This window comes from Astatotilapia calliptera, chromosome 12 (assembly GCF_900246225.1).
Source record: "Astatotilapia calliptera chromosome 12, fAstCal1.2, whole genome shotgun sequence".
NCBI lineage: Eukaryota > Metazoa > Chordata > Actinopteri > Cichliformes > Cichlidae > Astatotilapia > Astatotilapia calliptera.
Window position 1 is genome coordinate 27,535,690 of NC_039313.1, and position 135,412 is coordinate 27,671,101.

Consider the following 135,412-nt stretch of genomic DNA (forward strand, 5'->3'; position numbering starts at 1 on the left):
CATGGACTGCCGTTGTGCCCTGATCTAGTTGCCATTGATTACCTATCAGGGTTTTTGATTGCATCCTGGAAGTAATTCTTTTAAATAGGCCCTAATGGCCTCCAATCTGGGCTGATGACGACCTCAGAGAGTCCAATCGCAGATCCATTTAGACTCTTTCAGACCCCTCCATGTACACTCTGAAACTCTCACTCATAGCTCACCCCTCTACCCTCCCCACACACCCTCCACCATCACTACTGCTACTATTTCTTTGCCTCGTGTGGTGTCAGCGCCAGATTTTTGCCCTCTGTTACTCACACGCAAAGAAACGTACTAACCCTCAGAAATAGAGATCGTTCACGTCCTTCGTTTAAGATTAGCGGAGCTGATGATTTCGGGAGAGGAAGAAAAGTAACTGAGAAGGAGAGTAGGAAAGATAGAGCAAGGTATAGAGATACACAAATTGCAGGCAACAGTGCTTTTAACTGAAAAGGACAAAGTAAGAAGAGAGACATGCAAGTTTAGAAGAATTAGAAAGGGATGATAGATCTGGTAGGGATAAAGGAAGGAATGTGTGTGTGTGTTTGTGGGTGTGTTGTGGGTGTGTTGGGGGGGGGGGGCATCGCTATGTTAGACTGTGTTATTATAGTCTGAGGGTTGGATGGAGGCACAAGAAGAAAGAAGAGTGGAGGAAGAGGAGGAGGAGGAGATGAGAGAGGCAGTGGTGGTGAGGGGGATACAGCAGACAGGAAGAGAGCTCGCCGTCTAATCCTCCAATTTTCTTACATTACTGCTCACCCTCCTTCTCTCCACCTCCATCCTTCTCTCCACCAGTTCCCCCCTCACTCTTACTCCCTCCCTTCCTCCGTGCTGCCAGGCCTGTCGACAAATGAAACTAGAGACAGCAGCAGCTTCACATAGATTGACTTGAAGGAGTAAAACACACACAGAGAGAAAAGAGAGAGCGAGACAGAGACCTCCTGCACCTCTAACAACATAAATGTACCCAGAAAACCCCAGCGGCTTGGTCATCTATTGTTCTATGCTGGACAAGAAAAAAAAAAGACAAAGAAACAACACCATATAGGTGCACATATTTTCTTCAGTTGCAGCCAAATAATAAAGAACTAAGCAAGCATAGAAATGTAAATACACCTGATGATAAGAAAAATATATAATGGAAAAATGCAGATGTATTGTTGTGAGATCAGCCTTGAGCACGATCAATAACTTCCTGCTGATAAGGAGAAAAACCTGATGACAGAATATTAAATTTAAGAGATTGTTTTACGCCAGGAATGTATTAACAGCTCACTTAGGAGAATTACGAAGCAATGATGACAAACAAGGTTCCTCTGCCAGGCAGTGCTGATTGCTAATATGCTGAGCCTTGTTTATTTATTGGTAGATCCCCCCCCACCCCCAATGGATTTTATTTGATTCAGAGAGATTCTGTGCCTGGTTGACTGGGCAGTGATTTGATGAATAGTTGATGCTGATTAAATATGGGCTTTAGAAAGAGTGTAAAACTGAGCTTTTAAGGGAATTAAACTTGCAAATTCAGAGTAATGTTTATATAATTTACAGTTGATTTCTTCAGGCTAACAAGAATCACATGCCAAAGAGCAGTGCATCATCCATCCCGTGGAAGGAGACCCGCACTGGCCAAAAATGCCCCTCACGATCTACCGTTGCAAAGAACAAACTTCCCAAATTGGCTCAATTTCGACCTTTTCCACTTTTCTGTCTAATTTCCTGTAAACAAGACGGGTTGAATTTTTTATCCTCTCCAAAATAAACATTGACACTACATTCTCATCCTCTGCTCTTCACCACATTTTGTGATTTCCATTTGCCCGCCCTCTTGATTGATTTGCATTCCAATCACTTCTCATTGGGTGAGGCAGAACCCTGACTGAGTGGGACTAATTTGCCATGCTAATGAGATGGCTCCGACAAACAGAGCCAGCTGGAGACCAGAGTAAATGATCCTGTCATCAGTCAAGAACACAAACATGGCTAACAGCTAATTAGCTCGCGGCAGTTTGTAGAGGTGACATTCTATCTGATCTGTGCCTCGGTGGAAGAGAGGAAGAAAAAAAGAGGCGGTACAATAATGAAGCGAGGAAAGTGGGGATGGGGAGGTTTGGCTTGCTTGTGAGTTTAGCTTTTTGTGTTCCCAAAAACAACTGTGGGGCATGCAGTGCATAACATACACAAGCACATGCTCAACACCATCTATAACCTCCCTGATTCCTTTGCGATGCACTGTGCAATGAGGATAAGAGCTGGTATATGCCATCAGAATGAAGGGAGAAAATATGCTAAGCAGACAATCAGAGGTGTACCCCCTGGTGCTAAACAGCCAATCATGGCTGTCCCAGTGTGTGTCACCAGCCAGCAGGAGGCAGAATTAGTCCTGGTTAGCAGCCAGAGCCCTGCCGAGTGGCTGATTAGTCTTTTAGACTGAAGAGGAGACAGAATGTTAAACGTCCAACTGCCTATCTGAGACTCCCCTGCACAGCAGACAAAGGCAAGGACTTTTTTTATTGAAAAGAAAAGTTACCAGCTGCCCTGTTGTTTTATGAATGTGATACATCAAACTGGACAATTAGCGCTTTTTAACGTGTATTTAGAGAATTGATTCATTATAATGGAGCAAACATGGATGAAGGAGGTGAACTAATTTCTTACAGATAAAATATCCATAAAAGTATCATCTTTTTCATTGAGTTCACTGTATGTTCAAATATATTAATTCACTGTGGTATAAAGCATTGAGAAGAAGTTCCTGAAAATTAAACAAATGGCCTTTAATATTTTATAGTTTTTGCTAGATTGCTAATGTAATTTCATCTATGGTAATTGGAGGCTGATGTTTAAAAGTAGATTTTGTATTAGACTAAAACATTGAAATAAAACATCCCCTCAAATGGATTGAAGTTCTTGACAAGCAGGGATCTTTGATACGCCTTTTAAATGTCCTTATAGCTTATGTATATATATATATATATATATATATATATATATATATATATATATATATATATATATATATATATATATATATATATATATATACATATATATATATACATATATATATATATATATATATATATATATATATATATATATATATATATATACATATATACATATATATATATACATATATATATATATATATATATATATATATATATATATATATATATATATATACACCCACACACTTGTTTACAGTTACTATGCTGCATGTAAATACTAAATGGTTATCCACTCCTACAATGTCTGCCACAATCTACTGTTATGCACGTTTTGGGATGCTGTAGCTCTGATGAGCCCTGTGCATTGTCTGGACCCTCAGGATTTCTGTTTCAGATGTTCTCGATGTCACCACTTCCCAGTAATTAATTATTCTTCATCTACGTCTGCCTCTTTTTTTTTTCCTGCTTTCACTGTCTTGGTCTGTTTGTCATCTGGTCGCTCCGTGCCATTTCAGTTTTTATCAGCACAAACACTTGCATCCATCCATTTGTAATCTAATAAAGAAATGGCAGCAATCTGTATGTTCCTTTCGGGGGACTGGATGACTTTGAGCACCAGATGCTGATGTTCCCCCAGAGTCGTTACCGAGATGGAGCCGATCTTTAACTGTCTCCAATAAAGACACGCACACACACATACAGACACACTCACACACACTGCCTCCAGTCACTCACTCAGCATGGAGGCAGGATTAACCTGCTGGTAGCAGAGTAAATCCAGCTCCGCGTTGCCTCTGCCTTGTTCTCTCTCTGTCTGAGGAGGCCTGGTTATCCCTCCCTGTTCAAAGAGGCGGCCGCCGGGGATTAATGACGTGTTAAAGGGGCAACCATGGGGGATTTAGACACGGCTTGTTGTAAGGACAGGAGATTTGAGAACACGGACCAGTGGTTAGTGCTTATTGAAGTATGATTAGTTAGACTCTGGAACCCCAACATACACATACACCAATGAGAAGCGAGATACCATATTAACCTTCTATGGACCTAGAGGATGCCATTGTGGTGGCGAGACAATGTGCTTGTCTAATAGTAAATATACCTAGATAGCCCCGATGACCTGTGGGATAAGAGCAGGTTATTGTTAGAGGCATGGCCACAATTAAAAGTCAGCCGTGAATGTATAAGATTAATTTTTTAGTTTTATGATTAGATAAAAATTATTACCATGCTATTTATTACCAGGTGAAGAGCTTTTAATTCCCTTGTCATGAGCTTTATAAACATCTTCCCTTGTTGTCTGTTTGTGAAATCAATTCCTTGGATATTTGAAGTGTTTCAAACTTTAACTGGCACGTCATGATGTAAGCGACATTACCGCCTGCCTGGACTCACTTCTTCACCTCTCTTCTGCACTGTCTGTTGCTTTGGATGGTTGTAATGTTGACCCCTGGTATTTATTTAAATTCATCCACCTCTATCTCTGCTCTTTGGATCTTCACGAGTAAACTTGCCGTCCTCTCATTCACATACATTCACACGCTGTCTTTCTTCTGCTGATTTTCATTCCTCTTCTCTCCATCAGATTCCTCCACCTGCCATTGCTCCCATCTTCCATCTGCTCCCTACTCTCACTACAGATCACAATGTCAGCTGCCAACATCATACTCCACAGACCCCTGCCTGACCTTTATCAGCCAATTTGTCCATCATCACAGCCAACAAGAAGTGGCTCAGAGCAGATCCCTGATGTAATCCCACCCCCATCTTGAATACATCTGTCACTTCTATCACACACATCACCACTGTCTGGCTGTCCTGATACATGTACTGCACCAGCCTCACATACTTTTCTGCTCTCTTGACATCCTCATGCAGTACCACAGTTCTTCTCTTGGCACTCTATCATGTGCGCGCTCTCGATCCACAGAGAGACAGAGCAACTCCTTCTGACCTTCTCTGTACTTCTCCATCAACACTCTCCAAGCAGACATCGTTTCTGTAGTGCTTTTTATCACCTCTCTTCTCAGCCTAACTTCAACAACTCTTTACCATATATTCATGTCATGGCTCATCAGCTTTATCCCTCTGTAGTTACTGATGAGTGATAAAGCTTGTTTTTGAAAATTGGTACCAGTACTCTTCCTCCTCAGACATCCTGTCACTCTCCAAGATTGCATTAAACAATCTGGTCAAAAACTCCTCTCTCCTAGACATCTCCATATCTCCACAGGTATGTCATCTTGACCAACTTCCTTTCTACTCTTTAGCCTCTTCACAACTGCCTTCACTTACTCCTTACAAATATTCTGCTCTTCCTGATTCATTTTCTATTTGCATATCCACAATGTTAACCAAACAAGTTAGGAATAAAAGTATAACTAAAAGCGAACAAATTCAGCTGACCATTGAACACACCCGGAGGCTTTGTGACAGCTATTTCAGTTTAAAAAACAAATAAAATTGCAAAAAAAAAGTAACAAACAGGACATCAGAATCAGAATCAGAATCAGAATACTTTATTGATCCCTGGGGGAAATTATTTTTTGTTACAGTGCTCCATTTTAAACCAACATTAAGACAAGACAGACAATACGCTAACTAAGAATAGTACAATATATACATATATATACATACATACATACATAAGTCACTTATAAATAAATAGTTGGAATGAGAATAAAAAACAAAATACAAATATAATAGAAAGACATGAAGATAAATCAAAACTGGAACAGCTCCATACATCTTTGTTCTTCTTGGGGGAACATTTAGAGACCAAAATTACAAGTTCTTGCAAATCTAGAACTAATGAACAAACCAGATAAATAGTTAGGAGATAGTCCATTAGGCTTTTGTATATGAGCACTAAAATAAGCCCACATTTCCTTAGCACCAATGACGAGTATACATCGTTTTCTTCTCTGCTGAACTACAAAATATTTTGTGACTTTTACTTGTTAATTTCATTGATGCAACAAAACACTATTAGTCGTATATAACATTAAATCATTAGCTCGGGTATGAAAATCTGTGTTGTTTGTGTTTTAATTTGCAGTTGCACAAAACTTTGGTGTCCAGAGAAACACACTGAAGCAGCTATCATAATGAGCCCATGCTGGTGCTGCCATGTTATGTGGAGTTTACAGCAATCGATGTAGCCTGACTGATAATTAGTTTTTAATGCGCTTGCTGAGGAGTCTCGCCTAAACGACACCTTCTGCACCATTTAAAGTTGATGTGGCACACATTATTAAACGTAAATAGCAGTAAAGTGAAAACCAATTTCTGTCCCTATGGGAAGATTTTCCTGTTTCTTTAAGTTAAATTAAAAGCATTCAATAAATTCTTACATTTGCCATTCTGTATCTTTCTTGTATCTTGTATTGAGCTTTGTTCTATTTGTGCCTGTTTAGTTTTCTCTGGCTTCCTCACACAGGCAACCACCTTAATTAGCGATTATTTGTCTACAATAACTTCATGGACAACCGTGTCAGGGTTATTGATGGATCAGCCCGAGGACGTATAAAATTAAAGATGCACCCTTTTTAAACGTTCCGTTTTTGTACCCTGATATAAAAGATTGGTTTCCTTAAGGTACAAACTACAAGCTTACAATGGCAGTACTTTAAAGGGTAAAGCTATGGTGATCAGCTGGTATATTCCCAAATGTAGTGGAAGATACTTTATTTTCTGAGTGTACACAAAGATCTCATCTAGTCTTTATATGCTGCATGGAAAGCTAAACAAGGATATGCTATCCTCGGCCAGTGTTCTGTGTTTGTAAGAGCACGATGTTGAAAAGTAATAGTGAGGGAGTATAATATTAAAGATAAGCAGAAGCAGTAGGCAGTGATGTGTGTGCATCTGCGTGTGTGCAACAGTGAGAAGGAGGGAGGGACATATGTACAGGTACTGATAGTTGGGATCAGTGCACTGAGCAAGATGTTAAGGTCGGGTTTCCTCGCCACCCACTCCCCACCACAGACCATGTCAAGCCTCCCCCTTAATCCCCCCTCCCTGTATAAGCCACTCTCCATACACACACAGACATCCAGCATCCAGCTTGCTACCCATCTACGCTCAAAATCCGTTCCTGTGCAATCTCCTGTGAATCAGCTGCCAAATGAAGTTCCTCTTTAGAAAAAAAAAAAGAGAGAGCCTTGGCTGTCGAATCGTCTGAGGCATCGTGCCTGGCGGCATAGGCAGCCCTTGTGTTGAAGCCAATAATCCGGCGTCAGAGCTTCAGGTGCGCAGAGGGTCGTGATTGACAGGACTCGATATGAGGCCCTCGCCTCACTTGACATTTGGGTTTCATAAGGTCTGGAACAAAAGGCAGGGGCAAAATAATCAGAGAGGGGCACAGGCAAATAAATCTGTTTATTCCTCCTCACCCGCTCCCCTCCCTCACCTCTGCACCTCCTCTGCTCGTCCACATCATGGCTCAACCCTTGGAGGAGAAAAGAGGGAGGGCATGATATTACCTTTTCACAGCCTTGGTGGATTCACGCACCGCGACAGCAGGTCACTTTAGGCTCTGTGCTTACCTGAGATATTAGTTTGTATGTGTGGTAGATAGAGATGTGTATTTGAATGGCTGAGGCGATGTGTGTGTGTCTCTGTGCGCACAATCCCATGTATGTTTGAGGGAGGGGCAGAGACAACAGACAAGACAGAAGCAGACAGACTGACAAGGAAAGTGGATTGATGTGGTGTCACATTGTGGATAGTAATTCATACACCTGTTAGTATGTTTGAACAAATATTATTATTATTAATCATAGAAGTAACATTACAACATATACTACTGAAGCACTGAAATGTATTTTATTGTGTCGTGTGAAGCAGACACACAGATTATAACAAACGTGATCCTAAATAGCTTTAATGGGTAATGATAAATTCAGAGAAAGGGACATGAAATATAAAGTGTAATGCAGCACAAAATGATTAAGATTTCTGGACACAGTCAGTTAGTTCTGCTAAATGACCGAAGGCAGCAGTGAAGAGAGCTGCTGACCCAGCAACAGTGTGTTTCATCTACCCACACTGAACATCTTCTCACAGCCACAAATGCAGGCTGACAGACTATATGCACTTGTTCGCTCAAAATGAATGGTGTCAACTCTGTGTGTGTGTGTGTGTGTGTGTGTGTGTGTGTGTGTGTGTGTGTGTGTGTGTGTGTGAGAAAGAGAGTCTTAGTCATAATATTTCAATTTACTTAGCAAGAGGTGTTCCATTTGGGTTGTACTACGTAAAGGGCAGAGAAATTAGGCAAATGATTCAAGCTCTTTTAGGCGGCATTTATCTGAGCAGTGCACACGTATGGAATACATAAAATGCATTCACCCTGCTTGTACTTATAAAAAAAGGATAATGTCACATGTGTGCTGTATGTTAGAGTGTATGCTGAAATATGAACAGCAGGATTAGCATTTAGGATTAGGAATTTGTCTGAGACATGAGATCACAAAAAAGAGACTGAGAAAACGAAAGAATGGTGGGAGCCTAAATGTGTATTAGCAGCATTTTCCAGCCATAATCAGAAGCCAAAGACAACTTAAGTACATAAAGTACTGACATCATAATTTCACTTCACCAGATTTCGTTTGCCTGCGGTATATTTTAGCTGGCAGTCACAGATGCTACTCACTTTTCAAGTTGAGATCTGAGGGATTTCTAAAATTTGTTAAATGTTTAAATGCAGAAGAAGTTAAAAACAGCCCGACCATAACCAACCAGATTGTTATTATGTCGTTAAAAACTTAATTTAAAAGAAAAAAACATAAAATTAGAAATTTGTGTAAATGTTTTTCCAACTAGACATGAATAAATAGAACTGGCTGAATCGCTAATTGACATCCAGCCTGATATTGATGCCACCTTTGTGGCTCTAACATAATCAGTTTTTTATTTGTCCACCCTCTGTATGATTTACATAATGTGAAGTGAGAGATGAGGGGGCTGCATGAGAATTTAATTGCAGGGTTATAGGTGCAATCTGCGGACATGATAGCAGACTGTTTAATAGGTGATTTCAATTAGGAAACAGGAGAAAAACATGAGACCAAGGGGCCATATGTTCACTTCTGCCCCAAAGTCTCTGGAAAAAAAGAAAGAAAAAAAAGAACACATAAGTCAACAGATAGTTTTCAGATTAATCCCTGTGACATCCTTTTGTACCAGAGCAGCCCCCACGTGGGGGTCTGCATAAATCGCGTCTTGCTGGATGTGATTGGATAGTTTATAGATGATTGGCAGGGGGGTGCAACGGAGCGTGTATACTTTTCTGTCGCTATTGGCTGGCTTTAATGGCCGCTCCTCCCTCGGACCACACACCATTGGCTTTGGGGGTTTCGCGAAGGAGCTGGGAAGTTGTAGTTCTTTACAGCAGACGCACATCTGTAGGGCTTATTATCGACTAATATGAATTAAACTACACGTCCCGACGTCGTGCTACGGGTCCTTGTAATTGTAGTGAATATGTAATTGAGCTCGTACGACTGGTTGCTTCTAAATTTGGCGTCGCGGAGGCAGGCTGCTGTAGTCGGAGAGGTGGTCGGTCGGCGGGTGCTGAATGAGGATGCAAACCTTTAACGGAGACTGTAGGAAATAAACCAATGAACGCGTGACAACGGGACGCTGTGGAGAAGCGTACTCGCAGACAAGTAGGGTCATGGTGTGCGAGATTTTAATGTTTTCTGTGAGAAATCTGAGAAGATAGAGGATTTGTTGTTAGTTCAGAAGGAGAGCGTTAAGCGCTTAGAATAAGGTGCTGAAGATTTTGGAAAAGACTGAGAAAATTTTTGCTTTTATTATTACGCTGAATGGACTTTTGAATTACTGTCTTGCTGTCTCTGGTCAGCCAAAGGTCCGAGGATGTCTCTCCACTCTTCGCGGAACCTGCATTTAGCCCGCAAACCAGCCACTGACTGACTTTTTACGCACGGAGAAAGCTCGGTTCTCACACACTTTGTTTTCGTGTTTTTCTGGATGAACATTGCAATACATTTTCAATGATTCGAGATCTGAGCAAGATGTACCCCCCGGCGCGGCATCCGGTAAGTACAGAACAGTAGCGGTAAGAGCAGTGTGTCAAAACAGCGCAGATTAACAGTCGCGCCTGATGCGTAATCAGTTTAGATCAAGTTTCCGTGCCACTGCGCGCTCTCACGGACAATTGCGCTCATTGTCAAACTGCCACAGCTGCATGTGTGTCTCTGAGTGTGCGTGAGTTAACGTGTAAGGAGACTGAGTGAAACCAAAAAGGCCATCCTTATCACAGAGGCCTATTGTCAGCTACAGTCCTGCCTGTGTGTGTGTCGTGACGCTGAACTTTGGTGGCTCAGTTCTTCCTTTCTTCCTTCGCACGCTGTTTGCTTTGGATTGAGGTCCCTCATCAGCCGGGACAGCCGTTCAAGTTCACTGTCACCGAGTCCTGCGACCGGATCAAGGAGGAGTTCCAGTTCCTGCAGGCGCAGTATCACAGGTAGGATTTCGGATACGAGCATGACATTTGGGCTGCACTGAAACATCAGCTCGTCAGCCAGAACGGCAGTAAACTTACGAACCGTTCTGCATTCCCCACAATAGAAGCGATTGCGAATTTGATCCCTGTTGTTCTGAGTGCGCATTAGAAGTAATTAGTGGGTTAATTAATCACTTTAATAGCTGGAATTAAAAAAATTAAATGTTAAAAAATGTTTACATGTAAAATGCACAATTAATAATTAATACATACGTTTGGTTTTAGATTATTAAATGTTACCTATAATATTTTTTTTCTTCGTAATTACCTTTTGGTTCTTGCACTTTTGGTCAGTTGAAACCAGTTTTCCTAAGTCACCTTGGATATCAGGAGCTTATACTAGTGACCCCCCCCCCCCCCCCCCCCCCCCCATCCACACACAGAAAATGCTAACTAAAGAAATAATAAATCTAAAAGAATTAATTGATTGATTGACTGTGGATTGACTCACTGTAAAACGAAAAACCCGAGATAGTGTTAAAGAAATGGTCGAGTTCTGTGCTGCTGTGTACTAGTCATGTATGAGTCACGAAGTATGACCAAATTATTAGGGAAATGTGTGATGCAAGAACATGAAATACAAGACAGAAATGTATTTTTTTTATTTAAGTTTCTATTAAGAAATACAGTATGTTGAGTTTGACATTTATATTCAGGGATGTTATATTGCTATTCCTCTCAAATGCACCATATGCAGCTAAAACAGTGGTAGCCTCTATTTGTCCAAGGTCCATCTATTACTAGTGACTAACCACGGGTAAACCCCCATCAACCTTTGCATGCATGCACATCTCTCTCTCTCTCTCTCTCTCTCTCTCTCTCTCTCTCTGCAAGTGCAAGTGGTGTGAAATACTTTTTTACCTGACATGATGAAGTGTGAAATACATTGCTCAGGGCTGAACCACAGGCACAATACCAATGCATAATAATCACCCACTTCTGGCCACCTCATAATTATTACCCAATCACCTGGTGAGATGAACCAGTGGTCCAGTTTGTTGGCCAGTCCTGAGGCTGAACTGGCTGAATGGTGCGCTGCATGCTTAATGCTACAGCCGCACAGATCAAACTCTTTCGTTCCACTGAAATCCAAAACGAGGGTGGCGCTGATCAGATTTTATTTATTCATTTTTTAAAATAGCAGTGAGTCAGACATACTCTGGGAATACGCTACAATAAGAATTACTGTGGTCCCACATGTTTCATGTTTTTTAAGGATGAATTTATTAGTATTTATTATTACGGTAGTTCTTATTTAGAAGAAATGTAAACATGTTATGGACCTTACTAAAACAATGAATCTCTTTGAGAATATTCCCCAACCTTAGAGTACAAATAAAGAAGAGGACACCGTCATCATCAAACTTAAATAAAGTTGAGGTATTAAACATTTAAAGTCTGGCAATGCCCCAGATTTTCAGCTGATTTCAGCATTTATATTTAAGCAAATGTTGAAATTTCTCATTTCTTTTCATGTTTTACATTGCTGTGATTGACGTGTACACGCAAAGGTTTTGATGATGATATAAACCCGATGAGTTCCTTCTTAAAAGATGCACAAAAACTTCATGAGGAGCGACACACTGGCAGACACAAAAGAGTTAAGCTTTTCCGCAAAATGGATCCTAATGTTATGGTTGCTTTTTTTGTTGATGTTGCAGTTTAGGCTTTTACTCGCACTATAAGAATATATGATGAGGTTTGTGTGGTTGTCCATCGATCCATTAATTACTGCACTACACCTGCTGAGTAAGTGCCTGTGTCTGCAGAGGAAATTGCTGCATTCCAAACAACTTATTTGTCTTTCTTTTGTAGCTCTCATATTTAGAAATGCAAATTTAAAGTGGCAGGATGCAGTGACTTGCCTGCGCAGTATAGTGCAAGTATCATCTCTGCTTTCAGTTTGCTAAAGTCTTGTTTCATTCTCGCTCATCCTCTTTTATCCACTCCCTACAAAATAAGTCAGTTAGAAGTCAGAAGTCAGAAAAGATTTTTGGTCTTTTGGTTTTACTTTTGATCATGTGTTTGCGTGTGGCATGGATGCAGCTTGCTGTGTGTTTGATGGTGACACGTGCTAACAAAACATTTTCTATCTGTCTCGCAGTCTGAAATTGGAATGTGAGAAACTGGCCAGTGAGAAAACTGAGATGCAGAGGCACTATGTCATGGTGAGACAGCTTACTTCATGTGTTGCCATTAGTATTTTATTAGTGTGTGTGTGTGTCTGTGTGTGTGAGAGAGAAAAAAGAGGAACAGAGAAGACATGTTTGATCGACCTTGCTTTTATCTTTCAGTACTACGAAATGTCATACGGGCTGAACATCGAGATGCACAAGCAGGTAAGAGATGTTTTTACTCAAATGATGAAAAGGAAAAAAAAACCCAACAAAACAAAACATCTGACGTAAACCACGCTGTACTGTGTGACAAAAGGAATGCAAATGGAAATGGGACTTTTATTCCAATTTGTAAGTGCTTTTAAATTCTAAATATCTCACTGGGCAAAGTCCAGCAAACTTGGAGGCACTTTAATTTATTCACGCCATTACATAGGACGGCTTTTAAGCAGAGGACTGACATATCTCAGTTTTTAAAATGTCCCAGCATGCTGGTAATATTCTGGAAGAATATTTTTGAGGTCTTTACCTTTTCTCTTTCACCATTTTCTTTGACAGCGAAGGGTCATGTGCTTCCATAATACAGATAACGCAGCTGATTTTCCGAAGTATAGTTATTGCTTTTTCTGGATGTCAAAGACTGCTATCAGTTTACAAAGTGCTCTGAAAAAGTGGCATTTCCAACATAAAACAAGTTACATTATCAATATGTTGATATTTACACACAAAATGATGTTATTCTTATTGCTTGGGATTTTCTAAAATAGGATTAGAATTCCCAACTTGAGAAATGAGTTACACATTAAAAAAAACTCCCTTCACGGCACACATTTAGCAACTTTCTGAATCATTGTAAAGAGTCATAGTGAAACGGGAGCAGCCCAGGATGAGGCCAGAACATCAGCCACCAACATTTAAGAATTTGATCCATTTGTCCCCTGTTCTATTTTCGAGCGGTCGGTTGCCTCGTGAGGTTGAATAGTCATGTCACATGCGAATAATAATTTCATCAGTTTAATTGAACAAGAAAATGGGCTGAAAAATGACTCAAGCGAACGAGGATTTGGCCTTTAACGAGCCTTTACATTATTGCTGCCTTTTTTAAACACAGAAGGTCATTAGCATAAATGTCTCTGTTAACCACACATCAGCTGCCAGGATAAATGAACCACAGCTAACCAGCTACACATTCATTTCCAGACAAATGGTGTGTGTAGTGTGTGTGGCTGTGTGTGCGTGCGTATGTGTGTGTGTGAGAGAGAATGGAAGTGATAAATTGTTGGCCTTTGTCTTTCTGTGTGTGTGTGTGTGTGTGTGTGTGTTTTCTGTATCTATACCATGTGTTTGCTTTGCTGTGTGTGTGCATGCGCGCGTGTGTGTGTATGTTTAACAGCCTGTACATACTGTACATGTTTACTCTGTGTGTGTGTGTGTGTGTGCACACGTGTGTGATTGTGTGTGTTGGTCTGTGTTTGTCTGTAGGCACACTTTCGTTGTTTATTTAGTTTTGTGTGCACTATTTGTGTATTTGTTCACATTGTGCGTGTGCTCCTACAATGTAGACATTTACTTGTGTGTGCTCTAGTGTTTGTTTCTGTCAGTACGCGTGTGTATTTCTGCGTGCAAATGTTGGACACACGTGCAGCTTTTTACTGCCACACTAATCAGACTCGTCTGATAAAATATGGGATCCCTACTATAAATTCCTGCTGGCTGCTGCTGTTTGTGTGTGCGTGTGCTGTGTTTATATGGGCAAGGCAGGCAAAATAAAAAGCGGTTAAATGTGGCCTGTAGCTCCGTGTGGTGCCCAATGATTTCTCTCAGAAGAGTGAATCCCTCATCTCTGCCAGCAGTGTGCGGTGCACGTTTTGTCCTTGTGTGAGGGAGAGACTTTTGGAAGCAAATGATTTTGAGTATTACACCAACATGCCCAGGCTTAAATATGTGTTTTCTATCCATGGCATTCAATATGATGATACAAAGTATGTGGCTTGTTGAGTGGATGCTGAGATTGAAGAGAGGGGGGCTGGTGGTGGTGATGCTGAGGGTCGGAAGGGGAGGGCGGAGGACATTAAGGCCTCCACCACCAAGCGAGTCGCTAATTTTGCTTGTTTAGCATTTTCGGAGGGTAATAGGCCCATTGATTTTTGACTCTGCTCTGTGTTTTATTTACACAGAAGGGCCCCGGTGCCCGGGGAGTGAAATGTACCAATGCTCGTTAAAGAGAAATTGACTCGCGGATGGAAGAGAGGATAGGCTGTGAGGCAAGGGGAAGGGGGGCGAGGGATAAGGAGGGAGGAGGGTACGAGGGATGTCGAGCATGGGACTGAGCTGACTGAGAGGACAGCTAATCAATTGCAAATCAACAAAGCTGAAAGAGAAATAAAGAAAGTGAAGGACGAGGAGAAAATGGGTAGGAGAAGGGATGAGAAAGTGGTAAAAGAAGGAAGTAATAAGACGTTTTGATACTGAAGACTGGCAGCGATTTCAATGAGGTCTGACAGCTCATTTTACTGGTGCAGACAGGGAGCCATTTATTTCGATTTGAGGATTTTGGTCACATAGTGTTCCAGTGGTACTTTGAATTTGGGATTTTAGAAATGCATTGAGAACAACATTAAGTTAGTAATATAAAACTACAGTAAAGCTACTCCCTTATTCACAAGGTGTTGCCACAGCAGGTTGTTCCACGTGTTTGATTTTGCAGATTTTCATGCCAGGTTGTGTCAGAAAGGACATCGAGCCCGGCTCAAACCAGGGATCTTTTGCCTTATTAGACAAATGTGTAAACCACTACAGGATGGCAGCACTGTAATACAAAGTGACAGTATTTGCAATTTAAATCAGTAAGTATTTATAAAGTGTAAAACTTTCATATACATAGTTAAAAAGATCATCTGTTCAATCCTAAATTTCACTATGTAACAGTATTTTTACAGTAAAATTCATATTTGATGGTGAAAAAGTGTAGTACCACAGTAACCACAGGAGCTGCACAAGATGCAAAGTTGGGTTTCAACCAGAAAAGCAGGAAGACCTGGTGTTGGTGAGGTTAACAGTTCACTTCAGGTTCATGTCATGACATTATCTGCTGCTAGTGTGAGGAGAGAGGAGAGGCAAATGATTTAGTCTGCCATGCTTAAGGAACATAAACACAAGTTAAATTAAACTCTTTTCTTTACCTTTTTAATCTTTACTAATGCTGTGGGGATGTTTTTTCAATTGTGAAAAATAATTAATGATAATAGTTGATTTATTACATGCATTAGCTAAAAACTTATTAAAAATACAACACTACCTAATGCATGGGTCCCGGGGTGGGAGGGTGTCGAATTTAAGGCCTAGAAACAATAACTGTGTGGTAATAACAGCAGAGAGTTCACAATCCAAGTCAGCTCCAGAAAAAGCCATTTTCACTTCCATTCCCTCTTTTATGTTGAGGAATGAACGATTGTTGTTCCACGTTTTTCAGTATATAGCTTGTTCAGGGCTTCCATTCTGTAAAAGTTGACCTGAATTTTTTTGTGTGAGTATTTTTATTATGTGTAGGTATGTCAATCTTATAACACCTACACAATTCATCTGAAACTAGGCTGCATGTAGACATTATTTTACGGCAACAGAGAAAGCCACGTAATTGGGGGGAACAAAAAGATTTATACATGTGGCAATGAGCCTTGTCAGTATTGGTCTGGTGAAAATTAATCAGGCTTTTGAATGTTTGGTTCTCTTCTCTATTGTAAGGCAGGGTCTTAGTTTGTGTGTATGAAAGAAACCTGTATCCCACCACCACTGCCATAATCTCTGAGAGAGAGAGAGGTTGCTCTACAAAATCATAAATGTCTCAAACGAATTGCACTTAAGAAATTAAGTTTTTTAGTTATGTTATCACACACGTGCTGCTGCTATTCGGGACATTCTGCAAAACAGGCATGCATTTAGTGAGCTGGACAAAATACAGTCAGGCAGAGACATGCACTGCTGTGAGTTTGTGCATATCCTGATTTCACGCAGTTCAGACTTGAAAGTAATATGTAAATGTTAATTGGCCAAACCCAGTAAGTAAAGCAAATATGACCGGGGTGCTCATTCAAACATGAAGCTGAGACATTTTTATGCTGTCAGTTAAAGGGAGGAGTGCACGAAAGGGGCGCACATGTCAGACTGAAAGATGGAAGGAAAACTTTACATTAAGTGCTCCTTTCCTTTGAACTGTTTGTAACCTGTCTGTATAGCACCCTTTGTTTTTCTTCTCTGTTTTTCTCCACTGATCTAGCTGTTTCTTACACACACCCACCCACATACACACACATACAGAGTCACAAGAGAGAGTAGCCTTTATATGGTGGGGTCCATTAGGTGTATTAGCTGGTGGTGAAAAGTGGTGCTGATGTGGTGCTTACAAAGCTCCACAGGGGAGATGGACATTTGATCTTCTTTCTGACCCAATCTGACTCCAGGGCTCTTGCCTGATCTAATTTCTTTTTTGTTAGGAGTTAAAGTGGGGCTTATGGGGCTGTTTTTCCTCTCATATTCTTCTTCTTCTTATTACTCTTTTGGATAACAATTCAACTAAAAAAACAAAACAGAACACGTTTTCTCTGTCACGAGCTTAGTTACCACCCCATTATCACAAAGAGATTTTTTTTAAAGAAAACCGATAACAAGTGGATTATTTCTGGCAAATAATGAAATAATAAGTAAGAATTTCTGCAGAAGTCAATTTTTGTGGTCATGAAATTCAATAGCTCAGGAAGATCACACCATTAGTTGCATTTTCTCTGTATTGTTGAAGTTTGATGTTGCAAAGCTACTGATGAAAGATATTTTCTCTTTTTTTTTTAACTGGTAGAACATTTCTGCAGCGACTCACATACAGGTTCAAAGAAAAATCCAGTACCCATGATCTCAGGGGTTGCTGCTGTTTTATGTGACTGCAGACTCTTAACTAGCAAAAGGCTCCATAGATTGACTTAGTTTGAGTCCCAACCTCAGTGCAATCTCTGGCCAGTTGTTTCTTATTTTTGTCAACAAGGTGAATACTGCGTGTTAGAGCTGGGCCCTGATCATTGCAGAAACAAATTCTCCAGGTTTGCACGAACTGCAGGACATTTTTTTGGGGAAAAAAGGGAGCCTTGCTTTTTTTGCTTTGGTCTATTCAGGGTGAAAAGACGTGTTGGCCGAACGGCCTGACATCCCTGCACTCTGGCCGGCAGACACAATATTTTGCCATTGATGTAAAATGTCACCTGAAATTGGTTGTGTTGCCTCATGGAAAAACACCTCCATTTACTTTTCCGCTCTGGTGCTTTTGTTTCTGTTCGGATGCCAATATCTTTGGGTCAGTTCTTCCAGATGTTGCTTGGAGTTGTTAGGGAAGATCTGCATCTTTACAAGTGATGTTGTAACTTTGAAATCTTTCAAAATAAATGCTTATACACAGTTACATCTATAAGCTTTTGGACAGTGGCATTTTTTGTGTCATTTTTGCATCTCTACATCACCACATTGGATTCTAAATCAGACAATGTATTTACAGTGCAGCGCTTCAGCTTTAAGTCGTGGAATTGACTAAATTCCACTTTTTGTAGCTTTGCACGAATTGAGGTCCAAACGGTTGTGATGGAGGTAAAGGTGACCATAATTAGGGTGAAAAAACAAAATAAACCTATTAGAGAGATAATAATGTTATGAGTGTCAAAAGAACAATCTGGTACTTTCTTAAAAAGCAGAAATCCACTGGCCAGCTTAGCAACATCAAAAAGCCCCAGAGTCCTCGTAAGCCAGTTAAAATGGATGATCACAGATTCTTTGCTTGGTTGAGAAAAACCCCTAATAACATCTCTCCAAGTCAAAAACACTTTTGAGGAGGTGTTGTTTTGGTGTTTTACTGTCACACTCCAAAAGCAAGGGACACCTTAAGTAGTATAACTGTCTACAGTGCAAATCACTTGTTGTGTTTAAGAAGAAGAAGGTCAGATTAGACTTTTCCAGAAAACATTGAAATGACCCTGCACAGCTGTGGACAGTAATCTCTGGACAGATGAAGTCAAGATTAATTCAAGCAAGGCTCCCCTAAACTAAAGACCGAAAGACCCACAAACAAGCAGCAGCTGAAGGCAGTTATATAAAAGGCCTTGCAGAGCATCTCAAAGGTGGAAAAACAGCATTTGATGATTACTTTGGCTTCTAGAATTCAAGGGGTTGTGAGTGACTGTTAAAAACAATTCTCAAGTTTGAAATTATGTTAGTTTGTCCAATTTCTTTTGAGCCTCTCAAAACTGGGGACTGTGGATTAAAATTACTCTAATTTTTAAACCAGTAATAAAGTACTTTTGTTAAACTCCTTGAATTAAAGCTGAAACAGTCACATCTTGATTATTTGATTTGAAATCCGTGTCGGTGATGGACAGAGAAAAAACAAACTTGAGAGAAAACATTTTGCTTTCTTACCTACAACAGTTTTTCTCTGCAGTTCTCAAACACTTTACATTTTACACTGCTGTAAAAAGAAGAGATGATGAAACAAAGTGGTAAACATGTCCCTGATCCAACTTTGAAGAAATGTGTCTGAAGCATCAATAAGTATATATTTAAACAAATGTGAGTTTTACACTATGTGATGTCTTTGTTCTTCAACAAAGAACAAAGACATCACATCAAATGTTGTCTTTGTTCTTTGATACACAAATCATTGTATACACAACTTTTTGGGGGTTTGTAGCATGTCGTAGCCTTAGGCATTTTCTCTGTTTACTAAGAAACAAAAATGCCCAACAGTTTCAATAATCAAATTCAATTGTAGCCTTATAGAGAATTGCCAAATAACTTCCTGGCTGTAAAAAAAAAAAAAGAATGTCTTCCTTTCCTGCTTTCATTTTCAGCACTAAAATTTAAGGCGCCCTTTAGTAAGGCAGTTGAACATCAACTAGCTTGGGTCTGATACACACTGAGCAGCTCCCCAGTGCGTGAATGTGAAGAAGAGTCTAGCTGAGAAAGGGCATGTGTGCTCAGCAAGTTTTTCCTGTATAAACATTAAATATAAAATTAAAATGTCAGTGTTTTAGGTCCTCTATGCCGTCTTGTTATGCATTAGAAGGTAATTTGAGGTGTACATGACACTAAATGGTTTCCTTTGTGTACTTCCTTTGCCATCCTAAAGATTACTGCAGGCTCTTAATTTACATCGTCTAAAGCAGGGATGTCAAACCCATTTTACATTGTGGGCCTCGTATAACCCACTTTGATGTTAAGTGGGTTGGAGCAGTGAAACTCTGCTTTCTGTCAGTGTAAGGAAGTTTAACTATACATTTAATCCCTGAGATATTTTAATATAAGAAAACAAATGTCAGTTTCAAAACGACATCTTAGTGTTTCTATATGATAAAGAAATGCTCAAATTATAACAAACAAAGGTGTAAAATTACAGAAAAAGGTTTGTTAGCTTCTTGCACAGATTGCCTCTTAATTATAAGAATGGACTGCTTGTCTAGAGCTTGTTTGCTTTGATGTAGTTTGCCATTGATAGGTGGGGGGGGCATACAGTAAATACGGTTACAGTATGTCCTCTTCACAAAGCCGTTGGATTAGTCTTTGGAAAGCCAGTTGTGGCCCCTGAGCCTTTTGTTTGACACTTCAGCTCTAAAGTTTAGCACTACTGATGAAAAAATGATAAAAAGTTGAGTGTCAAATATGTTTAAAGGTATTTTCTAACACAGTGTCATAATTTGTGAGATATTTATAAGTGAATCATCAAGAGTAAACACTGAAGAAGTTATTCTGAATCCCCTTGAGTTAATAACCCCTCAGGTCTCCTAGTCTCAAGAGTGAATAGGCTCGCTTTGAAGCAGTCCTTCTGTTTTTTTCATATGGTTTTATATATCCACGCTGCCTGGTTGAGTACTTTAAAAAAATATATATTTTCTAGATAAATGCCTTTTCTGTGGCTTCTACTCTAAACTTGTAAAATCTTCACTTGAGCTAGTGCTGCTTCTTTGCCATTATATTTCTTCATACTTCAGCCTTGGTTGAAATAATGTGAAAGTCAGCTTCCAGCCAGTGGCAGATTTAGATATGTGATGGGCAAGTCCACCTCCTTTAGACCTTGCACTGGCAATTTTGCGATTTTTACTGAGTCCTAGCTTATTTTTTTAGTCATCACCTGGCATGTAGGGCTTTTATAGACTTTTGTTTGACTAGACGATTGAGACAAGACACAGCTGCTGCCTGCTAAATGGTGACTTTGGGAGAAATGGGGGAAACTATTTCAAGCTCCTGCATTAAGTATTCTTTAAAAAATCCAAATAACATAGCCTCTGCACATGGATACGTTAAAAGGCTTTTACACACTGCCTCCAGATAGTCAAGATCTCTGCTTACTTAGTGCTTACATTTATTCACCTTGATCCACAGGTCTTGTGGCACTTTCGCCTTTGCTTGCACCTTTCCTCTTTACACTTTGCTAGAGCTTGTTGTAATAATTTGTTCAGATTGCAGAATTGCATATATGCACTGAAAAAAGAGCATATAGGATTTACTTAATTCAATAGTGGACATTGGTTGCACACAGATGTTTTGCTTTGGCAGCAACTTAAACAACTGAGTTAAATCAACACAACTTATTCATAAAATGCACAATAAACCTGTGCTGTGCTGTCTTGATAAAATGTGCTTGAAACATGTTTAGATGAAGTAAGTTGAGCTCTTGGAATATTTTAATCCTTCACAATTTTCTCACTTTATTCCAACACTTTTTAATAACTTTTACCCCAATACTTGGTCACTTAAATACTACATGTTGTCTTCATATTACATAATGTTCAACAAAGTCTAGAGTCTGGCTAACATTATGTTAGGGCATAACCCAGAAGTTATGCCCCAGCCTGTATCGTAAAGTAAGAGGCAAGGTACACTTGGACAGGTCGCCAGTCTATCACAGGGCTACAACACAGAGACAAACAACCATTTGCACTCACATTCATACTTATGGGTAATTTAGAATCAACAATTTACCTATCCCCAATAACTGTATGACATTAAACTATGTGAGCAAACCAGAGTACCTAGAGAGAACCCACTGCATATATTCTTGCTGTGACATAACAGCACTAACCACTGCGCCACCGAGCTGTCAATCCAGGCTTAACAAAAGTAGGAAAGCTATTACAAGGCTTGATGCAGAATTTTATTTACATTTGGGGTCCTTAGGGACTAGTAAAGCGCTATATAAATACAGGCCATTTACCATTTACCATTCCATCCTGTTTGCTAGAGTGACCTAACAAACTAAATGCACAGTGTTTCTGAATGATATATACCCCATGCATCAGTTTTCTAAACTTCTGTCTTCTGAATAACTGTGATTCCCTACACTTCATAAACATCTCTACCGTCTGCTCAGGTCCATCTGACCTGTTCTGGTCAGATGGCACAGAGGTGGTTTTTCTAAAAATGACTATTTCTGCTTGTCCTTTAATGCTGAGATGAGATTGTCTCTCTCAGAACATTAAAGTGTTCTCACTAAAGTTCTGGGTCACATCATTAGTCAAATTTGAATTTGAATAGACTTGTTAGTCACTCCGTTTTGACAATCAGTTACTTGTTTTTATTCAAGTTTATGTGTCTCGTCACAAAAATAGGGCACACTTTGAGAAATAGTAATTAGGAGGAGGTTTTATTGTTCTCAGTGTTTTGTCATGGGTTAAAGATTAAAGATAAACTGATTAATCAAGTGTTCATATACTGTAAACGTTAGAGTTATTTGAATGTTTAACAATCAGTCGACTATTAATAATTGGTAGTGATTAATATTGCAACCCTAACAACCTAATGACCCAAACTGTCTCCTTATACAGGCTCTAAAACGTCTTTTATCAAAGTTAGTTGAAAGTTTATGATAAAAGTTGAAATAATGCTCAAACCAGCTATTAAATAATTAGCTAACATTATGAATTGCCATTTCTTTGTTCATTACCAGTTAAAAAATAATAAAATAACCCAAGTTTAATCGCATATAAATTCACACTGTTACTCGCCATTACCTTTGATTCAGTGCTTGATTGATTTATGTGCTTTCAAGTTTACTAAACAGAAACAGAGATATTGTTTAGAACTTAGAACTTAAATTGTCACCAGCAGGCACATGTGAATTTGGCTTTGATGTTCATGGCATCACGAGAGGAAATAGTCAGTTATGTAGTTTTATGCACTTAGTGTTGCAAACAAAGAAGGTGATGTTCATCTTTGTGTACCCATTAGTATGCGGTTCTGTGTGAGTCTGAGTCTTTTGTCTGTGTTGGCGTTTGTATTTGAGGTGCACTACTAGCACTCCCTTTGGGACAGTGGATCAGGCAATTTCCTGTTAAAAAAATTCTACCTGATCTAGAAAGAGAGAGTGCTGTGTAATCTTTAAAAGCTAGCCCTTGGGCTCAGTATAAAACATCTGATGAATACAGAGAAGCTGGAGTGTGTATGTGCATGTGCATGTATTTGCGCACACGGTTGTGTTTATGTGTCTCGTACTGCCGCAGCGTTGCTTGTGCTGCTGTCTGAAGCCTATATTTGCCTCTGGGGGCTCTGTTACCACTGATGCCAGAGCAAAGTTCACCTCTGCCAAGGTTATGTACATAAAACAAGTGCTTGGCAAGGTTACGGCTGTAACTTATATATTTGTGTTGGCCTTGGAGAAATTATCTCAAACTCTGATTGCTTTTTTTCAGTAGCCAGGGTCTTAATTTAATGTGTTAAGTCAACAAAAATGTTACACTTTCCTTTATCTGTCTGCAAAGGATTACACTTTCTATACTCCACTTTCTCTCTGGGTTTATGTTTACAAATCATCCATTTAGCTTAAACTGAATAAAGCTCAAAGAGTGCAGCAGAGAATTACCTTTCAGGGATGTAGAAGGATAAGGAGTAAATCTGATAATGTAAAGTTGGACTTTTGAGGCCAATAATGAGACATTTAGCTTTAGCATAGCAGAATTTAAATGAATCAAATATAATTGCTGTAATTTATAGAAATAAATACACATCCAGTCTTTACAGATGAAAAATGGATATGTCATAGCTTTCTGATTGGCATATGATGAAATTATGATGCCTTTTAAAGTGGCCTACATCTTGTTGAAAACGCTCTCTCAGATATCTTTAAAAATCTGCAGAGGTTGTCATTACAAGTGACTCTAACACCCATTAAATGTTAAGGCACAGTTTATCAGTTTATTTCAAATTAAGTGCTGTGATCATTCCTCTGGTACTTAAAGGTTTACTCCAATTAGTTACAGACGAGAGTCACTTTAAAGGTCTTGGTGAGTATTATGGAATTGTGAGCGATAGTGCATTGTGTATGTGCTTTTCCCCATTATGTTGCAGAGCTAAGTTGGCTTGCCACTTGACCAGTGTTCTGCAGGGGTACTTTAAACTTCATCTAAGTTACTGTGTCCATCTCTGAAGCAGCACCCACGTTGGAAGCAGTGCAGCGACTAGAAATCATAGAATGTGAATAATATTTGGCTATTTCACGCGACTCCAAGTGAAACCATTGGCAAAGTAACCTGGGCAGAACCCAAGATAAACTTTTGACAACTTCCAGGCAACTGATTGAAGGGACTACCAATGAGAATGCAGTCTAATATATGACCTAGTAGTAAATTCATTAGAGGGTTATAGTTAACAGATGTCAGCTTCAAAGAGACACGCAATGAGCAACTTCCTTGAAGTGTGGCTGAAACTTTATTCATTACCCTTTGGTTTGTTTTTAACTTTCAACATGCACTTCATGAGTAGCTTTACATATTGTTTTACACCACTAATACAGATTATTCTGATTTATACTTAGTTAAACAAATCTATATTAAGTCTTTACTAGTCCATTGTTCTGGTCTGGTCATATCAAATTGGGGCTTGTTCAGGAATTAAACGCGATCTCTGTACAAAGACATGACCTAAGCACAAATCTGTATCGTGATTTGCTTTAGGCTAGCAGCAGAAGACTTCTTTCAGTGCTACTAGGACAATAATCTTAGATTAAAGCAGTGAACTGTCCATTGTTGGCGGTCGTGGCATATTTGACAAAGAAGAATTTGTAAAAAGAGAGACACTCTGCTGCACTGATTCTGATATTTTTTAAATAATGCACATTGTGAGTGTTACAGGAGTTCAGTGCTGAATTGGTGCACTTCCCCTTTTATAGATATATAGAAAAAGTACCAGATACCATTACACCACCAGCAGCCTGAACCACTGATACAAGGCAGGGTTGGATCCATCATATGTAACCCTGTCATCTAAATGTGATGCTGAAAATTGAGACTCATGAAAACCATGAGTGAGAAACACTCTTTCAGGCTTCTATTGTCCGCTTTTGGTGAGCCTGTTCAATCTGTAGCCTCAGTTTCCTGTTCTTAGCCGACGAGTAGTATGCAGTGTGGTCTTTTGCTGCTGTAGCTGATCTGCTTCAAGGTTTGACATGTTGCATATTCAGAGATGCTCTTCTGTATTACTGCAACAAGTGGTTATGGCAACCATGCCACATTCAAAGTAGCTTAAATCACCTTTCTTCCAAATTCTGATGCTCAGTTTGATCTTTAGCAGGACATGTTGACTGTGCTTACATGCTTATATACACTGAGCTGCTTCTGTGGTATTGGCTGATTAGAAATCTGTTTTAATGAGCAGTTGAACTGGTGTACCTAATAAGGTTACTCCTGGTAATTAGGTTTAGCAAAAAGTAGGCTTAGTAAAAAAGTTGTTGCTGTTTAGAAAATGCTGGTTATGGGTTAGATGCTTAGTGAATTGAATATGTGATAATAGTGATGCTCTATATTTTTGCATGGAAATGTCTTCCTGTAGTTTAATGTGAATGTGAATAATGTTGTAGCTATGAAACAGAAATAAGGCACAAGCAGTGTGTGAGTTTCTTAAAGCTAAGCGGTGTGCATACACACAATGTATGAAACTTTCAGATATTATTTCTTGAATTTTCTGCTTTGGTTAGCAACACTTTTTTTAAGACTTACGGTGCTTTTCCTCATTCACACAACACTTTACAGGGATATCTTTGTCTGTCCAGTATCCTGTCATAGCATAACTTAGAGTTTGTAAGCAATCTGCTCTACCTCCTGAGTTAGAGTTAACTAAATATTCTTGACATTTAAAATACACAAGTTCCCGTGCACCCAGAGATTTGTTTTGGAGGAAACACAATAGATATTAAACACAAGTTTATGAGAGATGTTCATCAAATTATTAGTTTCATGTGACGAAGTAAACAGGTCTTGAAATGAAAGTTATGTGAGCTATTACTTTGATATAAACTGAATCAGGAATTGAAGGCTGTGTGAACAGGATGACGCCTTCTTGTCTGCTAGAGAATTTAAACAAATTAAAAAAATAATTGTGTGCTTCCCACTTCTCTGTCTTGCAGGCGGAGATCGTTAAACGGCTGAACGCAATCTGCGCCCAAGTCATCCCCTTCCTCTCTCAAGAGGTAAGACTCAAAAATGCCTGTCACTGTGAGTTAAGAAGGAGGTGGGTGAGAGAGAGTCAGAGAGCGGGAGGAAGGGAGACAGGAAAGGGGAGAACTGTGTGGTGGATTTTAAAGCAAGAGAAAGAAAATATGGGGACACGCACACACACGCAGACACACACTCGTACAGATTATCCTGGGCTAATCCCCCCTGCTCAGGATAGACAGATATGCTCTGAACTTATCAAATGTCTCCCACTAACATATGCAGGAGCCAGCGGCTGAGTGTGTGTGAGAAAATACTTTTTGCGTTAAAATACTTTATAATTGTGTGCACATACAGCAGTGGGTGTGAGAAGTGTTTTTATGCAGTGTTTATTGTGAAATTTTTAGGCGTGCGTGTGTTGAGCTGATAAATCCTTCCTCTGAGGAGCTGACAGTGTGTGTGTGTGTGTGTGTGTGTGTGTGTGTGTGTGTGTGTGTGTGTGTGTGTGTGTGTGTGTGTGTGTGTGTGTGTGCTGAGGGGTGGGAACAGCAGGAAGGAGTGAGTGTGGACTCCAAAAGCTCTCCTCCAGATTAGCCATGGATTAGGAGGGTTTAGGGTGGATTAGGAATAATGGCATTAGACTGTGGTGCTGCTACACAGCCCTGAGGCCTGCAGAGAGGGGAGGCAGGGAGAGGAAGCTGCTTTGTTTTGGTGCACAGCCGTGTTTACTGCATGTGCAAGTAAATGTAACACATTCATCTTATTGTTGTGCAGCAAATCACATCGACTGTGTCTGTGTATTTCTGGTGAAAGCGCTTTGTTTTCTATTTTTATTTTTGTCATTTTCTGATAATGTTTCATTGGCCTTTGGGGCCATGTAAGTATGATTGGTCCATTTACAGCAAAGGCAATAAGTTTGTGTTAAGTCAGTTGACAAAAATGTTATTTCTGACAAATTTATAAAGAAAAAATATACTTGAGTAAATAAAATCCCCCAATTAACATAACATATAAATAGAATCATTATCATGAGGCAGATTTTATGTCTCTGCCATAAAAAGGCCCCTTTTTTAAGATCACATATGCATTCCTTGATTGACATTTACATTTGCAAGTAAGGTAAGGCAACAAAAGTGCCATCTGTTTCTGAAAGTTTTGGAATAACTACGTCCTTAAAGTCTACCAGTTATACTTTTTCTTATTATAACTCTTTATCAAACAAGTATCATACATACCAGCTGGACTTATTTTGGAGTTTTGGCTGTAAAATTACAAAATAATTCTCATCTTTCACCAAGCATTTAAATTTTCTCTCTTACCTATAATGGTTGAGGAGTCACAGTAATGTGAAGCGCACATGATAGCATCTAGTTGGAGCTAATTTTTCTGTCGGTGTTCAGACAGAAGTACTTCAGGAATACAGTGGGAAACCACGACACACAGAATATCTCCATAAATGTTGTCTTCTCTTCTTTATGAAACCATTTCAATTTTATCTCTAGCACATCGCTAACAGAGTTATGATCATTTAAAGCAGCGGTCCACAACCTTTTCTGCGCCACGGACCGGTTTATGTCCGACAATATTTTCATGGACCGGCCTTTAAGGTGTCGTGGATAAATACAACAAAATAAAACTAGTACCGGTACCAAAAAAAAGAAGATTTATTCATAAAACACGGGAAAAGACCCAAGAAAACGGAGTTAACGATAAAAACGATAAACAAATAACGATAAAAACCCTGAAAACCATAAATTTCACACACGAGCCTCAACTCTTGTGGCCCGGTACCAAACGACTCACGGACTGGTACCGGTGCGTGGCCTGGGGTGTTGGCTGATTTAAAGAGCACTTGTAAGCACTTGGGCACACCACCTGGCCGCTAGTTAAAACTATGGATCTTTGTGATGTCAAAGAGAGGAAATATTCTTAATATGCTCTTCTCAGAAGTGGTGGTTATGTACTTGGTCATGTCTGGTACACAGCTCTGGCAATGTGCATAGCAGGGACCCAGTCCACCTGCTTCTCCTACCATCTGTTTTCAAGGTGCAGTTGGGTGGGGTGAGGAATTACGCTAAGCTATTGTAGCAGTTTTCAAAAATGAAAATCTGAAACTGGAAATAAGCATAATTTGTAAAATCTGGCATTTAGTTACTCGTTATTTACATGTTCCTCGGTTGTTGCCATATCCCCAGTGAGGAATCATTCCTCTGATTTCAAGGTGTTCATGTGCTTTTGAGTTGGAAGGGACACCAAGATGTGTTTAAGTCAGTTGCTCAGAGTAAAAGAAAAAGACACGTTGTTCTCTGCGAATAACTGCTTTGCCTGACTTCTTACTTGACTTACCTCAAACAAATACCTCCATGCTTATCTAGTTCCCTCCTTGTGGTTAACAGCAACCAGATATTTACTTAAACTCACCATATTTTTATGTATGACATTAACAACTCAGCAGATCATGTATCAAAATTTTCTGAGCTGATTTCTGAGCTCTTCATTTGAACTTTCTCAGTTAGAAAGTCAGTTTTTGCTCTTGTCAAGCTACCAAATGAATGCACAATTAATTTGATATAATAATTTTAGTAAATTTTGTCTGCTTTACTGTGTTGGTTATTAACCCGAATAATTAATCACTGAATAGGTAAAATCTAAAAGTATTTTGTATGATTGTATGTGCTTTTGGCTACTCCTTTATTTCCCAAGGGGGCCACCACAGTGGATGGATCCCCATATTTTCATTTTGGCACAGATTTTATGCCAGATGCCCCTCCCAAAAGAACCATCTCATTTATCCAGTTTTACAACCAGCACTAGGAATACATTACTGTGTAACCTCCACCCCGAGGCTAGATTTTTGTCCCCTCCAAGTCCCAAAACAGGTGTAAAGTGAATATGTTAATCACTAAACAATCGAGCCACAGTTTTGCTGTGATTGCAGGTATTGTTTCATATTTGGAGTCAGATTTTCCCTTACAGTTTTACAAGAAATCATAAGTAACCAATCCTCTTTAGGCAAATACAAAAACAATGGTGAAACATTTATTCTGTAAGAAAATCTACTTCAGTGCACTGAATCCTTCGTGCCATCTGAAGGCAACAGAATATGTACATTGGTAAATATAGAGCCTCTAAATTCAGACGTCCTCTGTCAGAGTGCAGAGGCATTATGCAAACTATCACTGATTATCTACGTTCAGTCCTGTGCAAATTTTAACAGGCTGCTAGGATACGACCCTCTACAACTCCATCTCATTAGTATCGCGCATCATGTTGTCCTTCTCAACTTTTTTCAGTTTTCTCAGCTTTTCGTATTTACTCTTGAAATGCATCACAGTGTCTGAGGTAGACTTATTATTTTGATTTCTTTCTCTTAAATGCCCCCCTCCCTTCAATACCTCTTTGAAAATGGTTTACCTCACCAAGCCTTTAACTTATACTAGCAACATCTGCACATCTAAAACTGCTTCCCCAAGTGTGACATTCCAGTGGAGCCTATGGTGTAACAATATACAAAGAAATGAAAAGCATCTGCACAGATTGAACTCTATTGTTGATTATACGACTGATTTTGGATTGTTCTATTTTTTTTTAGAACTGTTGCATAAAAAGTGTTTGGCACAATTTATATAGTGGGTCATTCCATGTGTGTGTGTGTGCGTGCGTGTGTGTGTGTCACATTCAGGCAGGTTAGTCTGAGCCTGCAGAGGTGTAGCTGAACTCGATGGTCAGGTTCATTTCCACACCTGATAAGCTCTTTCATCTCGGGCGTACTTTGATGTTTTGCGCTCCTGGATGAATCTCGCTGCTCTCTCACTGTCTGGATCTGTCTTCCTCGCTCTGTACCCTTTGTATGACTTTGCCCTGTTAGCTGTCTGCCTCTCTTGGTACCCATCTTTTTTCCCTATGTGTTGAACTTTTTGGAGCTGTTCAGTGTCGAGACGTGTGAGCAGACTGAGCAAAAATCAGAAAACAGTGCTGCATAAAATTTTAATAACAATCTCAAATCAGAAACATTAAACCAATCACAGAATCCACAAAATATTGTATGAGTCTGTAACTGAATTTTTGGCCACTTGTAATACACGTCTTTAACTGCTTCCTTTGGACATCCACTTGTTTGTTTGTTTTTTAATTCTCCTCCACGTAGAGGAAATCAACCAGCCTGTGCAGGTTACACTTGACTAACTAGTATACCCTAATTAGCTGCTAGCTGCTTCTTCTGCCTGATGACTTTTAATGAATGCACTGATGGGTGTCAGATTCTGAAGCGAAGCACTGAAGTGCAGTCATGATTCAATGGCCTCGGGGAATCTTGGCTGTCTGGCGTTTGACCTGATTCTGGTCAGAACCTTGAGTTTTAATAAAAAGGAAAAAATATATATCAAGTTTCAGGTGATTTTATAGCACGCTCGTGTTACTGAACATTGATATCTGTTTTAATGAGATTGACATATTTCACAGTCAGTACATTGTTAATTCTGAAGAAATTGCAGGCTGTGTGAAGTTACAGTGTGCAACTAACTGACAGCTGTGAATAAGGTTTGATAGGCAAAGCATAATGACGGATTCAGATGGAAAGCAGTTTAAAAGATATCACAGAATGCATTAGAATGATTGCTGTACGCATATGCAAGTTCAATGTGATGAAACGAGATAAGTTCCTGCTCATTTTACGTGTCCATTCCAGTCCATTTTAAATGTTGTTTGAATTTTGTAAAGATGTTGTTTGTAATAACTACAAAATTCTTTTCATATCATTCTTTTCTCCGTCTCAGCTGCTGTTTCAGTTTCAGTTTGTTTGTTTTTTGTTTCTGTGTGTCTCTCAGCATCAGCAGCAGGTGGTGCAGGCAGTAGAGAGGGCCAAGCAGGTCACCATGGCTGAACTCAACGCCATCATAGGAGTGGGTGTATTACACACACACACACGCAGACACACACAATTAAATACAAAATGCATAGATTATTTTTTTTACAGCAATGTTGGAAAATAGCTTAAGAGATTAATTGAAAAAGAATAATGTGAGGAGAAGAGTAAGTACAAAGTCAGATGTATTCATAATAATATACAATAAAACCAAAGTATTTTGTATAGTAGTAATAGCTAACTTCTTTCTGCAAGAAATTTGAATGTTTTAGCATCTTTCACAGAAATTGTCAGTTATATAAATATCACCGTTTATGTTGGCTGATAAATCAAAGGTTTTGGTGTTTTTGATCAAATTTAAAAAAAGTGTATCTGATATTTAACTACTGTAGCTGTAGTCTACATGTTTCAGTTGCTATCTTTTCCCCGCTCTATTTGAATGTGTTTGTCTTTCCTTCTCTTTCCTTTTATCACCTACTCATTTGTATTTTATCATGCATGATCTTTCAAGTCTTAATTGGTGTTTCTGTGTCTGGTTCAGCAGCAGCAACTCCAGGCTCAGCACCTCTCTCATGGCCATGCCATCCCTGTCCCACTAACACCCCACCCAGCGGGCCTTCAGCCCCCTCTGCCTCCTGGGGCCAGTACTGCCAGCCTGCTGGCTCTGTCCTCTGCCCTGAGTCACCAGCTGCCACTCAAAGATGAGAGGAAGCATCACGATAACAACAGCGAACACACACGAGGTGAGGTCTGCTCTGTGTGTGCTGTTTTTATATAGCAGGTGTTGATTTTGGTTTGTGCGTGCTTGTTTCTGTGTGAGTCTTGGTCTCTTCATGACTGAAATTACCCTTGCATTTGTTACATCTGCTTGTATGTTCAAAGTCACAATTTGAGTTTTCAAACTACTGCTTTAAGGTTTACTCTAATTATGGTTTAGTCAAAAAGCGAGTTACCTGATTATCAGGGGCAAATTCTTACACAAGGTAGATACAAAGATACGCTCTCAGTTTGTTTACTGTAAAGGCAAAAAGAAAGCACACCCTCTGTCAGTTCTAAGGTTTCCCCAATTGGGATAAACCTATCTAGTCTTTTCAGCCAAGGTGTATCAGGTCTTAAAATCAGGTAAACACAATCTCAGTTAAATAACAACAGATGATATATTGCATCATGTCATTATTTAACAAAAACTAAGCCAAAACGCAGAAGCAGCCTGTGAAAATGCTTCAATAGCTTGTAGAACCACCTTTGACAGCAATAACTTAAAGTAATGCCTTCCTTTTGACAGTCTCTCACATTATTGTGGAGGCATTTTTGCCCACTCATCTTTGCAACATTGTTTCAGTCACCTGAGATTTGAGAGCAGACCTATATCTCCTGCTCTCTAAAGGTCCTGCCATAGCATTTCAGTTGGTCTGAGATCTAACTGTGCCATTGCTGCATCTTTTTTGCTTTTGTTGCTGTTGTGGATTTGCTGTTGTATTTAGAATCATTGTCCTGTTGGATTACCCAGTTTTAACCAAGCTTAAGCGTTCAGACAGATTGCCTCACTATTATTATAAAGAGGAGTTTGTGGTTAACTCGTTGACTGCAAGGTGCCCAGATTCTGTGATTACAAATCATCAACCCTGCATTGCTGTGTTCTACAGCTGATATGAGGTGTTTGTTTGGATATGCTCTGTTTGGTTAAAGCCAGATATGGCGCTGTGCATCACGGCCAGACATCTCCACTTTGGTCTTGTATGTCCTCGGACATTGTTCCAGGAATGCTGTGGTTTGTTCAGAAGCAACTTTGCTAACTTTAGCTGTGCTGCCATGTTCTCTTTATAGAGAAAGGGCTTACTCCTGGCAAACCTTCCAAACGAGCCATATTTGTAATTGCACTGTCAGGAACTTTCACAGTTGACATGCTAACTGAGGGCTGCAGAGTCAGGAATGTAGCTCTTTCTCTGTATTGCATTGCATGGTCTGATCTTAGGTAACATTTGCTGGGATAACCACTCCTGGGAAGATTAGCAGCATTCTTTTTTTTTTCTTCTTTTTTTTTTGTGTCCCGTTTGGATCTTTAGCCATCAGAATTGTTGTCTTAAGGCCAAGAAAGATGCCAAGCGGATTTATTTTACCAAGTGGATCATCATGGCCTTGCCATATTGGTCCATTTGATTGACCTTTATTATAATTATGAATTTATTTTATTTTCAGTTGCTACAAACGGGACAGACATGACTGGGGGATAGGACAGGGAGAAAGAATGAAAGAAAGAGAGGGAGAGAAAGAAAACCAAAGGGGAGAAGAGACGGTGAGAAGGGGGGAAGAAAGAAAAAAAACAAACAAACAAAAAAAACAAAACACCTGGGTCACCTGTATGGAGAAAAAAAACAGAAGAGAAAGCAAACAACAAAGAGCAACATAATAAAAAAAAAACAGCACCATCACAATAAACTAGCTAGCAGTAGATATCAGTAGATACTAAATAATAAACGATATTGTGCAGCACGCAAGATAGACAGCGCACAATGTGCTTTGAGGCAGCAGCCAAGAAAGCTGTAGTCCGCGTCTGTGAATACCCGTGTGTACACCTGTGTGCATACCTGTGTGGATCAGCATGCTTGAGATTAGCAGCATGAATGTTTCCTGCTTGTGAATATTTTTTAATGATGATAATAGACTTCAGAATGTTTGGAAATGGCTTTATAAGACTTCCTTAATTAATGGGCAGCATCAATTGCTTCTCCAAGATAATTATTGATGTCTTTCCTCCTTGGCATTGTTTTAACACACCCCTGAATGTTAACGACGAGCAAACTGCCAAAGCCTCTGTTTTTATAGAGGTGCTCACACTTGCTGATGATCAGTTAATTAAATGGGTGTGCACAACCTGACTGCTACTTACTTACACACACTGCTTGTGTGTTTTGGCTTTATTTGTGTTCAACAAATAATTGCACAGTATAATATATCACATGTTGTCATTCAGCTGAGGTTTATTTCCCTCATTTAAAACCCGCTGAGGACAAGAGGTTTTGATTATGCCTTGATGTGTGCAGCCTTATAATTGGAAGAAAGTACACTTTGTTTTTATCGTGACTCTTGGTGCGATAGTTTGAAGCGGACTAAAATACTTCGCAACAACTTGGCTGTTTTATTTCACTCACAGACAGATGCTAAATATATTTGGTAAACATAAACATCAAAGCTTAAATCTTTTGTTCAGTTAATGATCCAAATCCACTTTTACATGTCAAAGTATTCACCCAGCATTACGAATTACCACTTGTAATGGCTGATGCTTAATTGTTAGTGCTCTGAATGAACAGCAGTTAAACAATTAAAAACTGATTTGTCTTTATGCCACTTTAATTGGCCTAATAGGAAGCAATACACAACCACCATGATGCCTCTTTTCTCCTGTTCACACAGAGCGCTTCTAATTCTTCTCTGAGCTGACTTTGAGCTCAAGCATTTAATTACTCTTCATTGAGACTATGTGTGTGCATGTGTGTGTACGTGTGCGTACGTGTGCGTGTAGGTTTGAAACTGTGCGCCAGCACTTAATTACTCTGTTGCAGCATGTCAGTGAGGGTTTTTACAGTGCAGCAGAGCAGTTAACCTTGCACTGTAGCTGCAGTAAAGCTAACGGCTGCTAACTGAGGTAATACTTATCCACCTAAGGACCACAGTCACTAAGAATACAGTTCCAGCTACAGCTTGCTTCCTGAAATGACTAAGTGAACAAAGGGAATAAAAACTTTCTTTTTTCCCCTTTTAGTATTTTAAAAAGCATTTTCTCTGCAGGTTGCACTGTTGAACATTGTGTGACTGTGGTGCTAACCTCAGTGTATTTTTAACCCCTTGGACTTCTTCACCACATTTAGAAACTTCACTGGTCAGTAATAATGGTTAATATTAATGTGTTAAAAGACTGACACTGAAAATGACGGATAATGTACAAACTCTAATAAATAAAAATCTATTCACTATGTCAGCTGAGAGCAGAGTACTGAGGCAAACACAAATTAAACCAACAAATCCTCCAACATTTGTCTGAGTTGTTTTTTCTACTTTCTTGCTTTAGTTGTGTTTATCTTACTGCCCACTTTTATTTTTGTATGGTATGATTTGGTTTAGGCACCAATGCCACTTGGTTAGCATTTAGGCTACGTCCACTTTTTTCAGTTGTTTTCACAGAGTTGTGCATCCACAAACGGCCGAAAATGCTTACGTTCCACTACCGTGCATGCATGAAACACAAGAAGATTCGACCTGCCTCATTTAGTCTGTCGCTTATTTACTTTCCAGCTCTGTGAAACATCGCGGCAAAATGTTGAGGAAAAGCACAGAGTTGTTGCTGCGAGTGACACAAAAGTACAAAGTTGCAAAATCGAGTGAGAGTTAAAGAATTTGAAGAAAAGCCACCTGGAGCATATACAAACTGATACTAATCTTTAATAGGGCTGTCAAAATTCAGAGCAAACAAAACAACTGCTGTATAATGCCCTCCGCTATCTTAGTTTAACTGGTCGCATGGCTGCGACCAGTTAAACTAAGATGACTAACATGCCTCATCGTTTTAGAAAGTCTGCGTTTTTGCGACGCGAGAGCACCGTTTCCAAATGTATGCATTTTCAAGAGCGTTCTCAAAACGCTGCATTTTCCATCAGCGAAAACAGTCTCAGTGTGGACGGGTGGCAAAAACGGAGAGTGAGTGTGGACGGAGCCTTAGTGTTACCAGTGTGCTGAGTTCTGCCCCAATAAAGTTGCAAACATCAGCACACAAGTCTTAAAGCCGAAAAACGGAGGTTTCCACTTCTTACTTTATCTGAATCCTCAAAAGGTTCTCCAAAACTTTGCAATTAGGATTTAGAGCAAGTTAGGTTGATTGATTAATCTGCAGCTGCTCCTGTTCATTTGTCGAAGTGCCTTGGGCAAAATAATGAACTTAGAGTTTCCAATGTGTAGAGGTCTGCTTTCAAAGACACCCCTGCCACTATCAATGTGTGAAAGCGTGCGTGAATGGTTAATTGAGAGCAAAACTGTAAGAGATTTATCTGTTAATTTGGAAAAGAGGTGTAAGTGCTATTTATTTGCAGTAGTACTCTAATAGTACCCCTCAAGATCCATAAACAGTAATGAAATTCCCCACTATCTTCATCAAAAATATCATAAATTCGCCATTAGCTCTCTTTTTGTATCTGTATGTATCTGTTATATGCAGCAGTGTGTGTGTTTGTGTGTTTGCCAGTGTGTTCTTGTGCTTCAGACATTGAATCTGTCATTCTTTTTTTCTATCTCATGCCCTCCGCCCTCTCAGACAGAGACTCAGTCAAGGTAAGTCCTTCCTTTCTTTATTCCCTTTGTTAAAAAAAGAAAAAAAGACATGTTTAGAGCATAGCTTCACTTCTGCTCGCTCAACTTCTCTGTGTCATTTTGTACTTTGAATTATTTATTTTTTTTGTTGATATAAAAGGATAGACAGGTTTTGATTTTTATTCATAACGCACACAAAAAGCCTGTCTGTGATGAAATCTTGATGTTGGCTTTAAGGATGTCTATGTGCACGTCTGTGTTTATGTAAAAGAGACTGTTAGAGACTGCCATCAAACTGAAAACAGTTCTGTGACATTTCCAAGATCCTAAATATTTACACATGTAGTATTTGATTTAAAACATTACTGTAAAATGATATTGTTAATATGTTCCCACAAAGCTCCGAACATGTTGGACTGGCGACATGTTCGGGGTGCATCCTGCCGCTTGCCAAATGACAGCTGGGATAGGTTCCAGCCCCCCTGCCACCCTTAATTGGATAAGTGGTTAAGAAAAAGAATGGATGGATGTTCACACAAATGTCCTATTATGAAATTTTATTTTATGCTTGTCAATGTAATTGGAAATGAAAATGACCACACTAAGGCTTAAAGAAAACATTATAAGCTTCTGATCTTATTGTCATTTTCATATTCTTCACTTGTGCTTTGTGTGTAATAAAAATATCAGATATGGGAAACTGGTAACAGCTCGGGAAGAAAAAAACAAAACAGTGTGAAAGAGAAACCCCAAGGTGAGCAGAGAAGAAAGTAGGGGGAAAAAAGCACAGTATGGTTAGTGAAGGAAGGAGGGAGCAGAAAGAGGCAGCGCAACAGATCACTGTTCTATCCAGCGCTTGTAGTAATTAGTCCCTTAAGCGCAGCGTTTTTCCCAAGGCAAACATTTGGTTTGTTGAATACTCAATGAGCAGATTAGCATTTCTTTATACCAGCAGCCTGAGCGCACACACTTTTACACAAACATGCATGAGTTTAGAAGCCTGTGCATGTGTGTGTGTGTGTTCTTTGGTGTTTTGGAGTAGGCGGAAACAGGAGGAATGCTCTAACTGGAGGTATGTTTGTTATCTCTTGCCCCCCATGTAGTTTTCTCCTCCTCCACACACACACACATGTTCAAACACACCTGGATGCACATGCACATACGCTCAGAGGTGTAGGCACCATGATGGGAGAGATTAGCAGTGTGTGTGTGTGAGTGTGAGGTCACAAGAACGCTTTGATAAAGATAGAGAGAGGCCAGAATGATGGATGCCTTTCATTAGTGCCCTGTGAGAACACACACACACACATGCAGAGCTGCTCTTTGACATGGCGGCCAACAGTCACTTCATGAAACCAATAAGCCCCTTGTCAGTGGTCTGCAGTTGCCTTGGCAACAGTCCACAGAGTACAGTGTGTGTGAATTGCATGAACATCTGTGCCTTAATGTCCTTGGCGTTAGCACCTCACACACTGATAAAGCTACGTGAATGTAAACGCTACTTGTGTGTGTGCTTATGTGTGTATAGACGTCAGTACAGGCAGTCAGTTATGCAGTTACTTTATGGTGTGTTCAAGGACTACAACTTCACAGACCTGATTATGAGTACACATTAATTGCTGGATCAGTGGTCAATGACAATTTTATTTTAATTCTGTGTTTTTAGTGTTTGTGGCTTTTTTTAAAGTCATTTCTGAAATGCCAATTCTCACAAACAGGTTTTCTTTTTTTTAATCACCTTAAGTCAAATTAGACGCGTAGAATCACATAGTAACATTGTAACCATCTTTGTCTGTCTGCGGGATTGTTTTTGTCTTCTTTTTAAAAGAAACAGGAGGAATACATTTCTAATGAGGTCGCTTTCAAGTTTAGACTGACCTTTACAGTTAATCACCTGTTGAAGTATAAATGCAGTGCAGCTTGTAGTTTGTGCGATCGCTACAGTGGTCTTCTCTTTCTATGCTTTTTGTGTTGAATTTTGTCGCTGGTAAACAAGCTGTACAGATGCAGTCTGCTTGTCTTTGTTTATGCCGGGATGCTCTTTAAAAGCTCTGCATACAATGTGCAGTCTGGCTTGCCATGCTGTGTTGGCTGCAGAATAATAAGTGACAAATTGAGCTGAGCAGAGTGAGAGAACTATTAGACAAAATTACATCAAGCCAGAGTTCTAAAGATTTGGGGTTTTTACAGAAATCATTTGTGCAGAGCCCCCTGTGGTCCAGCATAGAAAAAGACATATTCGTTTATAAATTCGCAATTCTTCGATCTGTGCAAATTTGCTGATGACTTCAGAGAACAAGAACGTTCCTCGTAGTTTAAATAGTTTAAAACTGAAAGGCTGGTTTTGAATTTATAGCATAAATATGGACACTCTGTGAGGTAAATCTACCCTTAGATCTAGATAAATTGGACTTACTTGGGCAATGTGATTATCACTAAAATGTCTCTGAACAAAGAAGCTGTTTCTTTGGAGAACAATATGAGAGGATTTACACACATTTTTCATGCTGCACATGGGGAAGTTCTGTGTTTTTGTACATGTTAATGACACAGGATTTTCAGATAGCATGCTATTTAGTATTTTCTGTGATAAAGTTTGGCAATAATTTGATTGAACAAGTGGCTCTGTGTGTAATCTCTATAAAAACATATCTTCTTATAAATATGCAGTTTGTAAGTAAAATGTATGATTTTTGGCACCTGGAACCTTTCTGGCTTCCATCTGGTCGTCTGCTTGTAGCTCTAATCCTGAGCAGGATTTGGTTGCATCTAGTTAAACAGTCTCTGTGGAGAGCAAAAGAAAAAATACATTTGCTCAAATGCAATCTTGAAAAAGCTTAGTCTTTTTATTGCCTTTACTGTACCTAAAGTCTTGTGTGTCCACTGGCTACACCAGAAACCCCTCAAAATTGACCTGTTGCTCCCAGTGGAAGACTAGAAGCGGAAGACAGACAAAGTTAGATTTTTTGGAAAAGGTGTCAGACTCGGGTGCAGCAACTTCTCAGTGTCAGACTGCATTTGAACTGGATTTGAACTCTATTTTTATAACCCTGAGATGCACCCCAAACATCCACGCTGAACATAAATTTACAATGCCTAACAACGGCATAGTAACCTCATCCTGGACGTCCGTGCTCCTAATTACCCGAGAGACACTAGGGAGCGAGACTGTTTGTAAAGCTGAAAAATACAAAACACTCGAGGTTGCAGATATCATTATCAGGACCTGCAGAATCAATTTGAAATGGGAGGCAAATATAATTATGATGTGAATGAAAATGAATACTCTCACTCAACCATACCTCAGAGGTCCTCACGTTCATAATGCTCGTGCTGTCGGCAGCGCCTTCATTTGTCTCTGCGGCAGAATTAATTTGCTTTGATGTTTTTGAAAGAGCTAATTTGCAGGCTAATTAATCTAATCAGTCTGGAAATAGAGCGACACAGAGTCAGGGGCTCAGTTTGCCTCGTCTCACTCAAGACGAGACACACACCTGTACACACACTGACTCCTTAACACTGTTTGCACATATGGAGTACTAAAATGTAAACAGGTACAAGTGCTGCCTGAGCAGCACACTCACGCACACAGACACACACACACACACACAGTCAACCCCTCACTCCTCCCCCACAGAATCTTTGTCATCAACACTTGCAGCACGGCAAAGGGCAGCGGAAAGGTTACAAGCGTGAGTTAGTGGAAAGGTCGAGCTAAAGGTCCTGCTTTATTTTTCTTCTCTGTCCATCGTCTGCTGGGTAAGAAGGACCTCCCAATGAGTGAGTGAGAGAGAGAGAGAGAGAGAGAGAGAGAGAGATCAGCAGAGGCAGGCAGAGCTGGAGGGGAAATGTTTAACTGACCTTATTTTGATCCTTGCTTCTCAAAGAAGATTAATCCTTCAGTAATGGTATTTAAAGGATGCCATATTTGATTAAGAAAGAGAGACGTCAGCCAAGCCCTCCCCGTAAAGCTGCGATGTTGTAGTCAAACTGTCAAGGCTGCAGTGCTGCTTTTGTATTGTGTGATACAGTAAAAAGGAAATTGTTTTGACAGCCAGGGGATATTTTAAAAGCGATACAGAAATCTAGCCGCGGCGTACGTTGTGTCTGCACCGCTCAGCTTTGTCTTTTTGCTCAGATTGTTGACTGACCGCATGGCTCTCAACACATTCCAAGTTTCTTCTAGCAGTAAAAGCTGCAGCGTACATATTTCCTATCAGTCTGTCCTGGGTAAGATTAGTAATTTATCTCAACTTTTTTTGCCTTTGATAATCACATCTTCTTCAGTGGAGCTTGGATGATTCTTTCTGTGTCCATTTGGTTTGGGTTTCACATCCCAGAAAATGTAACCTAATCTTTAAATGTATGTTTTTGTTGAATACAAACAAATGTAATTTTATATTAATTTTCCTTCTGTCCGGAAGTGTGTTTTGTTGCTATTAGCACAAGTTTGAGTTATATGTGTTTCTGGAATTCAATGTCAATGGAAATGAATGATTTTCTATAGCAAAAACCGTTGCTCTAATAGCTATTTTCCACACATGTTTGAGCTAGAAAACGGGCCTGTTCTTATCTGATTCTGCCTGATTTCTGATTTTATTATGATTTTCCAGTGCAGGGTTTATGTACTTTACAAACAAAAAAGATCAGTTTTAATCAGCTTCAGTTAAGTAAATGGTTGTTTTTTTCTTCCAGAGCTCATCTGTCTCTCCATCAGCCAATTTTCGAACTGGAGAGAAGCATCGAAGTTCAAGCGATTATTCCTCTGACAGCAAAAAACAGAAGACAGATGATAAGGAGCTGACCTCCACACGCTATGTGAGTGAATATGCTAAAATGAATAGTTTTTGAGCTGCAGAGAAGATTTATTATCAAGCTCATTAGAAAGGATTAGGGACAGGGAGAGCTCAATTATTCAGTTCTCTTGTGATTACATGGCCCTGTACTGTCATATCTACAGTAACTACACTTTTTTGTCTAAATGAAGTAAACTGAGATTATTTGTTCTTTATTTCAGAGATGAAATTAGGAGAGATGCTAGAGACTTGTAGAAACATGGCGCACCAAAGGTCTTTGAACCAAGGATGATGCAGTTTATGGCCTGTAACTCAGTCAGATGACCCACTGGGATGCTTCTAGTGAATCCATTTTGACCAGTATATTTAACAAATGGCGTGTAGCCTGTGAGCTAGTTCAGGCAGGCAAGTCACATGCTGTACACATGGAACACCCCTCACTCACATCATGTTATATACCAACCATACCTGTTTCAAACCTTACCACCCCACAAATGCCACCTTTAGCCGCTTTGTTAGGTACAACTGCTCAGCTGCATGTTAATTCAAATATCTGATCTGACCAATTACAAGTCAGTAACATGCAGACATGGTCAAGATGACCCGCTGAAGTCTAAACCGGGCATGTTTGCTTGTCTTATGAGTCGCAACATTTGAATGGCAGGGTCAGAATATGGCACCAATGATGTGAAAGCATTGACCCATTCCACCTTGTATTAATGGTTCAGGCTGCTGTTAGTGTAATGGTATGTGGTTAATATTTTCTTGGCAAACTCTGCCCCTCAGTAGCAAATAGGCATTGTTTAACCCTCTAAAGCCTAACCTGTCACTGGTGTTAGACAGGTAACAGTTGCTTTCTAAAAGCAAGGACTATGCGCTTTTCAGTGATATTAGGGTCATTACGGTAATCCCACGCGTCGCAGCACCATTGAAGTTTGGTTGAAACAAGACAGAGTGAGTGGTTTGATGGTGCTCTACAGAAAACAGACATCTTATCAGGGATTTGGGTTCATTTTATTGCTTTGTTTTTCCTGTTTTCTGTGTTATTTGTGGCGCCCCGCATGGGATTACTGTAAAGCACAGAGTTGCTGCTTTCAGCAACCACTGGAATTTTCTGATTGGTTCAAGAGTTACGGTAGTTTGATCTAAAAGTTTGATGCCCCCATTGGTTTTAATGGGTTAAACAGCTTACCTTGGTATTGTTGTTGACCGTGTCTATCCATTTATGACTAGAGTGTACCCATCCTCTCGCTGCTTCCAGTAGGATAATATACCATGCCACAAAGCTCAGATCAAAGTGTTTTCTTCATGACAGTGAGTTCACTGTAATCAAATGGCCATTTGACGTGGTGGAGATTCACATCATGGACGTACAGCTAACAACTGTTTGTTGCTATCATGTCAACATTGACCCAAATCTCTGAGGAATATTTTTAGCACCTTTTTGAGTCTATTTCATGAACCATTACATCAGTTCTGAAGGCAGAAGAGTCCAACCCAGTATTAGCAATGTGTACCTAATGATGCCCATCAGCAAATATAACACATGTGGGGTGTGGCCTCAGACTTCTTCTGCTAAAATATATTATTACACTATTTTATGGTCTTCTCTCACAATGAGGGAACTACTTGCTTGTACATGAATTTGTTATTAGGTGTTGAGTTCAATAAACTGATTCTGATTTGTGTTCATATAATAAAAACATTTAAATAAATGTAAAAAAAAAAGTGGACACAGACATGAGCACACACACTTTTCAACAAAGAATAATTTGCTTGTTGCCTATTCTCAAATCTACATTCTGGGAGGTCTATTTTATTTACCTTTGTATGGTCCTTGTTTGTGTTTGACCCAGGAAAGTGATGGAGAAAAGAGTGATGACAACTTGGTTGTCGACGTCTCCAACGAGGTACAAAATATTACCTGCACACTACCAGTCTACCATCCTGCGTGTTACCTGTTGAGAAAATGTGAATTGTTTCGGTTTAATGCTTACAGGATCCAGTGTCTCCCCGAGGAAGTCCTGCACACTCTCCTCGGGAGAATGGGTTGGACAAAAGTCGCCTGTTGAAGAAAGACCCACCACTGAGCCCTTCCTCAATTGCTTCTTCCAGCAGCACACCTTCCTCCAAGTCTAAAGATATTAATATGGTGAGTCATTTGTGTAGCCTCCTTTTCATTTAATTTCTTTCAAGAAACCCTCTAAATAAAGGGTTAAACAATGCTTATTTGCTTCTGTAAAAATGATCAAATAGTAAATCTGGCAAACTGTAAACCACATGAAAGATGTAAGATAAAATCCAAGAGATAAAGGACACTATTCGACATTTTTATAGAATATCAATTTAATGAGTCTTAGAATAAACTGATGCATGAATGCTCCTGCACTGTTATTATATTTGGAAAAAAAAGCATAAAGATTTATTTCCATGTCTTTCACCTCTGAAACCCTTCTGTATGTAGAAATCTTTCTTTTTTAATTTTTCTGGTAGAATGAGAAGTCAACAACTCCCGTGTCCAAGTCCAGCACTCCCACATCCCGCTCTGAAGCCCCCACACCCAGCAGTGCCTCCACCACAGGCCTGAGGTCTGCACCCAGTAAATCATCAGGAGTTGAGGCACTGAGTAAGTGTTGCAAGCATAACATAAAACATCTCTGCCTGCATCTGTCAGATATGACTCAGTGCAAATACATAAGTATATGTTTTTGAAAACTTAAAAAAAAGCCTATTACCATAGACTAGCTTAACAAAAATCTCTGTATTTAAGACTAAACCTTTGCTTTAAAGCAAAAAAATAACCTTTGTACACCACAGTTGAAAAAGATAGATGTTTGCGTCACAATCTGGCTGTCTTGTTTTGTAGCTCCTGGTCTTCGCACACCCCTGGCAGTGCCCTGCTCGTACCCTGGCCCATTCGGAATGGTTCCTCACCCTGGTATGAATGGAGAGCTGAGTGGAACAGGAGCAGCCTACACTGGCTTGCATAACATTTCCCCACAGATGAGTGCAGTGGCCGCGGCCGCTGTGGCAGCCTACGGACGCACACAAGTGGTACCTGAACACTCACAGATGCATGCAGACAGCAGACGTAAACATTAGCTACCTATTCTGTCAGTGTTAAAAATGTACTTTAAAGACAAAAATGATTTAGTGGAAAACAACTAATATTGTGATGTTTGGGGATTCTAATAATTAGTCAATTTTTTGCAAGTTATTCTATTTAGGTGCGTTTTTACGACTGTATTTTCAACCGTTTATGTCAGGTGTGAAATGAGAAACTGTCCTAAAATGGTAACCATGTATGAACAAATATTCTCTGTGTGATGACAATCTTTCACCAGGTAGCAGGTAAACAGAGTACCGTTAACTACCATCCCCACTGAAACTATGCAAGCGTTTTTGAGAGATTAAAAACTAAACTGAATTAGAATAAAAGCTAAAAATGGTGGTCTCACCAGGATTTTATTATTATTTTTCAGTTGACTGTTGCTTAAATCTGCTTTGAAATGCTGGCATGTATCTTGTACCAAAAATTTTGATTGGAAATTTACTTCAAGGTAATTTAGGAGTACAACTTCATTCAAAAAAAATGCATTTAGTATTTCAACTTTTAATTAGTTTTAAGATTAATCCCAATGGTATGCTTATGTTCAATTAGTAGGAAAATGCTTAAAAATATTGTGCAAAAAAAGAAATGAAAACTGTTCATGGCGATGGTTGAGGAGGTTGAAGCAGGGCAACATGTGGTATTTACTCAACTAATGAGTTGATGAGCAAAGCAAAACCTGCAGCTAAGGAGTGTGGACAAGGTAGAGCATAAAGACTGAACTGTTTCTGACGTTATTATAACCACATATCATGATTCACAAAAAAAAAGTAATCGCAGCCATTGAAAAATCTCCTGCCTCTAGAGCACACGTACCAGGATTTTCCAATAATGCAAGAACAGGCGAGGGCACTTGTTTCTAATTTGACATGCTATTTATAAAAAAAGTCCTTCTCTTAATTAATTTTAATCCTCCTGTTAATTCAAAACACCTTGATGTCTGGCAATTAATTCCTACTGGGTATCTGTAATGACCCAACATAAACAGTGGGAAAATCACTTAGGTTAAGTCTAGACTTTTCTGAGAGAGAAAATAATTTCCACATCAGAGTGTTTTTTAAAAACACCTACTTGCGCTTGGTTTCTGCTTGAGTCATAGCTGGGATTAAAACTGATCGTTTGTTAATTTTATAAATGAGGTCGCTGGATGTAAAAACACACTTCCTTTCCTGTCACGTCACTATAAATGCCTTCCTGCCCTGCACACCTGACTTCATTCGAGTCTTCTATTTGTTTAAGCATTTTTGTATATTTTAAAAACGTCTCACTCTTGTGTTCTTTAGGTAGGATTTGATCCTCACCACCACATACGTGTTCCTGGACTTCCTCCTAACCTGTCGGGCATTCCTGGTGGAAAACCGTAAGTCTTTTTTAGTCTTTCTTAAATGGCATAATCATACTGAGAAAGTTCACAGAAACACACATATATTCCCCTCTGCTTATGATTTCTTACTTTTCTCTCATCACCCTTTATCACCTCACACGACCCTTTTATTTTGCTTCAGAGCTTATTCCTTTCATGTGAGCGCTGACGGACAAATGCAGCCTGTGCCTTTTCCTCCGGATGCACTGATCGGCCCTGGTATCCCGCGCCATGCTAGACAGATCAATACTCTCACCCACGGGGAGGTGGTGTGTGCCGTTACCATCAGTAACCCTACACGTCACGTTTATACCGGCGGCAAGGGCTGTGTCAAGGTGTGGGATATCAGTCACCCGGGCAACAAGACCCCTGTTTCCCAGCTGGACTGCCTTGTGAGTTCAACACATTGGTCCTCATGTAACATACTTTTAGAATACCACTTTTACAGCCACTAGTTGCTTGCATGTATACATTTCAATGACAGTTCTTTTTTGGCACATCAGAACAGGGATAACTATATTCGATCCTGTCGGCTACTTCCTGATGGACGAACTCTTATCGTTGGGGGAGAAGCGAGTACTTTATCAATCTGGGATTTGGCTACACCGACTCCTCGGATCAAAGCGGAATTAACTTCGTCTGCACCTGCATGTTATGCTCTGGCCATCAGCCCGGATTCCAAAGTCTGCTTTTCCTGCTGCTCTGATGGAAACATTGCCGTCTGGGATCTTAACAACCAGACTCTGGTTAGGTAAAGAACTGGGGAATGTAATTTAAGGTTATTGAATTATGCTGAAAGAAAAAAAAAAGAGACAAAAAAAGAACCTGCTATTAAACCAAAACAGCATCACATGTTGGCTACCCATTAGTTTAGTCAAGATGCTGATCTGGTTGATGTCAAGCCAACTTGAAAGAAAAACAGTATTGTTAGTTATGGGTTTGTCTGTTTCTCTGCAGGCAGTTCCAGGGCCACACAGATGGAGCCAGCTGCATAGACATTTCTAATGATGGGACCAAGCTTTGGACCGGAGGTCTGGATAACACTGTCCGGTCCTGGGACCTGAGAGAGGGACGCCAGCTGCAACAGCACGACTTCACTTCTCAGGTACACATTTATACACGTACTGCATCACGTGACTATTGGGAGCGATCATAATGAAGCAGTGTGGAATTTGTTCCACTCCTCCGGCAGCTTTCAGGTGTGTGTTCAGGGTTCAGAAATTTGGGTTTTGCACGGACGTCTATTATTTGGTGGTAAAATGTCACAGATGAAAATTGTGCACCCCAGGACAAGTCACTGCCATTTGCAGTTTGTGTGATTACTGTCTCGGGTTTTGATTTATTGCAGTCATTTACAAGCTCAGTTCAGAACATTTAACCCACACTAAAAGCCCGGCTGAGCCCTGTCCTCAAATACTTTTAACACTAATAATATGTGCAGGTAGAATTTAGTTTTTTCCCCCTTGTGAGTAGAAAAGCAGCAATAATAGACCATTACTGCAATTTTCCTGAATAGAGCCATTTCAGTGTGCACATGAGGAGGTGAGTGTGCAGTAAAGAGAGCTCAGAGAGGACAGTCATGGCTGATAGAGTTCTTAGGCTTTCCAGTAATGTCAGGTCTAGCCCCACTCCCCCCTGCTACAGCTTGAGCAAATCTGGAACCATTTGACAGAGAAAAGAAGTAATGGTTTACCAGTTTTTACAGCTATCAGTTGTATCCTGTGCATGCATTTTGCTCTTCCATGGTGTAAAAAAGGGATTTTTAAAAAACAATGAGGACTTAACTATTCATCTACCTCTTTGTAATGTAAAAGGTTGAGGTATAGGACTATGACATATTTTTGGAACATCTATCTGTGCCCACCTCCAATAGACAGATGCATACCTTACCCTAATATAAGAGATATACTGAGTATTATTTACACAGAATATAGGGAGACATAGCTGTCATTAAAATGGGTATGTTGGTGTTGGCTGCAGATCTTCTCACTGGGATACTGTCCAACGGGAGAGTGGCTGGCAGTTGGGATGGAGAACAGTAATGTGGAGGTGTTGCATGTCACCAAACCTGACAAATACCAGCTCCACCTGCATGAAAGCTGTGTGCTGTCACTCAGATTTGCGCACTGTGGTAAGCATAAACAACTTTATTGAGATGATTCTGTTGTCACCAGTATTTTGCAACATGAAATGAATATATGTGCCAGGTCTTGAGATGTTAACGATGAGATAATGGTTTAGCACCTGAGCGAGCAAATTAACCTTCACTTAAATAATTTACTTTGGCTTTTAAAGATTTAAAGCGTTTTTCGTTGCCGTAGACTAATGCAGTTGTCGATCCTCTGCAGGGAAGTGGTTTGTAAGTACAGGAAAAGACAATCTGCTAAATGCATGGAGAACCCCATATGGAGCCAGCATATTCCAGGTAAGTGGGCAAGAACACAACCATGGATGAAAGGCAACTGAGAGGCCAAGTGCAGCACAGCGTAATAGCCAAGAGTTATGGATTTTAGAGAAATAACCCAGGTAGAGATATCAAACACCGCTTTTGCTCACTGATTGTAAAGTTTAGCTATCAGGGTTCTATATAGAGGACCCAAGAGTATGACACAAAAGACAGATGGTAAAAAGCAAAAGATGAGCTTTAGTCACACAAGGAGATTCAAGGTTATAAAAAAACAAGCACAAGGAGCAGCTGATGCAGAATCCTGGGCACTTACTGTTATTTCTAAAAAAAAGACATACATTGGGACTAATCTGGTGCAAAACGGAATTGAGCAGCAGAACACCAAAGAGCTAAAGCGCTAGGTAATGTGAGACTGGGAGTAGCCTGCTGATGGGGCTGATTAGATGAATGAAAACATATGAGAGGAACAGGTGATGCAGCAGGTGGGAAAGTGAAGCAGGTGAGAATCAATTATGGGAATGAATAAACTGGACTGAATGAATTACTAGATTAAAAACAAAAAACACGCAAGTGGGGGTGTTATTTCTTATTTTTAATAAAGAAAAATAAGAACTCTTAACAAGTAATTCTTGGGTATTCCTTGGATGAAATTACTTTCCTAATGAAAATACAACAGTCTGTATGACTGAACTTTTGCAGCTATTGTGAATTCAACAACCTTCTGTGTCTTTACAATAACAAGAAAGTCGTGTGTCTGCGTAGCCTTCATCTTTCTCACCCTTTTTATACATTTTCTTGCATCTTTTATTCCCCCGACAGTCAAAAGAATCATCCTCTGTGCTGAGCTGTGACATCTCCATTGATGATAAGTACATTGTGACGGGATCAGGAGATAAGAAGGCAACTGTCTATGAGGTCATCTACTAATAGCTGTGCTTGTTAAACAAGAAGGCCATCCTTCCATCCAACCGTGAGGTCTCCTTCATCTGTGTAAATTTTTTTATGTGTATAGGATAAACCTAAAAGGAACAAACCAAACATTTTCTTGGACCATGACTTCCTGACCTTCTGGCTAGTCGAGGATCAAAACCAACAAGCGGACCCAAGCACAGATCTTTTTTTTTTTCCTTTTGACTTTGTGTTATTGTGAGGATGAGTGAATGCTGTTGGGCTGTTAACATTCCTTTATGTTACTTTTCACTTAAGCCTCTTATATCATTTTTCTGTTTTCAGTGTGTAGACTGTAAAACAAGCATGACTGTTCACATACATACTAATCTGCCTGTGTACTTTATACATACATGGAGGCTAAAATGTATGCAAACTAGGTGGCAGATCAGAGCCGTAGTGCTTCTGGGCTACTCTGGAATATCAACAGCCAACCTGCACACAACTAATGCTGATGGTGTAAATAAAGGGGCAACAATTTGGTTACTTTTTTGCCATTTATATTGCCATGTGTTTTGAGTCTGCAGCTGAGCTTTCTTCCCATTTTGACATCCCCTCATTATTTCTGTGCTTAACTGCATCCTGCAGATGTGTCGCCTTAATTGTGACGATGGCACATTCATCCAAAGGGTGCAGGACACACAAAAATATAGCACTTGCGCACATGTGAATGGGTTTTTCAAGCAAATATATCAGAGGCTCCGTTTTTTAAATGGTATCGAAATGTGAGACAGTATATTCATCTTTAATTGGTTAGTTATGGCTTGAATTCATGTACAGTGTGTTATTTCAACACACTGATTTTTCCTTCTTTGGGCTATGAATATATACACCTTTTTCTTTTAAATAACAGTAAGAAAAAGCTTCCACCTGTGAAAAACATCAACAAATTTCATAACAATCTATCTAAAAAGGTTGTGTCAGACCCGCTTAAAATAGTATTGTCCATCAAGAATTAGTTTAGAATAGTTTCTTATTAAACATGTTCATATATTCAGTTTTTTTTTAGAGATAAGATCAATAAGACTTTCTGAATGCTAGATGCAGCCAGGAGGACTTAAGCCTGGCTCAGATTAGTATGGATACTCAACTATGCCTACTACAAGATATCTGGTCATTGCTGTGAGATTTTCAGGCAACAAGGATTTACACCTAAAAATATCTGATAAAGGAACACTGCATATGAATATGCAAAATTTGGAGACAAGGGATGATATTTCAGGTACCACAAGCTTTCCGGTTACCATATGTAGTTAGAATTGATCTATTACTCTGAGGAGACACTGGTTGCATATACATAAAAGTACCCTATTAAATACAATCTAGAAACTACTAGCTGTAGTCTAATGAGATAATGATCATGGTTTTTGTTTTCATTGTATTTATTAGCTTCATTTGTAATTAATGGCTATACTGGATGGTCCAAACTGTTGGCTATTGTTCCATCAGGTGATAAATGAAAGGGTTCCTAGACTAACAGAGTGTAGTGCTGATCTTCTAATCCATTCATTCCCAAACTTAAAAATGTTGCCAAACGATTTGAAATCGTAAAATTTTGTGCGACCAGCCAAAAACAATAATCACAGCTCTCATCAACACATTTTCCCAACAACGATAAGTTAGAAAATACACAAAACAGGTAGAACAAGCCAGTAACTTAATTCATCAGCTTGACTTTATGAGTATATATATGAGTTCTGGTTATGTTTTAAAATGTAAATATATAAACATAAAATATGATCATAAATACTGTTTGGGGGCGTTTGGTTTAGGGCAGGCAAGCCCTTTCAAGACCCAATTGAAATACCTTTGAAGGCCACAAGGAGGCAGCCACAAACGCTTTGGGAAATCACAGCTCTGATCAAAATCTTTGCCAAAAAAAAAGAAAAAGAAGAACTGTTCCTTTAAATACCGTTGTTTGTTTACCTACAGCATCATTTTCTACCTGTGTTCCTGAATTTGTTCTTGTAGTTCAGCTTCTGAGTGAAGTAAGAGCTGTTTGTGTGTGCGCGGGTGTGTGTGTGTTGTATTTATTTCTGTATTTTCGACTCTGTGGGCACTGAACAAACTAACAGAATTGCCCTCAATGCCCTCTCTACTGACTGACTTTTGCACTGTCTCTGTCCCTTAGCTCGGACTTCTCTGGATGCTCGCTGGCTTCCTACTGATAGATTTCAGTAAAACAGATTTATTGGTGTTTGGAGGTCAGTCACTCCAGCCTGGATTTTCTGTTAAAACCTTTGGGAAAAACAAGTGGTCAGCGATGTGGTCTTGATTTGTCTTGGATTTACGTCTGTTGGCTTGTAAAAATAACACAGTGCCTTTACGCTATACTTCTGCCCTCCTTTTGTCCTGCTGCGTTCAGTTACAAACGCAGAACTGAAATGTGTCTCCTCTGTTGGAAGTGTTTTTGAGTGTCTTGGAACATTTAAGGATCCTTTTTAATTACAAGGATCATTTATCAACAGTACTGCTGAAATGATCACAAATTTCCAGAACCAAACTTTATTTCAAACACTTGGAACACACTATTGACCAGTGGAGTTAACCAGAAAAAATAACTATTGGAGTTAAAAAGTGTTTATTCTTTGATATTTGTTGCTGTTTTTAAGCTTTAAAAACTTGTTTGTTGCTTGTAATTCATTTGTGTTATTACATAGTTATAACATCAGTCCCACATCACATTAATCTACAGGAATGTAAACACAACACAATAAGTTACTAGCACAGATTTATGTCACCAAGATTCTAACCTATAATCATCCAATCAGGATGGATGCCAGCTTATCCTAAACAGGCATTTTAAACTTTCTTACTAAACCGAACTATCAGGAGGCATATGTTAAACAGTAATAATTTTAAATTGAGTGCCTAAACCCAATCTCTTGGTTTAGCTACTGCCAGTAACTTTTGTTAGGTTAGTTTAGTTTGATATGAGATTTTTAGTACTTTGGAGTAATTTGGCAACAAGAAAGACTGATATAGACTTGCTTTGTGGATGTACTAGTAGTGCCTGTCAGAATGAATTTGAAGACTATGAATGAAACTGTTCTTATATTACTCAGATCCATCCTGTACTATTGCTGAATTCATCTATTTCCTTTTGAGGTAAATGACATGTTGCCAGCAATGTATTTCTGTAACTCATTGTTTACGCTTTTTGCTCTCATTTCATGAAATGGGAGGGGGGAAAAAAAGAAATGTGACCACATTTTTTTAACTACTGTAAATGACTGCTTTACTTTGAAAATTGATAAAGCACTCATGCTTAGTGTTAACCTGCCTGAGATCTACCTACCTATCTTATTTTAATAAGGTCTTGATTAGGGATGTACTGATATATCGGCAGATTGTTTTAGGAAAAGAAATGTTTAAATTAAATACATTATATAGAAGCATGTTGGCTATGTGGCAGATTGAAAGAAAGCCTTGTAATAAATGCACTGATCTGAATACAAAAAGACATTTTACAGTATGGTATGTTGAGCTGACTGGATTTCATACAGGAGAGACTGTATTGAAAATAATTTACTGTTATGGCTGTTTTTTGTTTGTTTTTTTACACAGACACTGTACATTTCGAAGGTGGTTATAAATATGTTTTTTCACATTCCTGTTTGCTAAATTCAGCTATGCTTTCTGATCAAAATGACGATTCATTCACTTTGCTGTCTTGAGTGCTCTTTTGCACTTTCTGCTCTTGAATGAATAAAATCTGGTGTCACCTCCTTGTACTATCTTCAGTCTTCATCTAGATAAAACATTAAAAAGGAAAAAAAAGGAAATGCTCTTTGGTTGTAGTCGCTGTCATGTCAAGAGTCAAATCTGAATGTTACTCATCTTATCTGACTGCTACATGTTAGAAGGCTAACAAGATCTGGCACAGAAATGTTGTTAAACAGTAATGATGTGTAGAGCATTTAGCTTGACTGGCTATAACTTTACTGTAAACATGTAATTATTCGAGCTTACAGCAGAAACTTCCTGTTACTAGTTGAGCTTTTTTCATTCGATACAAAATGCCTTTGCTCTCTTTTTTCTAGTCTGTGCTTGAATTTATTAAATTACTGTGTGGACTGTTTTGTCTGAGCGTCTTTTACTGTTTAAGCTAGAAGTCTGTAGGACTTGTGTATCGTTTAGGTTCTATTTTATTACCAGATAACATAGTTAATTGCAATTAAATTCCCCCCAAAAAAACACATTGTAGTTGCACTGGAAAAGCATCAGAGAAAGTGTAAGATTTATTGCTACATATTGCAGCAAACGTATTAGTGACAAGGATCTGAGAGATTTGGGTTTCTTCTGCCAATCAAGCAAGGGATCTTTCACTTGTTAGGTGAATGTCTATGGAGCTGCTATATTTAACGTATTAGGGACTATGTGAAATATAACAATAAGTAGATTTTCCCTACAATACCTGTGTTGGTGGCACCTTGCACTTTTGTATTGCACTCAGTCTAAAAATATTTTTTTAGATAAAGCAACCTACAATAAGAAAATGTTGTAATTAGTTATACTTGTTAATACTAATGGGCATTAGTATTCCTCACCCCTAACTGTAACTATTCAGTGCAAATGTGAAACCCAGCCACCGCTTGTCTATACATATGCAATGCTGGGATAACTATTTGAGTTAAATTACTAACCCTAACCTGGAATGTCAATCAAGAAATACTGGTCTGCACTATTGTACTGTTTTTTTCTGGTGAACAATAAACAGTCAGGGAATTCCAGATGAGTGAACATCCTGTGTATTACTTTTGGTTCTCTAAATTGTTCTGATGGATGGACTGAGACTGGAGGACAGTCATTAAAATAGTTTTGGGGTTTCTTCATTTAAAATTGCAAATGTCCAATGTAGACATAATTTTTGTCCATAAATCTATTTCCTTCCATTTATCCAATTCAGGGTTGTGGTTTGAGCCTGTCCCAGCTGTTACTGGGCAACAGGCAAGGTACACCATAGATATATCTTTTAAAAGAATTAGTTGTGTAATGCACTGAGAAAGGTTAACTGACGCGATGTGGGATATACCCAAAGAAAGTGCACTCAAATTGTCAGTTTTGTTGAGTAGATTACATGGGATTGTTTTTATGACATGCAGGTCAATCACTTGTGTCTCATTTTAAACTGAAAATCTAAGCTGCAGTTTGCAGATTGTCTTTTGTTTAACTGATTTAACATTAAATCTACTAAAACAACCTTCCATATATTCCCATCTTTACATTTTGAAACCTGCTTCAGAATCCTCTTTGCACCGAACTGATAGAATTTAATTGAATAAACTGGTCAAATAAAGTATCCAGTGTGTCCACTGTTGCTTAGAAATCCCACATATTCACTGATTTCAAAGTATTCCTAGGACACAACCATCTATGTTCATTTTAAAGTATACTGTGTGCCCAAAAAATATATTTTACCAGAAAAGATCCCGATTTTGACTGGAGTGTGTAGCAGGCCTTCTCTACATCCATATTAAATGAGCTGCGAGAAACAAGGGTTTTGAGTGTTTTAGTGTGGCATTTTAGTGCAAACTGACAGGTCAGCGTCTCACTCTAACCTCCCATTGTGAACGTGCTGTGTTCACACAGTGCACAGCACTGGACTGCTAAAGTGGATTAAGTGATCTAAGTGAGGGCTGTGGAGGAGGACGCTCCACCATTACAGTGAATGATACTCCTGTTACAGCTCTCCAACCAGTACTTCACACAGCCAAAAGTGGGAGAGAAGGAGGAAAGGTGGGGATGCAATGTGGGAATGAGCCACCCTACTTCAACATTTTATATTAAGAGCACTTGCAGCATGCAAATTGCCCACTTTCCTGACAGACACAGAAGCTGGATTAAACAAACAGGCCACACAATAGCAACATGGTGTTAGTGTTCACGTGGTGAATCACACTGTTGCTAGATATGGCTCATAAAGCAAGATATACTTTGTAACAAAACTGCATATTTCGATATCTAAAATAGGTATGTTTGTGACCACAGATTTACATTTATTCTCCTTCCAAAAACCGTTAGGATTCCAATAATCCGGGGTAGGCTAAAGGACGGGGCTGACTTTGATCAAGCGAAGGGCCACACACGGGATAACAAAACTGTGGTTACAGGTTTTAGTCTAAATTTTACTAACATAAAAGTAAAATCTGTCTAAATTATATGTTAACATTTAATTTATCACACGTCTTTAAAGTGATATCAGTGATATCACTGCAACCGAGTTAACAAGCTGTGCAGACTCACTGTAGTCATTCACCTCGATTCTGTTTCCAGCCCTTGCACCATATTTGCCCATGTGTGTCATAGTCTGTAGGCATAATGTTCGCAGAGTACCACTTAACAGAATCATTGCAATACTCTGCTGACTTCGCACTGTCAGAATTGCTTTAATCAACTCACTGTTTTACAGCTCTGGCAGTACACTCTCGAAAATCTAGAGGATTATAGTAGCCGAGTGAATATTTACTGCAGTTCCAAACAAAGACTGTGAGGGTGTCCTTCAGGACACAGTTCACTAGAAACACTGTGCAAAAGCTCTGCGATCTACTTAGGAAAAGGGATTCTTTAAGCTAGCATCAGATAATGATGTTTAGCAGGATTAGCATTTTAGCTTTGCATGCTAAAGTTGGAGTTTTTAAACTGAAAGTATGTTGATGCTAATAAATTTTGCATATACTTTGTCAGAAACAAAGTTACTGAACATTTATTTTGTAAATTAATCCCACAGTGATAAATAAAATGAAACTTAAAATTTGAGAAAATTTAAAATTTCTTCTGAGTGTAACAGGCAAGTTCTTAGTTTAGTGACAGTACAGCCAACTGTAGCAACAGTTTCCTGAAAATGAAAAGTTATGGGAGAAATTATATCTCAGTCGGGATCAATCTATTACCAGACAAATTCAGAGTTCTTCTCTGTAAAAACAAAGGACATCAAATGACTTTGCCAAAACCCCACCGAAATGAAACTGTAGATAGATATCAAATAGATAACTGACATTAGCTCAAGATATAAACAAGGTATAAACATATATGCAGACAGATATGACAATAAATGACCCATAAAATAAACTTAAACCATACTAAATCAACTACAATGTCAGCTTTAAGAATTACTCTATGGTTTATTCATTCATATTCAACAATTTATTCAGGCACAAAAGCTCTTATGGTTAACTTTAGCTTTTATTTTCATTTCTTAACAAGCCTCATCATCTGGATCATGTTAAATCTGAAAACAGGGGCAAACTTTAGCAGAAGTCCTTCAAAGTCCAGTGTGTCAGAGGTAGGTTTGGTGGGTGTGTTACGCAGTCAGCAGCAATGTGCGTGCAAACTCTACTGTTTCCATAAGACACTGCATGTGTGTCTTTAGTCTTTTATTTCTCAGAGGACACCAAGTGCACAAAGGATATAGAAATGCCAAAGTTTAGGCTTACTGGGATTATATCAGTGTTATAGTACTGTCTTTTATGGCCATGCATTTGGCCAAATCTTTGACTGTCATATCTGACTTACTAATTTTCATCTTATTCCATTTTCTGCCTTGCCTGTACCGTCACATCTATGAAAAAGATTGGATGAGACTACATAGGAGTCAGCATGTCCATTAACTTATCTGGGGAAGTAAATTTGAGAGTGATTCTGTAATGAGATGACAGATTTGTAAGAAGCTTTATACTTTTGAGCAATTCAAAAGCAGCATTTCTCACAACAGCTGATGCTGCTAACAATTTCCTGCCCTGTTACAGGGTGGACTGATGATTAATTCATATCTCTGCCATCTTAACAAGGTTGTGCCCGTTAGTGGGCGAGAGGGGTGGGCACACTCCGCAGGGCTTTGATATCCTACATTCAAGGCTGTGTCACACATTAATGACTTCTTTGAGCTATGAAACGAGCATCATTATCTCTTTCCAAAAAGGGAAGGATGAGAGATTTCAGCTCAACTTGTATAAAGACAGGGGAGGAATCAGTCATCATGTACTGACTATGTGTGTGTATGCGTGTATGTGAGACACTTCGGCACAGGAATTGGACCTGAGTCAGAGGATGGAAAAGGTAGATTTTGGTGTGTATAGATCTACATAAACCAATCAAGTTTTGGAGGAAAAACATTTAGCTACATGAGCCGAGGGCAGCACAGTGTAGAGGTTAGCACTGTTGCCACTGTTCCCTGGGAAAGCACAGGTCCTTCTCTGTGTGTTTTCATGTTCTCCTGGTGCCTGTGTGTGTTCTTTCTAGGTAGTCTGGCTTCCTTCCGCAGTCCAAAGACATCCATGTTTGAGTCATTACTGACTTTACATCAACTGAATGTGTGAATGTACGCTATGAAATGAGTTGTCTGTTTTCAAGTGTTAGGCCTGTGACAGACTGACGGTCCATCAAGGGTGTAGCCCACCTCCTCCCTGATAACAGTTGGGATAGGACCCAACCCCCCTGTGACCCTGAATTGGATGAGCATAAGAAAATGGATGGATGGAAGATAACCTTGATATCTCTGAGGATCATATTGCATCTGCATCTTTTAGGGCTGTAATCAAAATCACACCAAAAAAAAAAAAAAAATCAAAGTTCAACTTATTCAAATATCTGATTTATAACTACCTCAGAAATGATGCCGGAGCATGCTTGAGTGACCTTCCTGTTAGTTGATAAGGTGGGAGAATTTACATCTGTATCATGAGTTGGTTCATGACTTGAAGTATAATTCCAGAATAATTCATTTCAGCTGCTGCTTGAACTGCCATAGAAGTCTAATCACTCGGAAAAAATGAACTGGTCAGGACAAAGTTCAGGCAAAACAAGGATAATGGTGGCTTTTATTCAAATATACCAGTAAGCAATTTCAGTGAGTCAGCATGAGCAGAACCCTGACCCCAGCTCACCTAAATGGAACCAGCTCACCTAATGTTATTATCTGCGCTTTTCTGATTAGACTGTGAAAAAGTAAAAATACCTGTAGCTTTTATGTAAAACCAATTTGCTTGTGTATTGAAATCTTTCAGTGCCCAATCTTTGGATTTGTGCAATATGCTGCCGGCAGGAGGTTAATCATTGTGATTTTGAAATAAATAGCTCAAAAACTGGAGTATCCCTGGATCCATGAAGGGATAAGCTGCAGTACATCTGCATCTGTTTCCTTTAGATCAAAATTTCAATCTGATAGCAGATTTACCACCCAAAACTTTGTGGTTTTAGAGTATAAAACAAATATAATAAAAATATCAGTATTAAAAAATTAATCAGTTTCATGCCTTCTATTTTTTTCCTTTTCATTTGCAATTCAGTCATTTTTCTAAACCTCTCAGCTATCAAAATGTTTTAGCTTTTTCTTTTTTGCTTTACTTTAAAAGAGGCTTTTCATGCCTCTACATCTATTCTGTCACTTCACGGCTGCTGCTGTGAAGAGTTCAAGGGTCACGGAAAAGTAGAGAGAGCTGGATGAGTGAGAGGGTTTAAGTTCACACGGAGAGTGGAGGATTGTATATTCCCTAAGAAAACAGGAGCAGTCATTTGAGTGGAGGTCATGGACATTTCCATGCATACTGATAGAATAGGTGGGAGCGTTGGAGGAGAAAGGCCTCTTAAAACCAAATGAACTAAAAGCTCTTGGTTTGAATGCTCTTCAGCCCGTACTTTACTCTACCTCGAATAAAGCACTCAGGTCAGAAGGGATGCTTTTTGAAGCTTTTAGGCTAACTCCCATTCCCACTTAAAACCAACTTTAGTTCCCATTTCTAAACAAGGCAAGGCCTTTTCCCTGCATTGGTTTCAGTGTTACTTTAGCATGTTGTAAAAGACCAATTTGTGGCCACAGTTTGTGAAATGTTCAGTGCACACCTTTTTAAGAAATTAAAGATGTGCATTCTGAATATGCCATTATTCATGCACATATGAGTCCAGTTCACATTTAAACAAATGCACATTTAATACCAACAGATCAGTTACTTTCCGGCTTTTCTTAAAGAACTGTATATTTTAACCTGCATAATTGTGTGAAAGGCACAGTTCTCTAATATACTAACACTTTTTGTAAAATTACACTGACCGAATACATTTCCTAGACAATTTACCCGATTGAAACGACCACATTATTACTCTAATGATTATCCTAACAATCAGCCAATCTGAAAACGTCCAGTTTTCAACTTAAGCACCTTGAGGGACCAGTTGTTGTGATTTGGTGATATATAAATAGAAATGAATTGAGTCTTCATTTTAAAATTGGATTATTTGTTTTCACAAGGAAGACAGATCCCCAGAGTGTAACTGTGTAAATAATGTACAAGAAGAGTAAGGCAAGCACACACACTCATGTAAGTTCAGCTCAGCTGTAGTGCTTTTAAAATCCACATGATGGCAGCTTTGACGTGCGATGCTCTGCTTGCTCTCATGCTTTCAGAGGAGAAATATCAACAGAAGTTTGCAGTTCTGGCCCTTGGAGCCGATGCATAATTATTATTATTATTTTTTTTATTTCCATCTGAAAATGGATCTGCAAAAATTTATTCAGAAGCCGATTTACAACCTTGAGGAATAATTTACCAATTTAGGCCTATGGACAATAGATAGTTGGGAAAATATTTAGATGGGTGTTTTTTGTTCCCATCACAAGGCTAGAGAAAGAATTTAAAAGCTACACCTAAGCTACACCACAAAAGGTTTTAGCAGCCACTCTAAATTTGATGCAACAAATATGAAACAGTGCTTACTTCAGTTACAGCAGTACTGTTTTCATAACAAGAAGAACCTGAACGGGGATCTTATGGTAAAAAAAAAAGTGTTTAGGCTTTTAAAAAGATGCAAGATTCTTTACTTATATTTTGTTTAATTATAGCTATACCTTTACTGGTGCATACAATTCAAATAACAGATCAAGTCAAAGTCAAAGTCAACTTTATTTGTCAATTCTGCCACATGTACAGGACATACAGAGAATAGAAATTTCGTTACTCTCAGATATACTAATGTGTGTGTATGTATAAATATATGTAGATATGCATAAGACTATCTATATTATATATAAATATGTGATTTTGGAGGATGTAAACAGTACAGCTTGACAAAAGAATTGCACATCAGAGCTATATATAAGTAAGTTTAAAAACTAAAGTGATAGAAAATGCTGCATTTAAAACCACTCTTTACACTATTTGTGTGAAGCTGTAGAAAAGGCTGCTATAGGGAGCTTGATTTAAATATTTCAACCATATGACATAATTGTAGGATTTAGAAGTAACAAAAGACAAGCAATATTCATAAAAAAATGTGGTGCATTTTCACAAATCTGCACATGTAAACCGTTTCTTTAATCAGAAGGTGGCGATATGGAGCTCTACTTCCCCTGCCAAAAACCACAAAAGAAGATTACCGCTAGGTTACCTAGCAGGCTAGCAGTTGCTAAATTTGATCCCGTTTAATTAGTCGAGAACATTTAAAATGATCCTGCAGTCATTCAAACCGTGGCTGCTTCGTTGCAGGAGTCTGCCGTTGGCTTGCACAAGAGCGTACCACGCAGATAAAGTCGCTCGACTCGGCTCACAGCCTGATAAACAGACTTCTGAATATCAGGTAGGTTAGCCTGTTGCTAACGCCTGCTAGTCAAACAGTAAGGTAACAGTTCGGAGAGTTCAGACGCATCCAGGTGAGGTGTTTTACACCTGACGGGCAACAGGAACTAATAACATTCCCAGACACGAAGGAAAGTGTTTGTTTAGTCTGTCCCCTATGTTGAAGTTCACTCTAGAGGTCAGATTCCTTAAAAGCTAAGAATTTATCGACAATATCAGCGCTGAAGAATTAAGTGAGTTGTGGAGCTAAACAGCGTGCAAAAAAGTCTACCAGTCTAACTGTGAAGGTGCAACCTCTGAAAGTGAAAGACACAAATAACAGCTTTGCATGTCATTGCAACAACAATACATTTCTTAGAATAACTGATTAGTGAGGCTTGATGTTTTATTGCTTAAAGTTGCTAGTTTGAAGCTATAATTTTGTGATTATATCAATGGCACAAAACAGTCAATTCATCCTCAGTGGCACAATCATCAGCTGTTTAAATACAACATAAAAAAATCATATGCACACAAGGACTGTAGTGCTTTCCCACTTACGCCATTAAGGGTTAGTTAGTGGAAGCCAGTTACAGGTACAGATGTCTTGTATGAATCAGACTGGTGTTAATAGCAGGTTACTGTTGGGGTTGAGTGGTGTTTTAATTCAACAGTTAATCTGTTTTTTATGACAGCGTGTTTTTGTCATTCACAATTTATATGTGAATTACAAGTTTCAAAATACAAGATGATCAACTGCCCTTGAAGGTAAACTGTGTAAAAATCTCACCATGTCACGAGGTATCAGTCGATTGCCGATTGCAGTCAACTGAATTTTTTTTCTTACATTAACCAATTCAAGTGCATAGTACTAGCTATGTTGACCACTGTAGGACAAACAACTCTGCCTGCCATTAATCTGTAGTGCGTGTAGGTGTAGTAGGTGCATGTAGTATATGTCCACGTTTATTTACTGGAGGAGGCTGCAAAACCTTGTGAAAGGAGTCTAATACAAATCGATGAAGCACTGCTGTCTTTGCTGCTGTTTTCTGCTGTTTTATCAAGTGCCTCTAACATCTCTGGACTCAGACTCTTAGCAAATAAACTCTCACTAGGTGAGAATCCAATCAAACTGTTTGTTAGAGGCAAAGTGTGATTTTTTAGTACAATCAAGCATAATATTAACAGACACAATATTCGCTTATAACCAGCTGTTGCTGTTGTTTAGCTGGTTTGTAGACAGCTGTCCAGAGATCGGAGGTTCGCTTGTCCAATCTGATGACAATAAGTCACTGTGACAATATCTAAGCATGTTTCCATGTGTTAGAGCCCTGACTTCAGTTCAGGAAATAAGGCTTGAGGTGAGCAGGATGAGGATGAGTTTCTAACCACATGCCGCTTGCTCCTTCACATTTTTGCTTCTTTGGTGAACAAGATCTACTCTCAGTTTAAAAACCATAGGTATGATCCTTAAATCATATCACATCTTGAATCTGAAGGTGCAGGCATGAATTAAAATTTGCCTCCATTGTACTGCCTGTGTGTTCTCGTCTCCTCTGCCTTTGGCGTACCACGTATGCGGTCCGTCTCTGGCCACACATATAAAAGGTTATTTGGCAGAACGGTGATGCCCGTCTTGTCCATTGTATTCAGTTTGCAGAGCAACATGGGAGCTTCCACAAACTGCTGACCTCTTCTGTGTTTTTTAATAAAATTATCAATTTGTTGGAACACATAACTAAACACTAATCAGTGTATATTTATGAGTACAATTTTTTTTATATTAAATAAACTCAACAAATGACTGGAGAGCATTTACATCATCATCATCATTTACATTTTCTTATTTTAGTGCAAATCTCTTACAGAAATTGGATTAAGAGGAAACTCTAACAAATGAATTTCTCTCTTTTTGTTTTTTAGGAGAATTATGACCGAATGAAAGTTCTTCTTGATGAGCTGAAAAGCCGGACAGAAAATATTAAATTGGGTACGTGTTCGCACACAGCAGGTTACGCACTATCCCAGAGATAAATTCATCACTTTGTGTTTTCATTTCAGCAGTTCAAATTAGTGCCTGAGTTCAGGCAATCTGGGTGATGAAATTGTTGCCCAAACATCATTGCTTACACCTATGTGTTCTAGTAAAGTAATCAGGTTCCACTTGTAGATGATTAAGCCTTAAGGGACCTGCTCTAACACGTAAATGCATAAAAAGCACTTTTTATATGGGAGTATGTGTTAAACTGCATGCCGTTTAACACATAGTTAGCTGTTTACTTGATCTTAACATAATGTAAAAAACATAAAATAATCTACTTCCAAACTCTGTAATGAGAGGTTGCTATTATTAGAGAGGCGTAGCTGGAACTCAGGAGAAAAGTTATGTTTAAAAGCAGTAGACAAGACATATTAAAAAATGTATAAGTTATTATGATTGTGTAGTCTACTGTATAAATATATAATAAAAGTAAGAAATATAAGACTTGTGTAAGATTGTTATTGTTTATAAAACATTTGTTTTTCTCTTCTGTTTATTTGTTTTTAATTCTTTTTCTCTTTTTGGTGAAAATTAGTTAAAAAAGTACAGTATTGCTATTTAGAGCAAGTTCTGTAAAAAGTATAGGTGTAATAAGGTTTCAAATTTTTATTCTTTTGATAAATGATGACATGACTAAAATAAAATGACAAAACATTGCAACTAATTGACCCAACAAAAGGAATAAATGTGCTGAAAGTGACAATAGAAATTATTTTCAGTAAAACACAGAAAGTTGTGACCCCGACCGAGGTACACGTTCGCTTATTTTTCAACCCTACTGGCACACAGAAAAACATCAGTAACTACAAAAGTCACAAAGAAATGAATAAAAGCCTGTCCCACCAGGGATTAACAATTCTTGGTAATTTTATGTTTTTATTTGTCTTACACCATCAGCACTGTCATCAATGCTACTTGCAAGAGTAGTAGTAGTACTTGCAAAATATTCTCAAATTGTTAAGTTTGTAATTTTGTTATTATTCATTTATTACTTTTTAATTAATTCAGGAGGAGGAGAAAAAGCAAGAAGACTTCATACTTCCCGTGGGAAACTGTTGCCTAGAGAGCGCATAGACAGACTGCTGGATCCAGGGTATTACTGCTTACTTCTATCTTTGTCACAGATTTAAAAGTCATGGCTGTTTCATCCCCCCTAGCTTTTGTCCTAGAATTTGTCCTTACACAAACTGTGGTATCACTAGTTTTAAATGTCTGATGGTGTCTACAGTACAGTTCTCTGTACAATGAGAAGAAGCAAAAGAGGATAATATTTCTCTAAACTAAAATGTACTATTTTAAAAGAACTTGTGCAGAAAAACATGGATGCATGGATATGAATTTGTCTTCTTTTCCCCGCTTTTATTTCATGTTATTGCAGGTCTCCATTTTTGGAATTTTCCCAATTTGCAGGATATGAGTTGTATGGAAAAGAGGAAGTCCCAGCAGGCGGTATAATTACTGGAATTGGGCGGGTTTCAGGGCAAGTGCTATAAATGTTTATGATAGTCACCAGATTTGAATGTAATGCCTTTAAAAAATAGTGAAAGTGTTTCGTTCTGATGATCATATGTAAAAATGGTTCAGTTTAATAATTTGTCACAGATGAAAATTTATATTTTTAACCACAGGATCAGATCCAAAGTAATTACAGTGTAGGTTTTCCACTAGAATCTCAATTGAGTACCACAGGTGCATAATCTAATATTTATTTATTCATTCTTTTCTAAATGTTCATAGAGTGGAGTGTATTATTGTTGCAAATGATGCTACTGTCAAAGGGGGAACATACTACCCAATTACAGTGAAGAAACACCTTCGTGCACAAGAAATAGCCCAGCAGAACCATCTGCCATGCATTTACTTGGGTGAGTATCTCCATATTTGTAAGGGTTTGTAAAACACTAATAAACGATTATCTACAGAATCAAAGAATAATAATATTATTAATAATAATTATTAGTAATAAAAAATAATAATAGTAATAATAATTTTCTACTATCCCTGTTAGAATTTAACTTTAAAATACAGTAGGACTGTTGGGTTAGGGTTTGTCAGTTCACCTGTGCAAGTAGAGCCTGACTGATATATGCAATATGTTATAATGGCTAAAAAAATAAACATTTCAAAAGTAAGAGCGAGATGGATGAAACACTTTAACTGTGTTATAAGTGATGGTGTTGCATAGTTTGTCCACCAGAGGACACTCTGCAATTTCCCTGTTGACAACACTTATTTGGTTCACCACAAACACAACAAACCAGCTTACCCGTGTTGTTGGCAGAATGTAAATGAGTAATCAATGACTTGTAACAGTAAACCAAACTACATTTTCATTATATCTTAGTAAACACTCATAAATAACTGCTGGGGAAATCTGTTTGTTTCACACATCGGAAAAAAAAACATTGGCCAGTATATCAGATTTTTAAATCACCAAATATTAGTATCAGTATTGGGCTTAAAACCCTATAACAGCTTCTTAAGGGACTTATGGGAAAAATCCTAATATTTGGGTTGTTTTTTTTTGGGTTTTTTTTGGTCAATATTTACACCAGAGACATCCCAGAATGCCCTGCCTGAGGATAGCAGGGAAGTCTGTCTCTGTAATCTAATTATAGTCGAGATGTTTATAATAAGTGAGTTTGTAATGTTTTTATCTCCTTCAGTGGATTCTGGCGGTGCTAACCTGCCCAGGCAGGCGGAAGTCTTTCCAGACAGAGATCATTTCGGGCGCATTTTCTACAACCAGGCCAGGTTGTCTTCAGAGGGAATAGCACAGGTGATGCATTGTATTAACTCATTTAATGGGCACAAAAGCAGAATGATAAAACCCTAACGGAGTGGCTTTATAATTTGCTTGCCTCCCCCGATTACATCTTTACTAAAGCCCATTATTGGGCTTCCACGTTATATTTGTTTACCTTTTAAATAATGACTTTTGTTATTCTTTCATTCTATACGTGTAGAAGGCAATATAAATGAATATACATGAAAGTCACAGTCCTCTATTATGTATTTTTTAAATTATTTAATTTTTTTCACCATGCTGTCTTGGGGCAAAGGCCATTTTGCTGCAAGGCAAAGGCAATAAAAATACTGAGCGACAGATACACAAAAGAAATTAATTATGGCAGCAGGGGCATTCATGGCCTGTTGGAACATTGTGGGAAAAGCTTCCATGAACAGAAATTGACAGCAATCACATGATAAACTGTATTAAATTGAAATTAATATTTATTTAAGAACACAGAAGAGCCTTTATCACCAGGGTTATATCACATTATACTGCTCAGTGTCTGTATTTTTTGCAGTTCTGGTAGCTCTCTCTTTTTTCAACCATACGTGTGTTTACATCCTTGTTGAAACAAGAAAAATATCAAAGAGCAGAGGTGGTATATTCAAATGAATTCCACGCTTGAAGGCTCTTCATGTTTTGCACCTGCAGGCTACTCAAATCCATCTTATATATGATGATGAAGAGAACTGCAGCGGTTTTGCACTGTGCACGGTTTTGCACCTGTCTTGCAGTCACATCTCTATTGATTCAAGGATGATAAAAAGCAGGATATATAACCCCCTCACCAAACCGACCTTCACTGTGTGTTAGTTAGAAAGCTGTTTTCAAATTCATCTGCAGGAAGACGAAAGTTTTTCAGAGCTATAAAATGTTTTGGCCAGTGTAATGTTCTTTTGGAATTTTTCCTTCTCTTGGCAGAATAATATATGTTCAGAATTTATTTCTGGAAGAGTGGTTTTCTTGAAAATGCAATGTTTCTATGAGCCCACCTGAAATAAGAGTTGTAGTTCCCACATCTAAATTGAATACCATTCCCTGTCCAATAGGCATCATAAAGTCTGCAGTACTCATAGCTTAAAAGTTGTTGTTCAGTGATGTAATGGCTATTTTGTTTCTAGTATTTAAACTTTTCAAGTGAAACTATAACCAGATTTTTTCTTTGGTAATGGAGTAGTCATAGGTGGCATTATAACTGCACATAAGGTTAATTGAAGTTTTAAAGAGAAAAAACCCCCTAATCATATGCAAATTATTCAAAGCAGAGTAATGAAGATATCTTTGAAAATGCCTGAAGGATATGTTTTAATATTGTACATGTCTGATATGAGACCTAACTATTTTTCTTCTCTCTTCAAGATTGCTGTCGTGATGGGCTCCTGCACTGCTGGAGGAGCGTATGTGCCAGCAATGGCAGACGAGAGCATCATCGTACGGAAGCAAGGAACCATTTTTCTTGGAGGACCTCCACTGGTTTGTTAATTTTTTATTATTTCTGTTATTATTTAACATTAAGTAACTGACAAACAGACAAATATTGTGTTTAATTTTATAGAGCTAAATGTTTGTTCATATAGCAAGCTATATATTTGAACTTGTACTGAATACAAGAGATGAAATGCATATTTCCTGGTAATATAATTCTTTAATAGGTCAAAGCTGCCACTGGGGAAGAAGTTTCTGCAGAAGATCTTGGTGGTGCTGATCTACACTGCAAGTATGAACAGATCATTTTTATGGGATATGTGGGATTCAATATTAGCTCTCATCTTGACTTTTAAATACCAAAGAGATAGCTAAATAGTTTTCGCAAAATATATACATCAGGACTTGATGTTCGAATCCCTGAAAATGACGATTTAATGTCCTCTGTGACCTTGTGTTATACATCCAGTTTGGGTATTCAAGTGATGCTAATTACAAGCTGGGTTGATAGAAAAGTAGATTGTTCTCTTACTGAAATCATAATGTTATACAGATCCTTAAAGCAAATTCACTTTCCTTGTTTCTGTGTCAATGAGGAGGCAGTACTTCACAATGACAAAGTGTTGTTACACAAAAGAAAAAGACTAAAATATCCAAATATCCCATTTACTTAAATATCCAACTACTTATTGTTATTTTCCCCTATTGTCATGTTGGGAAAGTTCCTACAAGCTTGGAACACCATCATTTTAGACACGTGTCCCATTACTCTTGATAGTTGTTTGGTAGAAGCTTCACCAGGTTTTTTTTTTTTTAGACATCTCTAGATGCTTTGTTAGGTTCAGGTCTGGACCCTGACAGAGTTTTTCCCCAAGCAACACCATTGTTTTCTTGGCAGTATACTTCAAGTTAGTCTTGTGTGATTCTAGTTGCTTGTTTAACCGAGGTCCTTCTTCCCAGATGACTCAATTCAGTTGAGCAGCCAAATTTAGGATGACTGTTCCAGGATTAAGAATGATGGAGGTTATTGTTCTCTTGGATATTATTGTGTCTTTCCCCAGATCTGTGCTTTGAGACAATCCAATCTAGCACACCTACCAATAGTTCTCTCGACATCATGACTTGTTTTTTTCATCTACAGTCTGCTGTGTGTGCCTTTCCTGATTATTTCTATTTAATTAAGTTAGGCACAATTGGAATCCAGTCAAGTTATATAGACATCTCAAAGATCATTGCTCTGAGTGTCATAGCAAAGGATTTGATTTGACTTGGGTAATTAAAGTGTTTCTCAGTTTCTTTCTTTCTTATTTTGAACCAATTAACAAAATACATTTTGGGCTTTGTCTTTGTTTCATATAAAAATGAACTCAATCCGATTATTAACCCTTTCATCGAAAGCATGAAATGTTCAGGAAACTTTCTACCTACACTATGTACTACATAGAAAGTACTGTAGGTTTTTTTCCCCCACAGTAATGATTTATAAGGTAATATTTCCAATGACTGCCTTTGTTTTTTCTTACTTTGCAGAAAATCTGGAGTGACAGACCACTATGCTTTAGACGATAACCACGCTCTTCATTTAGCGAGAAAGACAGTGAGAAGCCTTAACTACAGAAAAAATATCGAGGTCAGTCTGTTTTTTACAGTCAACAACTTAAATCAAACTGTTCTCTCTGTAGCTTCATTGACACTGAGTCTTTTTGTTTGCTTTTTTTTTTAGGTTACTATAGAACCTCCTGAGAGTCCTCTCTATCCTGCAGATGAACTCTACGGCATAGTCGGAGATAACTTGAAACGTAACTTTGATGTCAGAGAGGTAATTGCCCAGTTTCCAGAACGATGGTTTCAAGTCGCACTTAAAAAAATTCCCTTCTATATTAAGTGATACGCTTTCACAGGAGTGTGTGTAGATCTGTGATGGACTACACCCTATTATTCACTAGCTTGTAGAACTAGAAATAACTTGGAGTAATAATGTTCAGTGTGACTTTATCAGTGTTTCACATCATTGTGGTGGATTGTTGTCCCACTATTCTAACATTTCTTCAGTTCATTGATTTCTGCAGAGCTCTCCTAACATACCTGCACAGCATTTCAATCAGTTTGAGGTCTGGGCTCTTATTGGGCTGTTGCAGCACCTTGATTCTTTTCTTTTTCAGCCAGTCTGTTGTAAATTTTCTGCTGTCCTTGAGATCGTCATCCCGTTACGCAACTCAGTTGTGCCCGTGCTTTAGCTGTCAGACAGATGGCCTCATTTGGCTTTAGAATATGCTGGTGTACAGAGGAGTTCATGCTTGACTCAGAGACTGTAAAGTGCTGCAAAACAAGCACAAATCATCTCTCTTCCACCGTGCTTGATAGTTGGCGTGAGGTGTTTGTACAGATCTGCTGGGTTTGGTTTTCACCTTACATGGTGTTGTGCATTATGACCAAACATCTCCACTTTGATTTTGTCCAAAGGACATTGTTCCAGAAGTCTTGTAGTTTGTTCAGAAGCAACTTTTTGAACCTAAGCTGTGCTGCCATGTTCTTTTCAGAGAGCAGAGGCTTTCTCCAGGCTGCACTAACAAACAAGTCCCTTGTATTTCTAATTGTATTGTCATGAATGTTAACATTTAACATGCTAACTGGACCCTGTAAAATCTGAGATGAAGTTCTTGTTTTTTTTTACGCCACAGAAATAAAAGGCTGATGGAGTATTGTTGTCACCCTCCTGGGTGAGTGGGCAGGTGGGCAGTGTGGGCACCCACAATTGTAAATACAATAACTCAAGAAAGATGCGATGCAGATTTGGAAATCTTTACCATGGGTGCAGCTGCTAGAAGCTAGAGCATTGCTGGGCCTGAACTTTGGTTCGATTTCCTGGGAAGATTGTGGCATTGTATTAACACACACCTGAATATTCCAGACTAGAAAATTTCTGTTCAGTTTTATTTATACAGCTCCAATTCACAACAAACTCTCAAAGCTTCTGCTTTTATAGGTCACACTTGCTGATGATCAGTAAATCAAATACTTCTGGTTAGCAACACCTGGCTGCTACTTATCCTGTTCCTATGGAATTCCTTTGAAGCAATAAGAGTGTACTAAGCTTTTCACAGGACTGCTTGGAAGATTTCTTTACCATTTCTGAACATTTCAGAATCTTATTTGGATATTTTGTAGGATACTGTGTTGAACCTCTTAGTAATTAGTTTAAAATGGTGAGATAAATAATACGACTTTTCTTTGCTATGATATTATTTCTTTAATGTGAGTCAAATATAATAAAATCATTCATTCATCTCATTGTTTAATACAGCCAAAAGACTGATTTACACAATGTGGAAGTGCTATGACTGCTTTAAGATTTGTAAATAAACCAATTTTGATTGGTTTATTTATAAATCTGGCTGTCAGAGGTTCAGAATGCACTTTAACAATGTTGAGTTGTCATGTTCTCCTATCAGCAGCTGAATCAATAATAAGGTGGCTGGCATCAGTCACTTTGCTTTTCTGCTGTGTGGCAGTGCTTGCCAGATATTCTCTATTGGTTTAAAGCTTGTGCCCTTTGATTCTTGATGTAGACCCGCGAGCTAGAATTACTGCTTACTCTACAGATGCCAAAGTGTTTGTAGTGTAGAATAGTATTGGCAGTCCATTTAAGGTTGTAAGATCAACTGAGTGCTGCCTCTTTACAGGAGTTTTTCAAGTGTAGCATTGCTTTTAGCAGAGTGAAAATCACTTAAATAAGTAGAAATTGTTGAAAAGTTGTCACTATCTGTGTTATTTGACATTGCATCACATTTTTTATAACTTTTGTTTACTGATTGGATTGCAGGTCATTGCCAGAATTGTAGATGGCAGTAAATTTGATGAATTCAAGGCATTCTATGGAGACACGCTTGTTACAGGTATGTGAACTAGTATTGATTTCAATTTCCAAGACATGGTTGATTTTTTTTTTCTTCTCTAAATTTAAAACCTGACCATTGTTTGAGTTCATTTTTGTGAATTTGTACCTTTTAAGGATTTTCAAGGATATTTGGTTATCCCGTTGGAATCATTGGGAACAATGGAGTCTTGTTCTCAGAGTCTGCAAAAAAGGTAAAGGCACTTTATAGCTACAGATAAATCAAACTGTAAAAACTGTCTTTTATCTGCAAAAACAATACAATAAATAAATAAATAAAACCTATACAAAGTTAAAAGCTGAATTTCCAGGAGACTGAGCTTTGTACTGTTTTTGTGCCTCTCAAAATGTCAAGGACTTTAAACACTGTGTGGAAATAGTACAGATAGCGTGCTCCACAGATATTTGCTGCTTATGAACACCAACATTTTTCTGTTTGTAGGTTATTTGCACTTCTCATTCACATTAGAGTTGTAGTGTTTCTCCTATGCAAGAAGCCTTAAAATGCACCTTTACATCCTTTCACGAGTAGTCTGATAACTATGATAGCATTTAGAAACCATGCACGGAGAACAGTAATAATTTTCATTCAGTGTAATTCACTTAATTCTCAAGCCAATTTGCTGTGCACAGAGCTGAACTTTATACAGGCTTAGGGAAGATGAGGGGCCGAATTTGTGATTATAGACTAATAAGTTTTTCTAAGCACGTTTTGAATTGGATTACAAGCTTGACCTGAACGAAGATTTCTTTCATTCATTTTTACTTTTTATTTTTTGCGAGGTCTCAACATGACATTATAAGCATTGGCTATCTCGTCACTATAATTACTTTCAAAAGGGTCTGATACAGTGCCTCAGACAAAGATGTGGAACAGACATGCTCGGGGAGCATATTCAAGAAAAATCAATACAGTACCTGCATTTCTGAGACACGCTGTCATCGCTAAAGACATGCCCAGGCTTCCATTATGCTAACTTTTAAACTGTTAAAAGCTTTTTCCAGTTTTTTCTGTTTTGATAAAAGGGAGAGGTATCAGAGATACGATTAGATTTCTGTTGTTCACACATTCAAATTCAAATTCAAATTTTATTTGTCACGTACACAGTCATACACAGTACGATATGTAGTGAAATGCTTGGACAACTGCTCGTGACCTAAAGAAAACAAAAAAGGAAAAGGCTATGAATAAGATAGGAAATAAATATGAAAAATTAAAAAGGGTAAATTTAACTAGGAAGGAATAAAATATAAATTAAGGTTAAAAATGAAATAACTGTACAACACAAATTAGAATGAAGGGTAAATTTAACTGGGAAGAATAAGATAAAGATAAAATATATAAATTAAAGTTGAAAATAAAATAACTGTACAACAAAATACACAATATAGAACTATATAAGAATGTATGAAGAAATATAAATAAATATATACACAATAACAGCAGCATATACACAATAACAGCAGCGTGATTTAAGTAATGAAGTGAAACAATGTCCAGAATGTCCAGTGTGTGTAAGAACTGTATGTGTGGGTCAGTACTGTGTGGTGGTGTGATTGAGAGACCGTATCGCCTGCGGGAAGAAGCTCCTCCTCAGTCTCTCTGTGTTGGTCTTCAGGGAGCGGAATCGCTTTCCTGACCTCAACAGAGAGAACAGTCTGTTGTTGGGGTGGCTGAGGTCCTTCACGATCTTCCTGGCCTTGGTCCAGCACCGCCTGCTGTAGATTGAGTGCAGGTCAGGGAGCTCGGAGCGGATGGTGCGCTCAGCTGACCGCACAACCCTCTGTAGAGCTCGTCTGTCCTGCATGGTGCTGTTCCCGAACTAGGTTAAGATGTTTCCCGTCAGGATGCTCTCTATGGTGCACGAGTAAAAGTTCCTGAGCACCTTGGAGGGCAGGGTTAGGGTCAGGAGCAATGTTATAGATAACCTTATCTCATACTACCTCATGCTACCATATTATCTCAATAGAACACTTTGCTCTCAGACTGCAGGCTTACTTGTGTTTCCGAGAGTATTTAAATGTAGAACAGGAGGTTTCAGGCCCCTCTTCTACGGAACCAGGTCCCAGTTTGGGATTTGGGAGACAGAGACCCCCTCTTTTTTTAAGATTAGGCTTTTGTTCTTATAGTTAGGGCTGGATCAGGTGAACACACTCTTAGTTATACTGCCATTGGCCTAGGCTGCTGGGGGCTTCCCATAATGCACTGAGTGTTTCTTCTTCTTCACTCATCTGTTTTCACTCTTTGTGTTTATACTAATAAAGAGTGTGTTGCATTTAATCAACAGCTACTCGTCTTTTGTCCTGTCTCCCTTCCCTTACCCCCAGCTGGTGGCAGTAAATGACTGCCCCTCCCTGAGCCTGGTTCTGCTGGAGGTTTCTTCCTGTAAAAGGGAGTTTTTCCTTCTCACTGTTGCTTGCTCAAAGAAGGGTTTCTGACTGTTGGTTTGTTCTCTTTATTATCGTAGGGTCTTTACATTAAAATATAAAGCACCTGGAGGCAAATGTTGTTTTGATTTAGCGCTATATAAATAAAGTTGAATTGAAATTGAATAATTTCACAGAGAAGCAGTCATATTTCACATTGTTTCCAACTGTTGTTTGCACTTTGCAACACACAAAAAAATGCTTCACTGAAAGAGAGCCAGTGGAGGAAACTGCCAAAATAAAGAAAACACCTGAGTAATTCAGCAATACAAATATATGGAAATGAGTTGTCTCCACATAGTTCAGTCTTTTGTATGTGTTTGTCTGTTCAATATTTCCTGGCAGCTCTGTGTTATGCAGTGATTTTTTCTGACATAACTGAAGGCCATTCACTGCCTTCGTATTTAAACTAGAATACAGAAAATACAAAGTCAGTGTAGCGGCAGGTGAGCTCGCTCCCAAAGTAACTGGTTTCTGTTATTTCTGGATGGATTGAGGGGAGGCCATGAACTCTGTTGCTTGTTTTATTTATTTATTTATTGTATTAACAGGTGTAATGCAAGATTCAAAAGCATCACCTCAGGCAACATTGTGACAGTTTACATCTTCTTGTGAAAATACAAACTCCAGATGTAATCCAAACTTTTCAGTGGGTTATTACCCAGATTTCACTTCACTGGATAAACTTGTGTGCTTTGAATATATTTTCTTAAAAATTTACACATCTCTTTCCTTTGGCAGTTCATTTAAAGTTTATGGTCTCTTGGTTATTTCTTGAGAGGCCCAAAAAGTAAATCATTACCATCTTGTACTATTTTAAGGTAATACATGTTTGAACTCTGGGCAGTTGTTCTTTAGGTCTGAGAATGTACTACATGTAATGAATATCTGAAATTCTTTTCAGGGGACGCATTTCATTGAATTATGCTGCCAACGAAACATTCCACTTGTTTTCCTCCAAAACATAACAGGTCGGTGGGAATTCTTTATTTACATCGGTAATTTTGTTCTGTTGTGGGGTTTAGATGTTGTTTGTTACTCGGCAAACAATTCTGAATATTATTTACTTTAATTGCAATGTGATCTGTGATCATACAGATAATTTTATAATTTACATCATAACCAAATCTTATTATATGATGTACAAATCTGTTTCATTAATCTCCCAGTTTGACTTATTTCGTGTTTAAGATTAACACAGCCAGACTTTCCTCCTTGAAATAACAACACAGGCTTAGGCTATCTCTTGTCTTCATCTTCATCTCAGGCTTCATGGTGGGTAGGGAGTATGAAGCAGGAGGAATTGCCAAGGATGGAGCCAAGATGGTTACTGCGGTTGCCTGTGCCAGTGTACCCAAGATTACTGTTATCATTGGCGGCTCCTATGGTGCGGGAAACTATGGCATGTGTGGCAGAGCCTACAGGTATGAAGAAATTCTCTGTAGGGATTAGAGGTTTGTTGGAATAAAAACGCAGCCCTGGTAACAGCTAAAGTAAATTAATTCATTGTGAACTATTGCGAAACACATTAGCTGCTTCTCTGCGAAATTCAAGTGTACAAAATGTACAAAATGCAATTGCCTTTCATTTTGTGCATCAGATAGCCTTGGACGTCTTGCGTGTAGGTGGTAGTGACCTTTTGTAACAGTAAAAGAGACTTTCTAAGTGGAACCCTTTCAAAGCTAAGAAGTATTTTAAAATAAAAAAAATAAATTTTAATCAAAATAAAGTGACATTTATTACTCGAGGATGTATCATTATTTTGTCTTTTTAATTTTTGTCAGCTATTTTTCAAAGACTAGGAGTGATAAGAAGCTGAATTATTGATGTGTAGCATCCTTAGTGAAGAGCACTCTACAACAGAGTGCAGTGTATTTGTATAGGTAGATAGACTGATGGATAGAAGTCTTAAAATCACTTGAGGAAGTTTATCAGATTTTGCACAGCTCCCTCTGGATAGAAAAAAATGGTTTTAACAGTATTAAAATTACCATTCAAATAGCTTTAAGCATGTATGAAGTCAGTGGAATGATAATATTATTGTGGGCACACTCATGTTTAATTCCTATCAGGTTATTTGAGCTGTAATAAGCGTCCTCATGTAAATTGAAATAAGCATAAATGATTTAGTGTTTTGGAAAGTTGGAGCTGATACTCACCCTCCCTTAGTCTTTCTATGAAATATCAAAGAAGTACTTTTCCCCAGGTTAAGCCCTCCTAGTCTCTCAAATCATATTTTTGATGTTCAGGGTTTCTTTTGTTATCCTATTGGTTGTGATCTAGGTGACTATTCTGGCTCTCGAAACATACTCAAATTGACACTGTTTCTTGTCTCACAGCCCACGTTTCCTATACATGTGGCCAAATTCCCGAATCTCTGTAATGGGTGGTGAGCAAGCTGCCACTGTCTTGGCTACCATCACTAAGGATCAGAGGGCACGTGAGGGAAAGGAGGTAATGATTCATGTTAATAGCTTGACACGGCAGACTAAAATCTGTGCTCCGCTGGAAAGGCTTGAATTGACTTTAGTGGGTTTCCTGCCAACAGCATAAACATTATGAAAGACACTTTTCTTTCAATAATGGTTTGACATGGCACAGTGAAATAATTTCAGTGTTAAGTGTGACTGTGATGACTTATCCTGAATAGTGTAGCCATCAAATGGCTGTCATTAAACTGTGTCAGGTATGCTGTTATGGGGCTATTAACCAGTGCATTAATAGCTTCAGAATGACACCTCACATCAGTGCCCTGCTGACAGCCGTTTTGATGATGTTTAAAATGTTTCAACTCAAAAAGGTTGTAAAAACTAATCATTGGGTCAATTTTTGAACATGTATCAAATATTCTTATTTTTTTCTGCTTTTATTCTACATGTCTTCACAGTGGAACACAGGTTGAACTACCGAGAGCTTATTAAATTATACAGTATAATACAGCTTACATGTTAAACATGTATTAGGTGTACAGTCAGTACTACAGTTGTTTGCCCCACGAAAACACAATTGATAGTATTCTGAGCCTGCACCACTCATCACTTCCACCAAAATAAGAACTTCCTTTGTGATTAACTAACATAAGTCGAACTTTACGTGAGAACTCAAATATCTGGTTCAGTCGTTTAGAGCACAGGATGGTCTTTTCCTTGTCATCTTCCTAGTGCAATTGCAGTGTCCGATTGCAGCCATGTGAGTGCAGCAGGGGTAATTGTGCAGTGAATTCCCAGCAAGTATGGTGTCATGTGTCGTGCCTCCTGCAGGCTCTACACTAGGTACCCCTCAAATGAAGTGTTTCCAGTAGAGAGAATGCATCTGAAGCATTTTATCTTCGATTATGTGCTTCATGTGAGAAAGGATAACTTAGGGCGATGAGCTTATGTGTGAAAACATGTCTTCCTGGTTAAAATTAAAGCAGTCCAATATAGAGACCTTGAATTACAGTTTAATGAATTCAGTTTTTCTTCATACCATTTCTTATATTTTTGTTGCTGTTTAATTTAATTTTTCCCCCTTTTTAAAAAAAATTGTTTCTGATATTTACAACAGTTTGGCCCATTTAAATCAGTAAAGATTAGCTTTGCGTTATTTATCGAGTGTTTGATCTGTTTTTATTGTGTTCACAAAGATTGGCTTGGTGTTTTCAAGCTGGGGAAATTGACCTTCATGGCAAATGAAATGGCTGTGTGCTTTCAGCTTTACATTTCACTACACCTTCAATAATTCAGACAACCTTTAAAACGCCTCTGGCGCAGGTCCTTACCGCCTAATTCTATTTTCTCAATATATTCACAGTTCACAGCAGAGCAAGAGGCTGCCATGAAGGAGCCAATCGTGCGGCGGTTTGAAGAGGAAGGCAGTCCGTATTACTCCAGTGCTAGGTGAGATCTGCTCATCCAATATGTTGTATTTTAGGGATGTGTGTGATAAAATGAAGGACTACACATAACTGAGTCTTTGAATTTCCAAAATTGGTTTAACTACTGTTGCTAAGATAAAATGTTGTTTCTCGAATGGCAGCACTGGCCACAAATGAACTATCAGCAGGCCACCAGCATGTGTTTATAATTTATTTTTTAGACTCTTTTCAGTAATCTCACATTAGCCTTATTTTCCAAGAACTAAGAAACCACAAGACTATTCATGCAGGACCAGTGATGCTGTGATGTTTTTCTTTAGCATCAGATGTCCTGTTGTTTAAATAATAAGAGCCGTGTTCTTTTCATTTAGTCCCTGAGCTGTTTTCATTGTGTGTTTGTAAGCGTAGAGTACAAATCCTCATGTGGTGATTACATGTGCGTCTTAAAATGAGATGGATAGTATACTGTACATATTTATCTAACTGGAAACTGCCTCACTGACATTAAAAACCAATATAGTTATGAAGGTTAAACACACATTTCAGAGCATGTCGGTGCTTATTTTTGCAGTTAATTGTATAAAATATCAAGAAAGAGAAAGGCCAAGGGGCAATCAAGGCCCCATTACACACTAATTAATCACAAGCTACCCTGAAAGCACTTGTCAAATTTATGTGTGTCATTAATGCTTGAAACCTGTTGTATCAGAATTGCTTGCTGTGGAAGCATCAGTTAATGAATAAAAAAAATTAGCTAACTGCAAAAGAGTAAGAATTTTGAAAACTGATTTATCTCTTCATTTATTTACGACTTAAGCAGGAGCTGGTATTAGTTTCTTAAATATCAGGTCTTGCTTGTCTATTATAATCATTTATCTGATGATACGCTTATGATATACATATACTATATTATATTAACAACAGCCATATTGTTTGCTCTTTAATGAAATATAGGTCCGACTCTGAAAAAAATACAAATCTGATACCTTGCAGAAAGGAAAAAAATGCAAATCTTTAAACCTAGACTATAAGGGGAGTCATCCAAAGAGAGGAAGACAAAACCTTGACACTCTATTAAAGTAATTGATTATAGTCCTGCACAAGCACCGCAAGAAGTATCGCATGAGTGAGGAGTAATGTGCCATCTAATAATGTGGAGCACTTTATTATTTTTACAGGCTGTGGGATGACGGGATTATTGATCCTGCTGAAACTCGTATGGTTTTGGGTCTGAGCCTCAGTGCAGCACTCAATGCACCAACAACGAAGACACGTTTTGGAGTTTTCCGGATGTAATGCTCATTTAGTTTGTACATATAGAGACACGAGACTTAGTATAGATTTACTGTTTATATAGTATTTCTCGTAGTTTACCAGATTGAGTAAAAACTCTCACAGAGTTGGGATCGCTCGACTTTGGATACCTTGAGCTGTGACTGGATGATGGAACTGTTGTGAGACACTTCCCCTGTTAAGTTGTGCCTTAACTGTTTTCATTCCAGTGTAAATGCACGTTTTCTTAAATGTGTTTCATTTGTTGGCTCAAGTACTGTAAATGCAAACAATTAAAAAAAATGTGAAAAGTTCAAATTGCTGCCTTTTCATCAATCGTGCATGGCCAGAACGAAAGAAATCTTCATAAGGGGGCACTGTTTAGCTATAAATATCTGAGGTAGTGTAGAGGAAGCATACAAGCACGCACAGAAGGACCTGCGTATATAAAAGGAGAAAAAGTATTTTGAAGATTTCCAAGTTTAGTGTAATTATTTATTATTTAGAGACACTGGAGAGTTTATTCTTGTCTGGCTTTCTGGGGCTTCTGCTTGTTTATTCTTTTATTGTAAAGCACTTTGTGATGTCTGCTGTGGAAAGGTGCTGTGCTACTATTGTGTCAAAGGCACAAATAGGATGTGGTCTTATATCTCATGCTGCAGACAGAGTGTGCTGTGTGCCGAAGCTAAGCCTCAGAACGAGTTCTTCACTTTACCAGCTGGCCAGCCTCTCTTTCCCGCCCTCCCGGTTTTTCATTTTGTCAATTTATCTTTTTAATTGAACATGTTGCACACAGTTGATATGTTCACATATTGGTATAGACCATCTGAATTCCCCCTTGCAACAAGTTAGGTTTTCCTCCGAAGGATTTTCAGAACCCAGGGATTTGGTGCAGGAGTAGATTTGAATGTTTGTATGAAGCCAGGTGGTTAAAATGCTTAACTGGAAGCCCTTCATGCTCCTCTGTGTATGACTGTGCCTGGTATACTGAGGCTGTGAGAGCCTCACTTTGGGGAGAGCAAAAATACTCAGGCCATGATATGTGTGGAAGGTGTGTGTGTATGCATGTGTATGCCACCCACACACACACTTTTTAAAACTGGTTTGCTGGTTATTTCTTCCTTCGTGTTCCACCAAATGTCACTGTAGGAGGACTTACCGAGCACAATGGACCCTTCTTCAAAGTTTTTACTGAAGTAAAAAAGCCATAATGATTCAGAAAAGTCCTATTTTAAGAATGTTTTAACATAGAGTATACATCAGAGAGTGAAATATCACTTAAATGTCAAATTTACTTTTGGTCCATTTTTTTTTTAACCAGGAGATATGCACGTGAGATCTAGAATCCTTTTTGGAAGAGCGTCCTCCACAAGATAGAAATCAACAGTCACAGAACAACACACGCATAATACATTAAAGAAATGAAGTATTGAGATTAAAAATATCACTATAGAAATACCTGAAAAATGTGTTTCACTGTAGGTCAATGTCTAGTTAGACAGGTGTGACAGCCTTCAAGTCATTTCAGATTAGTCATATTTAGTGAGCTCAGCTTCCTAAGATTTAGTTGGTTTTGCAGCAGATTTCAAGCAGATGGAGCAGCATATTTGAAAACACTTTTTTCTCTCTCTCAAATTCAGTAGAGGCTTTGGGGATGGATAAAAGAACTAAGTCTTGGGAGGGAAGACAGTAACTTCCTACGCATTTTTGACTGATGTAGGTCAGTAAGTAAGATGGGAGCAGACCAAGAATAGTTAAATAACAGGATGCCAGCAGATGAGTCTACAGGACAACAAAGCACTAATCCAGCTGAAGCACAGATACAAACAATTCAAAGAAATTGATTCAAACAATCAAAAGCATACGCTGTAGAAGAACTCTACTGAAAGTAGATCCGGCAAAGGAGAAATGCAATGCAACAAAAGTGACTATCCTTGCAATCGCCGACACAAACGTTAAAAAGAAAATACTGAAATGAAGGTGAGTACTCATGTGTAAGTCGACTCTTGGACATATCCTTTGTCTATCTCCATGTCTGCACCATGGTTCCTCATGGGAAGAACCACCTGATGGAATTTTAAAAATCTGATTCAGTGACCAACTAAAAATCAGTTGAAACACAGTTGTGACAGTAATCAGGAAGATAAGAGTGGGGCATAATAACTAATCAGAGGTGCAGTAGCTGTCATCCTAGAATGATTCCACAGATAATGCACAACTTACAATCTAGCACTGAAGCACAGATGGTCAAGTGCTTCAGCCTTGGCACAGGGGTTTTCAATGGAAATCTGTCTCCATTGAAAAGCTTAGTACAAAGGACACAAGACTGCAATATAAAACTTTGCTATACAGCATAAAGAGTAGCTTGAATATTGGCAGCAAATTCTTTAGTCACATGAGACCTAGAGAGCTTTGTTTGGCTCAGATCGATTCCGGCATGTTTGGCCTGATGTTGGCCTGGAACAATGACTGAAATCATTGTCCTGACAGTGAAGCAAAGTTTGATGTTATTGGTGAGTGCAAAAGGTGTTGGAGAGGTGACATTTGTAGATTGCACCATGAATTCTCGTGAACTAGATAATTCCCTGTCTCCAGAAGCCTGCCAGAAGAAGAATAGTGTAACATGACAACAATTCAAAGCGCACAGCAAAAGAGTTTCACACAAGTGTTCTTAAAAAATAAAAACTATGAAATGCTCAAGCATGTGCCTGGCCTGGATCAGAATACCTCTGTAGTAGAAAGTAGAGAAATGTAGAATAACAATTCTCTCTGGAAAAGACAGACTCAACTATTTCTCTCCAGGAGCTTCTATAATGTTTGTGTCTTTCACAATAAAAAGGATTGAGAGTGTTATTAAAAAATAAATAAGTATTAGCTTTAAATTTCCACAATGAAAGGTGTAGTGACTTTTGTTGGATTGAATTCATCCTGTGAGGTCTGTTAATGCAGTTACTGCAAGGTGATCCAGTTTTGACTCACTTCACATGTAAGTGATACATAAGTGGTACAGGTGTGCACTCGCTTTTGTTGAAGCTGTTTATTTACAGCCTTAGTGATCTTTCCTACTGACTCGAACTACTTTTAATTACAGTAGCAATTAAACTTATGAAACGTTTTGCCTCTGAGGATGTGAGCTTCTCCTAGGATTCAAAGGAATAAGAGGTAGTTGGGATAATTTCCAAGACAGAGGCAGATTTTTCATGACCTGGCCACTGGCAGCACTGATTTAGATAACCATAAGCATATACTTTCCTGTGTCTCTTTTGTGTGAGTGCTGTGCATCTTGTCTGTGCCCGTGTGCTAAATCGAGTCTGTGTATAGAGCGCCTTCACAAACAAAATGCATTGAAAGAGCTAAAGAAGAAAAGGCCGGCTTTAAAAGAGGCAGTTTCAGTCAGTCGCAGTGAAACAGAACAGTACCTTAGTTGAATATTGTGGTACCTCATAGAGAGGCCGGCCATAGACAGTGGGTTGCCATGCGTGGGTCGTGGTATCTAGGGAGTCTGGCAATCTTTCGAACTTTGAGGAAGGCTTCAGAGTAAACTATGGCTGCTGCAGACACTGCACTGAATCATAGCAATAAACCAAAGATTTAATTTTTATTTTTTATTTATTATTTGCTGCATTGTTCCATCGCCACATGAAAGTAATTATAAGAAACCACATTTGCATAGCATATCTTACACCTCTGCACTCAGTTTTTACTTAGATTGTAGTTTGAATACAATCTTCAACTAAAGAATATGTAACTATTTAGCTCTCTGCTCCTCCACAATCACTATTACTTCAGGTTCCAGTGTTGAATTTGTTTGTTTCTCGCCCACCTTGTTCTGTAACATAGTCAAACCTTTGACTTTTATTTGGTCAAGGATAAGAAGAAAGTGGATTTCTCTGTTTTAGATCAGTGAAATGTCAAACTATGCCAGCTACCTGATGTAAAAAAGCAAATATTTGTTTTGTGTACTAGTCATAAATGAATTTAGACAAAATTCAGCTACTCTGTACTCTATAGTTTGCTGCTTAAATTAAACCCTAGGCAATTTAACTGGCACCCATCCTGTGTGTTGGATTTATTAAAGTCTTTGTGAGTTAGTGTTAGATGAGTAGAGTTACATCTTGTTGGGCACATCAGTAACATTCTTTTGACATTCTTACCCTCCACACATTTTCTTTTAGCTCAGCTCTAGTGCTTTAGTTTAATGTTTCATTGATGACAGATCAATTATACTCAATCCCAATAAATCAGCTGGGACACTTATGATTCATGTCACCCCATGGCCTAGAAATAAAAATCTGAGTCATTCTTAATGGCAGTGTCCTGGTGGTAGCATGATGATTGTCTGACAAACACGTCACCCGATGACCACATGATCCTTAAAATGAAAAATTCAAACTCCTCAAGTATATTTTGTGTATTCATTCACTTTTAAATATTTTTCACTGGATAAATGTAATGACTCATTGTCCACTTGTGCTTTGTTAACTGTGGTTTGACTGCTTTTATATTTGAGGCCCAAATTGAGCCCACTATGAATCATTAAAATAAATCCTTTTAGCCTTTCATTTTATTTATGCTCACGTAATATGTTATATTTTAAGGAGTATGTATATTGCTAGTTTTTTAAAACTAGACTGACACGTGGAGTTGCTGCACTTTTACTTTTTTTTTAGTCTAACAGAAACCCAAATTAGTTGCTTTGAATTTATTAATCGCTGGAAATCGTATTTTATTAGTTTTGAGGCTTGTGCACGACCACATAAGATGAAGTCTTCCATTCCTCCAAAGTACCAACTTTGTGTCCTGGGTCCTGGCAGAAGAGGCTGCAGGCTCGAGGGGCAGCTGCAGCCTCACACCTCACTCGTGCCCGTGTCGGGTGGCCAGGACGGCGAAGTGTGAATCCTTGTGGTGCAATCTACGTCTGCACTATCGCCGGACTGACAGGGCCGGAGGTCCAATGAAATAAGTCGACATATTGAGGTTGTCAAATCAAAGCCAAAGAGGAGGCGCTGTCCCGTCGTCGTCTGAATGACGTCATGCACAAACAGCTGGTCGTTGGCAAATATCTGAAAAAATGTAGACCAGCAGAGCGTCTGAGAACTGCACTCGGGCTGGAGCCCCTCACAAAATATTCTGCTTTTAACGATGTGGCAACTGGAGCGCCTGGGCTCAGGATGTAGCCCTCCGAGGCTCCTCTTGCTTGTTTACACCTATCTCTGCGCTGTTGGAGGTGAGTTTCCATTCAGTGAGTGTTTGATTCGCGGAGCTGTTCCTTTTGTCGGGGTGCTGAAATCCTCCCAGCAGCGGCGGCAGCATCTCATCCTGTCTCTGGCTTCAATTCAGTCTCCGAAACATCCACAGCTGCTGCTTTCAGTCTCGGCCACTGACAAAACGGTTTTCCTGAACACGGACCTGCTTCGGTTACGTTACGTATGGGGAAGGATGCTGCTAATTATGGCTCACAATGCACTGAGTGAAGCTCCTATAGGTTGTAGGCTACGATACGGAGGTCTAAATGTGGTCACAAGAAAACCGATCAGTCCGGACGTGTTGACTCTTGTTACCTTTCATTTGTTCTCGTTTTGCGGAGACGTGAAGGCTCAAAGCCAAGTTAGTGCACGCTGGCACGGCTGACTACAAAATGTGACCATAGTAATGGGATAAAGGGAAAGGTTAAGTCAAACCTTCTTGTTTCCCGTCTTAAATTTAACCTGCTTTGATAGGAGATGAGGACTAAACTGGTTTAACTGGATAATGGGACAATTTTGAAGTTGACTTTTGTAAAATCAAGTTGTTTTTAGGTTTTTAAATGTATGAAAAGTGCAGCATGCTCTCATTATTTCTCTCTATCTGTTTCCTTAAAAAAGAAGAACCTAAGCGTATCCTCCTTGATTTGTTTTCTTTTTTTAAATGTCTATCCATGAAAATTTCTTTGCTGCTTCAAGACTGAGGTGTGCAACAAAAATCTGATAACAATGAATCCATACCTACAGCACAGACTGTACTGGCTGTGGCCACTAAGGACCATACAGGTCTGTCTGACTTGTTGCTGTTTTGCTTTATCAATTCTAGTAACTCATTCGACATATTTGGCTTTAGACAGAAAGCCCAGTTTACCCACTTTACCCTTCCCCCCTGCTTTCTTGGATATATCTCAGTAAAACAGAGACAACAGAGAATTAGAGCTTATTCTTTACCATAAAATAATTTATGTTAACCCACTTGATTGCCAGGCAGATTGTGCATGTTTAGATGTGTATGAATTGTTAATGTTTAATATCTCTGGTGTCTGCATCTCCCATTGTGGAAGTGGAAGGTCCAGTAATCTTTACGGCTGCGTGTTATCTTCGAGGCGTTTGTTTCTGTAGGTGGATGTGAGGAGGATGGAGGAGAGAATAGTGTTGACTCAAAATTTGACTTTATCGCTGGCCAGTATTAAATTTGGTGTCATTTAGTGGCTCTTGTTCCAGATGGTTGATCTTTAGCAGCTGTTTTTTTTTTTTTGAGAGATTTTAAAATCTGCTAGAGGAGGAGGAATTTCGAAAAGCAGCAATTACTTTTTGCTGTTCCAAAAAATAAAGTTTAAAGACAGCCCAGCTAAGTATTAATGGATAAATCCCATGTTGAGATGACAAAAAGCAGGATTATGTCTATATTAAGCCTCTAACAGAGTAAAACAGTGGTAGGGAGGTGCTCATTGAAGAGATTATTGAATCCAGAACCACACTATGAGAAAGCCTGTAAGCACTCGGCTGCCTTTATCTTCAAATGAAACGTCTTTATTTGGCTGGCAAACAAACAAGCATATTTAGATATTTTGGCATGTTTACACCTTCAGACTTAAGTGAAGTCTCTGTGCGTGGCTGCTGGAGTGTCACCGAGCCCGGAGCTTTTCACGCGTAGCTTGAAAATAGATATGTCAGTTCATTATTCTAATTTTCTGTATTCATTTTGTCACAACAACCTCAGATCTTGAGATCTCGACGTGTTTGACACGTAGCCTGTCTTGTCAATTAAGTGTGACGGTAACCACCTCTGTATAGCTTGCACATTAGAGAGCATTGGAAATCACAACTATAAAAATGTAAACGCGAGGCTGTGACAGTTGCCAAAGAAACGCACCCTGTTTCAGGATATTCAGTACTTGCAAGACACTGATGCAATTAACACGTGTAAGCAAAATCAAGCCTTAAATATTAACTTGTGATAAAAATGATGATTAAAAGCTATGCTTAGGAAAAACGATTTTTTAAAATCCTTTGGCTATAAACCCCTCTAAGATTTTAGTTTGTGCCAGTAAAGAGGCAAAATGACAATAAGCAAAGGTTTTTAAAAAGGAAGAGTTTGATTTTCTTAGTTCCCTCTACCATCTCTTGACCCACTGTGACAGCCCTGACCCTCTGTTAGTGATCTAGAGACTGTGTGAAGGTGTAGTTTTGATGATGAATGGTGGCTTTCATGTACCTTAGATTATGACACCTGGAAAAAGTGACGATTAGCAATTAATTCTGATTTAAGGATTCCTCTTGAATAGCGTAATCACCATTCACAGTCCTACTTCTAGATGTGCTTCTTTTTTTAAACCTCTTTCTGACCGATCCACTGTAACTACACTTTTTGTGGGCTTAGCTGCAATCTGTAAATGGAAAGAAAAAATCATGTCTGTTTCTTTCTAATCAGCCAAGCAGTGACTGTAGGCTTACTGCAGACTCCAGCACTGTTAGCGCCAAACTCACCCTTTTGAGTTATAGCACTTCAGGCTGTGACCCCAGTCACAGTCTGTTAATGAAAGGGCAAAGAAGAATCTTAATGTAAAGAAGGCTCACATATACCAGAGATAACAGTCCAGCAAAAGGCTGGAATGAGGCTCAAATAAAGACCTGGAGCTTTGTATGGGATTAGGATTTCACTCTTGACAGCAAACCACTTCATTCTTCTCAGTTTCGGCTTCCGTAGTACATCTTTAGTATTCAAGGTTGCCTCCATAGGTGAGTGGATAATGTCGTGGGGGGAGAAAAGAACAGAAAAGAGCTGTTTTGCTCCTTTTACGCAAACATAAGAAAGTATTGCGCATTCAAGACAACCTATTTCTTTACACGTCTGCACCTCATTGCCTTTTCACTCGTTTTATTTATCATTTTTTGTTTTGTTTTGTTTTGTTATTTTACTGTCATCATTTTTAGATTCACTGTATTCTGAAAACAGTGGTGTGAAATTATTTATATTTTTGTACAAATTGTAGGTGAGACAAAAAGAAAACCCAAACAATGTCACCACAGGTATTGCAATTTTAATGGCTGACACGCAGAAAGCGAATGCGCCACAAGTGGAAGCATTTTCCTCCAGTGAAACATCAAAGTGCCACCGCATTATTCCCGTAATAATCTGCTGCCTTCTTTTCTACCTACTTGAGTTTATATTTATGATAACGCCTCGCCTAAAAGACGCTTTATGTTCTAGTGTAGCAATTAAGTGACTTGCACACAATTTCCCCCATTTTTTGCCCACCCGCTGGCTGTGCTTGATGCCAGCCCAGCTCATGTAGGTAATGTGGCAGATTACACCTGCTGCTTGTCTGCTGCATTTATATGGAGAGGCTTTGGTGGGTGTAATCCAAGGATTTGACATTATGCAGGACGCGAGTGAGCCTGCATATATCCGTCTCCCGCAGCTTCTTTTGAAGGAGTTAAAAGTCTTTGATCACATATTTTGATTATTTACCTCTTAAAGAAATAATTTGCTGCCTCTGAGGTGAAACTCTGTAAGTCATTACAGCGAGTCACCTTAAAACTGCTCTCTAGTCACAGCAGTGATAGTACAGGCATATTGGGAAATGTTCATAATTAAATATTTATTCTTTGTAAGCAACAGCTTTAATCATGATTCAATGCTTTCAACGATGTTGATATTGGTCTGTTAGTGAGATGGTTGTTCCAAGCACACAGCTTTCCTAATTGAGATGTGCTGACAGTTATTTCATGGGCTACCATAAATGTCCGTGGAGCTATAGATACACTGAATACATGAACATACAAATAAATCCAGGGTTGTTTCCAGCTTAGCGGTCATACTACACTGTGCAACACATTTAATAAATTATAATAGTACACTCTGCAGTCCTTCTGTAGTATGTAGCATGCAGTATGGATGTCATTTTTAGTTTTAAGTTTCCCAGCTACAACCATGAGTCAAAGCATATGGGATGTTCAGTCAGTTGAGTCAAAGTTTCTCTTCCTCAAACCAACCACTGCACTTCAGAGTAAAGCAAAGCACCCGCCTGTCTTGTCTATCTTTTCATTGCAACTTTGCTTCAAGATTTATAGGACGTTGTTACTTTAAAGTAATAGTGGCAGTAAAACTGTTTTCCACCCTGTGATATAGTGCCCTGCATTGGACACTACATCACTTTGATCACCTGACTTTTCATATAATACCATTATTAGGTCACGTTTTTATTTTCTTGCAACTTCCATTAACCTCAGCTATAGTTTGTATGCATTGAAAAGAAATGTTACCAGATCAAATTGGTAACATTCTAAACTAATCTGGTAACATGCCAAACATGATGCGTACATCAGTATGTTGAAAGTGACTTTTAGTTGTGACAAAGCAGAGTAATGGCTCGATAAGGCTTAAAGGCTATCCACCATCACAAATATTTTTGGGACACATTCCTCTTATTCTCTTCCCTGCAGATTGCCTTTTTGTGACTGAATACTTCACCCGTACGCCTCGTAAGCTGAGTGCTTTCAACTCCTTCGCCAGTGTGGAACTGTTCCACTTCAATGTGCCTGACGACACCATGATGGCCGTATGGAATCTCATCACCTTCAAGGAGCAAGGGGGCACGTTTGGAGACAGCTGCCCGAACCGCAATGTGACTGTGTAAGACACCGAGTTTGGCTTAACACTGTTCTGTTGTTGTTCTCCAACTGAAGTGTTCTTCTTCTCCAGCTGATTATAAGCATCTTAAATACATTTAGAAAAATAAGGGGTTATAGCCTACACGCAAGGAGAAACTGTGAAGCCGTTAGCTGTATGAAGCTTTATGTATTTTTGTCAGTCTCCTGTGTCTCAGTGATATAGCGTCTGAAATAATGGACGCGTTTGTTCCATTCAGATATGAAGAGCTTATTATTAATGTTCTGTATCTGAAACGGTACCAGCTGTGAGTGTGTGTGTGTGTTTGTTATACAGAAACATGGCCTTGGAATCACTTGCTCTAGCAGAAACCAGAACAAAGACCATTTTGAGTGCTTTGGCAGGTGTTTATATGCCTGTCTGTTTGGATTGTCAGTGTGGTGGTGTCATAACTGTGCGCGATACAGTCAATGCTCTACAGGTGCATAGCTGAGATCAAAAGAAAGGTCAAAGATGGATATGTGCTGAATAAATTAACTCCTTGCTTGAAACATCTTTGTCTGGTGTATAAATATATAATATTTTTGAAGACGTGTGGTCTGAGAACTTGTTGCTGTGATTCTTATTTGTGTATAGGATGCCAGCTGTACTTCTGCTGTTAGCTGTTCCCATGGATAACTTTAATATTTAGCAGATGTTCTTGTTGTTTATGACAGTATTAGGCCTAAGGAGGCTGAACTGTGGCTTTGTGATTAATAGGTACTTCAGGTCCGGGGCTCCTCCAGTAATCAACCCCCTGTTCACCCGCTTCCCTCGGGATACAGTCATCCCAGGGTCCTTTGCTGTGACTCTGACCTGGACTCTTCCAAACCGTACAACAGGAGCATTCAACGTGACCAGCCCTCTCCCTGGAGACTGGTTCCTGGCGGCACATTTACCTAAGGATGAAGGCAAGATCTCAGTCAAGGTGAGCCTGCACATTTATCACAAATAAACACCAGAATTCCTACAGCTTTACTGAAAACAAATACTCGGAATGAATCTCTCTTACTACTGAACCACTAGACCAATATTGCCAGCGTTACATCCACGCTGTGAAAAATAGAAACCCCTCTGCACCCAGCATCAGTTGTTTAGAGCTGTAAATGAAAAGACTGCATCATGTTTGTGTTACACATCATTCACCACTTATGACTGGTAAAATGTAAGCTTATTTGTGTCAGAGTGTTATGTATCATAACTCTAATGATATCTAAATCATTTTCTTCATGCTTGCTTAACTCCCCTTTGTGACGGGAAAAAAAATTAATTAAATAAAAATGATTTAAGTGATCCTTGGCATTAGTATTCCAGTATGTACTGCAGAACCTAAAGAGGCTGAACAGTGTCAGAGAGTTTTTCTTCATCTCATCGTGTTCTCCTATTTGGCTGCATAAACACCTGCTGATTTCCATTTCAGGGAATTTATGTGTCACTGGCATGGTGTTCACTTGTGCTTTGTGGTTTCCACTGACTGGCAAAAGTGCACCTGAAATACACAACAATCAAAAATATAATCAGAACTTGCCAGCAGCATCACATATACAGAAGAATTGGTTTGTTTTGGGGGATTTGGGGATATAAGCCACCATGGCTCAAATGTGACCAGCTTCCAATGACACACTCTGTAGATGGAAATAACAAACCTTTTAAAATTTTGCTTTCTGAAGCAATTTTCTAGCAACTAAGATGTTTTTCCTTTAGAAAATAGACACAATTGGAAGCAATGCAAGCAGAAAAGGGAGATGTGCGACGCATTTATAACTATCTCAGTTTAATACCAATCTTAAGAGTAAGTAAGGATTTAGCAACTGAAAACAGAGTCAAAGAGAATAACTGCATTTGCTGAAATGTCCTTTATTGCAAATAGAATATGCTACTCTTTACAGAGCAAAATTGGAGTTCTGTAATACCCTTTTTATATGTCTCTGTAGAGCGCACTGGATGCCCTTGAGCATTTTTATAAACGAAGGGCTAATATTGTGAAGAGGTACATTTGTAAAACGTTCTTTTAAACTTAAACAGGTAGTTGTGGTACCTATACAAGATAAAAACGTGAGTGCAAATGAAAAAAAAATGAAAAGAAAACAAGTCAGCAAAAGTTCCCTAATAAGGTACAAGCCACGGTCTACTTGCTAACAAACCTCTAGGCCAATGCTACACCTTTTCCAAGGAAAGGGGACAGCTTTCTGCTTATCTCTGTGATGCCAGTGGCAAACCGTTGTATTTGACACCTTGGGATGAGAATGTGTTGACAGGTACTATGTCCTGTCAATTCAGTGCAGCAGCAATACAACAATACTTACTGCTGACTCAAATACAATAGCATACAATTGAACAGAGTTGAGAACACAAGCTCTAAAAGGTTTTTGTTTTTTTGCAGCTCTCCATGTATACCTGATAAACTTTGACATACTGTATATTCCAAAGCGAACCTTAAAATTACATCGTCTCAGTGGGCAGCTGTGACTGAAGGAGCTAAAATAATGCATTTAGACAGGGTTTCATTAGGGAGGTTTAGTGCTTTATGGCTCTAATGGAGTTTTAGAGGCTTTAACATCTTGCCAAGAGTGAAATTCTGTGGAAAATGAATGAATGCCCACATCGCTTTTGGTATGAAGAAGGTCAAATGTAAAGCTATTGAACATCAAAACCATTTGGGCTCACAGTGTAAAACCATTTGCTCTCAAAAGCCCACGTTGGTTGAGCTTTTATTCAAGCACAAGGTGCATGTGCATGTCCAAGCGACAGGCTGTAATAAATCAAAGGGTCACCCCAGCAGCTTCCAGACTAATGACATGCCACAGTAATTGTGACTCGAGAGCAGGAGGGGTCAATGATCAGTTGACAGAAACGAAGGGCCTAATTTGGCATTCACACCTGTCCTGTTGAATCAGGTGCAAAAGGCTTCTCTTCATTTTACAAACAAATTTTACAGCACATCATGTGTAGAAACTAATGCACGGTCTCTTGGCTCTAAATCAGTCTGTCTACTCGGCTCATCTCACAAAGTAATGCACATCAAGCATTAATGGTTCAGAACAACACAAGTGAAATAGTGGGTGCATGTTACGCTGTGTGGCAGGGAGGGGGAGGACGGAATGATATTAATCCAGGAGGCTGACAGGCTTAATGCACACAGTCCATTAGGAATTTTCAGTCGGTCTGAATGATATCTAATCTCCTCTTTACCAGCTTTTAAAAAAATTGGTGAGTTAACCACAAAAATACAATCTGAACAACTGCTGCTTTATCTTTGTAGGGTCTGTCTGAGGAATGCCAGTATCTGTTCCAGCCTCAGCTCATTGTTCAGAGGCTGATTGGGATTTCAGTACTTTACCCTGGATACTTCATTGACCAGATGATCCCAGTCCATAATAGATCTGCACTTTATAAGTAAGTCACCTACGTGGGCTCCTAGAAACCTGACAGGGGCTTGACTTTGAGAAAAGACACCAGGAGAAAATTGCGTTTTATTTTTATTTTTTGCAGCATAACACTTCCCCAGCCTAATCCTTCATCTGCCTCTTAAGTTATGTTTTTTTAATGTATCTTGCAATTTCATTTTAAAAGGTGCAATTCCTGTGTGTGATTAGTTTGCACACCTTTATCAACTTCACCTACTTTGAGTCTTTTGAGTGGAATAATAAGATTTTGCTTCCAAGGTTAATCTTCATTTTTTTCATGGTCTTCGCGATGGAGCCTAAAGGAAGGAGAGCTGCTATTATGAGTGCTGCATAAATGATGTGAAGGGACTATAATACTATATATATTTTTATTGAAGCCTTATCTTAATTTTCTCATGATAAAATATATAGTATATAGATTTAACATAGAAGCCTTTGCAGAATAGATGTGATACACAACATTCAACAAATCTAAAAGACAATTATTTCAATGAAGCTGACTTACATTATGTTTACTCAGTAGAGGTCTACATTTTATTGTGTGGTATAATGCCTAAAACATGTGTTTATGTGTGCCTGTGCAGAGTGTTCATCCCCAATTATATATCAAAGGTGAAGGTTCAGCTGGTAAACTGCAGCACCAAGAACAAGAGTAGTGACAGTTGTCCCGTGGTGCTGAAGATAAGAGCGCGGGCACCGCCAGTGCATAACTCAAGTGCCCTCGACTGCAGGGAGTGGAACCTTTGTGAATTAGTCACCCTTGTACCTGCCTGGGAGCAATGGTATTATATCCTGGTGGAGAGATATCTAAGTAACTCTGACGTCTACTTCCGCATCGGGGTGCAGGTCACAGGTGAGTGTGATGCTTTTTTGCCATATTTTCTGGCTAATGTTAATTTCAGTTGTTTGTAGCAAATTTGTGTTCTTTATTTATATCAGAATAAACACATTATAAACACATAAATAATCATTTCAATTACAATTACAATCATTTCAATAAGCTTCAGACCTGAAGTTAAAAAGTCATAAAGTCAGAATATGGACTTTGTTGGTTAATATTACATAACTTTCACTGCTATTTGCTTCTGGTCATTCAGATAGATCAGTAAAGCCTGATTTAGACTTCTGCAGGAAATCTGTTGTAACTTACAACATAGCTGGAAACCCCTTTTAATCTTATGAAAAATGTAACTACATGTGTATGTTATGGTACAGGTCAATACATCTCACAACAACTAAATGGCTTGGTAGGTTACATCGCAAGGTTAAGAAGCGTTTCCTGTTACGTCATAAGTTACAAGGCAGATTTCCCACAGACGTCTGGGGGAAATCTGCCTTTAGACAGTGACCGTTTATAATGTTGCAACTGAGGTTTGACTGAGATTAGACTTTTCGTTTTAAATCAGGGGTTTTAATAATAACACTGCATTAACCATAAACGAATTACCATATAGACATTTTTTAAATTAATATTCCTTTGCGTAGTCACTCCTTTTTATGGATTTAAAAATAATTGGACAGCTGACTGATAAGGAGTGTCATGGCCAGGTAAAACCCAAATCCGCATTAATTCCCTGTAAATTAAGAAGATACAAGGTCTGTACTTGAATTGGTATTTGCACTTGGTAGATGCTCACAGAGCTCCTTATGTGATCCAAAGACATGTTGAAGTAGTCAGCAACTTCAGTGAGGCGATCGTGGCTCAAGAGTTGGGCGTTCGCCTTGTAATCGGAAGGTTGCCGGTTCGAGCCCCGGCTTGGACAGTCTCGGTCGTTGTGTCCTTGGGCAAGACACTTCACCCGTTGCCTACTGGTGGTGGTCAGAGGGCCCGGTGGCGCCAGTGTCCGGCAGCCTCGCCTCTGTCAGTGCGCCCCAGGGTGGCTGTGGCTACAATGTAGCTTGCCATCACCAGTGTGTGAATGTGTGTGTGAATGGGTGGATGACTGGATATGTAAAGCGCTTTGGGGTCCTTAGGGACTAGTAAAGCGCTATATAAATACAGACCATTTACCATTCAAAAGATAGGTTATCTCAGTATGGGAACGCTCAAGAATAGAAAAGCCACAATAGACTTAACTCAAAGATATCTTAAAAAGCCAGTCCAGTTCGGGACCAGTATTCTTTATACAAATCAAACTACTAGCGGAGTGATGGCAGGAGAAGAGTATGGAGAAGGAAAGGGAGCGCTTATGATCAAAGCATGCCGCATCATCTGTCAAGTATGGTAGAGCCAATTTGATGGCATAGGCATGCATGGGTACCAGTGGAACTGGGTCAGTGCAGTATTTTGATGATGAGAAGTAGTCGAGCAAATTCTGAAGTGTATAGTGATATAGCTTTTGTTTTGTTTTTTCATGGGATTCAGTCAAATGCTGCAAAACTGAAGTGATCCACAGAGGGATATTGACTCAGAACATACTACAAACTAACCCAAGAGCTTCTAAAAACAAAGAAATGTAATGTTCTTAAATAGCCGTAACATTCCCCTGATTTCAGCCCAGTTGAACATGCTTTTAAGTAAAGACAACAGATGGCAGAAAGGACTACAAAAGCAGCTCTAATGAAGCATCTGAAGATGGGGATGGTGCTCTGCTGTGAATGGAGACACAGACAGCTGCAGACAGAGTAGTTGTTCCTGTTATACCTTTTTCAGGTCCACTTAAGAGGGAACATGCACAGGTGTAACATAGTTCCTCCTCGGTTTCAGATTCAGTACATTCATCAATGATAAATTATTTCCATCCAAATTTGAATAAAGTCTTTAATGTCTGTCATTATATTAATTTAGATATTAAAAGATCAAAAAATTTATAAAATGGTTATAACAAAACACATATATTCTTTCTTCTTTTAGAGAATTTCATCATTAAGCTGTATTTTTTATCTGGATTTTAAACTTATGAAAGTAAAATATTGCAAACCAATATTAGTTTTATATTTAATAACCTGGTTTATCTATTGTGTTTAATTGGACAAGTGCTGGAAAAGCAATTGCAAAGAATAAAAAAAGTGCGCTGTAAATGACATAAAAAAATATTGAGTTAGATTAAACTAAAAATTGAGATGCTGATTTAAAAACAAAAACAAAAAAACAAACCTCTTACCTTCTGTTTTGCCTAAATTTCATGATTTGACCTTTATAGATATGGAGATTTAAAATTAATAAATAAAAAATGTATTCTGTTTAAATTTACATTTACATTTTAAAGTGAAGACATCTTTGTGCATTAGTGTTATAGATTGATTTAAATTACCCTTTAATGTTTAATGACACGGCATATTCAGCGCCTGTTGTGATTGTGATTTGGAGATCTATAAATGAACTGAAGGTTTTTCACACTGTGAGGTTTTTGAATTAAACTATTTTACCAATTTTGCCAATTAAAGTATTTTACTGCTTTACTAGATGTTTATCTGTTGGATTTCTCTTTTTTCTTATTATCTGCAGATAAATTGCGGTGTTTATCCATGAGCAGTTTGTCTGCAATTTTATTTATTTTTCTTCCTGCTGCTTTAAAAGACCAAGCTTGGGTGGTTTACCTCATAAATTAGGCCAAACAAAAGCTCAGAGTGGATCTCTGCAGCATGCCATATCAAGTATTCAAAGGTATGCAGTCAAAGTATAGAGGATTATGGCTTTCAGATGCACATAAAAGACTAAATCTTGGCTGTTCTACTCTTATCTAAGCACAAATCAGAAAATGTTTTTCAAAGACTGTCCAAAATGCTCATGCATCTGACAGTTTATGTTTGATGGGATAAGGGATGCCAGACACAGTCAGATCATCAAGAGGCTTCTTCAAGAAAAGACTGGAACCCAAACTGAGGTGATTCGTGCAGGATTGCTAAGAGGCAAATGATACCATCCTTAAGTGCTACATGCTGTTTTTGGGTTGTGGAGAACCGAGATACTCTTTATGGGGATAGCTCACAAATCTGTGGGACGTCCACTTCCATGTAGCGATCCCCTCCCTTTGCTCGGCACTGTACAGTGCACTTTGTTACTATGGCAACACAGACACTAATTATTCACACTCTGTCTCTCCTCCTGTCTGCCAGGCAGATCTTACTTGACCTTTTGTGGATTTAAATTGGAGAACAGCTAAGGTTGAGGGAGGAGACCATCTGGAGTCCTCACCTTTCTTTCTGTTATTGGTTATTGTTGTTATGAGCTGTCTCAGAAATATGTGCCCATAGTTGAATTTGGTCCAATTTACAGGTGTCACGGTCGCTAGTAATACAAAGTGTGATAAAACTAGGTTGCACTTTATTATTTATTGTTGCTGTTTATAAAGCATTTCATCACTGCAGCTTTTCTGTCCTCAGCAGACAACTGAACAGGGTTCATGTGTTATGCTCTAAATCAAAGGGGGGAAAGCCGCCCACACAAATACAGTACAGTACTTATTGTGTATATACATTTAGTCTTGCCTCTCAGCAGCCATTTTTGTTGGATAAGAGCAACTGCCCATCTAAATGAATGAAAAGAGACTTTAATAAGAGACTTTTACTTTAATTGTAGTGGTCACCAAGACCTAAATATACATCAATATGGAAGGTTTACAGCTTAATTTAAAAACCTACTCGATTTCAGGACTGAATAAATACAATGCGAATACACATCTTAGATACAGAAAGCCAAGAAAAACAAAAGGTGGACTTATCTATATCATCACAGAAATAAGTTAATATGTCTGCCACCACACAGCCGAATGTATCATGATCTGTATTGTGTATGATGTGATTGGTTAACATGTCTTCTGGTTTAATTACTGGTTGGCTCTTTTTGAGACAGATGGGTGACATTTGCCTCTTCTTCTATAGATTTTTCTATAGATTTTTTTCAGGATTCTTCAAGTGCTCCATCTTTGTCCTCCGTCTACGAGGCTTTACAGATTTTACACAAATGTTACCTGCAGCTGCAGTATTCAGTATTTTTAGGCGTTCTCCACCTGCCTGTACGGACATCAAAATACTTCAAACCCTTTCGAGACAATAATATGCAAACGAGGTTGAGCTAAAAAGCCTTTGAAATCCTTTCCCCTTGGGGACTGTTGGTATTGGATGATACTTTGCCATTCGACATCAGTGACCATTTTGCATTGATTTTCTATGTGTTGGTGGAAAACATACAGTCTACAATCAAGTTAGAGGCAATCCACAGCACTGAATCTTGTTGTATATGTTCTGGAAGCCAGCTGAACTAAATAATTAGGTTTCAGTTCCATTAATATAGTGCCAAACAACAACATGGTTTACTCTGGGTGCTTTACATATATGTCAAGACCTTAAAGAAAACCCATTAATCCCCATTAATGAAATGCTTTCTGTGAGAAAAAAACCCACCTTCTAACAGACAGAGTTTTTAACAGCAGGGTGGGCGGCTGCCTTGGTGATCAGTCGGGGGTCACAAGAGAGCAGAGAGAGAATAAATGATATTGAGGAACAATAGCAAACAATAAACACTGCCTGTAAGCACGGATCTAAAACACAGAGCTCCAGCTCAAACATTTATAGAGACTCTGTTGCTTATAGTGCATATAAGTGCAAATTAAATAACAGCATTGTTTTGACTTTTTTTTTCCTGAACAGATTGCTCCAAACCCAGTTTGTTGAAAGACCAAGCACAACCCAGCTCCTCGATGAACATGCCTCAGTCTTTTGGAACAGCGATGGGTTTCTCCTTATCTGATACACTGTTAATGGCAGCCCTGCCAAGCCTGTCCCAGAACAGCAGTCACCTGCACACCTCAGAAGACAGCATCATTTACCTTGCACCGACTGCAGACACTAACAAGTGCTGGCCGATCCGTCCTACTCTGCGCAATGAGCTGGACACTTTTTCTGTGCACTTCTACGTCTTCTTCGGTCCAAATATATCGATTCCACCGGACAGGGCAGCCGTGTTCGCCGTCAACCTAATGCCCGTTTTAGACAGTGGAGGAGTCCTAAACATGGAGCTCAAACTCAACATGGTGAGGTTTACAGATGATACAACTATTGTTTCTTTCATAATTTCTCGCAGTATTTGTAAAATTGCGAGGCACTGTTAGCTCATCAAATCAGTATTATCATCCTGGTCCAAGGAAGGGATTTGGCCCAAGATGCTGGACAGTGCTCTGGCACCACTCTCACCCTTCGCTTGCTGTATCCTGTGCAGGGATCAGATTGTTATCAGAAAAGTAAATTTGCAACAGTCATAGAGGAGAAAATCAGCAGCTAGCAAGGGTGAATAACTGGGCTCACAAAGTGCCTGGCTGAGCGCGCCTGCTAAATATGGATGCACGTATGGTCATAGACTTTGCTGTGGGAACTGAAAAAGTTCACAATGAAACAGGCGCCAGTGTTTGGGCTTGTGGCATATGTCTCTAATTGAGAGCAAACAAAATGCAAAAATCAGCCAAGCAGGATTTAATATGTCTGTGTTGATCTGTCCTTCAGATAGTAATGGCATTAGGAATGCACCTGCATTGGCTCTGGAGGTCTACAGGGAGCCAGAAACTGGAGAGCTACAGGCTGGCAGATGGACTTTTAAACATTTTACTTCTAATGGAGAGAAAGCCAGCCAGTGTTGAGACAGCAACAAGATGAAGCACAAAACACTAACAGATAGCTTTGATTGTTTACTTCTAAGGAACATCCTGACAGTTTGGGAAGTATTGCTTAAAATATCGGGTCTATCTCCCCACATTTAAAGATAGAGTAAAAATACTGGTAAACAAAATGTGTTGCCCACAGTACCAGTGATTTAGCACAAAAGATATAAACAGTAGGAAATGTCAGACATTAAAAAAGATGAAAAAGAGCATTTGCAGCAGCAGACTTGAATTTAACACTAAATCTATTACGCTCTAGGTTTAATAGACAAGATAAGTCAATTAATGAGGAAATTAATGTCAGATTAATCATAAATGAAAGTAAACCCTATGTGTAGTGCCCCCTCCCCCCCGTACAATCCTGTCCTCACAGGTTTGAAATTGTCCAAATGCAGCTTATATACTGTTTCTCACCGCTTCAAGACTTTATAATAAGCCAGACTACACATCCATCATCTCTACTGAACACACGCACACACAGATGAAATTAATGATCGATCTTCTCATCTAACCCCCGGTAAGAAAGCAAACAGCCTTCTTTCCAAGATTGTCAGAGAAAATTTTTAAAGGAAATGAAAATAATTGATGGTAATTCATTTAACAGTGTATCAATGGAGTTTGGGATTGCTGTGGCTGCTGTCACCACCCACAAAGGCTACGTGAGCCCCTTGGCTTTCTCCATGGTGTGCCCATTTTCACCTGTTTACTGTATCTGTCCTTTATCTTGCAGCAGAACCTCTCTTTGTATTTATCGGTGCTATCTTTGCAGTAGCAAAGTGTTTTCCCTGACCCCTTTCACCCTCCATTCAACACCCCGGTATACTCCCAAGTGTGTGCTGTTGGTTAATTTTAACTGGGTGCGCACTGCAGATGTCACAAAGACAGTATGCTGGGATGAAACCTGGTTGGTGTGATAGTTGTATGAGCCGTTAGATGTATTCTTCAGAGAGACTGTCATGCTATATTATTCTATGAACAGATTTAACCCCCCTCGGCGATGATCTGTCACTTGCTTGTCACAGGCGCAGAATCCAGTCAGCCGCTGCCTGTGGGGGACTCTGGCAGATTTGCAGGGCTTTAGGAGACAATAGCTGGACCTGCTTGTCTGCCTTGCATCACTCTCTGTGCAAAAGTGTGAAAGGAATGCATATGGCTTTTATTCCCACTGATGCCTCACCTGGCAGTTGATCAGTTTAAGTTTACCTTTGGTAAGGCTCACGCAGAAAAGAAATTAGAAACAGTGTAATGAGCGCATATTCATGAATGCTTTGGCTAACCCTTATGCACTAGTACTTTTGTCACAGTAATAAACTGTTTTGGCAGCATAAAAGTGTTTGGGGGAGGAGATTAAAAAATAAATAAGTGTGATACATGAAAAATAATGCTTACATATTATACTAGGTCCTAATAGCTAAACAGCCAGGGACAAACAATAAATATGTTTTTTTAAAACTATATTAATTTCTTATGTTCATTTTTCTATTTGTAAGTTTATGTTCACATCCAGTATTTCCACGGCCATTTATTTTCATATTTTTAATCAGCCAGTGAAAACTAGGCGCTTTTATGGCAGAGTTGTGCAACACCATCTGTCATTATCACACAGGAGAGGTGTGAAATTGAATGCTAAAATAAATATTGATTAAAACAATCATTTTAAAAATCTTCATAAATATATAATTAAACATATGCACAATAAATAATGAATCTAAAGAAATGTAATATTTTTCACATCTTAATTGTGCACTACGTGTATCTTTTATTTAAAATAATAAACTTGGATTGATACCAATAAATAAATTACAAAAAAACCCCCCAAACTAATAAAACTTCTGTTGCTTTTGCTAAGCAGCATTCATGTGGTCAGAGGCTGAAACATGTGCTTTAAAAGATATCCAGATAGCAGATATATTATTGATTAAAATTAAAACCCATCACAGAGATTGGAGTTTGGTTTAATTAGTTTGGGCACTGGAATATGGAGGCAGTATATACAGCACATGACAGCTTGTCCATGTTCTTGCATCAGTTGGCATTATCTACTGCCTGGCACATGTCATCAGCATAACTTCTATTAAACTCAGCAAAGCAAAAACATGTCAGTATACAACATAGACAAACTGGCATTCATCAAACCTTTTTTTTTCTCCTCTATTTTAGCAATCAGAGTTGATGCATCAGGGCTGTCGAAGTGATCCTTTTAAAGATTTTCCACAGTAGTTTTCTTCAGTCTTTAACCTTGAGCCTTACTTTGCTGGTAGATAGCACCCCTGATTGAATTATGGGTCTGCCACTCACATTCACCAATCATAACTAACATCTGCATAATGGATCGGGCATATAAATCCTAACATTAAACATGATTAATATAGCAATGCTCACAATCATATTACAAAAGGCTTTACGAGTAAAGCCAGTAAATAAAAAAAACATACAAAATCAACATTAGAATTCCAGACATGAATGTGTTCTTAAAGCAGAACAAGAATAGAATATTATTAACAACACATCACATAATGCCCTGACAGCTAAAGCTATTTTAAGAAGTGATTGAAATCCTTTTAGAAATTCTGGGTTCTGGACAGAAATGATGCAGTGTGCTGAGAAAGCCAGCATCCACGCTGAAGGGAAATTATTTCAGACAGATTTGAGAGACAGAATGAGCCTCAAAAGTTATCAGTAAAATATCAAAGAAGCAAGGGAATATCGTTGTTTCGAGTGCATGAACGGTTTGGATGATAGATTTGAGAGTGATCACATATATCACATCTCTGTATCTTGAGATAATCTTTCTTCCTTAATTGCATGTGTTTCCTGGGGAACCAGGATGTTTATGGGCAGATAATGAAATGAATAAATGAATCACTGAGATTCATTACTGGTGGAATAATAAATCATATTTAAAAAGTGCATTGATTCTGAAATAGTCTTATAGTTTTTTATATTTTAAAAGGGGATATAATTTCTAAAAAATGAAAACAAGCTACACATGCTCCATTGATTTTTGAACATCTTTAGCTTTCTTGGCTAACCAGGTTGGGTGCACTTATATTATAGATGTGCTTTTTTAACTTGCAAATAATTTACACACATGTGTCTGTCATGTTATTTTGAGTAAATACACCAAAAACAGGATGGACATCGTCACATTTTGGCTTCATGTAAGCTTTAACCCTGTAACAATTTTCATAGCAGCTTGAATTGCAGGCTGGGGTAGGTCGAGCACTCCATAGTGGGATTTGTTATTTCATATGCGACAGCATACAGTTGAATCCTCGCTAAACCTTGACAAAGTATATTTTGTGTGACAGTGCAAAACCTCACGATTCTGTCAGTTTAAACGGCTTTAATACTGCAGTATTACTGAGTCAACAGATGCTCAGGAATGCATATGAGGCCAGCAAAAAAGGAAGTTAAGATTGGTAACTTGTTTTTTAAGAGTGAATTCCAAAAAAGTTAACTTTGAGAAAAGACTGGGACTGTAATCACAACAGTTCAAGATGCTAAGAATTTACAGTTACCTCTAGTATGTCTTTTTTTTTTTGGTTTGTGATGCCGTAATTTCCCATACATGCTTAAAATAATAATAAAGTAATATGGATGTTTATTTATTTATTTTAATTCCTCTATCTTAATTGCCCTAATTAAAAAACAAATGTCTAATAATTAAAGTATGTTTTCTGTTATTTCCTTTGCATCATTAACGCTTCACACACTCTCATTTTGCTCAATTAAAAAATATGTCTCTTTTGACTTTTACACTGAGCTTTGTGGAGCTTTCTAGTGTACAAGAACAGCCGACAGCTTTGTTGTTCTGAATGAAAAGTTAGGAAATCAGTGTCACTGAAATGTGTCCTCATTAAGGTATCAGACTATACCGAACTTTTTGCTTATCCATCTATCCTTCCATCAGTCCATCCTCAAGTCAGGGTGAGGGGGAGATCCTATTCCAGCTGTCACAGGGTGAGAGGTGGGGGTACAGCCTGGACAAGTTGCCAGTTTATCACAGGGTATACATCACAGTAAAAGTATAAAATTAACCATTTAGTGGTGTTTAAGAGCAAGGGAGAAGATTATCGAATAAGATTCACCAGGAATCATCCTTTGCTGACATGAATGGCTGGATAAACCTTTGTTACAAAAGAAAAAGTCAGAGGAAAGAAATCACAAAAAAATTAATGTGTACATACTTGTACTTTTATAATAATCCCTCTAATAGTGCTTGACTGGTCAATTGGCACACCAACCTTGCCATCTAGCTACATTGACTACAAACATCTCTACTTTGATGGAGCTCTTTGACCTGCCAATTAGAATCATATTATCTGGCTTTGGGGTGGCTCTTGCCTGCTTTGCTCTCCCCATGTTTGCATCTGGTGAGCCACTTTGATATTTGTTGCTTAATCCTTTATCCTCAAACTGTAGAGGAGAGCCAGGATGAAGGAGGGGGAGGGTGTGGGGCTCTCTCAAAATGCCACTGGGTGTGATTTAGTCTTCCCACCAAGAGAATAGAGGCCAGATGGTGAGTTTAGGAAGCCTGAAATCTCAGCACCTGGCAAAGTGTTTGTTAGTCATTGCATTAATCAACAACTTTGCCAACTCCCTATATATACATTATGCCCATTTTTTGCTAAGAGGGTGATAGAAATCTTATGTATTTAAGAAATAATTGTCTAAAGTTATCCCACAAATGTATATAATGTGGTGAATTTCTGAATGTAAAGTTTTCGTCAGAAAGTCTTCTGATTTTTAGCATACTTTGTGGTTTAGTAACTGACCCATCGCTGTACCCACCTACACACACAGAAACAAAAGATGGAGACTGGGTAAATAATGGAGGGGCATTTTAAAACTAATAAAGTGTCAAGTTTGGTGCTTGAGTGCAAATTGACACATCTAGTTTGCTGCTATTTATTGTTTACCAATAGACCAATTTGGACAGCTGTGGCCTCCCTTCACCTCTCTGCAGAATGAACCAATTTGTATAAGCATATGCAGTTCCCGACGCTTGAATAATTCTCCTGGATTTCTTTCAATGCATGAGCATGTTAATGTATAATTGATGCTTCAAGGCGATAAACTGCCAACATCTTCACTTACTGTAGGTGCCTCTGGCAGACAGAGAGAGAGCACTTTACTTGATTTGTTAGTTTTAAAGTTTACTATCTCGTGGCTGTGCAGAAAATAGACCTAAAGGTAATCATGAACAGTGTTAGCTCACCAGAATGATAGCAGCAGATGGTTGATGGTTGGACGGATGAATGACGTTTGATTATGTGTTTTTCCTGCAGTCTACGCTGAAAGGAGCTAATCTCACAGTGTTTGGCTGCCTCAACCACGGGATGCCACTTTTCTTACGCGAAAACACATCACTGAAATGTGAATCAGGTATGCCAAATTTTGCTTAAACAAAACAGCCACATAGTGTGTGATTTTGAATCTAAGCAAGTTTATTAGTAGAATTGTGAGAACAGCACAAGTAATCGATATTTTTGCCTTGTATGCGCAAAGCTTATCTAGTTATGAACCTTCTCTGTCACAGCTTGGACTGTGTTTTATTGTGTTACCTTTTTCTTCAGAATCAGTGGCAGGGTTTTTCCTCTCTGTGAACACCTCCACTAATATCACCAAACTGAGGATTCCCTACCCACAAACAGGCACCTGGTACCTCAGTCTGCGCTCTCTGTGTGCTACTGAACATGGGTAAGACAGAAAGCACTGCTTCCCTTGAGAACTTTACCTGTTTGTTGGTTATGTATTCTATTTTATAGAGCTTCATACCAGTCTCCATATTTGCTATATATTATCTGTGCTTTACATATAGTGTTGTAACTGCTGTAACTTTCTCATCTCATCTTATCCTAAATATATATCAATTAAACCAGCGGTCCCCAACCCCCAGGGTGTGAAATTTCTGGTTTTCAGGGGTTTTATCGTTTTTATCGTTTTTATTGTTTTGTTTTTTTTTAAATCGTTTTTATCGTTAAGTCCGTGGCGCAAAAAAGGTTGGGGACCGCTGAATTAAACCAAGTTTTAGTATGTGTTTTTATGCCTATAAAGAGACATTATTTCAGTTTTGGAAATTAATATTTGCTCTGTTAAAATTGTGATACTTGCTTTTATGGTTATACACTAAATATGAACCTCCTGTCAAACAGGAGGTTGAAAAACTTGGCAAAAAGTCTTGATAAATTGGGTCCAATGGTAAGAATCCTTATAGCTATGCCTTCTTTAAACTATTCTTTAAAATTGTGTAAACTATAATCTCCTGAGTGCTCAACCTAGAAAGTCTCAAAAACATCTTTTACAAGCAGGAATTCAACAAAACAAGCTGAACGTCATACATTTTGACATAAATTTATGACATTCTCATAATCAGTTCTTCGGCCAGGTCCCAATGCTCCACAGCAACCTCTACGAGACAATATTTGCTGTCAATTACACAAAGACAATTGCAAAATAGGACATTCATATCTTCTGAATTTGTCAGCATAACACAATCACTAGTTTGTTTACCAAAATAAATAATTCATTGCCATAATGAAGACACCATGCTTTCTGTTTGAATGACGAAGCCTCCCTCATTGAACCACATCCTCTGCCATCTGTCACCCAGCAGACTGATTTGGCACTGGCTTCATAAATGTGTGTATGGTGCACACCAAGCATATGACATAAAGGAGGGGTAGATTTTGAGGTTTATCCATATTTTCACACTTACCACTTTTTTGCACACATCATAGTGAATTTTAAATCAAACAATCAAGTTGTAATCGAAATGCACACATCCAGTTTTAATTCAAAGGGTCCAAGAAAAGTTTGCAAAAAGCTTTTTAAAAAAAATGCTATTGCAACGCTGTTTTATTGGTAGTGGTATTTGGATATTAATAGTATACTTTGTAGGTACCAATAAGGCTTTGGCCTACTGCAAAGGCCACACCAGTGTCCCTCTCTTTCTGTTTTTCTCTCCATGTTTATGTAAGTGTTACTTAACTTGTGAATTCAAGAAGTAAAGTATTTTTCTCTGAGGGTTATTTAAAGTCGGTGCGAATCATGTCAGAGAGAGAAGTTAGAGCGAATGTTTTCATTAAGTTTTGTTGTTGTAATGTTATATACGAGTTCGTAAGTATTAGCAATTCAGCAGATTGAGCTGTTCTGGCGAAGCCTTTATGGCACAAAAATGTGAACAGAATGAAATTAAGCAGATTTTTCCCGTCCCACTTGGGAGTTCCAATTGAATTTGAATAACAGATAATAACAGATGGTGTGGGACGTGGACTCATCCTCACACGAACACTTAGCTGATGTATGAAAATGCAGACAAAGATCAGAGTGTTATGTGCTAGATTTCCACGCATTTGCATATACTAAACCAATCAGGTGTCATTAGATGGTAAATGACAGGTGCCCTTCAAATATACAGTTAAGCTGATGTATACAACTAAATAAAAACAAAATAAATAAAATGTTGCAGAAACACATAAAGAAACATATTTGAAGTTTTATTCTCTTTAACTGATTGATTAGCAGTTTTTGTTTTTGTAGTGTTAAAGATGAGCAAATTAAGTAAGTAACCTCTGTCTGTGAATATGCAGTCACCTGTAGACTTAGAGTTTTGTGAGAAATTACAGCTGAGTTACCTATTCAAAATAATTAATGACGGTTAAACTAGAACCCTTGGTGGAATAGACATAATTTACAGAAAATTAGTTTTGTAATTGCGTTATAAAGCTGGAGATTTCCGAGGCCTAATAGAATGAAGTTGTCTGACATCTAGCAATGCCGAAACAACCTTTTGATCTCCAGTGTTTTGTGGTGATGAGGGCTTCTGGAGGACACAAGAAAACTAGACAAAACCCTGCAGGCGCCTGAGTGGCTTTGTGAGACAAAGCTCTAAAAGAGCTTGGAGTGATATGTGAATGTCAGCTGATAACATGTTCACAATAACAATGCTGTTATATTTGTATTTAGTAAGTATATTGTTTACCAGCTTAATTTGGAATGCTAAAAAGTGTGCACAGCTATGCAGTCTATAGATCTGACACATTTGGCCATAAACAAAAATCATTATGCAGATGAAAAACAGTGAAGGCATCACCTGCAATCATATATTTTTGCCTTTTCCAGATTTGAGCAATGCAGCAATGTAACTGCAGAGGTTTATATGCGTGCATACCTGACTCCGTGCATCAATGACTGTGGGACGTATGGACAGTGCAAGCTTCTGCGCACCAACAATTACCTTTATGCTGCATGTGAATGCAAAGCAGGTAACATTTTTTTTCCAGCTTAAATGGACAGCTTTGTTAAATCCTTGTTTATTTATTTGAACTTGTAGTGCACACTGTCAATTAAATTGAAACGAGGTGGTCCGGTAAAGTCTTTTTTGATTCTGTTTTAATATCTAAGTCATGCAGTTATTAATAAAAGAGCGGAAGTTGTTTTATGTAAGGGAAAAATAATTAGTACTGTATATATTTAACAACCTCCTTAAATATTTATCAGTAATTAATTAGTAATTAATAAACAGCAAGCAAGTGCAACCCTGAATGTATAATTACACTTGTCTGTCAAAAGATTCTTTCACATATGAAAGATAAGACAGAACTTTTCTTTGAGAAAATAGGTCATCACTGCTGCAAAGAATTCCTAATTTGTTGGAAAAGACATCATGCGGAGTGACAAGAAAATGAGAGCGAGCCAGGTGGGATGGCACAGGTCATTTTCCAAAATTGAGCTGACAATTCTGCAATTAAATTGTATGTGCCACTTTTCAGTGACTCATTCAGTGGCCTGGTATTAATCTTCTAATATAAGGCATTTTGATAAGACAATAGAACACAGTTAAGTAAAACGGACTTTTTTAGGTTCTTACAAATTAGGCATCATCTATATAATTTTATACCTAAGAGAACAGATCTTTTTTCTTTACCTGTTCTGAGTATATTTGTCAAGGCTTATCAGGCTGACACAGGCCTTAAGGTGATTTCAAGATTGTACAAGGGTATACAAGAGGTTAAGAAGTGGAATACTACCTACATCAAAAAAAAATGGGAAAATGAAACAAATATAGCAATATCAGATAACATTTGGTATGAGCAGTGCGCTTTTCAGTGGAGAATTTCTAGTTCTAATACATGGAGATGTTACGGTTGGAAGAGTATCTGTAGGTTTTTTATTACCCCTGCACAAAGTAAACATTATTTTAATCACTCTAATTGCTGGAGAAATTGTGGGGCCCAAGGAGTAAAACATTTTCATCTGTTCTGGTCTTGCCCAAGGATCAACATTTTTTGGGTATTGATCCACTCTGAGTTGCAGATTATTTTTGGTATGCAGCTTCCCTTTAATTGGGACGAACTTTTGTTTGGATATTTATACTCAGTAAATGTAGATAAAATGTCTAAGCAGTTGTATGGTATCCTGAGTTTGGCTGCCCGTAAAATTATTACCAAGAAATGGCTTAGTGTGAAAATTCCATCACTGGGTGATTAGCATGAGACTGTACATGGGATGTTTAAAATGGAAAGAATTACCTTCATTAAAAGACTCCAGTTTGATATATTTAGTGAAATTTGGGGTAAATGGAAACACTACATCCGGTTAAGGAGACCCGATCTTGTTTGAATCTCTGTAACTATATATGCCACATTTCTGAATCGTTATGTGTTTATATGTATATGTTAGTATGTATGAGACTACAAGTGAACACATATGTAAGTAGGTATGTGTATGTATGCTTAAGAATATGGGTGTGTGAGTGAATATGTGTGTGCGAGTACATACACACTAGAGGGTACACCCGTCTGTTTTTCTTATTTTTATTTATTTATTTATTTATTATTTACGTCTGTTCTTGATTATATGTTTATTTTGGATTATTTGTGTTTATATAGGTTGTTTAATAAAAAGAGAATAACAAAAAAAAAGACAATAAAACACAGTCTTAATTACCAACAGCTTTTCAATAAAAGATGAGCTTATGAAACTAAACAAAGCATGTCCTCTGAGGCTTTTTTAAATCCTGCCTTTGATCTTCTTTTATCAGAGTTGGTTTCTCCTCAGTTAAATTCATTGTCATACTTCACATGTGTGACTACTTCCTGGCAGACGCTTTGCATTCAGCACTTGCCCTTGGCCCATCTCAGACTGCAAAACCTCTGTTCAACAGTGCTCACGAATATTTAATTCACACTGTCTTATTCAATCAACCACTTGATAAAGATCCAATGTACCAAAGCGGGGGTGTTTTAAAATAGAAGTGAGTTCACACCAGGAGGCTCTATTATGCAGGATAAACAACTTCACACATATCTGTTTTTGATTATTTTTGCAGAGAAATGTCTGTTCATAGCAAAAGGCTGCTAAGGCATTATTCTTGTCAAGAGATAATAAATATTTCATACATTTTAAGAGATTAAGGGTTTGAAACAAACAGTTTCACCTGCTGGGGAAACTCTTCTCATTCATAAACCAAAACCACGTTTTTCCTGGAATTGATTGAGGGTTTAAGGAAGTCAGGCACCATTTATGCTTTTCCCAACATGTAAAGCCTGTTAAAAAACAAAAACAAAACAAAAACCTGTCTTAGAGCTTTAGTTTTTTAGGTGAAAGTACCAGATTTACTAAGGTGGTCTGTGTGTATTGGTATTTTAGGCTGGGATGGATGGGGGTGCACAGACAACTCAGAAGCCTATTCGTACAGTTTCCAGCTCCTCTCCACCCTGCTACTCTGTCTCAGTAACCTGATGTTTGTCCCGCCCGTGGCCATCGCCATCCGAAGCCACTACCTCCTGGAGGCTTCGGTCTACATCTTCACCATGTTTTTCTCCACTGTGAGTGAAAAGTGATAACCTAAAGTATATTTTCCTTTTATTTAAGCATGGTACTTTGCTAATAAACAGTTGGTATCAGTAATGCACAAAAGTAAGCATAAAGAAAGAAAGAATCACAAAAGCAGATGTTTTCCGAAAGTCATCAGATTGTGGCAAGGCGAGCTTTAATAGGAAACACATTCTGCATCAAATTCCCGTGTATGCAGATGACATACTCCTATTTCTGAGTAAGTCATTCCAAACTACACCACAGTCAGAAATACTTATGCTTACAATTCTATTCTGCATTGGAAGCATTAAAATGAATGTCCTTCATTAAAACAAAAATGCTCCAGTATCTCTACTATGATCCCCTGCTCAGAGCCATAACTTTATTACTTTTCCACTACGGGAACTTCCCCCAGGCAACAGCGAATTTTAGAAAACATTTTCACTGCAAAAATGACGACAAAATTAAGTTTGGGTAAATTATTTCACCCCCACCAAAAGTACCGTTTGGCAACTAGAACTGTTAGAATCAAATGAAGTTTTTTGTTTTTGTTTTGTTTCTTTCAGCTACAGTACCTTTTAAAAAGCTACATCTAGTATATTAGCACAGAATTACAATTAAGAAATACTGACAATAAACGTTACTATTGATGCTAAGGATGAAATCTTGCTGGAGCCAGAAACAATGCTCGGTATGGCATCATTATTTTTTAATAATCTGCTGCATTTTATCCGCCTCCTAACCAAGAAGAGTGCGTTTTATAGAGTGAAAGAAAACTACATTTAAAAGCAGACCATGCTTTTTCATATCTCAGGGGACTAATTTAATATTTCTCCTTGAAGAAAAGGTTTCACATGCTTTTGTTGAGAAAGTGCCTATTGTGTAATTTTTTGAAATATTATTTAACAAAAGAAATCCTCCTTTATAAAATGATAAAAACCCCAGTTCTCCTTAAAATGAATGATGTCTTACTACGATAATGTGATATACAGTGGGGCAAAAAAGTATTTAGTCAGCCACCGATTGTGCAAGTTCCCCCACCTAAAATGATGACAGAGGTCAGTAATTTGCACCAGAGGTACACTTCAACTGTGAGAGACAGAATGTGAAAAAAAAAAAATCCATGAATCCACATGGTAGGATTTGTAAAGAATTTATTCGTAAATCAGGGTGGAAAATAAGTATTTGGTCAATAACAAAAATACAACTCAATACTTTGTAACATAACCTTTGTTGGCAATAACAGAGGTCAAACGTTTACTATAGGTCTTTACCAGGTTTGCACACACAGTAGCTGGTATTTTGGCCCATTCCTCCATGCAGATCTTCTCGAGAGCAGTGATGCTTTGGGGCTGTCGCCGAGCAACACGGACTTTCAACTCCCGCCACAGATTTTCTATGGGGTTGAGGTCTGGAGACTGGCTAGGCCACTCCAGGACTTTCAAATGCTTCTTATGGAGCCACTCCTTTGTTGCCCGGGCGGTGTGTTTTGGATCATTGTCATGTTGGAAGACCCAGCCTCGTTTCATCTTCAAAGTTCTCACTGATGGAAGGAGGTTTTGGCTCAAAATCTCACGATACATGGCCCCATTCATTCTGTCCTTAACACGGATCAGTCGTCCTGTCCCCTTGGCAGAAAAACAGCCCCATAGCATGATGTTTCCACCCCCATGCTTCACAGTAGGTATGGTGTTCTTGGGATGCAACTCAGTATTCTTCTTCCTCCAAACACGACGAGTTGAGTTTATACCAAAAAGTTCTACTTTGGTTTCATCTGACCACATGACATTCTCCCAATCCTCTGCTGTATCATCCATGTGCTCTCTGGCAAACTTCAGACGGGCCTGGACATGCACTGGCTTCAGCAGCGGAACACGTCTGGCACTGCGGGATTTGATTCCCTGCCGTTGTAGTGTGTTACTGATGGTGACCTTGTTTGGTCCCAGCTCTCTGCAGGTCATTCACCAGGTCCCCCCGTGTGGTTCTGGGATCTTTGCTCACCGTTCTCATGATCATTTTGACCCCACGGGATGAGATCTTGCGTGGAGCCCCAGATCGAGGGAGATTATCAGTGGTCTTGTATGTCTTCCATTTTCTGATGATTGCTCCCACAGTTGATTTTTTCACACCAAGCTGCTTGCCTATTGTAGATTCACTCTTCCCAGTCTGGTGCAGGTCTACAATACTTTTCCTGGTGTCCTTCGAAAGCTCTTTGGTCTTGGCCATGGCGGAGTTTGGAGTCTGACTGTTTGAGGCTGTGGACAGGTGTCTTTTATACAGATGATGAGTTCAAACAGGTGCCATTCATACAGGTAACGAGTGGGGGACAGAAAAGCTTCTTACAGAAGACGTTACAGGTCTGTGAGAGCCAGAGATTTTCCTTGTTTGAGGTGACCAAATACTTATTTTCCACCCTAATTTATGAATAAATTCTTTACAAATCCTACCATGTGAATTCATGGATTTTTTTTTCACATTCTGTCTCTCACAGTTGAAGTGTACCTCTGGTGCAAATTACTGACCTCTGTCATCATTTTAAGTGGGGGAACTTGCACAATCGGTGGTTGACTAAATACTTTTTTGCCCCACTGTATATAATCATTTATTGATAGTGTATACAGTAGTGAGTAGACATTTTATAGATAATGTATTCATACCGGAATTTTTTTTTCTTCTTTCAACAAAGCTGTAAAAATAAAATTGCAAGAAATATAGCTGCAAACATATGCTAGTGGGATTTCATACATAAATAGAGTCGGCCAGTATGTGCATGCCACTGTGTTGCAATGAATCTGAGATGAGTTTGTAAAAGAATGGTCTGTATAGCTTCTTTGTCAGTAACCAGCAATAACCTGGGTATTGCTTATTTTATTCAGCTTATCATTCAGCTCAAGCTTTTTACAGAATCAATACTTTTGTGCTGTTGTGCCGTCTATTGTTCTGACACATCTGCGTGTTTTTGTAACCTTTGTGCCTTTCTCTTCTTTTCTCACAGTTCTACCATGCATGCGACCAGCCAGGTATTGTGGTGTTTTGCATCATGGAGTATGATGTTCTGCAGTTTTGTGACTTCCTCGGGTCACTCATGTCAGTGTGGGTCACCGTCATTGCAATGGCTAGGCTAAAATCCATCATCAAACAGGTATGTGTAATTCTGAGCGAAGCCTGTTTCTACTGATACTCAGACTGGATATTTGTTTTCTTTCTATAAAACTGAAAAGTCCTGTTGTAATAGAAACTTTTCCCTTTATAAAGATAAAGATGAAAATGTAAGGCTTGCATAGTGATATCAACAGTTCTTCGATACATTGATCTCAACACAAATGAACTGAGAAAATGCATGTCATCATTAACAGTGCATATTTATAAACACACTAATTTTCCCCACTCTAGCTGCAAAGTAATAAGCGGCACTTCAGCCTGGACACATGAAGTGCAGCTTAGGTCATACCCTTTTATGTGGAGATTATGTTTCTAAATGGATAAACAGCCATTTAGAAAAACAACTCAGCCTGTCACATTTGCTACTTAATAAAATGTTAGTTGTAGGTAGATGTCAGTAGATTCAGACATCCGGAAACAGACGTTTTCAGACCCTGATGCCTTTGCACTCTCCCAGACCATGAACAAAGAGAGATTAGATTAGATTAGATTAAAGGACTGAGAGGCTGTAGCGCTATAAACGAGCATCTCATATGCCTCAATTTTCAGTCATAAATGAAAAGATCAATGTGTTAAAATCAGCATTGCATGGCACTAAATTCTCTGGTTGCTGACATATTGCGTGGGTAATGGTAAACACTAACAGGTGCACCTTCTCCATGGGTCACTCCCTGGCTGCATACCAAGATGGAGCAGTCTGAGGGAAAGTGTGTGCGTATGTGTAAATGTGTGTCCATGTCCATAAATGAGACAGAGAGAGGGGGGAGAGTGGAGAGAGGGTGTGAGGTAGGAGGAGGGTGGGGAGTGCATGAACATCTGCTGTCCTCTAGAGTTTTCATTTTTGCTTAGCGCTGCAGTACGCAGTCACTAATCAAATCGCACATGTCAGGACTGGCAAGTGGGACTTTGTGCGTTTGTGTACTTGAAAGAGACACTGAGTGTGTGTATGTGTGTGTTTGTTTGTATGTTACACTAGTACTAGAGGATAAAGGACCTAAGAGCATGGAATATTGTTTGTCTCGCTGTGTAGTATGCGACTTTTGGACCCGCAAAGCTCTTAATGTCTCACAAAAATGTTGGCTGAAAATCATTTTATGCTAGTTCACATAAAGATTGAGCACCAGGAGGCATGTTAGTCTCAACTTGGTGAAAGTTCTGGATCACAATTATGAAGATAATTACACTTCATCACATCTTTGTAATTTTGCCCCTTCCTTACTGAACAGTTCTGACAACATTGTTCTCACCAATGTAATTGCACTGTAGGACATCAAACATGTTTGTTCAGTCAATCAGAAAAAAATAGCCACATGATTTTAATTACTAGTAGCTAAATAGGTATGCCTGAAATATCTGCTGCAAATAGAAGCGCTGTTTTCTGTTTCAGTGTTTGATGCTCCAAATTTTCTGTTTCCGTTTGCTTTTCATGATATGAAATTAAACCGATATTATTCCTAATATTTGTAAAGTGACTTCACAAATAATTTGAAAATTTGAAAATATACTATAGAATGAATGAGTATGTAACCTTGCTAATAATTTAGCAGTTATTAGCAGTAATCCACAGGAATCTTAGTACATCAAATGTCTGTACAACCTTGTAAAAATGTTTTATATATGCATATGTTAATATATTACTGGTTCCAGCATTATTTAATTATGAAATTTTTATTTAAAAGATGATAAGTTGACCTTTACTTAGCTCCACTTCATCACATACTGTTTCCTTGGCCGTTATATGACACCTCAGTGTGGTACGGTCATTAGACATGCACCAATACTATATACATTAAATCTGACACACTATATATCTTATTAAGCATGAAAATATAAGTTGCAGATAAAAATAGATTGTTATTGTTTTTTTAGAATTCCTGCAGGCTCATTTGTCACTATGCATTCATGCCTGCATGCAATGCATGCTTGTTTCTGTGCCACTGTGTGATCCACCAGAGCAGCATGACTGATGACTGTTGCTGCAAAGAGTCCTCAGGCTGCACCATGCTGCTCCTTTCCTCCTTGGTGTGTGCCAATTAGTTCTATTCTCCTGCAGACAGGTCATCTCTTACCAGCTCAAAAATCCCCGATTCCTCCTCACATTGCCTACTAGACCCTAGGCATTCTGGATGGGCTCAAGTTCTCCCCGAGCATGTGTAGCACAGCTTATTGATTTTTTTCATTCTCACTTTATCTCTTTTATATCCTGTGGCTTTATGTCCAGTTGTGAGCTTGGCAATGAAATAAAATAAAATAACTGATTTTATATATCATGCGGCTCTATTGTTAGCATTTTGTTTTCACTGTTTTATTGGGGCTTTCAGCTGTTTCAAAAGAGGTCTAGTGTATTTTTCTATAAGCACTTTAAAATACCCATTTTGAGTTCACCTGAACTCTGCAGTTATTTTCCCTACGGGTACATTAAAGTGCTTGTATATTTACATAATGAGAGGCTTTTACCTTTTGGAGCACAGACTTGCATGCTGTGTGCTAAAGGTAGCTTGTTGTGGCAGTTAACAATGCAGTAAATAGCTGCCATTATTTTATATTTTCTTGTTTTGAATAGATAACATGAACAAATACTTCTATAGTGCCTCAAAACCATCTGTCAATACTGTCAAACTGTCTATGATTCTCAACCGCGAACCTGTTTGTTCTTTCATAACATGGACATCTTTAATAATAGCTCAATGTTACACGTAAACATGCAACAGCAGACTATTAACTGAAAACTAAAATTTGTAATATATTATTGTGGTGATTAGTAGAAAATAACAACATCCAAAGCCTTGTTGAACTTGTTGACAAAGCACAACAACATTTCTTTTAGTAAGGAACTTATTTCTGTGGAGCATCACAGCTATAATCTCCAATAGAACTTGATGGCAAAAAAACACGTGTGTTAAGAAAAGTATAACTCTGAAAGCCAAATAACAGGATGTCAGCTCAAAACAGAGAAAACGTGAAAGTATAGTCCACACATGAATCACCTGATGGTTTAGAGATTTGATGCAAAGCCATTTTTCCTATATGTATGGAAAAAAGATTACAGCTTTGCCACACTGACAATAGTCTTTACCTCTCCAAAGGTAGAGTTGTGCTATCGCCTGACCGCACAAATATGTTCTTGCTTGTACATGTAACAATGCTGACTGTGTTTATGGAGGGCAGTTATTGATCCATGGTTTTTTTTTGTCAGGTTCTGTATCTGCTGGGGGCGATGTCTCTGTCCATGGCACTGCAGCTGGATCGTCATGGTCTGTGGAACCTGCTGGGACCCAGCCTGTTTGCTCTGGGCATCATGGCCGTGGCATGGGTAAGAGAAAAATGATCTCCTTATTTATAGGAACTGTAGAGAAACAGTCTAAAGCGATAAATAAGTAAAAATAAAAATATGATATGATATAAGGTAAGAACATATAAAGTAAAATAAAAATGTGGATATTACAAGTATCACACTAAAAATCTTTATCCAATATATAAATAACCTTTGAAAATTTATAGTGGGCTGGGTAAAAAAAATTTTCTTGTGCCAAAATGTATTTTATCACATTATATGTATGCTTATTAAAATTAAATTAAACCTGTATTAATCAGGTGTAAAAGCATTTCTGCTTGTATTTATAGGGTGTAAAATTATTGTGCAATAGGAGATATTTTATTTTATATTTATGCACAACATGAAACTGTTACTTTAATACATAATTTGTGTTTAACATTCACGCTGGTTCAGACATGCAAATAAAATGCGTCTCCACAGTCCCTCGAGTCCCTGATGATAGTAAGTATAAAAGGATTAAATCTGTCATGTAAGCTAACATAGGCTTGGAACATGTGCATGCATAAAAAACTGGTGGTTTTCTGACCAATGAAGCTATTTTACATTAGTATTGAAGGGGCTTTAAAAGTTTTGCAGCCTGTGGGTATTAGTCATGGGTTGTAGTTCCATTATAACTCAGCTTGTACTTTCACTGACTCTTCTTCGAGTCATAATGTGCTCCCTGAACTGAGAAGATAAAAAATAATAGTCTTTCAGGCAAGGTTCTTGTGGAAAAAAAAGCCTTTAACACCAAACCTCTGACATGAGTTTGAAAACAAGGTTTGTGGTTTCCTTGGAGAAAGCTTTGTGCTGAATAAAGTGTGGGAGTTGTAGCTCTGAGAGTTATCTATCTGCGAGCTGGAGGATCCTACAGAAATATTGGAAGACGAAGTACTGTTTAATTCCACCATGTAAACCCTGCAGCTTTAGCACAATAAGTAGGAAAGTGTATTTTTTACTATTGTCAAAAATATCTTCTTTCTAAATGCTTTAAAATAAATCACTGCAAATGTATGTAAAGCTACCGGCTTTCAATATTTGGCTGATTTTCTTTAGTCTTTGGCTGATTTGTAATTCAATTATAGATGGTTTGTTGACATATGTTATTTGACGAGTGGCAAATGATATACTGTGACAGTGTCTACGGACTGGAAGTATAAACAGAGACAGATAATCTCATCCTCCCTTGGCAAATGAAACAACAGACTGCATAGGAATAAACTCCTCGCAGCAACCTTTCCATAAAAGGCAGTTGAATCTCATGCTAATGTTGCAGTTTTTAAAGATAAACCCGGGATTCTGCTTTGATTACCTGACACTTAATAATTTATCAGCGGTTCAACAGCGTATGTCTGCATTTCAACATTCTCCGCTCCGTACTCCAACTCCGAGTCTGAGCACTGCACATTTTCTACAAGAGCCCTTTCATTTCAGCTTGTCATGTTTCTGCAAAGCTTGGCATTCTGAATGTTCTCAGACACAACCGAATTAGATCAGTCAAGCGGAGGGCACAGAGCGTCTGCTGCTGTGCAGGGGTGTCATTAGCAGCAAGAGGAAGGGGGGGGAAGTTCAACTCTGTCAATGCCAAATATCCCTAATTCTTCAAACTAAATGAGGTCCCTGCCTCATACATAAAAACACAATCCTGGTCTAGAATTATTTGGCTTAACCACAAAAGTATGCAAGGATTTTGCATTCTTCATTGTTAAATGCATACAGAGCCGTTTCGTGCATGTAATTACTTTTGTCATTCACGACCAGCTTACGTTTCCCCTTATATTGTGTCAAATTCTTCATAATAACCTTTTGAGAAAGAAAAAAAATCATTCAAGCAATCAGTGTTTATGAAGCGATGAAAATAGAGACTGAATGAAATTAAATGTTCATTTCTCTTTGCGGTGTAATAGAGGCAATCATGGGACACTTACAGAAAGCATTAGCACATATTCTCAAAAATAGATTTCATATCCAGCTCCAGCAAAGAAACATAAAAAAGCAGATAAAGCATTGACAGGCACGTCACTAATCCATCAGCTGATCCAGATGATAGACTTTTTCTGCGGCGCTAGGCATGAATACAAAATTTCATACAATAAAACCACAAGAGATTCACAGAGAATACCATCCCTCTCCACCTGCAATAAAATAGAGATGTCTAGTGGTCCCTCGCTGAAATCCCACTGGTCTCAGTTCTTTAATGACTCTCCCTGTGTGATCTCCCACTTCAATATGCTCTTTCTACATAAAAAAGTTCATTAAATTAAATTAGTAAGACCGTTAAACACAAGGCCTTGGAGATCAATTCATGTGGAAAACAAACTATGATCTATGAAAATAAACTTCACTATATAAAACACTTTGTGGTTTGCTACGCGAGACTCTGCTGCCTTTGACACACATCATGCTGTTAACATGTGAGCATAAAAGAAACACACATGACAATGTGTTCAAACACGTGTTTACACACAGCCCTGGGAAGCGCACATTATAACTCTGCTTTCTAGTCTGTGGCGATGAGGTCAGATACACATGAATACAAAAATAGATTTTTTCAGGTTCTTAGTGGTTGTTGCTAGGGTTATATTGGTTGCAGGCACCACAGCACATATGGGAATAAATTAAGTCTTTTTCTTGGTCTGTAAATGGATCTCAGTAAAGGATTGGTGCTGTGTTTTTCTTTTCATGGAATTTCTTTTGGAAGCTGTCATTTCCTGTATGAAATTATGAGTGGGTATTAAACTGTTCCCATTGGAAAATGTTACTTTGTGAGCTTTCAGAAAAAAACAGGTGTAAATAGTGATATTGATAATCTTTTTTTTTATGTGTCTGTGGACCTTGTCAGACTGTGCGCACCATCCGGCGTCGACGTTGCTACCCGCCCACCTGGAAGCGCTGGGTGTTCTTCCTTTTCCCGGGCACCATGATTGCCACATCTGCCGTGGCACTCTACGCCTTTGTGGAGACAGAGGAGAACTACTTCTACATACACAGCATCTGGCACATGCTGATTGCAGGGAGTGTGGGCTTTCTCCTGCCACCTCGAGCCAAGCCTGATGCCAAGGTGACCCCACTGAAGCGTAGGCGGGGCTGTGGCTATCAGCTGTGTGTGAATGAGCATGAGGAGCTTGGCCTGGTGGACCCAGGCATCATTTCCATCAATAGCATCTGCACCAGCTGATAAACTCCCCACTGTCAACCTTTTACCTTAGAGACACTTCATTGCCTTCTTTTACTTGGGAAATTCACACACGGGAAATTAAGCCACAGAACTTGAAAAAGCAATGTAAATACTTTAATGCCGATGTGACACTATGTATTTCTTTTTTTCTGTTGTTATTGTCATGGTAATTACTATCAATACAAATGTAATTATTATTATTATTATCTATAGTTAAAGTTCTGATGAATTGTGGGTGTACAGTGACACACTGTTGTTTGTGAATATGTATTTAAAGTCTAAGCTGAAACACTGCTGCTACCTGACAGTGACTGTAAAACTGCTTCTGTTAGTTATTTATTGGTGGTCTTGTACAGTAAACAGGCCAATTATACTATTGTAGGGGTACAGATAAGGGGAGGGATATGGACGGACATTTAACAAGGGCACGGCTTTTCTGAAATTCTTTTGGAATATATATCTTTTGCACTGAGACACAAAAAATGTTATTCTGTAAATTTTTATAAGGATATAAATTACAGTGGGCATCACAAATGTAAAACCTAGCTGTCATGTGGAATGTTAGACTGTCTTTTGCAATGTACTGCTTTTACACGAATGTGCTGATTGTTCTTGAAAAAGAACAGTTCCAAAGTCCAGTTTCCTGTGCTTAGAGAAGAGGGGAGGCAGGATTACTTCAGAGACCTCAAACCAAGACCTCACCTCCCTGCTCTTTTCTGACAGGACCTGTGTGACACCACATTCATGAACAATAAATGTTTTCTTTCTTTGCCTCAGTATTGCTTTGCTTCCTTCGAAGCTTTTAAACGTAGTGCAACTGGCAAAGCCTCCCACAAAGACATCGTAGTGCAATTCCTGGCCCTAATGGATGGCAGTGGTTTTCAGACAGTGAGATGAGATGTTGTCAAAAGCATCCTCCCAGGAATAGAGCTAAAGATAAATAATTCTCCTACAGAGCGGGAGCATGAATGCCGCTTCAGTCCATACTGTTTATATGTAGACTCTCTTCTTATATAAAGAAAAGAAAAGCTGTGAAAGTTTTATTACTGTTTGCTGTATTCCTTTTAGGCATGATCCATCAGTCGTTCTTCAATATTTATCGTTCTGGGTGGTTTCAGGTTTTTGTTCTTTTTATTTCAGAATAGATTAAATAATTTATTGTTTTGGCAGGTGTACAAGTGAAAATTGTACCTGGGCTTGATAGCCCTCCAATAAGATATGATCACAGTGCTCAGAGTGAGAGACATTTTGAAAGTACGCTCATTTAATCCTTTGACTGATACAGCATCCCTGTAGCTGCTAGCTACAGCAAAAAAGACAGAAAACCTGGAATAACAGTTTTACATCATATTAAATAACCAAATATAAGAGTTCTTTGAGTCTTAGCTTGATAACCTACAGTATCAGATGTTTTTTACATGTAAATGCAGTCAGCTGAGAGTTTAAAAGCAAAGCAGTTATATAGTATATTAGGTTATTCTCACTGCTGTTGCCCTCATACATAATATCTATTTACCGTTATACACTTTCATGTCTTTGGACCTTAGACTTTATATAAAGATAAATATAGCCTCTGGGGAGGCAGAGAGCTAGCTGTATAAAAACACAAGTCCAATTGTAAAGAAGTCTATAAGAAAATGATCCTAGTTTTCACTTGATTTGTGGCCTCAGTAAACACTTTTCCTGATGAGTTTTTAATCACCATTGCCAGTTTCAAGGCTTCATCAGTGCCTGATCCTCATTTTGTACATTATGATCCTCATTTAGAATAAAATATATGATAAAGAAGGGAATGCTTTAGAGTGAAGGCTATCTCATGATTATGAGCCTGTTACTCAGTCAGAAGACATTGTGAGACCATGCAGTTATCAGTTCAGTTTCTCCACTGATTGCATTTTCCTTATGTGATGTTTCCCTTATGTGATGTTCACATTTTGATACCTGGCCAACTTTAGCATTTTGGGTCTTTTTTATTCAATTTAGTCATAACAGTCTGTAAAAATACTTAACATATGTTTACTTTGTCCCAATTCCAAACAATTCATCTCAGTCTGTAGTTCAGCTCCCATTAAATAAATAGCCTGTTGGTGCCAGCATATAAACCACACAAGGGACAGAGTTTTGCTCTGTGTGTTGCATACTTAGTTCATGCACTTTATCTATCTTTCTGTCTATCTTGGACCCACACACCTCTTACATGCTTCTGTTGCTCCTTGATAAGGAGGAGAATTTATATCAAGGAACATCTCACAGTCAGGATGATTTTCTAGATGCCATCTAGGATATAAAGTTAAAGATTTCACGTCACACCATTTGCGCTGGCCCTGGTTGCATCGTGGTGGCAGTCATGCGGGATGGCTTATTTCTTGGGCATGAGGACCATTCGCTCTCACCATTTTTGACATCCATTTCCCCCCCTTGATGGCTGCTGATGGGACTGTTTGGGAGCAAAATGATGGTCAGTCTCATCGGTGTTTTCAAACTCACTGTTATACTCCGAATTAATGATCCTGCTGTAGCTCACTTGATTGAGTAGGTGAGCCATATATTGAACATTAGAGTCCTTACCACAGGACGAGTTTGAGTTTGCCCCAGACTGTTTCCTGTATTTTAAACCCCTCCTCTCCCAACCCTGCTGTCCAATAAAGAAGGGTTGGGATCCAACAAAGGCAAAAGGACTCTGTACTGAAAAATCTTCTTCCAGACTTTCTCTTTTGTCTGAAATCACAAAGTTCTCTTAGAGAATATTTTCACCATTTTGATTGAAAAGCAGGCACAGGCACAGCTACTTGTTGTTTCCTGTCCCTGATTTACAGTTGTGACAGAATGTGAAACAATACAGAGTAGTTCTCACAAAACAGAGTGTAAAATGTGCAGGAATGCAGGAGCAGAGAGTTGGAGGGTTGGAACACAGACACACAAGAAAAACACACGTTGTATATGTGCTTATATTATAATTTATATGTCCTTTTCCATAAATGCGACAAGGTGTCTGAGGTTGAAATGATATCAAATCACATAATGTTTCTTTTGGTAAGCATTGGAAACAGGTCCAACACCTGAACACCAAACAAGATTAAGACTGTTACTGGGCATCTAAAACATTTATCATCAGTCAACAGAGTCACACGTTAGATTTTTGGAAACTAAGCTAGTACTAGCATTAGCTCCTCGGTACTATCTCGTGATCCAAATATGGTTATGTTGAATTTTTAGAAAACAAACAAACAAATGCCAACAGCCAAAATGTCAAAGAAAAGGTTTCAAAAGAATCTCTGAAGTCTATTAGATGATGTCACTGTGGAAATGTCCATCTTTTATGTACAGTACATGTGCCCGGCATGCAAAATGTATGAGATGAATTCTATAAGCATGCCTGTCTCTGTTGTTTAACTCCACCTACAGTATGTGTGAACGGAGGATTACCAGAGCTTACCAAAGGAGACTTTCATAGCAACTGGAAACTAATATTTCTAAAGAAAACCTGCCACCTGATGTTTTCTTTTTGGTTATTTTTTAAGGCTACTTCCTACACATGACCTCTTCTATTGTTTTAAAATGTTAACTCGCCTTATTAACAACACTTATAATTGAATAACAACTCTTTTTTTAAATTCTACCTTTAAAAGCAAAGTCTTTATTTACAGCTGAAGATAGAAGATTCTACTAAAGCCTCAAACTACTGCAGCTAATTATTTCTCAAGTGTTTGTGTGTGTGTGTGTGTGTGTGTGTGTGTGTGTGTGTGTGTGTGTGTGTGTGTGTGTGTGTGTGTGTGTGTGTGTGTGTGTGTGTGTTTGTGTATGTTTTTATGTTCCAGCTAAATAACAAGACTAGCATATAGTGCAAGGAAATCAGCAAACATGGCAATTTGTCCCCCGGGAAGGTCCATGCAGAATTTCATGGCATACAGTTACATTATTCTCTCACAAACTGAGGCACGATTGTGCCCATTAACAGAGTTGTGTCAGGATATGTCCAAATAAGACCTCCAAAAAATCATAAAAACACATGTTTGTGTGTGTGTGTCTGAGAGAGACTATTGAGCTTTAAAATATAACAGAATGAGGTCTCTGAAGGCTATATAAAGTCCTTACATTGAATTTTCTTCTCTTTGTTTGAAGGGAAAGGCGCAGGAGCCCGATGTCTACACTGTGTTGCTAAGGTGCTATTAAATAAGAAACAGTATCAAAATGACTCATACAGTTATTTATGCTTAAAATGTTTGTTGAATCATATTTATATTCATATTCTTTATATAGAATTTCATTAGGGATTTTTAAATGCACAAAGGTACAGCCCACATATTCCACACAACCTAGACAACCTATAGCCTTTGCTGCACTCGACATCTCATCAAAACATCAAAGCATCCTTTTTTTTCTTTTTCTGTATTATTATTATTTTAAGAATTTAAGAGGCACTATTCTTAAAAAATCTTGTTGGTACTGAACAGGAAAATAAAGTGCCTTTAAAATTCAAAATGAAAGAGTGGTTAAGTTAACACAAAACTTTGTGAAGCTGTGTATATTTCAGGGCATTTTCTCAGTCACTCCCTTGCCACATCAATGAAAAGCCAAGAAATGGAAATTCATGTAATAAGAGACTCAATATTCCAAGTGCAGAGTGCACCCCTTGGCGGGAATAAAAAGCCTCAGACTGTACTTAATGAGACAAATTAGACCAAAATGACAAGGTCTTAGATATTGAAATTTCAAACACTGGATATTCTTTTACTTCCATCACACATGAAATCAAAGCTGCAAGAGGCATCTTTGTATTCATAGATTCTTGGCTAACATAACAGGGTTTTTATTACTTTAAAACATCTCCATAACCTACAGTGGGAGAGCTATTTAGTCTTCACTTATTTACATGGCTGTTCCAAGGTTAGTTTCTGCAGTTTGAGGATGCAAAGACAAAGTACTAGGAAATTTGACGAAAAAAATAAGATCTAGCGATCATGCCAAATATCTCTGCTTGCTATTTGGCTAACAGAGTCATGTTTTCAAAATGATCCATTCATTTTCTTAGCTGCTTTCTGATTCAAGGTCATGAGAGGATGGAGCCTGTCCCAGCTGTCACGGTGGAGAGGCAGGGTACACCTTGGACAGGTCTCCAGTGTACTGCGGGGCGAACGCAGAGAAGAAGACAATCTTTCATGCTCATGTTCAGTCCTACGGCCAATTTAGATCCCCCAATTAACTTGATAAGTATGTTTTTGGACTACACAGTTTTTGGAGTATATCCAGAGAGAATCTCATACAAATGATTCCAAGCAAAAATTAAATGAATAAAGTGCACATGCAGCAATCTTATGATTTGGACTGACTGAAAAATGATTGCCTGCTGTGTTATTTCATATTTTCCAAAGCAATGCAACCTAAACCCAAAGGTGCCAGTTATCTCACTTTTCCCCCAAATATACATAAACGTTTTAAAAATATGGAGTTCACAGGGTGTTTTAATTGGTAGATGATGGTGGCACAAACTGATTTTTTAACATATACCCTACGAAGCATCAGCATGTCTATAGGCTCTCCATCAGGTTCAGTTTGAACTGATTAATGTAATGACTTTTGTTATGATTCTATTGGATTTTCATTTGTAAGAAATCGACAATAGTTTCACTATAATGAGCACTTTTCCAGCTATAAATTATAACAGATGCACAAATCGTATGGAGAGCATAAATTTAAATAATGTGTTAAAACATTAAAAATAAAAATGAATCATGCAAACGGCACAGCAGTGCAGAAGATGTGAACATAAAAACATTACACAGAGCTAATAACATGAGTCAATAACACGAAGAATATGCATATTTGAAGGAACGAAGAAAAACTCCTCGGTGCCGTACAGGGAACACTGCTGAAACGATTCAACTTATTCAAAGCACATTTTTATGTGTTTTGAATGCACCAGCAATAACAACAGTTTAGCCTTCAACTTTACTCATGTTAGAAATTTTGACCTCGGTGTCAACAGAGCTGCACATCGTGAGCATCCCAAAGTAGGAACAGAAAGGCAGTCTGAGCACAGTTTATATACAAGGTCAACACAAAGATGCATAATGCGGTCGAAGCAGTTGAAATGCCCGAGGGCTCGTGACTAAGTAGCTTTTCGTTCGGAAGGGTTTAAATTTAAAAAAAGTCAAAAGAGCGAGTTAACCCACAACGTCATGTTGGTCAGTCTCCAGTGGTTAAGATGTCCATTGGGTAGGGGTCATTAGGTCCAGTGTCTGTTCTGCATGACTGCATAGCAACCAGGAAATGAGCCCATTTTACAGAACCAGATGCACTCTGGGGTGCAAATGCTAGCTCGTAATGATGTTAGTTTATTAATAAAGAATGTATTACATTTTGAACAGACAAATTCAATCACAGTGAAAATACACAAAGAAAATGTTATTCTTTCTCATTTTTATTCTTATTTCTATGTTTCACTGACCTTTTCATTGAGGTCAAAGCTAGTGTTCCTGTGTAACCATTGGGGGGGAAACATTGACTTTTCCAGCATCCTCATCACTGTATCACTCACTTAAATTGAGCTTGAAACAGTAATGAGCTTCATTTTCCTCATGAGCCACACATTCTGCATAAAGTTGTGATTTAAATATAAATGAGAGATTAGTGTATGTCCATGAGGGAGATTAAAAGTTAGGAAAGAGAGCAGAACTAGTGATTAATTTGTTACAGCTACTGTGACTCTATCAGTTGGAGGAGGAAGAGAGCCTCTTCTTTCACTGCAGGAGCAAACAGTACGGAGACTGCAGGGAAAGTTGAGAGTCTTGAGTTTTATCTCAGCTACTGACCTCGGGGCAGCAGGTTAAATACTGAACTGGGGAACAAGTCCACAGTATTAGGTGGAGGGAAAAGAAGTCAACAGAGTTTCAGACCTCTTAAAGGAACACTGTTTGACACTATTTTGTCCAGTCCCTATTGGCAGCCCATTTTACCGCTACTGCCTACTGGCCACCTGTGTGCAGGCAATCAACACCCATGCCAAGTTCCAAAGTGTTTGTTTCTGCTGTATTAAATATTACATGTTGTTATTCACATACACTCACCACAATAGGAAAGAAAGCTGATTTAAGTTATATTAAACGTGGTATGGTTCTTGGTGCGAAATGCACTGGTTTGAGTATTTCAGAAACCATAGTTAATGTCAATGCTCTGAGAAAAAAAATGCCTTGTTGGTGCCAGATGTCAGAGGAGAACGGCCAGATTACTTCAGTCTGTCAGAACTCAAATAATGCCTGCATCCATGCAGAAGAGAATCTCTGAAGATGCAATGCATCAAACCATAAAGCAGATGAGCTATAGCAGCAGAACCACACCAGATGCCACTCCTTTCAGCTAAGAATAGCAAAGTAAGGCTACCGTTTGCACAGGCTTACCAAAACTTGACAAAAGAAGACTGAAAAAATGTTGCTTGGTCTGATGACAACTTCCAGGTGGTAGGGTGAGAACTGTAAACAACATGAGTCTTCTGTTGGCTGCTTCCACCAGGAAAACACAGCACATCACAAAGCTCAGATCATCTCAAACTGGTTTCCTGAACATGACAGTGAGTTCATTGTCCTCAAATGGTCTCCACGGTCACCAGATCTCAATCCAATTGAGCACCTTTGGGATGTGGGACAACAGGAGATTTGCATTGTGGATGTGCAGCAATTGTGTGATGCTATTGTGTCGATACAGACAAAAATCACTGAATGTTTGTAGGAGTTTGTTGAAACTATTCAGCACTGTAGACTAAAGGGAGCTAGCAAGGTTTACCAAGGTGTACCTCGGTAACACTGGGTAGTGTCCAGTGAGTGTAGCTATATATTATTCAGTCTACAGCTTTTCCAAATTTTATGGTAGGTTGTATTACTTCCAAGCAAATGTCCATTAATTCAGTGGGGAATAACAGGAGACTCAACACATCAGATTTTTATTCTCTTGTTAGAAATCTGAATTTATTTTTGTTTTTATACAATGTAGTTATCGTGATATTACAATACCGCATGCACATACAAGTACTGCCATCTGTAATCTACAACAACTGTTTTATTACTGATATCATGCATTATAAAATATATGATTTTTGATGAGTATGATATTGTCAGTGGTTTGGTTGCCAGCCATTATTGTCATTTGCTACTGTAAATAGTTTATTACTTTATTGTAGCTTAATGTCCTCGACCATGCAGCTTGAATTCATTTCTTGTCTTGATTGAGTGTTATCAGCTTTGTAGCAGTTCCCCTGTCATGGTTATTCCCCTGCTGCTCATGGTTATAAGAGACTGCTGTATTCAACATTTTAATAAACAGCCTAAACAATGCTGGCTGGGTGTGATTGATCACTATAGGAGTCACAGTCACGGTGGCCAACTGCTAGCTAAACCATAGAACTGAAAACCACATCACACATTCAAAATAATAGTGAAGCCTGAGGAAATTATCACAATGTTACTAAATTAATAGACTAAACTTAATCCTTTAGATTCCCATGTTTCCTTGTGCTTACTCTGAAAATACTGAATTACAGTGTAACAGTTTTTCACAACATTCTCACACAGCTTTGTTCGGTCAATGCTACATCTTGAGCTACTAGTGCATTTTTTGAAACTAGTGAAAATAACATGTAATTAGTTATATGCATGTAAATAAATGTGCAAAACAAATATATGGTTTGTTTTGCAAGTAAAATTATTAGCTATTATCACCTAATATTGATAACTCTTCTGGCTTATTATAAATTATAACTATAACTTTTTTTGTATTTTAACTCTGATGGCAGAGAGTGCGTTTTTAAATATCATCATATTTCTTATCTCCAGGTAAGTCCAGTGAAGCACGCAGTGTTCTCTGAAACTTTAGGTTGAGATTTATGAAATAATTTGCTACAATAGGCGCACATGATTGTGCACACATGCAACAGTGTAAGGTAAATTTAGACTTGCATCGATTTGAATCATAGTGTGTATTCTTAATATAAACTCTACTTAATTATGTCACTGCTATGATCATACTTGGTAATATGAATTAAATCTATATGAGAAAAAATGTGGCGTCATTATGATTTGGCATAAATGCTTTTTAAAGACCTGTTGCATATTTCCTATCATATTTTTTTAATTCCATAATCCATGATTAGCCTGGTACACAAGATTTGGAAATTGCCTGCAAGCCATCAGCCTCAAGTACTAAACTGAAATGAGACAAATTGAACATGCATGAGAGTGTGCATTCATCCATTGCTGACACTTAAAAAGGAAGTAGGGGTCTAATTATGGAGTATTTAATGACATCTATGCGCATTGAATACAGATAATCTCAAATCTGTGTCCCATGAACACTTAGGTCATGTTACCCTGAGATAAAAGTGAAAGCTGATGGATCATCATAAAGACATCTTGGGTTCCTTATAGAGTCTATGTTTCTGAGTGGTCTGAATCTTTTACATACTGATCAGTCAATGTCACTTTAAATTTAAAGCAAGGAGGATTTAAAGGGTGTCCTTAATACAGGGGTATAGAAGGGGGAGAAAACTGTCAAAACAGGGTTGCTCTGAATAAGTAGCTTCACATCTCTGATTTGGCTCCGCTCTGCTCCTCCTCCAGATTCCTGTCAGCACATACTGGACCCAAACACATCAAGCAGACAGCCTGGCAGTCTGATGGGACCAGAAAGGTCATGCTACATTTCAGATGCTGTGTAGAAAGGGATCGGCTGAATGTTGGAGCTGTGAGATTTAATAAAGTCTGTTGTGGTATAGGCAATGTGCAGCCCCACACAGACGTCTGTGATAAAAAACTAAATGATGACTGTCTTTTGAAACAGTAAAAAGCCCGGGGTTGTTAGAGTCCTTATGATGCTTGTAGTTTAACAAGCAATAATATTAGGAGTTGTGAATTAGGAGTCTCAACCTTGACTGCTGCTTGTCAGAAAGAAATATAACTCTTCATTGTCAGCACTCTGTGGTTTCTGTTAAGATGCCAACTCTTTCAGTGAGTTTCAAAGTTTATCACATTTTTATCCAAATTAACAGCTAAAAATGGAGTCTTCACATAATCAGTATTCATACTTGATGTCCTATAAAACATCAAGTATGGGTTTGCAGTGGTGGAAATTATTGAGACTTTTTTAAGTAGTGGTCATCAATATTTTCATAATAACAGTGTATGAAATGACAAAGTATAAACAATGTGCAAATGATCAATAGAGCATAATCGCTTCACTCCCGCAGCTTTATTGAGTTTTTTTTCTAGTTGTAGATTAGCTTCTAGCCTGCAAAATTACTGTTTGTCCTCTGACAAATAATTTAAATGCCAGCAGTTTATGTGACTGTGGGTTATAGCAGCCATAATAGTTAATGACAGGAAACATTACGGAATTAACATTAAAGTCTACACAGAAAAAAGAGCACGATAAATAGTTGGTTTTTAAACCATTGTAGTTGTGGTTTGTACTGTTTGGCTCCAATTTGAGCATAAATGCTGACCTTTTACCTTTAAAATACAGTTCTGGTATGCCTAAAACTAACCAAAGCCAAGTACAGATGTGCATTATATTTCAGGAAATGCTTCTCTGGACTCTATTGACAAACAATTGGCCGACAGTCATGTGAAAAATTTTGTAAATATCTTAAATTGTTTGCCCTTTCCACATTTTACAACAATGTAATACTTCCTTCGATTATTAAATTGTGCAATGCTGAACCAAACATAAGGTTGATTTCTGGTATTTTATCAAAACAAACAGTTTCAATTCAATTCAATTTTATTTATATAGCACCAAATCACAGCAACAGTCCCCCAAGGCACTTAATATTCTAAGGTCCCTACAATATGACAGAGAAATCCCAATAATCAGACTGTGCCTGTGAGCAAGCACTTAGGTCATAGTGGGAAGGAAAAGCTCCCTTTTCACAGGAGGAAACCTCCAGCTGAACCAGGCTCAGGGAGAGACAGTCATCTGCCGCAACTGTTTATGCAGAATAATATTAACAAACATATAAGAAATAATCAGACCCATTCATATATGAATTGATCATATATTCAAAGATGAAAAAATGGATAAAATGGATAAATTCATGAATTCATAGTCTGGGTTGAATAGGTGTCAAATGAATGTTTTTTTCAGGGAAAGTTTTTATTCAAAAATATTTGCAATTCTGTAAATCTGATGATTTTTTTGTTAATGGGGGCTGCCCATGTTCAAACCTTTCCATCTTATAAGTGAAATATGGAAAGATTTAATGTCGTGGTTTGCACATGGCTACATTTGGAAGAGGCTCATTTATCATTATTGATTGCGTCTTATAACAAAAACAATGGTTCAAAATCTGCATCCCGTGCAAAACATATTTTACTGTTGATGTAAACTGGAAAGTGGTAGACAGACCAAGGCAGACATCATAATTAAAGCCAACTGAGCATCTTACCAGTGGATGCAAAAATAGGGATGCAGCAAACATCAACTAAAAACAGCAGCATTTAGTAAACTTTTAGTGAAGACAGTGCACCACAGACTTGTGTTGTCATTGCATCAAGGGACAAAATATTAGACTCCATTCCTTTTTGTTTGTGTTCCTTTCATGTGTTCCCTTACTTGTGCACATCAAAAAAGAGGACATTAAAATTTCTCCTTGTGCAATGACAAACTTTGCACAAATCAATGCTGTAAAAGCGTCATCTCCCTGTCATGTTTTGATCTAAAATTTTAATATTGAAAGTAGCTGAAATTCTTTTGTGCTGTCAATGTACTTTTAGACAGCACCATTTATAGAACAGATGAAGACCTGAATGAAATCGCACCTAAATGCACAGTTTAAAATGTTCTTATGAGATACACATTACAATATAAATATCCAAAATTGCTTAGTGGACCCCTGAGCTGAGATTATTGTGTTGCACACGCCACCAAAAATGAACTTTCATTCCAAAATATATCAACCAGCTCTCACATTGCTGCAACTTTTGTACACTCTGATATCATTTAGCCCACCGCTTTCATTTCCATTTTTAAAAGCATGTTGCTGTTAGACTCTAGCTTTCCCTAAAAGTTCTCCAGCGTTATAATTGCAGTGGAGCCACAAATATCCCTCTGGTTTTTGGGAGTTATTTCATATCATGAGAGACATCTGTCCTCCCTGTAGCTTCCAGAGGTGTTATGCATTATGCTAAATAGTATCAGCACACCACATGCTGGCTGTGCCAGCTGTTGAGTGTTGTGAAATTATGAAAATCACTCTAAATTACATGATTAAAAGAACTAAACTTTGCTAACAAACTTTGTACCTGTGAGGCTGTCATTCATTAGTGCTTGTTGTACATGTTTTTTTTTCTTTTCTTTTCAAAGTCGACAGGTGTAATTAACCCCTTCATGCTAAACTATGTCCTGTTTTTGGAAACTGTGATCACATACATCGGCATTATTTGACTCATCTTTTATTTCTCGAGTCATAGAAGACAATTTATTATTTAGTGTTTAAAATCTGGCCTGGTGGATGGGTTGACTTGTACAGGAATCATAAAAATGAGAAGATTAAAATTAGTATGACAGATATGGGGGGGGGGGTTGTCTCTCGCACCCTCAGTATTTCTGGGGGGTTTGGATTGTTTCACAGCTTTTGAAATGTGAGGTCACATTCCTTCAAATGACTTGATATTTTAGGTTTTCTTATAATTTTGTTTTTAGACTGATTTCAACAAAAGGTGGATCTTTTACACACTTTAAATCTGTCAGTTGACTGACCACTTTCATCCAAATATCTGTATGAATTCAGTGAAATACAATTTCTGAAAACTGCAGCTTGATTGCAGTTTTCGGACTTTGTATATCCTAATGATTAAATGATTAGATTAAAGGCCAAATTAATCCAATGATGATCTCTGTCAGACTTTTAGTACAATTTCAGAATTAAGATCTTTCAACACTGACATGCATGCAAAAAAAGGATTTGGGGTTTATAGAAACTATGGATGAGGAAATACAATGACAAACAGTAAGACCAGAGATTTCTTAGCTTAAACCTATAAGGTCTGTTTACAAGTAATACATAAGTATAAAACAGGCTCTCTGGCAGAAAAAAATAGATTGGTAGTCACCGGGAAGCAAAGGGAGAGAGAGATATGAGAGAGAGAAGAAAGCCACTAGATTGGAAAAAGAGTTCCCAGACAAGATAGATGAAACCACAAAAGATATGTGAGCCTAGATGTAATGTTTTGGCTTAATTTTTGTGACTGATAAGATCCAGTCAAAAAGTGAATGTAAGTGGCTGCATCATTTCCCCCCCAAAAGTCTAAAACACAGAGTTTTCAAACTAAAACTAGGTCAGTGATGGTTCCAAAAGTCTCACTTTTACAGGCCTTTAAACACCAGAGAAGTGCAGCTGCTTAGTGTAAACACTGCATTAGCTCCATGTTTTAAAATGAAATCCCTAATTGTGCTGTTAAATGCTGCCTTCCTTTATTGTAAATCTGTCAAATCCTTGTTTGATTTGACCCCATCCTGTTCATTTGTAAGGTTGGAGAGGTAGCCTGCTATGATTAACTACAGACTCTTTCACTGTGATGTTATGTACTTTTCTCAAATGTGCCACATAAAATTTACACTCAGTGATTTTTAATGGTGTATAGACAGTGATTTGAGTAACTGTGCTGTACGTCTGGTGTGTGTTTGTGTGCTCCTGCTCCAATGATGCTCCCAGTAACTATGGCTTAACAAGCTCCACAGCCAGCATGCAGTTCCACTCCTGTGGAGAAGAAGACATTCTGATTGGCTCATTCTTTGCTATAAGCCCACAGTCTTCCCAATTAGGCGCTCAGAGTATTGCAGTAGGAGGTGAGGGACAGGGAGCACAGGAGGTTGGGTCAATCACTGGGTTGAGGCTGGTCAGCTCTGTATAGCTTGTTGCTTGTTTCTGTGGGCCGCTCAGTGGAGAAGATGATGTGTTATTGTTCTACAGTAGTGTGGAAATGAAATGTGCAAGTGTTCTGTGAGGCAAATTTCATCATCTTTGACAGTGTGCAGCTGTTTTGGAAATCAAAGAGACTCACACAGTAGAGAATCGCATTTATTTTATTTTATTTTTTAGATGTGGGAAAGTGCAAATGATGGGGTAGTACCAACATCTGCTTAAGCGGCAACATGGATCTCTTTTGAAATTAAGACAGCAGTATATTAAACTCTGGCTCCATTTCCCAGTGTTATCTCACACAGGCCTCGATCATCTTGTTCACCTGGAATTAGCTCTCAGGGATATTGATGGTGTTTTTCAGCAAAGTCATTTGCTGAGAGGGTGACATCTGCTTAGGATAAGCGAGGGGAAATTAAGTCGGAAACAATCCAGAACAAGGTAAGTGGTTGGCAGGGTTAAAAATGAAGCCAGAATGTGTTCATTAATAACTGAGTGAGGTGAAGCAAACAGTAAAGTTAAACTACTGTGGGTGACAAAAGCCAAGGAAAATGTGTTAGCCACCCTGCACACAACGATTCCCTTTGGCTTCAAACACTTCGGTTTACATATGTGATCATAACACAAAACTCCCTTTTATTTAACCCGTATTTGTATCTGTAAAATCAAATCCAACAGAGTTCCTCTCTACTCAAATCCTTTGAGTTATCTACGTTTCCCAGACTGAGTCTTTTGAATACATTTTAGACTTTGTAAGATGTAAAATTATCTGGAAATCCCAACAAAGTCCTTTACAGTAATCAGCAAAATATCACTTGCAACTCCCCTTCAGCATGTTCGAATGTTGTTATCAGAATGGCACAATTTGCCATTTTTAATTTGGCATTGTTTTCAGAAGTGGTAAAAATTAACAATGAAGAATAAATCTGCACTGCGATCTGGCAGTGTGAAGATTGTATTAAATTTAAGGTTTAAGTTAGAAAAAGCACAACTAAAGATAGGGGACCTTTGCAATTATCCTTACAATAAATGTTTAAGCCTGATATGATTTATTTTAACTTGAAAGATTTTCTTTCATGCCTTTATTATACTTGTAACCCTTCAGATTAGTCTTAAGACCCCCTGGGGGCATGATGAGGCAGAAGTACTCCTCTCTGTACCAGTGGTGTGAGACAAAAAGACTCAGCATTTGAGTTGCAGGGTGGAAATTATTTAAAGGCAAGGGTCATTATTAAATATACAGACTCGTTTTTATCTTTGTCTTATTGTCAAGCTGATAAGAAAAATGCTTGATTCTATTTTTCAGTTGTGTTGGACAAAAATGTTTTACTCTGGGGTTGAAATATGTGCTTCAACAAGAAATACTGCTTTAAAAATGTGCATGTGTTTTTCCAGCGTGGACTCCTTTGGCTATAGAGACAACAATTTGATGAAAAGAAGTAGCGTCAGGTCGAGAACATTTTGGTGCTTTACTCTGATTTCCTTTGTGCAGATGCGCACATCAGCATGTTATTAAAACAGAATGAGACTCTATAAAAGGTCACGCATCCAGTACAAAACACATATTCTTCTTATTAACTGTAGCTACCAATAACAACAAAAAAACAGCCAGTACATCACAGCACGCATAAATTTTGTGACCCTGTTTTATTATAAGAGAACATGAAGTCAGAGTCGATCGTTGTACTTCATCTGCAGTGGTAATGAACGCAGGTGTGACCTAGAGATGCATTCTTATTTCCCCTCTCTATTCACATTTCACCCATGACTGCACTGAAAAATATTATAGGGACCACATCATTAAATTTGCAAGTAGCAAAACTGATTCAGGGACTTCAAGATAATGATGAGTCGCTTTTACATTGAGGAGTTTGTGTGACTCACAGGGTAGTGAAGTGAAAATAAAGCTGATTTAAATGCAAACACGATGAAGCAAATCATTACTGACTTAAAGGTAACCAGTAGAAAAGACACTTGTAAAGAGTCTTGCATGTCTTTAATGTGCAGCCACTCCAAAAAAGTTTAGAAACTGAAGAAGATGGTGCTGACAATCATTAATTCCATATCACAGCCTAGTGAGAAGATATACTGCTGAAAACAGAAGGCCTATAGAGCAGGTTGCTAAAAACAGGCGCATTAAACAGCTCTGAAACACACTTTCCATCTGTTGGTGTCATTTATGTACTGATCGAGTGATTGTGACAGATGCAAAACCACCATGATGACAGACGGATCACTCACTCTCATCAGGTAGATATTAAATCTGCAAAAGCTACTTGGAAATGGAGGTATTTTGCTCACAGCTAAAAACACTTTACTCCCACGCTGTCCGGGTTTCAAATTTATTTCACCTCTTTCCTTTAGTACAACAAGCTATTACCATTTATGGACAGTTTAAGCTTTTGATTCATTTTATATTTGTCTTCCTGCTTGTGTGCTTCCTAATTTCTTCTTATTTTTAAGTCAACATAAGTGTTTAGAAAGGAGCAAAAAATGTAAAGATTGAACCTTGTAAATCACACATATGTGCACATATTGCGGCTTTTTATTTCATATCATTTTATATCACTCGATATGATATATGGTATATACAGCTACAATCAGATGGTTACTCAGAAAAGTCATGTCATACACATTGTTTGTAGCTTTTTTTAAGTAATGCATTATGCTACTCAATTACTCGTAAGAAAAAGTAAATTGTTACACTACTGTTTACATTACTTTTGCAGTACTCTGTAATTTGTTACCAGTGAACCACAGAAACTTTAGCCTGAAGTCGGGCACACTGAATCCCTGATTACGCACAGTTGTGGTCAAACCTTTAAATACTCTGATCATGGACATGAATGTCACGGAAAGTTTGGCCTTTTTTTGACATTTTAGATTTCTTTGAACTGTACTTTTTCAAGGTTTCAATGCTTCCTGCAAATGAACTAAAATCATTGACTGGAGCTCAAGTCCACAGCAAGAAAAAAGAATGCTTGATGGTTCTTTCTCTCTATCCACAA

At 38.4% G+C, this 135,412-nt stretch overlaps 3 protein-coding genes across 11 annotated transcripts; all 3 read left to right on the plus strand.

Annotated features, from left to right (window-relative positions):
* Window positions 1–9,462: 9,462 nt before the first annotated feature.
* On the plus strand, window positions 9,463–49,345 carry LOC113033510 (transducin-like enhancer protein 4). Of its 7 annotated transcripts, none has more exons than XM_026187366.1 (22): window positions 9,463–9,741; window positions 9,835–10,030; window positions 10,361–10,458; window positions 12,602–12,665; window positions 12,792–12,836; window positions 26,041–26,103; window positions 30,895–30,969; window positions 31,474–31,675; window positions 36,241–36,257; window positions 40,932–41,054; window positions 42,889–42,942; window positions 43,032–43,184; window positions 43,526–43,658; window positions 43,899–44,086; window positions 45,425–45,501; window positions 45,647–45,896; window positions 46,008–46,255; window positions 46,462–46,609; window positions 47,485–47,635; window positions 47,853–47,929; window positions 48,731–48,826; window positions 48,924–49,345. In XM_026187366.1, exons 2-22 carry the CDS (start codon window positions 9,986–9,988, stop codon window positions 49,059–49,061), a joined length of 2,445 nt encoding a protein of 814 aa, XP_026043151.1. In that variant the 5' UTR covers window positions 9,463–9,741; window positions 9,835–9,985; the 3' UTR covers window positions 49,062–49,345. The 7 variants fall into 7 exon arrangements, with proteins under 7 accessions (XP_026043151.1, XP_026043153.1, XP_026043152.1 ...); XM_026187368.1 differs by having other exon boundaries at window positions 9,463–9,648; XM_026187367.1 differs by having other exon boundaries at window positions 9,463–9,637.
* Window positions 49,346–60,201: 10,856 nt separating this feature from the next.
* Window positions 60,202–78,436, plus strand: mccc2 (methylcrotonyl-CoA carboxylase subunit 2). Of its 3 annotated transcripts, none has more exons than XM_026187898.1 (17): window positions 60,202–60,430; window positions 62,332–62,398; window positions 63,458–63,542; window positions 63,828–63,929; window positions 64,187–64,314; window positions 65,116–65,228; window positions 66,603–66,716; window positions 66,896–66,960; window positions 68,199–68,298; window positions 68,392–68,487; window positions 70,492–70,564; window positions 70,681–70,757; window positions 73,895–73,961; window positions 74,258–74,414; window positions 75,330–75,444; window positions 76,783–76,868; window positions 78,025–78,436. In XM_026187898.1, exons 1-17 carry the CDS (start codon window positions 60,299–60,301, stop codon window positions 78,140–78,142), a joined length of 1,695 nt encoding a protein of 564 aa, XP_026043683.1. In that variant the 5' UTR covers window positions 60,202–60,298; the 3' UTR covers window positions 78,143–78,436. The 3 variants fall into 3 exon arrangements, with proteins under 3 accessions (XP_026043683.1, XP_026043685.1, XP_026043684.1); XM_026187900.1 differs by lacking the exon at window positions 60,202–60,430 and adding an exon at window positions 60,471–60,503; XM_026187899.1 differs by lacking the exon at window positions 60,202–60,430 and adding an exon at window positions 60,546–60,662.
* Window positions 78,437–83,155: 4,719 nt separating this feature from the next.
* On the plus strand, window positions 83,156–119,275 carry tmem8b (transmembrane protein 8B). The gene is made up of 13 exons (XM_026187552.1): window positions 83,156–83,345; window positions 87,811–88,000; window positions 88,736–88,943; window positions 91,278–91,411; window positions 92,007–92,275; window positions 97,015–97,397; window positions 103,310–103,406; window positions 103,598–103,721; window positions 106,146–106,288; window positions 108,675–108,853; window positions 111,838–111,984; window positions 115,201–115,317; window positions 118,163–119,275. The coding sequence occupies exons 1-13, from the start codon at window positions 83,261–83,263 to the stop codon at window positions 118,496–118,498; spliced, it is 2,412 nt and encodes an 803-aa protein (XP_026043337.1). The 5' UTR covers window positions 83,156–83,260; the 3' UTR covers window positions 118,499–119,275.
* Window positions 119,276–135,412: the final 16,137 nt, after the last annotated feature.

Coding starts and splice junctions, on each gene's coding strand:
- LOC113033510 (XM_026187366.1), top strand. CDS start 9,986: ATGATTCGAGATCTGAGCAAGATGTACCCCCCGGCGCGGCATCCG. Junction 46,256..46,461: donor AACAACCAGACTCTGGTTAG/GTAAAGAACTGG, acceptor GTTTCTCTGCAG/GCAGTTCCAGGGCCACACAG. Junction 48,827..48,923: donor AGAAGGCAACTGTCTATGAG/GTCATCTACTAA, acceptor TTATGTGTATAG/GATAAACCTAAAAGGAACAA.
- mccc2 (XM_026187898.1), top strand. CDS start 60,299: ATGATCCTGCAGTCATTCAAACCGTGGCTGCTTCGTTGCAGGAGTCTG. Junction 66,717..66,895: donor TTCTTGGAGGACCTCCACTG/GTTTGTTAATTT, acceptor ATTCTTTAATAG/GTCAAAGCTGCCACTGGGGA. Junction 66,961..68,198: donor GGTGCTGATCTACACTGCAA/GTATGAACAGAT, acceptor CTTACTTTGCAG/AAAATCTGGAGTGACAGACC.
- tmem8b (XM_026187552.1), top strand. CDS start 83,261: ATGTGGCAACTGGAGCGCCTGGGCTCAGGATGTAGCCCTCCGAGGCTC. Junction 92,276..97,014: donor CATCGGGGTGCAGGTCACAG/GTGAGTGTGATG, acceptor TTTCCTGAACAG/ATTGCTCCAAACCCAGTTTG. Junction 97,398..103,309: donor TGGAGCTCAAACTCAACATG/GTGAGGTTTACA, acceptor TTTTTCCTGCAG/TCTACGCTGAAAGGAGCTAA.